The following is a 124949-nucleotide window of genomic DNA, read 5'->3' as shown; positions in this document are numbered from 1 at the left end:
AATCCAATATGTAGCACTATGTGAGCCACTCTGAAAAAAAAAATTAACTGTCCCATCCAAAACCGGTATAAACAGTGCCTACAGTATTAGGAAGAGAATTCCTCATGTCGTGGCTAACTGAGACACGTCAGCTGCATTTGCAAACTGAGTAAAATCTACCCAGAAAAATTTGCATTATGCTTTTGGGGCAATTTGGAAGGCAATGATGGGATCCCTCACTTGACGATCATTCAGTGGAAGAAATCTTGTTTTCTGTTGATGCATAATATGGTCAGGACCTGTTCTTTCACGTGAAGAAGAGCAGGACCAGTAGAAGAACATGGAGGGAAAAAGGCAAGCTGAACTGACAAAGGAAAAGTTGAGTTGTGCATTAGTGAAATCTACGTGTGGATGTAGAGCATATGTTCCCAATTATGTGCTGTATTTGGAAGACTCCAGAGACTCATGGGAATTACCACTAATGACAGTTGACTTGTCATATCTATGTCATTAGAAGGATAAATTGGGAGTTTTCAGAGCAAGAGAGAGCAAGTGGATACAGCCTACTGACTTCCTGTGAGAACCCTTAGCCTCAGGGTCTTTGTCCCTTTGATAATAAGTCAGTGTGTTTTTGTGTTCCTAGATGTGTTTTACTCATTCAGCTCTGGTCTCAGCTAACATGCTGTTTACATCCACCATCTGAATTTTGCTAAAATTGCATGTTGTACAGTTCAGTTTCTGCCATACGGCTAAAAACGTTTTCACCCAATTCTCAAATGCAATTCTCAAAGTTGCAGAGACAAGAGCCCGTCATTATCCTCAGTGGCTTGCTGACTCCTTTCAAATCATGCAGCCAGACTTCTGCTGAAGTCTTGTCTCGCTTTTCACAACATTCCCTCACGATTCCCCGCTTTTTTTCAGCATTACCTTTGGGGGATTTATCTTACTCCTCTGTACCTCTGTGTCTACCCTTCACCCTTGCCTTCCTTCATCTAAAGCACAAGTTACCATTTTTATTGAAGTCACTCCCCAGTCTTTTGCTTCTTCATGTGTGTTGTTTCTTTCTAAGGAAGAAAACAAAGGATCAAATTGAGGTCTCAGCCTGTCTTTGACATCTCCCTGTTAATGTCTGGATTTCAGCCCAGGTGCAACATCATTAAAGAGAGTTAGTTTTTCCACCCTCTTTATACTCTTATTTTTTCTCAATCACCAGGGGCCACAGTTTCCTGCCTGTCAGTTAGTTCCTAACAAATAGGCTATATGTTTGTCTCAAGACTCTCTCTCAAAGCTTTTACATCAATCTGTGTTGTAGGATGTGTTATGCAGAAATTAACATTTTACCTAAGATAGAGCCTTGTTATTGTACACTACGATACTTACTGTTTAAATTCTTGTTTCTTACGTGTCAGTAGTGGTACAAAATCTTTATTGCCATGACAAATGCAATTTAATTTCCATGTGTAGTCATGTAAAAAGTCTTCAGAAAGGTATTTCTTTTAGAATTTCAACATCAGTAATGTCACCTATCTTTTCAGATATATCCACAGCTTACTCATCTGTATATTAGCGAATGAGACTTGGGTGTTGTGATTGTCACTTCTGATGTTTGACAATCACATTAATTATCTTTTATTTAATACTGAGAAGGTTGATTTCTTTTTCTGAAAGGGTAGGAACTTAATTTCTGGACAGGACTTTCCTGTAATACCTGTATAGCTCATGAGAAATACAGCCTAGATCTTAACAACTGGCATTGGGTGCTGGAAGTTGCACAGCTGGGTTATTGCGTCTGTACATCTGGATGAATGTGTTGTGCTTCCTAGCAGGGTACAAATATGTTCCCTCTTACATACTGGAAAACTTTGCTGCCAAAAACAGCAAAACTACTTTGCTGTTCTCCTTTAAGCTGTTATTTGCTATTGATGTCACCAGAAAAAAAAAAAAAAAAAAACAACAAAAAACCTGAACAACAGCAACAATAATCCTTACAACTGCTGAGCTAGTAATACTAAGACAATCTTCTAAGCTGTTTAACACTTGTCTTACAGCTCGCCTGTATATGTCCTGGTCTATCTCAGATGGAGTTTGTTTGCTTTAAAAATAAAATGAAAACTCCAGAACATTCTGGAATGAAAGAGATGGACAAGAAACTTCTCATGTGATAGTTACCATCTGTTCAAGACTCGACAGAAAAGATAATATCATTGTGTAAAAATGCATTTTAAAATCTAATTTTGAATTATTAGTACAGCACTTCAAAAAGAATCTGCAAGAATCTGAGTTTGTCACAAAGCGCACGTATTTCTAGAAAAGCATATTTCTGAATCTTTAGAATTATTATTACCCAAGAAATTTTCTTTCCTCTATTATATTTGCTAATGTTGATTTCTGAGTGAATCATTGCGTCTTGTAGTGTTAAGAATTATATTGTTTAATTGCGCAAGGTAACACATATGACAGCTATGTTAGTGGAAGCCCAGGATGAAAAGATATATGAAATACATATAGAATATAATACATATATCAGAAGGTATTATGTAGATAATATCTTTTTTATTTTCTTTGAGTTTGCTTTTTTTTGAAAGCAACAATTTTATATTCTTTTTCTGATTTCTACCATTAAAAAAAAAAAAAAAGAAAAAAAGAAAATGTGTCTATTCCCTGAACTGCGAGTACACTGGAATACTTAATCAGTTCTTTGAAGATCAAAGGGGTGAACGCTGACAGTGATTCTGCTGGGCACAGATATTTTTCTGTGATTCTCTTCTTGCTGGAAAAGAGTAGTTAAATACCCCTGCTCCTTGCTGAAGTGTTCCTCTGAGGCGACCAGCACAGCGAGCAGACGTGGAAGCTTTTGGAATAGCCAAAAATACTGTTCCCCTTACATTCAGAAAGGAAAAAAAAAAAAAAAAGTAAACACTGTTGCTGCTGTGTTCCTGCTTTCAGCCATATACTGTATGTATCCATATCCAGCAACAAATAAATGTTTAGCACAAATGCATTTAACTCAGCTTATTATAGTTTCTTGTCTTCTTGTCTGGATATAAATCAGAAGACAAAATGACAGAATACATTGTTAGGAAAATGTATTTTTCCTTATCAAAAGCTGTATTATGCTAGCTTTTACATTACACTGCATTTACACTGTTACCAAGTTTTCATGGCAACTGATGGTTCATGGTGTACTTTCTCAGGGAAGAGGAATTTTTGTCAGAATAAGGACTTGATGAACAGGTCCTGTACATTATGAACTGGCACACAGAAGGTCAGTGGGAACTGGCTGAACACTGAGCACTGAGGCTGACAATTTATCCTTCTCTCTCTGTATATCCTGCCAGATCCTCCTCTTTTTTTCTCAGATATCTGAAAATTATATTTTTAACACTGCCGAACTGTATGAAATTCCAGGTTTCTTACCTCTCTGCACTGCTAATATTAAAATTTTGTAAAGCAGATCACAACCTGTGTTCATTAACACTGGTTTAAAAAAATCTCACCATAAAAATTTAAATACTTACATAAAATAGTTGGATAAACTACGAGTGGAAGGATAGGCACAGTAAAATTAAAAGTCATTTGTATCCTTACTCATTTTCTACAAGTTCAGAATAACTAAGTCTGGGGCAATCTTAAGTTTGTATTTTTGTCCTTTAGTAGTCTTTTTTGCTTAGTTATGATTGGAATTTGTGGTGGCAGGAGAGATATTGCCCACGGATAATGTTTCACAGGTTTTGCTGCTTCTCTAGCACAAAAAGAGTCACAGAGTTTAGAGTTTAATCAGTGCCAAGACGTTGAATTCATTGGATATTTCACTCCTGATGTCGGTAGGGCCTGGATACTTGCCCTTGCCCTGTGGCTGCACAAGATGAAATTCTATCTGTTTGGCAATACAAGACAAACTTTCTAGTATCTTCAAGCCAGGACGGAATTTCACACTTCAGGGGTATCCCAGAATTGCTTGCCTTTTGGTGGCAGACCCAGTTTAAAGCTGATCTCCTACCTCCTTTCCACACTGCAGCTGTGCACGTTTGTCCCTGAACCACTGAAGAGATGAGTAGGAAAACATTGGAATAATTTAGATTAACAATACCTTAAAGGATTTGATCTTTTTTTAATTTTATTTTTTTCAGTTCTGGTAATTTCAGCAAGCCACCTGGCACCAGGTTCTGCAGCCACCTCTGTTGACACAGCTGATGTGGATGCAAAACACGGGGTGGAGCTGATCAGATCAGGAGCAGGCATGTTGGATGGAGCAGATAAATTACCTTGATTGGAGCTGTCTTTACTGCCCAAAGGCAATAGTATGTGGATCCACAGCTTTCATGTGTAATGTTGCTTGCATACAATGGGAAAAAATGCTGTATTCTTTTCATGGTATATTGAGAAGAAAGAGAGGTGGTCATTTTGGATAAGGAGATGGTGCTTGTTAGCTTTTTGCTTATTACACTCCTTGTCTGTTCCGGGCAACACCAGAGAACTGTGGATGTTTTGAGGTCAAAAGTGCTGAGAATATAAGATATAAAAAAAAAACACTCATTGGAAGGGGTTTGTTTGCCCAGTTTCCTTAGGCTTCTGTCACTGAACTGCCAGCCATCGCCCTTTAGCTTTTGAAGTCAGTGACAAATTTCAGCCATATGTGCAAGAGGATAGTGATCTTAAAGACAATTAACGTCTTACAAGCTTTGCAAAACAACAACAACAACAACAAAACAAAAACCAGTCGGCTAGAGGAGAAAGGGGAACGATTCTCCAGCAAGGGGGAAGGTGGGCAAATCAGCTGCCTGCCTTCCCCAGTCAGCCACAGCCTGTGCCCCCCTCCCAGAGGCACCCGAGATCACTGCCGCAGGGAAGCAGCTTTAGGGAACAAAAGACGCAGGTCTTTGCTGGACCAGAATCTATTGCTTGTGCTGCTCAGCAGTGTTTGTTGTTTTCCTGTTAGCAGCTACTGAGCTTTTCTGACATACAGCTGAGAGCTCGCTAGCTCAGAATTTTCTGGCAATGCCACGAATCTATTTGGTTTTCATTATGAGGTCAAAATAAAGCAATTGAGAAAGAAATTGAGAAATAATTTCCTAAATAGCTTGAAGGAAACAGGAGAAAAGAACTCTCCGTTTTCTGCTTCCCTCTTCAGCGGATATCAGGCTCCCAGTACCCTGGAGCACAACACCTATGAATGGATGGAACATGATAGCCTATTTTTAATTACCTCCTTTATTTGCAGTTCTGCAAAACAAAGGAATTTGAAAGCCTAAAGCCAAGCTTGCAAAAGGAAAACCTAGGTGTTCTCACAGCTGAATTCTCCACTCTTCATCCTCTCTCTGCGCTGGTTCCCTTTTTCATTCTGACTTTTGAATCTGCCCTGATGCCCTCATCTGACACAGCAACTACATCAGGGAGAGAGAAAACAGGATAGGCTTTCACTTTTGTCTGGCAGCACAAGCTTGCATTCTGTGCTTCGGAGGTTTTCAGAGGCTCTTTATTCCATGTAATGCTCCTGGAGTGGAGAAGCGTATCTTTTGTTCTTCCTTATAAAGGGATATTTTTATACACAAAGATATACAGTACACTGAATTACAAGAGTTTTTTATGTTCTGAATTGTGAGGCTTTAACGTAGAAATTTGTTGCCATTCTATAATGTAGCTTTATCCAAAGCGTTTAACTTCAAAACCTTTAAAGCACAGATGAATCAAAGCCTCAAAATCCATCCAACACATCAAGTAATTGTAGTGGCATCGAAAACATGGTGAGACTCTTAATTTAAACAGATTTCACTCCCAGCATGTCAAACATGCTGCCTGCGTCTATATGCTAAGCTGTATTATCTTGGCTTGTGTATGTATGGCTGTATATACTTGGAAGTTATGAAGCTGAAGGAGAGCAGTTGTGTAGTTTCCCTGCAAATAGGAATAAATATTTTATGTTTCAGAGTATCTCGTGTTTTAAATGCCTTTTTGCTCTGAAGCACTTTATGCCCAAAGTGTTGAAGCATCTGTAAGTCTTCTGATTCCTTTAATATCGTTTCCACGTTAGATAGCCAGATGGCGGACAGCGATAATACGCTGTACTAATCACTTAGGAAGTCTACAGATTGGTGCTTTGAGATTTAGACCCACAGCTACTGCCATCTCTCTTTTGATGGGAAGCGGCAGATACTATTCCAACCAATTGAGTGTTTTAAAACATATAAACACTGAACAAATGATCTAAACAGGAAAAGGGCTGATAAATACCATTCAGTGCTAATGAACAGAAGGTTTTGTCCAGAGGAAATAATTCCTTTTACAATTATCGGAGATCAACATAAGCTTATGCAGTAGTGTATATAGAAACCTAAATACAGATTCTTGCTTCTCTATAACTGTCACTGAAAAGAGGGAAATGAGAACAACTGAGTTACTCTACAAAGAAAAAAGGAGTCTGAGAAGTAGACTAATTATCTCAATGAGTTGCTTAGTGTTTGATTTTTAATTCCATACCAATCTTCTGCCAAATTTAAGATTTTCTCAATCCAACGGATGAATCAGCAGAAACTTATTTCCTATATCAAATCCATATACTGGCATATTTTGGGGAATGTTTTTATACCTTGAAAACACTTGTTTTCCTCTCTGAACAGTGCACTGTTAAACTATGGGATGCATTTCATAAAAACAAGATGTCAGATGTGCCCATTCCTAACATCATGGATTTTCATGAGCTTTTTTCAAAAGCTTTATTCTTATAATTTCTACATTAAAAGTAGTAGAAAAAAAGAACATTTCTCTGTGGTTTTTACTTTTATCAGGCTATTATGAGAAGCCACAGTGTGCTCCAGGCTGTCAATTGAGACTCTGGAAAAAGAGACTGAGGCAGCACTCAAATACGATAAGCAAGCAGACAAATCATGTAAACAAGTGCTATGGGGAGTGCTTTGTTTTGATAGCACTGATTGTCATTTCAGTAGAGGAACAAACAATCCACTTCAGCTTTTCTGGCTTATTAATTGTAGAACACTTCAAATAGTAAAGACAAAACACACAATCATGTGAAGCAGGAAGGTTCGTAATCCCCTTCTTAGAACTGGAGTGTTCTACCATCAATTTTCAAACAGCAGCAATGTTTTATTTGAACCTTAGGGAAAAGTGAGCATCTTCATTGTCCCAGTACTTGCACAGCATTGTACTAATACGGCAAAGATGGTAGCCTTCACAGATCTTACCGATTCAGGATCATTTTTTCAGTATTACTGAACCAATTTTTGGGAATCAGACTGTCTAACATTTGAGAATAGAAGACTGCAGATATAGTCATTATTTTAAAAATAACAATGTGTCTTTTTAATTCAATATATATTCTTCCTCCTAGTATGCTCAGTGATAACAAGATAATCTTTTGGATGCTACTGTTAAATTGATAACTTGAGTAAAATTTTTCTCCTATCCTAAATCACTTGTGCTGCATCATAGGAGGAGCTATGAGATATGGTTTAGTGGCTTGTGGTAGCAATGGTAATGGAAGGACAGTTGGACTAGATGATCTTGTAGGTCCTTTCCAACCCTGTGATTCTATGATTCTATGATTCTATATCATTGTAGATTCATTAGTTACATTACCATGCAACGCGGTATTTCATGCTGCTGCCCAGTCAGCTGCAGCCAGAAGGCTTGATTTTAACCTTGGATGACTTCACAGAGTTATTCCTAATATACACCAGGATATTGAAAAACAAACATTAGGTCATCAATTGTAAAATAACAGCATTCAGCACGTACTGCTGTTGCAGCATGCATTTGTGAGTTATGCATTAGGAATATAAAAACCGTTTTTTCTTAAGAATGACAATGGCACATGCACATGAGAAAGAGGGACATGTAAACAAGCTGTGGAAAAGAACAGATGTGTGCTGTTTGGACACACAGGCAACTTGCCTGAGGGAAGTTTGGGTTATTGAGCTAACATGTCAAAGATCCATAGTCTGTTCACATCATAATTCTCTGTGTGCTGTGTGAAGAGTTCCTGCTATGCCTCTGAAGTAGTCTATGATTTCTTAGAGCTTGCCATAGTCATACACACAGCTGATTTACAGTTCCATTTGTGTGGGTATTTACTCAGAAACACCAATACAAAATTTAACAGGCTGCTTATTTAGAGTTGCAAGTCACAGAAGCCTCTCTGAGATTACTTCAAGTCAGTAGCAAAAATGCTTCAACAAGTACAAAGATTTCAAAAGTCAAAAGCTTCAGATGCGGTAGGTGACTCTGAGCGAGTTGTAAAGGGAACAGTGTTTCACAGGGGTGGGTGCCCTGGTTGGGCCCCAGAAGAGCAGATGGATGTGTTCTCCCCCAACAGCACCCACTGTAATATTTTCTCCTCTTAAGGGAGATTTGTGATACAAGTGTTCATGACACACACAGAAAAATTTGCGTGCGTCTCTACATGTTGTTACCAGTTTAGTTACCCTTATTCCATGGCATAGGTGCTCTCCCATCCCATGGGATCCTGTCATCCAGTCAGGATTATTCAGGGCCACCTGTTAACAGCCACACTTGACACAAGACAATTTGTAGACCTTATAAAACCAAGGTGACTGAAGCTTGAGGAGAGGAGGCAAAAACTGCCAAGTCTCCTGTGGAACAGAGACTTGCTGGTCTTGTTCAAAAAGACAGAATGACTCACCTTGCTCAGCTGGTGCCAAGAAACTGGAAAAGGGTAAAGGGGACACCAGGCAAGTCCCTGAGCACCTCCCATTCAATTTGTGAGAGGTTGCCAGCATGCAAAGCTACAAATGAAAATGCCGTGAGACACTGGGTCTTCCTTTTGTAAGCTTATGAAAAATTTTGGCAAAAAGGTATGCATGCAGTATGCTGTGTAAAACTCTGCTGTAAAGCAGTAGACACCTATTTTCACACCTGTATTTTTTATACCTGTACTAAAGAAAGGTGATAGCACATGAGGTTGTGGTCTGTAATGCTTAATGTAATGCTATGGATTGTATTCCATAGGCTCTGCAAACAATGCACAGATGCTATATGATACAGCAGAACTTCACTAATCCACAATAATGCAGGGTGGCTCCAGTGCAGATTAGTTGATTTTGTGGATTAGGGACCAGGAGGGCATCCAAGGAGAATCCCTTGCTCTAGGGCTGTACCTCACTGTGGGCTCATCTGCTCCCTTCTCAGCAGGGAGAGTCCCTGCCAGGAGCATCTGAAGCTGCATACATGTTGACCACGTCTCCCACTAATGATCACACTAGGCACATCAGTTTTTAGAATCATAGCATCATAAAATTGTTTCAGTTGGAAGGGACCCTTAAAGGCCACCCAGTCCAATCCCCCTGCAATGAACAAGTACACCTACAGCTCAATCAGGTTGCTCAGAGCCCCATCCATCCTGACCTTGAATGTCTCCAGGGATGGGGAATCCACCATATCTTTGGGCAACCTTTTCCAGTGCCTCATCATCCTTACTGTAAAAAACTTCTTCCTTATATCTAGTCTAAATCTCCTGTCCTTTAGTTTGAAACCATTTCCCATTGTCCTGTCACCACAGATCCTGCTAAACAGTCTGTATCCTTCTTTCTTATAGCCCCCCTTCAGATACTGAAAGACTGCTCTCAGGTCTCCCCAGAGCATTTTTTTTTTTTCTCCAGACTGAAAAGCCCCAGCTCTCTCTGCCTGTCCATAGGAGAGGTGCTCCATCCCTTGGAGCATTTTTGTGGCCCTCCTTTGGATGCTCTCCAATAGGTCTGTGTCTCTCTTCTACTGTGTACTCCACATTTGGTTGCAGTACTCCAGGTGAGGCCTTTTCAGTGTAAAGCAGAGGGGCAGGATCACCTCCTTCACCATGCTGGCCACACTTGTTTTGGTGCAGCCCAGGATGTGGTTGGCTTTCTGGGCTGGGAGGCCACAGTGCTGGCTCATGTCCAGCTGCCATCCACCAGTACCCCAAGTTCTTTTCAGCAGAGCTGTACTCTCTCTATTCTTATATCACTCAGCTTGTACTAATAGGGTGCACTCAATCCCACATCAACAATGTAGGGTGCTTTTACTTGTATGAAACTTAAGTAGTGCTAAATGTAACATAGATAACAATCAAAATTAGTGTCATGACAAAATATTACTGTAGTAACTATTCTAATTAAATAGTATAAAAGTGCAATATTAAAGAATTTGAATCTGAATAACCGGTCCCAGTATTGATATTAGGTGACATTTTTTTCTTTTGAGAAACAAAACAAATAAATCATATTGGAAAATAAAAGAGTATGAGACTTTGGACTTTATATCAAGCAGGTTTTAAATTCACTGAAAATCAAAGTGTTCATTATTTTTGATGCAAGATATAACAGACATCTCAGCAAGGTCATGACTACACATGGTAGGATTATTTTATGCCAAAAAATGGCCTGAGGCAAACACTTGAGATAGATGATTTTAAAGAGGTTAGCTCTCTCTGATGCATATGTTCCCCTCAGAACTCTGTAGGTTCAAACAATGAGTCTGTGCATTTTGAGTATATTGACCTTTGTGAATCTGATAACAGATTTCTTTGAAAATCAATGTCAATTGCAACGCTCTTTGTTTCCATTTTTTTCCTTGATTAAAAAAGAATCATGTAAAATTGTAAAATAAAAATGTCTAAGAATGGAATTAGGAATTAGGAATGCCCATTCTTCATGGGCAGAGCAAAATGTGAAAGAGCTGGATGATATAACTGGATCTCTCTCAGACATACATGCTAATATTACTCAGCGCAGATCAGTATAAAACTTATAATCAAACCTGCTCTTTCTGTGAGAAAAGATTGTATGAAAGATTCATGATACAAATAAACACCTACATACTACTAAGAAATATGTAGCAATATCTTGTTCAACTTCTTTTGATCTGAGTTCTCACCAATAAGAGTTCATTCATCCCCCTGGGCCATATTTTGATTTTAAAACAGACAAGACAAAGTTCAGGTCCCGTGGCTGAGAATACAGGTTATTTTTCAGTGATGTGGCAGAGATTTGACCTTTGTTTCTCTTACAACCACTAGGGTCTTACGTGGAATAGCAAGAATTAGACACACTGATGTAAGTAACAATTTTTCTTTTAAACATGCTTTTTTTTCTGACAACTTTGCTGACAACAGCATGCATGGGCTTTTCTTAAGGACTTTCCTATAGTGGAAACTATAGTAACTGCTGAATCTCTTGTGGGCAAACCTAGTTTCTAGCTCTGCAAAGCTACAAAACGTGAACAATGTACCTAAAAGGTATACATACATAGGCAGGACTGTGAGGTCTCTGCAGCCCCATCAGTACAAATCTGAAAACACAGTTATAGGATAACTTGTCAACAACCAGGTTCCCCGGATCAGATGTGGTTGTAATGTAGATGGGATCGTACAAGATACTCAAAGAAAACATTGCAAAACCTGCTTGCCATTTCATGATTACATTAGAACCATTGTTTACTACCTAATCGATGCTGTGATTGACAGCTTTGCAAATCAGATTAGCTTTTAGCCTGTGTGTAAGAGTAGCATAGATGGCTAGGAATGGAAAATTTTGTGGGTCCCAGTTAATGGCAGATGAACAAGAGTTGGAGATATAAAACAGAAAGTCACCGATGTTGCAAACAAGTTGTACCAACTAAAAGCTATAATATATTCAAACTGTCCCTGAGATTTATTCACATCTAACATTGCATCCCTCCCATGCTGCTTGCGTACAGTGAGGGGAAGTTCCCACCCAATGACATCATGGTCTGTCTTCGGCTACAGCCAGCTGCATATTTTTAAAGGAGTCCTGTTTGTTTCATAATTGAACTCTTCACCTTTTGATTGTATGTTTTGCTGGGGGGTTAAAGGGAAAAAGCCTGCTAGTAAAATTACTTAACTTGGCACTCACAGGCTGACTTGGGTGGGCTGCATTCCCTCTTCTGGTCACACCCTACCTGAACCCATGTGTGTGTTAAACCGCTTGACCAGTTCAGCCTTAACACTGGGTCATATCCTGGTAAGCAAGTTCAGAGATACTGGAAGTATGTGCTTACGAAAACACACATAATTGTACAAAAATATGTGGATAAACTATGGGAGGAACATCAGGACTTCACTGAGAAAAAGGCAGTAACTTGGAAGAAAAAAAATACGTATCTTGATTGTGATGAAATGCCTCAAAATGCATATAACATGCTGTGCTTTGAGTCACTTATTTTTAAGAAAATAAAAACAATAAAACCTTGCTAATCAGGAAAGTTGAAATTATTTTTATGTGCTAACACCAATCTGAATACTAGTTTCTTCTTCATCTGCTACAAATGCATTCCCTGCTGATTAGATTTTCTTGGCCCGGTGAAAGGCTTACACAAATGTGGGAACACTGTCACATCATGAGGGCTACAGTGCAAGGAACTGTGCTTCCACACCAGTAGTGATGTGAGAAAAAGATATTCCTGGAAGTATCTGGGTCTTCGTAGCAGTGGAGCTTGAAGTATTGGAGAAGCATTATTTCATGGTCAAGCGAAGTGGACTTGCAGGAACCCAACTTCACTGTGTTTCCCAACATAGCAGTCTCCGAGATGGAATGTGCAGACGATTTTCTGACCTGCAGTAGATAATTGACAGGATGCATAAGGCTGTCTTCTTGATTCCTGATATTTTGAGGAGAAGCCAGGAAAAGTCAGGGATATTGTTCAAGTGCTTGGAATGGGACAGAAATAAGTATCTTAGCTGCCTCTTGTATGCACTTTTCTCTCACATCAAGTAAAGGCCAGAACCACAGCTGGAGCAGTTAGAAATGACTCAGTATTTTCTTAAAGTTACTTTTCCATTGGAGCAGTTATGTGGTTGTTCCACAAATGAAATGGAAGATGACCCACACCAAAAAACTATGTGGCCCTCACTATGGCTTGGGAAAACTTACTGTATAAGACTCACAGCATACCTCCTGAAGAAAGAAGTGTAGTAGCTGCATATGTTTTTTGATGTAAATTTTTGAAAAGCTTTAGCTTTCAGGATACAGGTAAGTGCTTGGATATGGTATCAAATCTGTCTTTCTTTCTTTAAATGCATGAGGAGAAGAAATGGACGAGTACTTTTGCTTTTTTTTTTCATGATTTTTGTTTTATTTTCCTTTTTTTAAGGAGAGTGCATTTGATTTTGATTTTGCCTGTGCCTGTGTTGTGAATTCCTGTTTTTAACTTTTTGCCTATGGAAAGTTTCAAAAATTTCACAGAAAAATAAAGTCAGTAAGTTGTAAAAAACAGTTTGGAAAGCAGTAGAAAATGTAAATAAATATTCTATTCAAAGTTCTTTCAGGAATTTGACTTTATTCATGTACAAATACTGTGGTACATATTCTAATTTGTCTTGTTGTTGAGGCCAATAATGAGGCCAAAACTCCTATGAGGAGTTGCAGGGTAAACATTTAACTCATAGAATCATAGAATCACCAAGGTTGGAAAAGACCTAAAAGATCATCCGGTCCAACCGTTCACCTATTCCCAATAGCTCCCACTAAACCATGTCCCTCAACACAACATCCAGCCTTTCCTTGAACACCCCCAGGCTCGGTGACTCCACCACCTCCCTGGGCAGTCCATTCCAGTGCCTGACCACCCTTTCTGAAAAGTAATACTTCCTCATGTCCAGCCTGAATCTCACCTGGCGTAGCTTGAAACCACTCCCCCTGGTCCTATCACTAATGACACGAGAGAAGAGGCCGACCCCCAGCTCACTACAACCTCCCTTCAGGAAGTTATAGAGAGCAATGAGGTCTCCCCTGAGCCTCCTCTTCTCCAGGCTGAACATTCCCAGCTCCTTCAGCCTCTCCTCATATGGCCTGTGTTCCAGACCCCTCACCAGCTTCGTTGCCCTCCTTTGAACACGTTCCAGGGCCTCAATATCTTTCTTGCAGTGAGGGGCCCAAAACTGGACACAGTACTTGAGGTGCGGCCTGACGAGTGCTGAATATAGGGGAACAATCACCTCTCTGCTCCTGCTTGCAACACTGTTTCTGATGCAAGCCAGGATGCCATTGGCCTTCTTGGCCACCTGGGCACACTGTTGGCTCATGTTCAGCCGAGCATCAATCAATACCCCCAGGTCCATTTCCTCTACGCAGTCCTCCAGCCACACCGCCCCAAGCCTGTAGCGTCGCCTGGGGTTGTTGAAGCCGAAGTGCTTAATCATATGATTAAGCAATGCACCCTTCCCTCATGCTGTGATGTACCCTGCAATACCAAATGCATTCATAGTGGTTTGCCTTTCTACCATAAGAAACTGTGCTCAAGATCGTCTTTAAAGACTCTTAGGGAAACTGTTCCTGTGAAGTGTTTGATGATTTGTATGAAATATAGCCACACTCTGTTTCTTCAAACTTAGTTGAGAGTTAAGATTGGTTGCTTCTTGGTTTAGCTGGGTGATTCTAGAAATAGGTATGAGAGATACTAAGCCGGTGAGATAAATATCCTTTTTACCATTGGAGTGGGACCTGAGCTAATTGGCATAGCTCTCATGGGGCTCCAATATAAGTAAAAAAACATCCCTTCCAAAGTACAATTTTTCCAAGATTCTATTTATCAGCTGCATGAAATTTTCTTACAGTAGTGAAAATTATCCATAGCTTTGTCAGCCAAGTGGAAGATCTCTCACACAATCCCATCTGCTCACTCTGAAATTGCAAGGTAGAAGTCAAAACAAGAAAATCTTTACCGTCAGGAGGAGCAGATATTAGTGCAGTCTGCTGGCTTTTTTTAGTAACTACTCTTAAAGCAGGAGTGGAGATCAGAGTCCAAACAGGCACATAGAGATCTCCTGATGAGACAATAGCAACTATGCAGATCTCTACACAAAAAACATGGAGACTAATTCCTTCTATTATCTTAATGAGATAGCTGGAGGATGTGCCTCTGCAAGTTGTTATTATTGATGAATGTGCATCCATTTCATCTAATCTGACGTGGATATCGCAAGCAGATAGCATTTTCTTCCAGTACTCTCTTTTTTCCAGTCCAGGATTGAGCCAGCTCTTCTGCCCTCTTTTTAAGGTGGCCTTTCTCTCATGCCAAATGACTTTCACCTTATGGCTTCATGCCTAAAAGTTGCAGCTAGTGTGTATGTGCCAAACATATCTATCTATCACAGTTTTTGATGTGCTGAGGACAAGCTCTGTCTAACCAGAGTCCAGAAGTTTCTGTAAGTAAATACTTAATAAAATTAGGTACAATCAGAAAAAGAACAGAGAGATGTTAACAGATTGTATTTAAATTCAGAATTATCAGCTTTGTCATAGAAACACCAGATATGCAACAATGATGCTGTTACTGAGTTAGAACAGACACATCCCTTGCTTTGTCAATTTTTTTTCTTTTGCTTTTTCTTTTTTTGCTTTGTGTATTTATTTTCTGGAGTCTCCAGTGAATGTTCAGCTATGAAATAAGTAAATTATTTTCTTTATTAACGGCTTCCATCCTGTCCCTCATTACCACACAACAGTGTTCCAACTACATTTCATTTTTCATAATTGGCTTTGAGGCCTGGTTGGTCTGCTAGGCTGGGTCTTTCTGTGTGTTGTGGATGTTTGCTCTACAAACAAAATGTAGGTCTTCAGCAACACTTGCCACTTACCCATGCCAATATGTGTTATCCGCTTCACTACCCTGTCTGTAGCAACGCCAAGCAGCAACATCGAGAGAACACAGGCTTTTCACATCAGCAGTCACTTTGTACTGCTTGCTTTTTGTGATCAGTGGAATTCATGTAGCGGGGCAGATTTTGACCATTAACAACAGCTGAGTAAAGGGATTAAACAAATTATGTTTACCCTATAATGCATAATGCTCATCTTCTGAGTTTTCTGTTATTTTGGTGGTGTTTTTTTTTTCCCCCTCACATGTAATACACACAGCTCTACAACTTCCATTGCTGTGAAAGATGCAGAAGCCATTAAGGTGTGCCTTTTTGTCCAGAGATAAAAGCAAGCTTCTTTTCTTTAACAATTTGATCTGCCAGTCAACATCTCCTTTGACAGAAGTGACTTGTACTAACTTGAGGTCCATCCTCAAGGGAGGGTAGCAGTAACCCAAAAGAATCTTAGCAATTCAAAAGGTGCGCTCACAGCGAAGAGGGCAGCAGTAGTGACTGCAGTATTGGAATCTTAATAATTTAACAACCCCACAATTAAGTTTATCAGCTTATAATCATCATGTAAAAACTGTCAGAGTGGGATTGTTGCATTTGTCCTTCCTGTCAGCACCACAGCTGGGCAATAAGAAAAGTCACGCCTTCAAACCACAGCAATGTAATCTGTCTCTTGTTTGGGGCATTATCTGATGCGTCAAAATGCAAGGCGGGAAGGAATCTGGCACTATTCTACTGCCACAAAGGCAAAGCAGAATCACACATTTGGAAATGACATTCCTTGATCAGCAATCAATAGCAACACCTTTTCCTGTGATGCTTGGGTACCTTTCCCATCCCATACTTTGTGTATGTGTGTAGATTGTGTAACCCTGAGACACCGAATGCAAGTTGTGCTGTTGCACATACGAAGACTCATGCCAATAGACAGAAAAGACTGTTACAGAATCACAGAATCACTGAATCAGACAGGGTTGGAAAACACCTCTGGAGATCATTTAATAAAACCCCATGCAGAGGATTGGTAACACAGGTTTATCACAGAAAAGTTTCAAGTACAATGAACCTCTTTTCTTAGTGTGCATTTTCTATGCTGCAGCATATACTCCAATAATTGTGAAAGATATTCTCATTGACTTTTCCTTGGAGCCTTGCTGAACACCAGCAGACATGAAAGCAGATTTGTCAGCAGACTCTGGCACGTCTATGAACAAAAAAGAAGAGATACACTTCCCTACCAGAGAGCAAAAGCTTATTCCCTCCTAAGGTCCCCATCTATAAGAATACTTTGTGGAAGAAGAGAGAGATACTCTTTCAGAACCAGCTTTAAACCACTCAGGATTTTACTCAATAAAATCCACAATGGTGGTGCTTAGTAATTAAGTTTAAAATAACTAAAAATTAACAGTATTTACAATATTAAACCAGGAATAATTTATGTGGTTTTATTACTATTGTGTTTACTTACTTCAGCCATTACTTGGAATTTTTTAAAATTTGTTTCTTCTTCAAAACCTTCAAGATGGAGAAATACTTCCATGCAACAAAGGTAATGTGTGTATTTATCCTTACGCCTTTCTTTCTTTTAACATCGAATAATTTATGGTTTGAAATTAATGTTATTTTCTCATTTATTTTATTTTATTGCTAATGACTATGTTGCCAGACTAATACGGAGTCTTTGCAGGACAAATATTATAAAGGGAAAGTTAAATTAATATTGTCTTGATAAAGCTAAGAAGCCAATTCTCAGGACTTGAACAAGCAGCCTTTCTGAGTTCTCATCTGTACAAACAGCTCCAGTATGATGTTCAAAATTTGCTGTTTACATTCAGCTATATTGCTGCAATCTTTATTTCTGTTAAACAGTGTTTTGGTTGCATCAGCGCCTTCAAGAAATTTGGCAAATTGAATGCAACAACAGAGTGCTCTTATCAATTCAGTCTCTAGACAAAATATAACTACAAACTTGGAAGAGTGAAAAGAAGCTAGAAGAGAATATTTGAAACTGTATTAATGATATTACTCTGGTGCAAGTGCAGTAGAATACATCCAAAAATGAGCAGCCCAAGGAAAATGGCCACCTGTCATGCTGTAGATGGAATGGCATTTGGCAATCTGGATGCTTCATTACTGTCACTATGAAATTATCTGCACCCTTCTACTCCTTAGGCCATGTAAACCACGTAAAAAAAAGAGCGTACACCAAAAATGATATTAAATTTTATTTTCTATCTGTTTTAAAGAAAAGGAACATCACATTTTAAGCCAATGCCACTCTTAGGCTATTTACTTTCCTAAAATTATGTGCCAGAGAAGAAGGGAAATTTGTTATATGGCCGCAGATTTTTCCAGAAACAAATGGCCTAAAACCAGCATGAGAAGAAACATCGGAGTGAACAAACCTCTCTGGGGGGAACACTACTAACTGGGCTTCTCAAGAGTTATGTCTGAGGCTGTCTGAGGAAAGATGCAGAAGGGTGAAAGTCAGTTGCTGTCTCTGTTACAATTTTTCTGACTTTTCTAATCTATGTAAACTTCACTACAGGCATTTCCATTGATTTTAGCAACACTGGGAACCTTACTGAAAATAAGACTGTTAGAGGCACAGCTGTTTTTTTTTTGTGTTGTGCCAATTAAACTTGCTCAGGCCAATGGCATTAAATACTGGCAGCCAGATTGTTGCTAGCAGTAATAAACAGCAAATGGGAGAGCAGAAATTCAGGTAGCGTTAAAAGCTGCACAGACCAAGTGTCTCCCATTGTGTCTGTAAATTAAGCCCTTAGGGATAGTTGCTCCTAGCTTTTTTTGTTTTGTTTTGTTCTGTTTGTTTGTTTGTTTTTGAAAGCATCAGAAGCTGCTGTATTATTTTCTCATGGAACTGAAGAATGTTTGGCTGTCTTTCCCTCATGTTAAAGCCCCTGAAGAATAAGGCAGAGAAGATGATAAATACAGCTTTGGAGATTGTTGTGCATATAAAAACTGTCCAGAAGTACAGTCCTAAACCAGGTTGTGCTGTGATAACTGTAACATCTGCTATATCAAAGAAAGAACCACACTGATGGATTCTCTTGAAAAAGAAAAGTGGTACTCCGTCCCCTCTTTAAAAGTGTCAAAGGCTTTTTAAAAAAAAAAAAATCTGTTTTTGAATATGGATGGAGTCATACTGAAAAATCTTTAGTTAGATTTATTGAAATTATTTGCTATAATGAAACATGAAGATTACAACATCAAGTAATATTCCTAGTAAATACCAGAATTAATACTGCTTGTGCACATGCATTATAACTCACTCTTTAATTATTGGTCTTCTTGACTGTGTGTGGAATGAACAATGCTGAATTAAGCATAGATATCAAATTCTACTTACACTCTGGTCATTGCTGGTGGCCTGTTGCTCTTGGGTGCTCACATTAATTTCCTTTAATAGCACTCCCATTTCTGAAGCATCAAACAGGACTTGATTCCTCCACTTTAAATATTATGAAATACTTACAGTATGAATATGGAAGTATTTATGGCATATTGCCTGTTGACTTCATTTCCAGTAGTAAGCTGTTATAATTGAGAACCTGGCGTGCTAAAACTGTCTCTGTGAAGGCATATCCCTCCACTTTCTCAAAAAACGTGGCTCAAGTGATGCATGTCGCATAGCACTGCGCAGAAACTTTTGACAAAGAATGTTTAGAGATCTAAGGATTTTTTTTCCTAGAATTCCCTAAAGAACACTCAGAGCCTTAGTCATAATACTTCTCTTTCTCTTCTTTTTATCTTTTTATTCCAGTTTTCTCTATCATGACACAGAGGTTACCTAGAAAATTGCTTACTTTACTGCACAGCTTGCTGCAAACCAGAAAATCTACTCTGTGTTCTTACGGAAGTGAGGTGAGAAGCTTTTGGTTAACTTCAGGTCATAATAGGATGAATGGGAATGGCCTTAGGTTGCATCAGGGGAAGTTCAGGTTGGGAATTAGGAAAAAAATTCATCTCTGAAGTAGAAGCATGGCACTGGAAGTAGCTGCTCAGGGAGGTGATGGAATCCCTGGAGGAATTCAGGATAGGTGTGGATGTGGCTTTTGAGTTACTGGGCATGGTGGCGATGGGCAGATGGTTGGACTAGGCGATCTTAGAGGTGTTTTCCAACTGTAATGATTCTGTGATTTTGTGACAACGCATAAAAATGATGAAGTTGTACAGGCAGCAGACACTGCGTTCTGGGCTTTGTAAATTCAGTGTGACTGTGTGGTGCAAATAATTTTCTTAACGAGCAAAACAAAAAAGACCAAAGTTAGGAGAGGCCTTGTCTACTTCACAGATTTTATACACCTGTTACTGCTATGTTTCTTTCAGCCTTGTCTTTCTTGTACACACATGCACCAAGCGCAGGCCTGACCATTACCTCTCTGCCCAAAGCTTAACTCGCCTTTCCTATGCTGGGAGAAAGCTGGAACGGAAAGATTAACACAGGCAATCAAACAACCACCGACCGGACAAGGCCGGGCAGCGAACACCGAACCCCCCCAGCCCAGACGTGCAGCAGCCGTTGGCGGCAGCGCAGGAGGGGCCGTAGCAGAGCACCCGTCCTGAGGATCGACGGGCGCTTCAGCCAATGGCAGCGGGGTGAGGGGCGCGGGGCGGGGCCCGACTCGGGGGCGGAGCCGAGGGGTTGGAAGGAGGCGGGGCGCGGGGACGGGCGGGGCGCGGATTGGCCGGGGGGCGGGGCCGGCGGGGGTTTCTCCCGGGCTGGGCTGACGGCTGCGGTTGGGAACTTGGATTTCGTACGTGAGCGGCGGGCGCGCGGCGGCCGTTTGGCCGACAGGTACCGGTGGGGAGCCGCTGTGGGTCGACGCCTTCAGCTGGCGGTGGGGAGCGGAGCCGGGGGGGGGGGATGGAGCCGGGGGGAACGCGGAGCGGTCGCGGCGCCGTGTGTGGGCTGTGGACGCGGCCGGGGGCCGCCGAGCCCCGGACCCGCCGGCGCTCTCTCCCCGCTCCTCCCGCCGCGGGACGCGGAGGCCGCGGGCGGGGCCGGGCCGGCTGCTCGCCTCGGGGGCAGCGCTGCCTGTTTCCTCTCTCCTCGCTTCGCTCTCGGCCCCGGGCGTCGGCTGGGAGGCGGGAGGTCGGGGGCTGTCAGAGCGGGGCCCGGCAGGGGTGGAGCGGGGACGGCAGGGGGCGGCAGCGGCTCCGAGGAAGCGTGTCCGGCGCGGTGGCTGCGGCCCGGGGCTCGCCGAGCCCCCCGGCCCCTGTGGCGGCCGCTCGGAGGCCGTTAACGCTCTTTCGGAGATTGGTTTCGAATCTCCCTCGCGGCGCCGCCGCTGCCTCCGGCCTCCCTGCCGGGTCCTGGGAGCCCGTCCCACCGCCAGCGGCCGGCTGGGGCTGGCCGTGCTGCCCTCCCGGCCCAGGCTGCGAGGCGGGGAAGGGGATCGGGTGTCGTCCCCAGATGTGTCCTCATCTCCTTTAGTTGAGCTTCCACCCAGCGAGGGCTGCACGTAATGCGGGCACCTGGTGTGGAAATGAGAGGGTAGGTGTGTGTGACTAGAACGGGCTGAGGAGCCGGTGTTCTGTATGTGACCGCTGAGACGTAAAGGAGGTCTGTAAAAGGAGATGGTTTGAGATTTTGGTCATCTTAATGATTATGATTTCCTGAAAGAGCTTCTGAAATAAAACCGTTGGTTGGGAATAAGCGACAGCTAGCCAGTGAATAAACTGGTGTTGAGGTGCTTTGATAATAGGAATGGCTAGTAAACAGGGCGCTTAAGATGGCTTTGCTTCTTGTAAAGCTGCCCAAGACCCGTTCTTAATTAAAAACGTATCACTTATAGCTCTTTCATAGACATGTAGTGCTTTACTTAGCTTTACTGCCTCATTTTCTTGTCTGCTAGCATGTGCGCTACCAGAGCATTAGTAATGCTATACGCCCATAGCTCTACAGAACAGCCTTCAGGAAATTCTCACAGGCTTGTATATTTCTAGACCTGGAGAGTTTGAAATGATGTATTTCTGTAATAGGAAATGCTCAAAAAGCACAGCTGCATCCTTTGGCGCGAAGTTTTAAAGTTTTGAGTAGGAAATGAACTCTGTCCTTAAACTCCAGAGCCAACCTGTTGCTGGGCAGACCCTCCTTTGTGCCATCCCATGTTACATGAAAGGGTATTCCGCTGAAGTGTTCTGCTTCAGCTGCTGCTCTCCTTCTTCCAACATTTCCATTTCTGCTTACTGTGCTGTTTTCTCTATGGTGAGAAGTTGAGCTGCTCTCTTGCATGAATTACAGCTTTCTGCTGAGTTGAGTTCCCTTTGAGCTTAGAATAGGCCTTTCCTTCCTGGTTTTCAGAGGCTGTGGATCTCAGAACTTGTATTGACAGCTTGTACCCGTGGCAGAGGATTTTGCACTGTAATAATGCATCTTATAATGATCTAGACAGGACTTGCAGAAGTTCATATCCCATGTGTACATTTTGAAGTCAGAAAAGAGGGAGAGTTTAGACTCAACAGCTAGGGCTGCACAGCGTAGACTTACAAGTCTCATTTCTTCAGAAATATACTTTTTGTTCCACCTCTGATTTGGTAAGTCCTCAGCAATTGCAATTAATCCATAAGAAGTATAATTCTTATTACCACTTCTTGTTACGGCTTTAATGGTAGGAGCAAATAATGGTTTTTCTCTGAAACCAGTCTGACCTGTTGGTGTCTTACTGGGATCTCAGTGGCAATACTGTAGGCTTAAATCACTCTCATTTGGGGATGCAACCTGAAGAATAACTTCATTTATTAATATATAACTTCATAGTATGAATTACTACATTCAGTATGATTTGACTCATTTAATGAGTATGGATATAGGTAAAAATGTACTTTTTTTTTAAAATGTGGCCTCTTCCTGAGTCGTGTGTTTAAGAATGAGGAGCATGGATCATAGGAAAGTGTTCTGGGCACGTTTTAAGACATTTAAAGGAGGTATTGCTGTAAGTTCTTATTCAAATAATTTCAAACTAGTTTTATAAGCAGCATATGAAATGTGCCAAGATCATATCATTCTATTCTGAATTTGGTCCTTACAGGATTCCATTATATATATATTTTTCTTTGAATTCTGCTTTTACTTTTGGCAATGAGATATTACTCTTAGAATATCATTTTTGTATATAATTGGGAATACTTTAAAGAATTGCAAGAACTAGGAAATGTGTCAATCTGTTCAACTATGAAAAGGGGAGGAAGTAGAGTAAAGAGTGATAGGTCATAGAAACACAGACTATCCTGATTTGGAAGAGACTCACAGGGATCAACAAGTCCAATTCTGAGCTCCACCCAACAATCAAATAGTGTTTCTAAGAGCTGTGTCCAAATGCTCCATCGACTCTGACACCTGGGGCAGTGTCCAGTGCCCTGGGCAGCCTGTTCCATGCCTGCTGCCCTCTGCTGAAGAACCCCCCAACCCAACACAATGTCACAGCTTTCCTTTGGGCCCTGTCACTGTCAGCAGAGATAGATGATGTACCTGTAACATTGGCAAGCTTGGGTAATGTGGCTATGAAATGGTTCACTGACTAGAAAACAAATCTAAACAGTTTGTGCTGCTTAGCTGTAGTACACAATACCACCCTCATAATTGAAAGAATGTGAGATTATCACTCAGTTTAGTGTATCTTAGTTTATCACTTGTAGATTTCAGTAGGGTAAAAATGTTATCAAAGATTGTATTGTATAGTGTATATGCTGTTTTTAGATATTTTTAAAGTAAAATCAAGTGCTTTCTAGAAAAAGATGCACTAATTCAAATGGTAGTTTTGTTCTGGAGCTGATTATATGCTTTTGGGGGAGATGAAGAGGGAGAGGTGAGTTTTCTTCCCTATAGAAGGCAGAATGAACCCAAGAAAAGCAAAGCTGAAAAGTTGCTCATTGTATGCTAGACATAAGGAAAGACGTGGAAGTAGGAAAGGAGCCTGTGGGAGTGTGTGACTGTGTTATGGCCTGCATTGTACACGTAATCAAACTGCATTTCGATTATTTGAAATTGTGAGGGGTTATTTCTTTCTCTGTAGAAAAAGTCTCTTTTTGACTGAAGGAGTTAAACTGCCATGCAGTTTTTGAAGAGACTTTAAAAATGAAACTGCAAGTTAAATTTGTGGTTGTCACCTCCTTAGTATTTGCAGGGTGTTGAAGTGCTTAAATGAAAAATCTTTTTTTTTTTTTTTTTTTTTTAAGCAAGTTAACTCTTACGTTTTTCCAAATCAGTTGGTTGGTGGGAAGACGATTACTCTGACTAGAAATTTAAGTCTGTATTCTGTTTTAGATCAAGAAGACATCAGGCTGTTATCCAGTTGTCATAGTTGGATCGCATTCTACAAGTCTTCAAGACTTCCAGTGGTGTTAAAGGTAACTTGTGACTTTTGTTGTCTTTATTTTTAATACCAGAAAATTATCCGAGTAAAAACATTCTGAATAACAGCAGTTCTGTGGGCTGTTTAAACTTCTTATGAACTTGTTTGCTTTTAATGTGTAAAACTTAAACTGTTGAATGTGGCAGTTCTGTAATATTTCACAGAAAGCAACATATTAACAATACAGTGAGTATTTTTTCTTCTAGCAAATATTGATTTCTGAATTATAGTGTTTGTGTTATGAACTACTGTGTGAAAGTAACTCTGCTAGCAGCTGATTTCCATGTTAATGCTCACTATGTGTTTGAGTATGTTGTAAAGATTTACAGGATGTGTGAAAGTCATATCAACAGAACATAGATTACTAACTACAGAGTAGTCAAAAAATAGCCGTTCTGTTCTGTGCTTTGTGTTTGTTTTGTTTTTTTTGTCCCCTAGTTTTTGGAGCAGTGCTGGGTCTGGATCTTATCAGAGCACATCACTTGATTGTAGGGAGCCTTTGAGGTTGTCTGAGAAGTTCAGGTGCCTACCCTCTGCTCTGCACATCACAGTTTTCTTTGGGGGTTGATAACAGATGATACCTGGACTCAATTATATGAGATGCTATGAAGGCCTGACTTACTAAGTTGACCTCTTGAGTAAATACTGATTGACTGTCTCTGAATATTCTCAGAAGCAGGTAGATGTTTGTTTTTTTAATTTTGGTTTCTTAGTTCTCTTTTTAATAGAGGTAAGATACTGCTGTTCATTAGCAGTAGCCTGGCTCTTCAGAGATCTTGTAAAGGAGCATTGCAGGAGTATTTTAGTAAAACTAGAGACTGTCAGCATCTGTGGGGTTGTGTATTTTACTTGATATAATAGCTACAGTGGTGCTCATTCTTCTGTGTTTTTGTTTCTTCCCAGAATTTTTTTTCTTTCTGAAGAATGGTGTGATATAACTTGACTTTAAATTACCTGATTGCGATGAAGTGACGTAGCCTGTGTGCTCTGTAAGGTCACTGTTAGACTTTGGTGTTGAGTAGTAAAGTAGGGTTAGCTAAGGACAGTTTAAAAGCAACTATGAATTGCCTTACTGCTCTAGATTTGAATCTTCCATTTTGCTTCTGACATTGTCTCTGTGGTTTTCTGTTTGCAAAGCACTATTTCTGGAGAAACGTTCTATAGGAAAAGACTTTCAGTTACCAGAAAATAAAAATAGTCTCTAAAAGAGGAGTTTGGATTCTCTGAGTGATCAATTTCAGCTAAATTACTTGCACTGATGACAAAGCAGAGTGTAACCAAATATTTATTGTTGAAATTACCCTGTGATTAGTAGTGTTATACAGCTAAATGTAACGCCAAATTTTACTGGAAATCATGGCTATGCCATTACTGTGGCCTGAGAAATACAGAGTATAAATGTGGTATTCTTTTTAGTGGGCTGGATAAGAATTTGACTACAACATTTTAAAAACATAGTTTTTGTATTCTTAATAACATTCTTTAGTGCATATTTAAAATCTATGATGTGATCTCTTACCACAATGGAAAACTACAACAGCTTTTTCCAATTTGAAATGCTCTGTTATCCTGTCTATGGGATTTAAAATAGATATTCTTGCAAGCTTCTGAATTGGATAATTGGGGGACCTTTACTCTGACTCTTGACTCAGTACGTGTCCTACTTCTGAAAACGAAAACAACTAAGATCTGAGGGTAAAAATAAGCACTTGTTTCACATTTGTTCAAAAGCTTATTACTTTCAGTTACTCACAAGAGCAAGCATTCGCTAACAGAATATTTTAGAATATATGAAGTTTTTCTCGCAAATACGAAAAACACAGCAAACTCATTTCAGAATGAAAATTTCAGTTTTAAGATCTGAAATGTCATGTTCAATTTTCAAATAGTGTTTTCTACTTTTTAAACGCTGCTTGGAAATTAGCTATTTGCTTCCTTTGAGAAATGACTTTTCTGCCCTTTTATCCTCTGCTTAACTTCCTTTTGAAGCTTTACTTAATACTGTAATTGCTGCTATTCTGTTGTCTTTCAGTTAAAAATGGCAAAATATTAAGCCTGAGTATCATTTGTCTTCTCTTAGAGGTCTGGATACATTTTTGTATGATGTTTTGGGTCCTTTTCCTGGTAGTGTGTTGCATTATTAGGCCATGAATCTGAAGCAAATCCCACTTCAGAAGAGGGAGCAAGGCTGAAACCACAAGGAATGTCTGCACAAGCTTTATGGTCAAGTTATGATTTGGTCTTAAGGCTGCTTTGTCCTCTTTATAGTCAATGCTGCTGTATTGCAGCGGTCTTTGACAAGAGGTTAGCTACATAATGGTCCAAGGCAGCTGCTTGGGTCAAGCTTGAGGTTCCTACAAATCAATACTACTATTTCATCCACTTCTTTCCAAACAAAAAAAAAAGCCAGAAACAAATCAGAAAGGCAAGTTGCAAGTGATTTTAGTATTAAACCTTTTGTGGACCTCTAATATCTCATGCTGATTAACTTAAGATGTTGGAAGTTTAGACTTGCTTTCAGAGAATACTTTCTTCTTTGTGTTGGGGAGGATGTGTTTTATAGAATGCAGTTATCATTTGTGGAGGTGGTTAAGAGCTGTGCACTGACAGATCTTTCTTTTTCTCCTATCCTCTTCCCACAACCTCCCCTCTGCACCCAAGTATGCTGTTTGTGCAGTACATGACAAGATTGTAACTCTTTCCAAATGTTGCCAAGCATTGACATATTTTCAATTTGAAAGGGGAAAACACACATCAATCTTTATTTCATGATTCCATACTGTAGAAAAGATAAAACATCTACCCATGCTAAAAGATTATTTTTTCGGTCATGGTTGAATTTAGTTGTCGTTCCAGAAAGAAAGAAGTTATTTAAGTTTCTTGGAATAACTGCAGAATAATGACCTGCAACATTACAGGGTGGCTAGAGTTGGAAGGGACCTCAAGGATGATGAATCTCCAACCCCCCTGCCACATGCAGGGCCACCAACCTCCCCATTTAATACTACACCAGGCTGCCCAGGGCCCCATCCAACCTGGCCTTGAACACCTCTAGGGACGGGGCATCCACAACCTCACTGGGCAACCTCACCACTCTCCAGCACCTCACCACTCTCTCTGTAAAGAACTTCCCCCGACATCCAACCTAAATCTTCCCTCCCTCAACTTTAAACCATTTCCCCTTGTCCTGACCTGACATAGACTGAATGCTCCAGGGAAAACGTGGAGGTTACAAAAGCTTACATTAACAGCATTTTGTTCTTGTACTGTAGTAGAAATGACACTACAGAAGTGAATTTGGAAGTACTTCAATGTTGTGTTAAAAATGAGAAAGCACTTGTGGGGAAAAAAAGGTGCATTCTCTATTATTAAAAAAAAAAAAAAAAAGAGCTCTGAAGAAGGGCTTATATAGTACCAGAAGGGGTTTATTCTTGAAAATGTAATACAAATAGAAAATGAAATCTAACTATGAAACAGTGTAGTAGACCACAATGTTTTGACTTGGAGAGAGCTTGTGATGTATCAAGTTTTAAGAATTGATGTGTAACAGGTAACTTGATACTGCATCTTCTTGAATGGTAAGACCTGATTGGGCTAAGGCCAGAACTTATTTAGCACTGCACATGCATACTTGTTTTAGCAAGTTAACTAAGAGATGTGTAACTGTGCATCCTACTTTCATCCTTTGACCACTGTAAGCTCAGTAATTCTGACAGAAATGTTCAGTCTCAGCTAGAGGCTGGGTATTAAACATCAGACAAGTCTTTCTGAGGAAAAAGCTTATATACAAAGGATGATGCCAGAGGCTGCTTTAGTTCTGGTCTCCATATGTATTGTGACTTTCCACTGCTTGTATTTTAGAATGCCTAACGAAGCTCTTGTGGAAAATAAACTTATATTAGCTGAAGTATATCTTGTGGTGCTGACTTGTGGAAATCTTAAGTGATTTGATTACTGAGACATTGTGAGACTTTGAGTATTGTGCTGAGAATGAAAAGTGTTTTCACTTATTGCCAGTGAATGTGTTTTTGTTTTTGAAAGGCTATGTGAAAAACAAAACGTGCCTGATGTGTTGGCAGCAGAGCCACTTTTTGTCAGCTTCTTTGCATCCTTCAGACCTCTTGTTCAGTTTTCTCTAGTTTTCAGGGTTTCTTTCTATTATCGAGCAATCCCTGCTATGAAGATAGCTGGTATGCTGTAGAATTCACCATCTGTTGGTGCTGTTTACAGCATGATTTAGATAATAGGCAGGATGTAACTTATGCAGCATCAAAAATTAGGAATGGGACCAGGTGGAAGTAGATGTTTGCTGAACTACTTAGTCTCTGAGCCCTAATTATCTCACTTGAAACACCAATGTCTATATAAACTGTTGAGTGAGTGAGAAGATTAATTTCCCTAGCAAAAGTTTACTTTAAAATTAAGACTAATATGTTGTCCTTTAAGATATTAAGTTATTGAAATTGAAATCAATCTGCTTTCTTTTACTTCTGAAGCATCTTTGCTTGCCGAGGAAAATGCATGAATCCTTTCTGTTGAAAAGTTCACAAGGATGTTCTTGTTTGACTGCTTTTAAAAAGGAGTCAGGTTTTTGAGTTTGAGTTTCTTGTTAAGTATTTGATGACTCCATTTATGTAGTTATCTTAAAGATACTTTTCTGTAAGTGTTAGTTTTCAAATTCTAAATGGGTTTTTATTTGTACAGCTCCCAAGGTTAACAGCAGCAGAGGATGCTGGCCAAAAGGATCAGTATGTAAGCTGATTTTTTTCTGTGCAGGACACTTAAAAAAAGGTGTATTCTGACCTTTGGTTATGTCAAGAAGGTAAAAGCATGGGCACTTCTGAAAGAATGCTCCTTTCCTCTGGTGATTTTCACTTTTTTTCTTGACTGAAGCTTTGTTTCAGGTAACTCTGTCAATGTGACTGTAGATGTCTTTGTAAAAAAAAAAAAAAAAAAAAAAAACTCTGTCACTCTGATTGCAATTCAAATTTAAGAAACTTAACATTTACATTCTCTGAAATCCCATTCAATACAACTTTTTTCTTTGTTTGAATCCAAACAAACAAAAACCACTTAGCTTCATTTAGAGCTACAGTGAAGTGAGAACAAGCTGTTCCTGCCTACTGGTTTTCTAGCAGGCAGTATTCTTGAGATTGACTTTTTGAAACTTTGTGAGAGATCTCCGGGCTCAGGGTTTCAAGAAGTTTGTGTTTTGGGAACATCTGTAGTGGAAAACAAATGTCATCAAGATGTAGTGTGGACAAACTACCTGGAGTTCAGAGTGAATAGGAACTTAAGTAAAATTGTCTGATTGACGTACTGTAAATTCTTTGTTTGCTTATTTCATGGGTCACCACTGGAAGAGATGGCTAATATGTATATTTAAGAATTGTTTAATGTGAAGCTGGTTTTGATTTAAAAACTTGTTATAGAAGACATAGGAAGCTGTATGCATATTCATATTGGAGGTCAGTTCCCCATTCTGACCGTGTTCTTTATATCGAACTGTGCTTTTGAGCTGGCACTTCAGGGTTGAAGGAACAATATTTTGATAGATGATAAAAAATTAGAGCTGGACTGAAGTTGCTTGAGTGTTAGGATTTGTATGATTCCAACTTTTATTATGGGAAATACTTTGTTTTAATTATCAGAAACTAGTGCTAGAGAGTGGGACAGCACTGTTTGGGGAGTGCATTAGCCTGCTGTCAGATGGCACTTCAATTCTTGAAAGTAACTCATCCTGCTTTGAGGAGGAGGGCTTCTATATATTTAGGCATTTATGCAAGGGTGTTTCATGATATTACTCTTCAAGTTGTCAGATTTTGTTACACAGATACAGGAATTTCTGATTTCATGCATTTGATTTTTTTTTTTTTTGTGAGTTTTTTTCCTAGATGTGTTCAGTTAAAAGTTGTTCTCTGATAGTCAAAGAAAGTAACCGGTACTTGAATAATTGTGTGGAAATTCTTTTCTTTAGGTTTCCTGGTGTTCTGGTGTTTTGAAGTTTGCCACACAAACAGAACAGTGTTTACTTGATTTTCTTCTGCAAACTGGAAGCTGCTTTTGCAGCATGTGTTTTGCTGGGCTTTTTTTGTAAAACGTAGGAGAAACAACCATTAAATAACTTTGCCTGTCAAAACAAAGCTTCATAAGTACTTAATACTCTTATTAGAACAGCAAGATGCTGCTGTAATGGAAATTCTGCATGTATCGTTTTTCTAGTTGTTTGTTTGCTGTTGCTTGAGTAGCGAGTCTTCTATTTTGTGTAAGAACAACTATATTTTGCCATGTTTTTTTTTTTTTTTTAAGGCATGAAGTTGTAATTATTTCTACTTCTCAGTAGAATAAAATCAAATTGCAGCCTTTTTTGTTTAAGCGTATTTTTGCTGTGTGCTATCAGTCTGAAATGATGGATGAATTGTGTTGGCACAGAGGAAGTAGCCTTCTGTGGAAATGAGTTGGACCTGGAGTTGCTTGAGATGCTCCTGACTAGAATTCATTGCTCCTTATGTAATGTGTAGAGTTGTCTCTTCTGTAGTTTTAATCACTGTTTGTCTTGCATATGAAAACATTGAAACAGCAAATTTGCCTGCTAACTGAATTGTAATTTTTTATCAGTACTGATTTTTAGCTTCAAGTAGTGATACTAGCCATCCATGGATGGTTCAAGTTCTGTGGTCTTGCTATCGGGTGACCTTGAAAATAAGAATAAAGCCTTAAAAATAGAAGGCTGAATATCTGTAGTGTATATGGAGGTTATGCAGGAGGTCTTTAAGTAACTGGCCTTTCATTTGCAGTAATTAGGTGTGTTGTTTCGAATTGAATTTCTTTTCCTGCCCTTTTACTTCAGCTTAACCTGCAAAGGAGTGGTTATCTGTTTTTTCTCTTCCCTTCATCCTTTCAGCTCCTGGCCTTTCATAACCCTCTTCTCCCCACTTCATTTTCCTTTGTTCTCTAGTGTTAGTTTTTTTTTTTTTTTTGTCATCCCTAGTGTTAACTCTGAAGTAAACATTACTATTGTTTGCGAAGTCCAAAGCAGCTGAAGAACTCAAGACAACTTTTTCTCTTCTAGTTGTAGCTAAAGTAACACTTGTAATGAATTGAGTGGTCTGATGGTTATACACTGCAAAGGTTTGTGTAACTTTGTCTCTGCTGTGAGCAGTAGTAGTTACCCGATCCACAGTTGCGATTTTCAAATGCTACACCACTTATGAATGAAAAACTGCTTGTTGCTTTACCTGAAGGTGATAACTTTCAGGTCTGAAAGTGTAGCAGCCAGCTCTGAATTCTTTTGTTTTGAAATAGGCAACGTAATATTGCTGCAAATGAGGTGAGATAATCTGAAGTAGGCCTTTCATCAACAAGATGACAATTAAGATTCTTCTTTTGCAACACCAAGTGAAGATGAATGTGCTCTGGTCCAATACTTCTAATGTTTTGAAAACAGTTGTTCCCTTTACCTTACAAGAAGAAAGGAAGGCGCCTTGTATGAGGTATGTTCTTGCAGTTTACTGACCTGTCTCCTTGCTTGGAAAGCACTGCCATAGGCTATGCGTACTTCTCAAGAGTAAGCAGTTGTTCACATGACAAAACTGTTTGCCATGCCAATACCCTGAAGGGCTGGCAATTCTGCAAAGGGCTATAATATTCTGAAAGAGGTTTCTCAGCAGCTCAGTGCTTTTCAACCAAGAGAGCATATGTTCTATATTTAGTTCACTAGTTTAATCTACTGATTGTGTTGTAATTACTTGTTTGAATCAGTTGTATGCTCTGTTGATTTGATATGATTTTTCTAAATGCACTTGCAAGCTTTTGTGTGCAAGTCTGATCCTCAAAACTTGTCTACGTAATGTGCTGCTGCAGAGGGATCAGTGATAGCATAGACTTCCACTAGCTTTCTATTTCTGACTGCCCTCTACTCTCCAGTCACATTTCCTGAGTAGATGCTGCTAGATCAGTTAGGAAACATCCTTGCTCGCTGTTGCTATTGATTTAGAGAATGCACAAGAGCTGCTTCAAAAGGCGACTGTTGGTGGTATGGCAGTGGATATTGAACCTTCCCACCACTACTCCATTAAATGTTGTTGCTGTGTGACAGATAGCAGCGGAGGGGCAGATGTGGAAGTGCGTGTGAAACAAAGGTGTGTCATTGAGTCTCTCCATGTGGAAAAAACAGTAGCAGTTGACATTCACTGATGCTTGCTGAACGCTGATGGAAACTAAAGAGTGCATGTGAGCACGGTGTGGTGGCGGGTGGTGCATTTCAACACCATTGGGTCACCTCTGCTGGTACAGATTTTTACAAGCATAGCATGCAGGCTCTTTTTCATTGCTGGTAAAAGTGCATAACTGATGGTGACTATGGTGAAAACTAATGTTTTATAGCTGAGAACTTGTTTATCAAATAATGTTACTGTGCTCTTTATCTCTTGTAGTTTGCATAGAAATAAATAAGAGGCATAATATTTGGAGCAACCTACGTATAAGAAAAAAAGATTACTAACAAGCAGAACTAATCTTTCTTATTGTACCCTTATACTGTTTGACTTCTCAATTTAAGGAAGCTGTCTCATCATAATGGTTTAGTGACTTGATAGAATCTTCTCAGCAGTTCACGTGTGAGAATGTTTGAAATACAGCAGTTGACAGGCAGGTAGAAGGTAGTATTCTGGGGAGGAATTTCTTGCTGTGAAAACTGATATATTTTTTTTCCCCACGTAAATGCAGAGACTGATGCATTAAAAGATTTTTTGGTGCTTTTCTCTGGTGTTATGACTATTTTATCTTTTTTTTCCATAGCTTATGTAAGCATTAGAGTAGTGTGTCATTAAATATGAGGCATCTCCTGACCTTTCAGAAAAGGTTGAGATGCCATTATGAGTGTCCTAAATCAGATCTGCTGAGTTCTTGTAATAGGATGCCAAAGACTTCTTACTTTTTCTCTCTTCCTTGTAGAAAGTCAGGAGAATTTTGTTTGAAGCTCTTTTGTTTTCTTCTAAGGCAAGGAACTGAATTAAGCAACTAAAGACCTAGACAGGCTTCAAATGGACTTTTCTGAAGTGCTTTATAGTAGAAATCTCTAACACAGCCTACTGAACTTTATATGTTCAAGATAAAAATATTTAGAAGTTGGTATAGTCAGTCCCCTGGGCAGGGCTGAAGTGTTCACACTGTCTGCATGTGAACATGCACCTATGCCTAAACTATTGTTGCAGATTTTTAAACGGCCTGTTTGTGCTCAGATTAGAAGTTGATGGGCTGCCCAGCTGTGGGTAAAGGTCACCCTTTGATTCAGAATGACACTTTATTGTTTCCATACACAGTGGTTATGATCTCTACTTCTGATCTCTGTGACACCATGCCCAATAAAGTGAACTGCAACAAATTCTCTTGCCCTTGTGTTGGGTAGGATAGAAATTATGCCATGGGTTATTTGTAGTCTGAGGAATTGCTGCCAAAATACCAGTGTGACCATCTGAAGTCGTCTCAGCTGCAGCAGCCAAGGTACACAGATAATCAGTATGAATTGATTCAGTCCATATATTTGCAAAAACATCACCAATGTCTACCTAAATTATCCAGCTAGCATCTCAAGAGTGTATTTTTTTATATATCTTTTTGTGTTATCAGTTCAACACCTGCAGCAATCAGGACTTCACAGCCTTCCATTCTTGGTCCTATATTCCCTTGTCTGCATACTTGAATTAGAAAGATTCTTGAGTTAAATGCACAGAACGGCATTTGTGCACAAATCACTTTGTATTTTGAGTGTAACAGTGGTGGGATGAGGAGGAGAGCCAGAAGGCAAAACTCATGATGAGTCATTCAAGCTGAATAACTGGATTTAGAGGTCCTGTCTCTCTAATATCAGCTGAAATTGACTTATGTAGTTAGGTTTGTTTCTGCAAACTTCAACAGTTTTCAAATAAACTTCATAATGTGATAAAAGCAGAATCTGATGGTTGGGGTATCATGGTCTCAGTTTGCTTTGGTTATTAGCTGTTTTGAGGTATAGATTCTGATTTTATTTTTGTGGTAGATTTGGCATTTGTCCTAGGAGAACATAAAAGCATTCATTATTAACTTTACGTATTCTTTTCTTGCTTTCCTTAGAGAACCAGATTAGTCATTTTCATTTGTGCCAGGAATTATAGAATCATTGGAGTTGGAAGAGACCTCTGGAGATTTTTCAGCCCAACGTTTCTTCCTATTCCTGTGATCCCTAAAGTGGGGTCACAGACACTTGTCCTCTCAGATTTGAACACTTCTGAGGAAAAAGGCTGCACAACTTTTCTTGGCATCCTGTTCTCAGTCTGTGATGACTGTCAAATTTTAGGGGGGAAATGCCCATTGTTTCATTTTTTTTCCCCCACTAGGTATCACTGAGCAGATCCTGGCTCTGTTTTCTCTACTAACCATGTCAAATAGTAATGCATTCTAATAACATTCTCTGCTCTGAGCCTTCTCATTCCCAGGCTAAACAATTCCAGCTTTTTCAGCCTTTCTTGATGTCAGGTGCTTTAGGTGCAACTATCTTTGCTGGGCTTGCTCCAGTAGCTCTACATCTCTTCTGTACGAAGAGCAATAAAGCTGAATGGACCTGCAAGTTATGTGCTCATAGACATGAGCCAGAACATAATGGCACAGAGTAATAATGGTAAAGAGACTCCAGAGGTGTCTGTTAAGAATAGGAGAGGATCCTACAATTTGGTTTAATGCTCTGCCATGTATGGTCTGTGTACATTTTGCCAATGATTACCTTGGCACTCCTTATAAGAACATAAGAATTTATATTTGGTTCTAAAGTCCAGCTTGCAGGTTTTGTATAAGATTTTGCAGATGTTAGTAATAGGGTAGGGAAAGATTAGTCAGAAGAGAACCAGTGCAGAAAATGGGGTTTGCTTTTGTGTGTATGTGTGTACAAAGTTTACCTAGCTCATAACTTGCAAATCAATGGTTAAAAGAACTTACACAACTTAGCTGTTAAAGCAAAGGCAGTATTTCTTCTATTTTGTTTTACTTTGATTGTTATTGGTACAGATCTGTCTTGAGCAGATGTCAGGTGGAGTTTAAACTCTGTGTGTGAGGCGCTGTAGTTAAACTTGTGGCAGTTATAGACTGGGAGATGTTAATTTTTCCAGTTTCAGCTGAGGTTTCTGAATTACTTTACCACTTTTCCCCTTCAGTGAAATGGTTTATCCATTTGTCTGCTTTATCTTCCTCGAAGAATGGTTATGCTTTTATTAAAGCTGAGTATTGTAGACCTCATTTTGCTATCAGGCAAATATTGTTGCAATATGAACTTTGTGCATTGTTGACTTCTGTAAGCTTCTAAGTTTACTCAACAGAATATATCTTGTTTAGCAACTGAAATCTGTGACAGCTTGTCATGACTAAGAAGTCTTATTTCCTCCTTTTTCTCCCTAATAGGAGAAGGTGTTAGCACTAAAAGGATGTTGCAAGATAGGGAAAATGCAGTCATGATTATTGCCTTAGTAACACTTAAGCTGTGCATGTTTCAGTATGTGGACAAGTCTTCTGTCAGACCTAGATATCAATTGTTTTTCTTTTGTAGACGCCAGTTAATTATTTTGAGAGAATTTTCAAGTCTAAGTTTTGACATAGCTATTGATATTCCTTTCATAGTTGTTCTTCAATAAGATTTCTGAATTTATCATTACTTACCTTTGGGATTTCCTCAGATGTAGTTTATTTAGAATGTGAATGTTGCTCATAAGCCATTAGATATTTTTCTAGAACACTGCCATGGTATAGTAATGAAGCAAAGTAAGTGCCTCAGGGCTATCCTATAATGCTGCATGCTGTTTGGTTCCTAGAGCCACATGTTCTGCTTAGTATCTGTGTTATCTTTTCAAGCATTAGAAGAAATTCACTATCCTGCATGTATCCAGTTTTTTAGTTAAACTTTCTCTTAACAGAGATTTTATAGTAAACCAAGTGCATGCTGTGACTCAAGTACAAAACTCAGTCCTTCACAGGTATTTCTTTTCTCTTCTAGATGAAGAGAGGGCCTACTAATAGATCACAAAGCAGAGTGAACCAGGCGACAGCTGAGGCTGTATTCACCAAATAAACTTAGCTGTCAAATGTTTTTGGGAATGTTTCATGAACAGTGGGAGACAGAGGCTCTTTAGGAACCAAGGCCTGGTGGTGGTCATCTGAATTGGTAAGAAAATATGGAATATGATCGATCAAATGAAACTGAGTGTTCCATGCAGAGAACTGACTGAGCTTCTTTTAAGTGTGGAAGTGGTGCTATTTCTTCTTCTCTGCTTGTGTGTGGGAAAGAAGACTGTTTCTAAGCAAAGGGAAGAGGAAACTGTCCCATACTTATTAAGCTGGTTTCCTATCAGGAAGTATGCATTGAGATTATATGTTTGGCAAGCAGGAGTACATATTTTGGCACATACTTCTCACTTTGTAACTTTAACAGCTTGCCAACATTGCAGGCAACATTAGCAGCAGTCTGTGTCCCAGACAGTTTGGATTATAAATCCCAGTGTCTGCCTGCAGTCAGGGAGAAGGTTCTGTGGGGTTGGATAATACTTGGCGTCCTTGGTTCTTTTTCTGTTTCTAGTGCACAGGAGAGAGGGTGAGGAACAGTTGGAGGAGTGAAGGAAATGGTTACAGTGATAATAAACCTCTCTGTATCCTAGTTGAATATCCTATGAACATTTACCTAAATTTGAGCATGTTCCAAGCCAGTTGCAATGGAACCAGTCATCTGCAATCAAATTGTATCTGAAAGATACTCTTTAAACCATTGTTTGAGTGCGCCAGCCTCCAGAAGTACAAATGACATTGCCCACACAAGCATTCCAGAAATTTTGTATGCAGTCTTTTCTTGCTTATCAAATGCAAAATTTATCCCTATTCTTTCCACAAAAATACTAATCATATGCCTAAAACTTCTATAGAGCCAAACATCATGCCATGAACTTCAGATTTCAATTTTAAGATGCATATTTATAACTCATTTGACGAGAACAGGGGTGAAAATGCAGTTAAGCGTAGAAATGTTTTTTGTTTTGACTTTGTGTGATAGTGATGAATGTGCTATTAAAGTAGGTGAGATATTTTAAAGAAAATAAAACTTCTGAAGTTTAAAGAAAAGAATCATAGAATTATTGAATGTCTTGGGTTGGGAGAAACTTTAAAGCTTACCCAGTTCCAACACCCTGCTGCGGGCAGGGTTGTCACCTACCGGATCAGGCTGCCCAACCCTTATCCAGCCTGGCCTTGAACACCTCCAAGGATGAGGGAGGTAACCACAGCTTCTCTGGGCAACCTGTGCAAGCAGGTGAAAAGAACTGATAGAACTGCATGGAAGAGATTCAGAGGGAAGGACTGGATTCCAGTATCCTTTTGGTTTTTAGGAGAGTTTTCAGGAGAACTTAGTACCTCTTCAGCAGTTTCTGAAAACTCTAAATTGTGGATTTATGTTGAAAGCTTTAGGAGTTGGGATAATTGCTACAGAGACAGGTTATTTTATGTAAACTGATGTACTCAGGTTTCTGAAGTTGCATAAAATATTCAAACTGCATTAAAGTCATCTTGTTCACTTCCTAAATTAGTTGAATACAGTTCTGAGGTTTTTCAAGAACATTCAATTTACAGAACTGTTCTTTCTGTAAATAGAATGTTTTAAAAACTCAGATGCGTTTTATTATCCTTCAGTGGAATGAAGAGTACCAGATCATGGAATTGCACGCATCTTTCCAACTTCTATTTTTAAGCACTACTTTTTTTTATACTCTTTATAAAATTTCTGATTGTTCCTTTTAATGTGAAGGATACATACTGTCTTTCAAGTTAATTCTTTAGGAATACTGGAGACAAATGTGTAAGGAATGCTTATTTGGCTGTAGCAGTTAAATGGACTTTCTCTTTTTTTATTAAAATGTGGTGTTTGTGTTTAAGGCAGAAATTTTTTTAAAAGCCAGGAAGATTCATCAAATACTAGGAATATGTTTAGGGCAGATTTGTGTCTTGAAATGAAAAGGAAACTTGTCTACTGATATTCTTTTTATATTCTTTTTATAATACATGGCTAATATGAAATTGTATTTTTTGACATGTAAATTCCCCTGTTTTATATACAGTTGTGTGAAGTGTCTGACAATAACAAATTATCGGTGCTCTTAGCTCAATTAGCTCAATCATGTCTGTTAGTCTGCAATTTGTTGTAAGATGTAGCTTTTTAAGTTTGCAATGAAGAAAGCTACAGCTGCAAAGAGGAAAAACTGATGACTGTGCATATAGGAGCTACTTGCTATCCTTCAAAGGAACTGGATTAATAGAATAATGTGTTTGTTTTTCTTCAGAGAGAGCACTGAAGTGCTGCCAGCAGGACTGCTGAAATAACTGCATAGTATTCTGTAGATTTGATTATTTCTATCATATGTAAAGTGTTTCATATCCTATAAGAGTCAGGGTTTTGAATACTGCTTAGTCATTAAAGATAAAGAGGTGTTTCTTTTCATCTAGCATGAAGTCTGAAAACTAACTTAACATCTCTGCTGTGTCTGTGCTGCTTCCTGAACACATTCATAAGTCCAGACTTCCTCCACGCAGGGAGTCAAAAAGCTTATGAAGCTTGATGCTGATACCTGTAGCTGTCTCTTGAATTAAGGAATCTGAATCTTATTCCTGAGGACTCAGTAAGGAACAGTGTGCTGAAGCCATAGTTGAAGACAAAAAGTATATCACTGTGATACAGCTTCAAGTAGTAATAGTCATTCTTTTAAATTGATGTTAATTAGCAGGAAATGACATTATTTTCATGCTATAAAGGCAATACAGACTTAATCTGCAAAAACACGAACAGAAAGGCTATCAAAATGATAAGTGTGGAGCTCTTAGCTGAGAGCGCTCGTTCTTGTTACGCTCCTTGAAGTAATGACAAAATGTTATGATGTTCTATTTTAATTGCAGATCTGTATTTCTTTGTTTTGATTTGTACGATGGTCTTGCTGGCTGCAAAAAGCCACTTTCCGAAATGACAACTCAAACCAAGAACAGCAATATTACATATCAGCCTCTGGGAATTGTGGTGGGATTGCTGACTGTAGCTGTAAACAGGGTATTCGCATTTTTTCCTCTGAAGGAAAGAAGCTTTAGCTCAACATATTTAGTTCACCTGTTATTTACTTGAAGAAACACAGCTGGCAATCTAAAGAAACTGTTAGTTTTGTTAGGAGCAAATCTGTTGCACACTTGAAAGCTTTTCTTTTATTTCTTAATAGTCAGGAGTTCATGAGAGTACAGAGGGTAGAACTTCTACAACAGGCTTCTGTTAAGACAGTTCCTATAAATCTTTTGTTGAATCTTTGTCTGGGAGAAACTAGTACTTGTAAATACAGTGAATGTTAATGGGGAGAGTTTATTTTTTCTGTCTTCCTTATGATCATGTGCAAGTTAGTTGCTTTAAACACTGTTTGGATGAAGTTGAGTTTTTGTGTAAATTGTGAAGCTAGTAATGACTGTCAGATTGTAGAGAATAGTTCTTAGACACTTAAGAATGAGCCTCTGGCTGAAAACTGCTGGCAACTTGCAGGTATTGCAGATACCAAGTGTGCTACTGAAGATGTCATACATGCAGATTTCATAAAATAACTTAAATATATTTATTTATAGCCTAAGTGTCTGTAGAATGCAAGTAGCTGATGGCAGCTGTTCAGTCAAATGAAGTGTAACTGTAAACAGACAGCTGTAAAGGGATGAAGAATTTAAAGTGTAGGCTTGTATAGTAATTCCAAGCCAAACAGGAATGCTTCCTGAGGCACTTCTCTGAATTATCTTACTGGAGCCTCCTGAATTGAGCTGTAACTGGAAACAAACTTGTTTTATTTCAGAAGTAGTATTATGCTGATTTTTTTTTTTTTTTTTTTTTTTTTTTTTTTTCTTCTCTACTTCCCGTGGGGAAAAACAAAGTTCTACTTAAATGCTTAATGTAAATCCCCTAGTGAAAGCTGATAGAAATGATTATACAAAAGTTTGCCAGACAGCTGCTTTTTTTTAAATGTCTTACGTTAATACTGCAGACAAAGTCATGTCTTTGTTTATTTGAACGGAGAAGGTATAGACCAAGATTGCCTTTGTTGTATGCTTTTCTTGAGTGTCTTTTGTCCAGGAATTGATTTATAGATTGGAGGGCTGGTAAGGTCAGTTAAGCTGCAGCCTGGAATGGAAGGAAGTTTATTGGGGTAGAGATTCTGTGCCTTGCCAGCTTTAATGGCTCAAAGTGCTGAGACTGATATTTGTAGCTTATTCTGCCTACCTATCTTGCCCCATCTTATGCTTGCATTTATGATGGTAGCAGAGAGTAAGCTAGTAGCATGTCTTTGCAATAGATCTGTATTGCGAGGTGGAGGCAAGCTAGAAAAGCTTGGTTCCTGTAGTGTCATCACCTGCTTATTATTCTTCTGGCTGAAAATGGGTGGACTTCTGTGGTAGGTTGGAAATTGGAGCAGAGAGGAACCAGGAGCATGGTCTGAAGGCAGAAGGACAAGGGTCACTGTGCAATGAAGCTAGGAAAGTCACCGGGACTCCTCAACTGTGGGATGAAGGATGGAAGTGAGAATGTGTGCTGTTGCTGTGGTGAAAAGAAATTGGACTAGAAAAAGTTGCACCTTATCAGTCCTGCTGAGTCCCTAAATTGTTCTGGTCTCCCTCTTGTCCCTTTGTGGGCTGCTCTGTCCCAATGAATGGTTAATAGTCGTACTCATGTGACTGGTCTTAACAGAATAGACAAATCTTAAAAATCTATGTATCAGCTATATTTAAATCTTTGTGAATTGCTTCTAGAAAATGTATGCATAGTAAGTAATATCATGCACCTCTTCTGATAGGTCTGTTTTTCTTTATATGCCAAGAATTAATAGGAAACAAAGATGCTAGAAATGGGAGGAAAGGTAGAAAGAATATTGAAAAGGCTTGAAGCTTCAATAATGTGTACAAAACTTAAAGCTAAGGTAATTTGAGAAATGTGGTGTTTGACCTATGAAAGTGTTCTAGCTTGCTGTTGAAATCAGATGAACTAGCCAAACCAGTAAATCAAGTGTGCAGAAAATGCACTATTTTGAAAAGTCCCCATTCAATACATACTTCATAAATCAAATAAATATGTTAACTGGCACAAACTCTAATTTTTAAAAAAGTAAAAGCAGAATTTGTTTAATACTGGAATGATGGGAGAGTCTTGACAGCAGAAAACTTATCTGCTATTAAAAATTCTACTTGTTAAACTTGTCTTTCCCAGTATTTTTGGAGAGCCTGAATGATTATCTTTTAAAAGTTTGAAGCTTTGTACTCATTCTGTAGTATAACAATTGAGATTTTTTTTAATGTTTGTGATGTTGCAAGTATGAAAGTTTTAAGGCTGTCCTGATAATGAATTCTGAAAAGTAACTGTAACTTCTAGTGTGTGCAGTGCCATAAAAAGATACTTCTCAGTTTTAACAACACCACATACCTGAAACTTTAGTTATATTTACTTCCGTATGTTTCAAAGGCAACCTCAGGTTAGACATATTCTCAGTGAAGTAAGGTGCTGTGTGATCCAAGATAGCAGAGCACTCAAGAAAATTGCAGTCTACTATGAAATGTTTTCACTGCCTTGCATAGTCCAATACAAAGGAGGTGTATTTGCTGTAGTTGCCTGTGACCATGTTGCACTGCTCAAATAGTGCAGTGGAGTTGGGCTTTTAGAAGTCTTATAAAAACTGTAGATTTTGACTCAAGTTTGACAGAGGCATTTCTGAAAAATCACTACAAATTGATGATTTAATTCTGAGACTTAAGACTGCTACAGAAGTAAAAACTAGGAGTTTATAGTTGATATATGAAATAGGAGGTATATAGTGAGGTACAGAGTCTGGCTGCTAGTGTTCCTTTCTAACGCAAAATGACCTTCTGGATCAGAGAAGTAGCAGTAATGCAAAATCAAGGTTTTCATTTTTATTTTTATCTATTTTTTTAGAAACACTGTTTTAGAAGAGAAACTTGAGAGCTTGATTTTGTGGATATTTGCTGCTTGCTTTTGTTTGACTTTTTTCTCTCATTCTTCCATTTTCTTCAGAATTCAAATCTATTAGTCCAGAAAGTGGCAGAATTGCACTTTCAATGCATTAGTCCCAAATGTGTGCTGAATTAGAGATTCTAACCATGACAGTCTTAGTGTGTTTGCTAGTGTTTGCTTTTTGAGGCGCTAGCGTGGCTGACCTAATTGGATAGTAAGCTCCTGCTTTTGTTTGCAGTCTTTCGAGTTCTCATCAGACTTTAAAATTGAATGCTGATTGAGAAATTACTTCTCATTGACTTATTTAAAAAAATAAATAAATAAATAAAAAAATTAACAACAGTAACCCTTGGAGCCTGAAAAATTTCCCTGTAAAAAGCATTGGCTTGAATTAAAACAACTTCAGATAGTTGTTACTGCTTTGAAACCTGAAGATTGAATAGTATTTGTAGCTGTATTTATTGTCTTTTTGTCTTAGTCTTTTTTACTTACAGAGAAATAACTTCTTTCAATTAACTGAAATTAATATACTTCAAGTTATTTCATGATATCAAACACTTCTAAAGGGTAAACCAAAATATCTTTAAATGCAGGAATAAATGTGATGCTACAGTTATCTGCATATGCGATTTGTTAGGCATCTTCTGGAAGTCCTTTAATTACTTTCACAAAAGTTTATAAGTTAAAAGCAGTATAGTTTTTTTTCCTCGTAGTCACAAATATACTTCAAGAATAAAATTAGCTAAATAGCTACCTACTATGTTGGATCTATTTTTAACTGTATTGTTTTAAGTGATTATCCCTCCATGTTAATTGTACTCTAACTCACATTCATACCTTATTGCTCTAAACAAGGAACTTCTGTAGTATTTCTATAAGGTATTTCTACAATCCCTGTGTGTTGTGAGAACTGCATTGCTGTTTTCATCTGATAAATTGTAGAGAAAAATCTCCTTTTAAAAATGGACAGTGGAACTGTAAGGAGTGGGATACTGCATGGGTGTTATGCATATGGCACTATAAGAGGCAGGTGGACGTGACTTACTGCATAAGAAATGTTTCTCTTCAGTAATTGACTTTCAACAACTATTGGATAAAAATTACTACAAACATAGGATTTTTATTATGATCAGAATGATTTCTTCTTTAATATTTGCTATAGTAGACAAAAATTTGTGTGAAATCTTATGTAGGAGGCTATTTCCCGTGAAGCCATTGGGTGGATGAGAGATAATGCAGCAGTATGCATATGTGCAAGTCCTCTTGCTTATTTTAATTTAAAAGATGTGTGTGGATGTTGTTTTCACGTATACAGAGGATATGGAAATCTTCAATCTTTTGGTCACTGCTCATACGTGAAGTTTTCTTGATTAGCCAAGTCTCGGTCTTTTTGTGCTATCTATCTCACAGCTACTACTAACTTGATTCTGTAGGTAGGGTTTGTGAAATGCATGCAGTTGTATTGATTTGGCTTGCTATTTTGCAGCTTCTGACAGTTGTATAGCCTTGTAACTTCCAGGCCTTATTGTAGCTTCTGTATCTCCCAGCAACTCCTACACTTCCAATGACTTCTGGTCTTCTAGTGTGGGCAGCTGTGCTGCTTCTATTAGTTGTCCTGCATACTGTGAGCTATTGTGATGATATCAAGATGTCCTTTTCTTCCATGACCACCTGACTTGAAGGACACTGTTACTGTTATTGTAATTCAAGTTTTAACATTAAATTATGAGTTAACTTACTGGCTAATATATATAAAGGCTTAAAGGCTTCCCTTCGTTTCTCCTTTGAGAATAGCATGAAGGATTGAGACTTGTAGACTCAGTCTATGGATAACTGGGGAAAAAAGCAACTTGGTTGTGAGACAAACTTTCCAACAGCTCTGTAATGGATCTCTCATGGCTGATGCATGTGACTGTGTTGCTCATAAATTGACCATGCCTGAGTGCACTGATGATAAAATAAATGAGTGGATTATTTTTTACACAATAGGCTATTATGACAGACAGTGATTAAATTATGAGAGATTGCAGAACACATTCTTTGAATGGCTACAGAGTTGTCTGTTCAAAGCTGCAGAGAGAGTACATTAAGTTTTTGTGCTCCTATTCTAAAAGAGTCAAAGGAGATGTTGAGTAATAGTGACAGCAATGCAGGCTGACAGAGTGCTACTTTCAGTTTTGGTGGGAGTTATGATGTCTGAATTGTTAGCTGCTAAGATTGAAATAAATTCCTGGGTCATCAAGTATTTAAACACATTGGTTTCAAGGCCTTTGCAAGAGCCACTGTAAGTTGGGTTTAGTTTTCCATCTTAGTACTCATCTTGGAAAGTGGCTTCAAAATCTCATTTGTTATATGGGAAAACATTCTATTTCTGGTTTGACTGTATTAAATACGAGTTCATACCCATTCATCCATGCATCAGAATTTCTCACTTAAGCCTTTTACAACATCTTTCCACTGTTAGTGTTCTACTATGTTACTGTATATTTTCAGAGGGCATGTGGGAGAGAAGGCTTATCCAATGGTATGAGAATCTGAGCCATTTCTAGTTCTAAAGTTTTCTTTGTAGAAATAATGTTTGTATTTCAGTTAAAATAAAAATTGAAAAAGCTGGTATTACTTTTGTGACAGCTAGTGAAAAAGAAACTAACTTACAGGTTTCTAGAGGCCTTTTTTGTATTTTAATTTACAGGATATGGCAGACATTTATTTAATGCCCAAGATTTCTATGTAACTTATGCTATTCTTTAACAACGAATGTTTTATCAATAGATTGTGATTGACTTGATCTTGCTATTAAAATTTTTCATGATGAAATTAAACACCAAAGGAGTGGAGCCTACCAGTCTTGCTACGTAAAACCAGGCATTCTGCAAAATGTTTATATCGCTACATGGCCTCATCCTCTGAATGCATATAGCCAAAGATTAGCCTGGACTACATAACAAACATCTTTGAATATTGTTAACATTCACTATTGCAATATGTAGCAGTCTTAGTTTTGCTTCAACAGAAGCATGATAGATACCATTAATTCTTTTCTTTTTAGGTTTTTGTTCTTTTTGCCATCGACTTATGATTACATGGCAAATGGAATTCTGTGCAAAGTTTAAAAAAAAAAAATTTTCTTAGTACTGAGTATGGGAGTGAGGGTGTAGTCATATCAGTTGTCTAATACTTAGAGCAATGTTATCAGCACAGGTGTGACTTAGATGTTTTTCTCAATAGGCGTTTATAAATTCCTATCTTTTTTATCTGTTCTCCTATTGGTCTTCTTTTTTAACTTAAGAAAATGGAGAGAGGGAAAAATGAAACAATGTCTGAATGAATGCACTTCTGTCCAAAAGTGATGCAGATATTGAAAGGACACTTTCCTTAGTTAATCTCTTTTCCATTGTATTTTCTGTCAGGGTGAATCTTTGTTACATGCTGCTCACTTTTTCGCAGGCCTATAGCTGCCATCCTTGTAGATCCTACTTACGTGTCAGGTTTAATGTGTTTACTAAACTTTGTGTGTTATTATTTTCACATACTCTATCTTATGCAGACTGACCTGAGATCTCCCTCCTAAAATGTTTACATTTTATGGCTATGTATTAAATTCAGACAAAGGCAAATAATGTGGCTCATGGAAGTATGCAATACAAAACAATATTGCTGGTTGCTGCTTGAGGTCAGCCTATTTGGTCTGGCACAGTACCCCATGCACTAGCTTGTCTGCATGCCAGCCTCCGTTCCCTTGGGCCACTTGGCCTTTCACTTCCTGCAGTAAAAATGAAGCACTGAAGAAGAGAACTTTGGTCTGCCAGTCTTGTGAATTGTTTTATTTGAGTCAGTATGTCAAGATACTGAGGGAAGTAACATAAGCGGAGGAAAGATATAGTAAAGAGAAAAGTTGCACCTTGTCTCATACATCTTTGTTTAATGTCATTGTTCTGGTGGTCTTGAGGTATACTTTGATACGGCAGATGAGAGGTATTTATGTTTTGCACACTGCTAGTAAACAAGGAATGATGTGTAGTAATCTGTGCTATGCAGGGTACTGGAATGGCTAGGTTGGCTCTTCTAGCTGTTATCTGTTTCATAGGGGAAAAATAAATCTTCATGGGTGATACAATGTTGAGAAAACACTGACTCATAGTAAGGAGTTGTTTGGTCTTCTTTCAAGTTTGTCCAATATAATGGGGTGTCACCTGGTTGTGAAGTCTATTGTTAGGATGGAAGTATCACATGCATTTTGAAATGCTCGTGGATGAAATTGTTCCTGTCTTACTCGTATGCTATTCAACTGCAGGCTTTGTATGAAAAGCTTCTTTGGAGGACTCAATATCCTGAAATGAGATTTGCAAGAAGGATGCAGACTAGGGAATAAGAGTAAAAAACTTCATTGAAACTCTAGCCTACTAATTTTCAGAATTGAAAACCTAAATTCACAAGACCAATAGCTTAGAGTTATGTTAGTGCATCTGTAAATTTATTCTGTGTCAAACTTCTAGCAATCCTGGTAGAATCTGTAACACTACATCTTCTTAACCTTCATAATGGGGTGACCTTCTGATAGAGTAGCGTCAAAGCAGGAGGGAATCAATGGAGTTGTCTAATGGACATGCAAGAGACTAGGGAGTAGAAGGGAAAAGAATTTGCAGCTTTGTTTACTGAAAATGGCTGTCTATTAAAATACCATCAGCATTTTCAGTGTTGATATTGTAAAAGTATGCTGAGAAGTGCAGGGAAGACGATTAATTTTAAAGCTGTTTCATAACGGTTTAAGGCTTCTGATCTGTGACTTTTCTCAAAAACTCGTTAATTGATTAATTAATTAAATCTTGACTTAATCTCTTGTTGGTTAATATGCAAGCATGTTAACTGATCGTGTGGACCCATGTGTTGCCAATTCATGAGAAGGAATGCTGTCCTCATCCTGGCAAACAGCTGGGCCTCTTAAATTAAAAAGTTTTGTACCTAGGTCTGTTACTTTCAAAATCAGGTTTGAGGATAGTAATCCACTTTCTATGCACTTTCTAAACAAACCATGTCTTCCCAAAACTGCTACCTCAGTGGTGTAGTTCTCATGTTCTATGTTGTACTTTGAAAACAAATTTCAACTTCAGTCTTAATAGTAGGAGACAATCCCAAATGAAAGATTATCATCATTGAACATCAAGTGAAATGAATCCAAAATTAATGTATAGAATAACTTGAATATATGTGAATAATTGATAATCACAAAAGGAATACCAAAAGTAATACTGATGTTGTGTTCTGCTGAAATCTGCTGATGTCATTGAGAAGGAATAAAATCTTACGACACTTATGCAGGCGTTTGTACACGTTTGATTGGAGCATTACTGCCAACCCATTGAAATCAAGGGACAGGCTTTTTTTTTTTTTTTTTTTTTTTTTGGCCTTACAAGCTGCAGCAATTTAAAAGGTGTGTTTAGCCAGTCCTGAGGAATAATGCTCTTTCACAGAATATACTCGCTTTCAATGATGGATGTAGTCAATGAATGCTGGCTATGGGGCTATTAGTTGAAAAATAAAGTTGAAAAATAAAGTTGAAAAACTAACATATTGTAATACCTGTCTTTAAGAAATACAACAATAAATTGTTTCAGCTGATAAAAGTAGTCCTACTTCTATTTAAAAAATAAAGTTGGTATCTAACCTTGAAGTTTTGTTGCTTTGCCATGTATTGAACTTCATGGGTTTTGGTTATCCTTTATGGGATGGGATCAAAAACCAACAAACCTTTAGTCTTGAAAGATTAGACTGCAATACTTTGGAAAGGCTTTCTAGATACGTTACATGACAACTCTACACTTCTCCTTTGGAAAGTGGCTTTACAGAAGTTTTTGGTCACTTCATTAATAAATTTGGAGATAACTTAAAGTCAGCTGTCAGATCTCTTGAGGTTGCCGCAAGAGCAGCCTAAAAATTAAGTGATAAGCAGTTTTGTGAAGAAATAACACTGTTTTCTTTATAAACAGCTTAGGAACTTATAAATAGTAGCTATTTTCCCATCTACTTAATTTTTAAACATTAAGAGTTTTTCTTGGATTGCTGTCTACAGAGTGCTCGAAACTAGAGGAAGAAAAACTTGCTCCAGCACAGCTTCTTAAAATTTGTTTGCATTCCTCTTCTTCTTGCTGAGTTTCCTGGAGGGATTAAATGCTAAGATGTAGAAATATTGCAGCTTCCAAGTGACTTCAGTATTCTTTCTTTTTTCACAGTCTTGTAATACTAGGAATCAGTGAAAAGACAAATGGCATCTCTTCTGTTAGTGCTTTTTTTTTAAAAAATTGATTTTCATTCCTGCTGGGTTTATTTTCTTTTACTAAAGGATATGCTAAAGATTAGTCAGAGCCAATTCTTAAGATAGACTCATAGTCAAAACGGAGAGAGAAAGAATGTGATATTTCTAGTATCTCTGCATGAGGTCTGCAAACAAAGCCAGCACTGTGTTGAATAACACAATGTATATTTTCCCTGAAACTTCTGGATTTGTTCTTTGAACTGGAAGTGTTCCTCCTTAAAGGTAGTCCTTGATTTTCATGAAGCTCAGGACTATTCTTTGTTGACAGGCAGGAGCAGATACAGCTCTGTGTGTTTTGGTTAAGAGACAGATTAATGTAGCCTGTGCAGCACAGCGTGCTGCTTAAAACCTGGCTCAGATTGAGCAGTCAAAATGGATTGGTGACTTTTGCTATTCATCCCATCCGAGACAGTTTAAAGGAGGTCACTGACAGTGCTGACAGAGCGTAGAATTCTTTTTCTTCTAGATACGCCTTGCCTTGGATTTTTTTTGTCAGGCAGGTTCTTTCAGAGGTAATTAGGCCTTCCATTTTCATCTCTATTCATCAGGGGATGATGCTGGAGGAGATTACCTAAAAAAAAGGAATCCAACATTGGATTTTCATGCAGTTTCTTCAGTCATGGAACTCAGAGGGCTTCTCAAATATTAATCAAGAACATAATCTATCCACGTTTTTCAGAGCGAGAGACTTGGGAGTGTAGAGCAGAGAAATTTGGCAACTTATACCATCCTCATATTTGATTATCTGTTTTAAGTGGATTTATGTTATTTTCTTCTAACTATTGAATGCATTGAGAACATCAATAGGGATGTATGTCAAGATGCACAGAAAAAGAACAAAATTCACTTTGCTTCAGCCTCACTGAAAATATAGTAAATTAGTTATGTTGATTTCCAGTTGATTTGGGCGGGAACAAGATCCCTATACAGGACTGTAGTGTAATTCTCTTTGGAAAAATTAGCTCTGGAAATGCATTCTGTATTTCTGAAACTCTGATTGATATTGAATACTTAGCTATGACATAACTTACGATTACTTGGATAGTTTTTCAAGTACTGTGTGTGGATTTACTTATTTTAATCCCTGTGACTTAGCAAATAAAGATATTCATATAATTTCATAAATAGCTTTGCTTGCTCTCTTGTGAATGTATTTCAAATAAAATCTACTTTGCAAATTGAATCACTTATTTTCTTACTGTTCAAGTGAGATTCTAAACTATCTGGGTGCAACCCAGTCTTGATACAGTTAGGCACCCTGACTTTCTAGTAATGTTTATGGAATTAAGAGGTGAAAGCATGGTGCTTAATTGATAATTGGGAAGATATTAAAAAAAAAATAAGATTAAGTTGAGAAGAGGATGGAAGGTGTGTGTGTGTAAAACTGAAGTGAGAAGAGTGTTGCAAATGGTGAAGATTAGATATCACAGCTTAAAACATCACTGTTGCTTTGCCTTGAAAATTTTAAGGAATCCATTTCCCATGGCAGCATTGTGGAACTTTGTACTAAAAAATAATTATGGTTTCTCATTTCCATCTGAATGTTTTTATGATATCTTCTATGTAGACTTAAGAGGCTTACCTATGCATCTTAGCATAGGGTAATACAAGATGGTAATACTTATTTTGCTTCTTCACAATCTTTTCCCAGGTGTTACAGTGTATTTTCTAGATGCATGCAGTATAAAATCCTTTCTTCTCTTTTAACTGGCATAAGAAATGCAGTGTTTTGATTTGCAGAAAAACTACATTCATTTTGCTTCAAGCATTGAGTAGTATGTAAATGTAGTGATTTGTGAGACTGCAGGAAAATGCTTAATGATGGTAGTACCCCATCAACAGAATCTGCCAACACAATTTTTTTCACCTGATGTTGCTGGGAACTTTGGTTCACTCTGTCCCAGCTGCAGCAGCTGATGTTTCCCTTTGAATATCATTTCATGTTTCAAACCATTCATGTTTGCTCAGTGCTCCAATCTATCCAGATCTCTACAAGGCCTGTTTCTCCCTCCAGAATGAATAGTGTCTCCCAGTGTAAGTAAACAAAAAAAAACTAATGAAAAATTCTGTCATTTCAAGAGACGTCAAGGCATAACTCTTTTTTTCACCTAATCTGTGTGTCCAATCTTTTGGCTTGCCTAGGTCATGTGGAGTGCAAAGGAATTGTCTTGAGCCACATTATAACACAGTTAACGTATATGGGTAACAAAGCTTCCTTTGTTTTATTAGAAGTATTTAAAAAAGGATTATGAAAAACAAAAGCACAAAAAAATCTAGTGGTATTTGACTTTGTTTCTGTGAAGCTAATGTGTCAGTCTGATGCAGTGTAAGTGGCTGCAATTCTTTGCAATTCTTAGTGTGTTCTCATGGTGTTAATCGGATACTTTTTTGATGAAATTTTACTTATCCTGTTCTTCATTCTTAAAAATAGTTGTTCACAAGTATACATACTGCCAAAAAACAATGACACAAATAAGGTGTGACTAAAGTGAGGGACGGCTCTTTGGTAATGCTATAATATGATGGAAAATATAGCAATAATGGCAGAGTGGCAAAGTCTTTAGTTGCACCAAATGAGAACAAGCCCAAATGCAGCAGCTGTGGATGCAGGAATGAAGGAAGAAAATTTCTTTACCTTTAGAAGGCCTCCGTTAGGCAGGGATCTCCAGCAAGATACCCTTTCCTCCACTGCCCACCTTTAACTGAGGTCTGGGAAGGTGTGGATGTTGGCTCTTCCCTTTCCAGTCACTCAGGTGCATTGCATGCAGATGAGTAACCCTGGGTTGGCCCTGCCTTCTTACCAGGTGCTCAATCACTGCTTCAGGTTGTGACTATTTCTGCTACACCAAGGTATCAAAATGCATATAATTATTTGCCATAACTTGAGCTTTCCATAATTTAATTTTCACTTTGAATACTGTTATTATTTGAAGCATAGCACAGGTAACTTGTGAAGACATGTGTTTACCTCATTCAAAAGAGCAGTCAAATCTAACAGAACTGCTAAATTTTTGACTCATTTTTAATCTTCATATTCTAGCACAAATGTTCATTTTGATTCTGTGAGCAACTTGATTTCATCTTGCAAGTTATAATATCTTTTTTGCATTTTTAACCTGACTTATCCATCTTCCTCCAGAAAAGTAGATGACAACCACATAATCAGCATACATACTTTTAAAGAACTCTTGGAATTGGGGGTGATTCACTCCCTTGGACTTCATGAAGTTCACAGCTTTGACGATTTCAATAATCGTCAGTTCTAAATCTTGATGTGCAATGCAGATTTTTTATCAAATGTGAATTGCTGGCAACAATTGCATTTTCTATTAATTTTATACTTACCTCTTTTTTGCCAACCATCTCTGGGGCTCCATCAGTAGCTATAGCATGTATGTTGACAAAGGCTGAACAAAATCGCTTTAATGTAATTTTTATGACTTCGATAGAAATTTAATTTTACTTATCTTTTAACGATACCAAAGAAGCCATTTCTTCAATGACATCACATTCATTTTCAATATAGCTAATAAAAATGGTAAGGTGAATCATATGTGTAGCATCAGTACTTTCACCTATTGTCAACGTCTAATATCTGAAATTAGCAGCCTTACTCTCCAAATATCACTTGATATTTTTTTCAATTGTTTCTTCAATTTGCTGGGTCATAGGCTGCTGAGACTGATTTTAGTTGTTTGTTTTTTTTGTTTTTTTTTGTTTTTTTTTAGAACAATCTGTTATTTTATCAGGACAAATTTTATCTGCCATACTTTCCATATGTTGCTTAATATGCTTACCATAAGTAAATGGTTTTAATTTTTTTGCAGTCAGATTTGCTACCACATTACTAGCTTTTTATAATAAAACATTTGAGCTATAACTTTAAAAAATAAATAAATAAATAAAGTGATGACAAACTTTCAGTTCTGCTATTTTGTCTTTAGAAAACATTTCCTTGATGTACATCAAATTTGGCAGCATGCTTTTACAATTTGAGAAGACATTTCTAGGTTCGGTTTTCTTTTGATACTACATTAAGTAGGTTGAAATATTACTGGTAACCAGCAATGTTTTACTCACCAAGTGGCGCAAGTGCACGTAACATGTAAACGTGCAGGTTTAGACTGAGTGTATATGGCAGACATAAGAGGTGGAGTTAGCACTTGTGCTGGTTTCGACAGAGACAGTAAAAGCCAGTGAAAAGCATGCATTCCCTATTTGTAAACAAATGATATTAAGAGTGTGAGGGAAGAATCAGTCTATTTACATTTTATGCTACTGGAACAAGTCATGAAATAAGATGAAAAAAATAATAATGGAGGGGGCAGTATTCATGTACTGGCTTTTTAAGAGGCATTTGATTGTACGCTATTTCAGGCACGCAACAAAATTGTTCTGTGCGAGCTGTATCATGAGGGCGCAGAATCTTAAATCTTTGCTTTTCCAAGTCCTTCATACATTTGCCCTTTCTTACACGAACTTCATGTTAAAACTTTACCTGGGCAATGTCTGTGCAAGGATGAAGTTGCAGTTGCTGTATCCACTGTGAGCATTCTCTCTAGAAGTTGCAGGACCTGCATTTGGAGATGTTGCGTTCTATCCGCACGCTGACCATACGCTGTAACCTCACCCATATCAGGATTTGTGTCTTTCCCACCCTGCCCCCCTTTCTGGCCTCACTGTAGTTTTTTGGCTATTGCACAAATATGACCTTTTTTCCTGTTTTGTCTTCAGCGGCTGTTTCCTGTTTTCTTTCCCTCTCCCACCCCATTTTTTGCTCCTGACTTTCTCTTGTCTTTACTTTTTTTTTCAACATTTACTTTTTTTTTTTCCAATTATTTCTTCTTTGTAATAAAAACAGAGAATAGCAGCATTCCTCTACTGTGTTTCTGTATCCAGTCTTCTTGCTGAATTTGTGTTCAGTGTCAATGACGTATCATTCATTCTGCATCCCAAAAGTCAAATCTGTTGCATGCGTTTCCTATCCTAAGAGATACGGATGTACATGCTTGAAGTGCTAAAAGCTTAGATTTGTTGATGGTATGCTTTCGTAGCCTTTTTGAGGCTAGTTTGTGCCAGGTTCATCTGGATCTGAACTTCAGTTCTTAATCTTGCTCATGTTGTTTCAGGATCTGCTGTTCAAGTGAACTGATCTGTATTGCAGTCACTATTGTTTGTTTTATTTGTTGTTTTGTACTTAAGTTTTATGGAAGTTAAGGATTGGTTAAAAAGGATGGAACACCCAACCGAGAAAGGATATGGAATTGTTGAAGAAGGTTCAGAGGAGGGCCACGAAGATGATCAGAGGGCTGGAGCACCTCCTCTATGAGGACAGTCTGGGAGAGCTGGGTTCTTCAGCCTGGAGAAGAGAAGGCTCTGAGGAGGCCTTATAGTGGCCTTCCAGTACCTGAAGGGGGCCTGCAGGAAAGCTGGGGAGGTACTTCTTTTTCTTTATAGGGGCAGATAGCGACAGGAGAAGGGGAAATAGTTTTAAACTGGATGAAGGTAGGTTTTTAGACTAGATATTAGGAAGAAATTCTTTACTGTGAAACTGGTGAGACACTGAAACAGGTTGCCTAATGAGGTCGTCAATGTCCCCTCCCTAGCAGCATTCAAGACCAGGCTGGATGGGGCTTTGAACAACTTGGTCTAAATGGAGGTGTCCCTGCCTATAGTAGATGGGTTGGAACTAGACAATCTTAAAGCTCTCTTCCAACCCATACTGCTATATGATTCTATAATGGGAGAGATCTGCAACTGTGAGCTTAAATATGGACTTAGATCCGGGTTTAAATTCAAAATGAGCTGCATACTGGAAGCTGAAAAACAAACAAACAAAACTTTTGAAACATGCATTCTGTCAGCATCTACACTGTTGAGCCTCAAAGGAGAAAGAGAAACCCTCCAGATCTGTAGAGACTGGGACTTCCATTCAACTAAATCTGTCTTCTGGTGTGTACTTCAGAATGTTTTGCTATGTGCTTTTGTAATGAAACTATTAGTTAAGTTGCTGTCAGCTTGGGTTTGTGTGTGCTTACAATTGTTCCCAAACTTTCAAAGTTATCTTGCTGTATAAGATCACTGTTCACAACACACCGTCTGCATTTGTATATGTTCATTAAAAAGCTTTCTGCAGTGCCTGCTCTAGTAAACTGTACTTTGTGATACATATTTATATGTAAATGTCATTGCAAGTCACTAGCTTTTTTTTCCTTGTCTGCAGGACAGTCATGAATATTTCTCTCTATTCATTTCTTGATGTGTAGGGATTATTTTTTATCTTCTGCTAATTCTCCAAAAAACCCCCTTTGTTTAAATAGTTGCTCCCTTGGGGATTTCCTGCACATCCTGTTATCTGTTTTATATTACAGTCTTTCAAGCTGGGAATGTCCTTCAAGAAAGCACAAAATGACTAAAGTACTTAGATGACTAATAAATGCAGTAAGTGCTGAAGTATGGGCTCAAACACAGCACTATTTGGGTTAAATTCTTTTTTGCATTTTTTTTGTTAGTGTCGTTAGCTTTATTTTGACCTCTAGGGAATCATTTCAGTTTATCTAGCTGAGATGTTGTAGTGGTCGAAGTACTGTTAGTGGGGAAGCCATTGCCACGAGAAGTGGAAGCCTTTTAGAAAACTGCTGATATTTTTGCTCTGCTAATCAAATACCAGCGTTCAGAAGAGCCTATGGGACTGAAGTTTTGGCTGCTGGTATCGTTTGCTCAGCTAAGAGGCATCTTTCTCTCTTTTACTGTTTTTTTTGTTGCTTTGGAGTTGGAAGTGTTATGCTCCCAAAGGAGCAGTAGATGCATGCTTTCTTAAAAAGCGATACTATCGGCTAGTTGTTATTTACTGCAGTAAATGTAAGTATGTAAGAGAAAGTTTGCTATATCCTGCTTTATGGATATCACTTTATGTGCATTGTAAGTATTCAGCGGGAAAGAACGTAGTGCAGAGTAGTTCTGATCTTCCGAGAGAGTACTTGTGTTCTGGCAGCACATGAAAGATGCGTTGGGTTTGTTCTGGCTGCAAAATAAAAATGCCATTGCAGGACATCTCAGGTGGCTTGCTTGTGAAACTTGAGGAATATAGGATAGCTGGGAGAGGTTTGGAATAGCATTTTACTCATTGCAGCAGCAATGGTTTTAACTATTGTTTATATCTGTAGTCAGTTCTGATTTGTTGTATCTTTAGTATGTGTCAAGATCTCTGAAGGTTCTTCAGCAGTTAATTCACATAATAGCAGCGGCATACCAGCTGCAATATACCTACAGAAATCTATAATTACTTCACTGTGAAGCTCAGATAAAGATTACTGGAGGTTAATTATCAGAGATGCTGAGTATTAACCAAGTATTTGAAACTGTCTTCACTATTGGTAGGAAGTGGTGCTAGTATCAGTTCTGTATTTCAATTTGCATCCTGATTCAGGAAAAAAAAATGCTGAAAAAATAGCAGGGGAATCTTACATCTGTCATCTATATAAAGTCATTTATAATTTAAACGTCACTTTCTGTTTTTATTTCCTTCGCTAACATCAGTATGGACATCCATGAGTGTTATTGAACCAGCTTGCTAAAGAGCTGTATAATGTATATATTGACAGTGGCAAAAATCTTGAAGTGTACATTCTATCTGAAATACAGAACTGCTGCCATAGAAAAAGCACTTCTGTGGTGTTTATGACCCGAAGTTTTGTGAACGATGGATGTTGTATTTCATTCTCACACATGGCAGAGCAGACCATGCTAATACATTCTCAGAAGGTTCCTACTGCTGCTTCTAGATTACCTGAAATAAGAAGCTAACAGGCCGTATTAGTGTGATCTCAGAGGTGTCTGTATCTGTGATACTCAGTCTTTGTGTAGTGATGAAATAAAGTTAATGGCTGCATCTGCTCATGAAAGTTACTTGCAAATCTGTTCTGCTTGTGAGATCTGTCACTAGCACTATACCAAAAGCACCAATTAGTCACTTGTCATTTCTTTTTCCTGAGTTTGAGTACTGGTATTGTGGTTATTTCCCTTTTTTTTCATGGTCTTGTACATTTCCTAAACATTTGAAATGGTAATAATTCACTCTGTGGTTTCCAGTTAGGAGGAAATAGGTAATTGTCAAAATAATCATATGTTTGGAATTCAAGCACCTAGGGGTGTTACTGCACTAAGGCTTCTCAATGTGCTTGAGGGGGAAAAAAAAAAAGTTCTCAGGTATGAGTAAACCAATTAATAATTTTTTGAATCGGGCAGTGCTTTGATTAATGAAGGTACTCTAAGTGTCCTGAAAGCATACTCACAACAAGAGTAAAATTAATGTTGCAAGTGTAAAAAATAAACTGTTTTTAATCTTGCTAATGCATTAGAAACTGACTTGTGTTGTAGTGAATGTGTGCCACTCACAGAAATCAATTGGTGGTGTGGAATGAGGCTGAAGGAAGGGAATGGAGATTGGAGAGAAAGCATTCCTCAGAGTGAACAGCGTTAATTTCAAAGATAGGGAGAGATTTCTCTTAAACTGTTGTTCTTAGTTTGTTGGACACATAACTGGAAAACAGAGCTGTCTCTTGACCCGTGAGCGTTTTCTGGCTGCTGGAATGAAAAGACTTGGAACTAAGTCCTGGTTTTTCCACTGAGCGTGCCCTTCTCTAGCAGTGTCAGGGCTTGGGTGGGGTCACTCTTATTCAATAACTCTTTTCAAACAGACTACTGGATTCTCCTCAGCTTGCAACATGTTTTTTAGTGCTAGGGAAAAGCACAATGCTAGCTTGATAAGCAGATTCTGTATGCGCATATGTATTCTGGCAAAGAAATGTCCTGATTCACATTCAGGACCTCTTCTTGAAACTTGTAGCCTTGATATATTGCACTATTTGTAGATAGTAAATACAGGCGTGAGAGACTCGCGTTGCCTCTGGGTATGGTATGGATAGCATTGGGATGAATGAAAGATGTTCATTTGCTTAAGTTTAATTCCAAAAGCATTTCAGTGTTGGCTTCACAACTTGCCTTTTTATAGCACTTCAGAGATGTTTAAATTCTTGTTTGTTGAAAGCTTTTGTATAGTTTGTGATGCAAATGATGCAGTCTTCAGTGCTTTTCATTTAATTTAGGAAACCGTGTTTCTAAATAGTTTCTATTATATGCTTTTAAGACTGTTATCTGGTGTCAGTAGACCAAGTTTAGCAAAACAGCTTGCATTATAGTAATCTTTGCTTTCTGAGGAGTTGCATCTCAATACTATTGGCTTTAAAGGGTAATTCAGTTTGAGTTGTACATGGATTGCAACAGTAAGTTACTCACTAGAAAAATGTGAGCTGATGGCCTGCAACAGGTGCGTTTTGAAAAGATGGGACACCAAAGTGATTGGGAATAAACTTGGTCTCTCGGAGTGAGAGAAAAGACACTGAGAAATAGTGTGATAGCTGAATCTATTTTGACTTTACAAACAGGAATTGAAGTAACTTTTTTTTGAGTTGCTTTGGGTCAGAAACTTGTCAGCATGAGTTTTATTGTGAAAGTATTCTATCTAGACAGTAGGTACACATTGTGCAATTTTTGCCAGAAATAGCTTTCTCTCTCATTTCATTTACTGTCTACATCCTTGATGGTTCTGTGCCAATGGTTTACAGGCTGGTTCAGCCCGGTTCTGTGACCAGCGGGGCGGAGGGATCCATGCCTCCAAGAAAGGGTAATAGGAGACCTCAAAATAATTGAAAACAGCAGCAACGATCTGAGGTGGAGCAAACTAATTTACTAAATATACTGTCAGCAACATATAATGGGACGGAGAGTGTGTCTGAAAGGTGGATAGGCCTCGCCGCAACGCTGAGGTGAGAAGTGCAGTCCAGTTGAGCAGGCGGAGAAGAGCAGGTGAAGAAGAGAGCATCAGGTGACCTTGCCGGGAGTTATATCTCCTTGCTGACTGCAAAGCCCCCTGGGGAAATGTTGTTGTTCTTCTCCTTCGGACAGGCACTCGGAACTTGAGCATCAGCAGTCAAAGCCCCAGTGCATTACATGATGTTATGGTGTGGAATACTGATAACCAAAATCATAAAACCATGACGTTCTGTCTTCAGTGGTTTTCAGAACTACTATAGCACTTGTGTAAATAATAGATTCAGAAGTGTCTTTTAAGCTCACAGCATCTTCTGTAAGGACTTCTCAGTTTTTCTGATGAGTTCTGAGTATTCTATGAATAGGTTTGCAGTATTTTTCTTATACTCCACTTGGTTCTGCAGACTTAAACATTTTTATCCCAACATAAATATTTCCTGGCAATTCAGGTGTTTGCTATATTTGAAAGGAGAGCATTGTATGCATGCAGGTAGATGTATGATGAAATGGATTTTAACATAAAGAGTAACAGGGCACCTGTTATTTTGAATAGTGACTTCAGCAAGAAATCTTGCAGTATTATTCCTGTTAACTTTAGGACTGATAGCCACTATGCATGTGTCTGGAGTTCTTTGGAAACTGGCTTTCGTAGAAGACCTAATATCCTTTGGGGAGATGCTCTTCTGTGCTTTTTCTGATCTTGGAGATGCGTATGCACATAGCTTCCACACGTGTATACTTAAACATCCACCTGCTCATGTGCACAGGTAAATAATTCTTAGCATCACCAAGTGTAACGCACTGTGTGCATCTCTGAAGTGCTGGGTATTAAAAACAGTTCATGTTAAGACTTATATGAAAACATACAATTTCTTGCCACAACTCATGAACCATGCTTGAAACTGGAATATTGTTGCTGTTTTCAGTTGGACCTGTGAATTGTTCTACTGATTTTTAGAACTATTATGGCACCATCTGCTGACCAATATAAAGACTGGCAATGAGGGTTTTCCACACCTGGCTACTGCACTGAAAATGAGCTGACAGTATTGAATTAAGAGGCAGTTTGGGTGGAATTGTAAGGATAAAGGCTGATTTATTTTTTTTCTAGTTGGCTCATGTTTCTAAGAAGTATTTTCAGCAGGAGATATCATTACAGAGGCTAAATCATAACATAGTTTTAATTGTCTAATCACCAGGGCTACTACAGAAAGTTTTTCTGTAAACTGTTAAGCTTTCAAATTATTTCTTTTTTTTTTCCTCTGTAAGATAGAGGGTTGTTCTTATTATTCTGCCCATCAGTACTTTATCTTCTAGGCTTACAAAGGAAAGAGTTAACAGCTTAAGATCAGTTTAGCCCCAGTACTCTAGTGGTCTTGTTGTGGCATAGGAAATGTTTGACTCAAAGAACTCAGAGTTCTATGTCACGGGACTGTTGCTGAGACAAAAAAGTAGAATCTGCAGCAGTCTGTCCCTTTAGTCTGTACAGTTAACCTCTTGCCACCTGCAGTATGTAAAGGCTGAGGTTTTGGCCCAATTGCTAAAAATAATCTAAATTGTTTGAAAATAAGTAGTTGGATTTCATACATGTGGGCATTTTCATGTGGCTTATTTGTTCAGAACTTTAAAAAAAATTGTTCAGTAGTTCTCCATGTTCTCCATCTTTAATTTCCAATATCACCAATTTCTGCTATTTTTGCTTTCCTAAGGATCGTAGAATTAAACAATGAAATGGCATTCTCTGGTTCCTGATTTCTTTGAGTTCAAAGAATTCTTTTGGTTTTTACAATTATTGTTAAACTATGCTAACAGTGACTGAGAGTGTATCATCTCCTGAGATTCTCTTGTTCTTCAGACCTCAGTAATCTTTCCACTTGAGTGGCTGCCTAAGATTCTACTTTCCCTTCTTGCTGCAAGACTCTTAAGCTCGTTCATATTGGTTATTTCAAAATAAAGTATATATTTAACGCTACCTTGTGGTACGAAGGTGGTACGTTAGGGAGAAATCTGCATCTTGTGGCTTTATGATTAAAGAGGGGAAAGTACTTAGTACAGTTGTGTTATTTAGTAAGAGCAAATGCAAGTTCACAATGCCTCTTTGGGAGCAGGAGGGAAGAAAAGATGCAGTTGATGTTCAGACAGGTGAATTTTGAGCATAAATGGGTTCATTTTTTTCAGATCGTACTTCTGAGAGAAATGCTGTCTGACTCTTATCTCTGTTTTCTCCAGATACATTGTTAGCCATTAAGAAACAGGGTAGATGTGATCTTGCAAGTTCTTCCCTCTCAGAACAGGGAGGGTATGAAGAATAAGCAGTTACTAAATAGTGGTTGCTTGCACTGTTTGATTGTAGCAAAGGTAACATCAGAGGTTTCACAACCTGCAGCACTAGACTTCAGTTGCAGATCTTCAGAATTCTTGGAAAAACATTTTAGCTATTTTCTTAAAAGAAATTTCACCATTCTTAATCGGAAATGCACAGAGAAGAAAAATAATAATCACCACGTCTACTAACAATGAAACCTCTGATTTGACTTCTGTAAGCACAGTGGTTTATTCTATGACTTTTTTTCTTTCAGGAAAGTTGCTTTGTTTTATATTTGGAAAATAATAAATTTGGAAAACTAATTATGTACAAGCTTATTATATGATCAAGATTGATACCTGTCAGTTTTCTATAAGATCTGAAGGTATAAGCAAAATGTAATTTGGCTAGTACCGACTTTGGATCTAGCATACCAATATGTAGTTTTAAATAGCAAGTCCTTTGATCTCTATGGCTACTCAAATGGAAATTTACCTTTTAGAGACCTGTTACCGCTGAGAAATAATAGGGTGCGTAAATATTAGAACTTTAATGCTATTTATAAGCTCTGTTACAATAAAAGATGAAGTGTTTCATAATAAGTAAAGGAAACAGCTGTGTAACTGATACTAACACTTGAATTATATTCAGAAGTCTCTAACATAGCAGTAGAGATACTAAATCTTCTTTTGATTTTCCTAATGGTGATTATTTTTGTTTTAGATATTGAAGCTGATTAAAGTAATGAATAAGAAAATACTTTTTCCATATAGTTAAACTTCTGGTCTTGAGATGCTTGCTTTGTATGGTTTGCTTCCTTTGACTAAATGTTGCCCATCTCGTCTGCCAAAAGGGCTTCTCTTAGGTATGTTCAGGCATCTATTAACTTCTGTATCTTTCATTAAGGGTGGTCTGAATTAGACTTCATTTTTGACTACTTATGAATGTCTGAATGTTCTTTAGGAGTCTGGAGGTACTGTGTCTGCTTTCTTGTGACCTTACTGGTTTCTAATTGGCTTCCATTGCAATTTGTAGTTGTCTCCTCACTAGTAGCCAGTATTTATGGAAGTTGATTTTAATGCAGAGCATTCAAGTTATAAATATGATTGTAACTAATTTGCTAACTCTCAGACAAATGAACAGAACATTAATTTTGAAAGAATAGTTTGAAGAAGGTTGTGAATCACTCAGTGATTTCTAATAGGATCTAGTTATTTTGATCTGATCTTGTTAGGTCCTTTGGGGCTTATTTTTGTTGGTTTACTTCAAAAAATTAGAGGGAAAAAATGATCATGTTACACTTTCAGAGTAGCAAAGCAGCAAAATCTAGTACTACACACCAAGGGACAAGAGTGTTGATTTTAGCTGATTTTTGGAGAAATAACAAATGTTAATAATAAAGATTATTTTCATGTTCTATTACAGTATTGTTTGTTTTCAATTTCATCTGTTGGCAGACTATTGCTACAAATTACTGTAAGTCAGTAAAAGTAGTGATGCTACATAGTGCTGTTTTTATTGTTGCACTTTTATTTGTTTTTTAGTGTAAGCTGTGACAATGACAACTGAAGTTGGCTCAGAGACTGAAGTAAAGAAAGATTCTGAGCAGGTGGGACCAGACAAAGCCAAAGGCAAGCCTGAAGAAGCCTCAGAGACTCCAGGAAATGATAAGTCCAGGAAAGCATCCTCCGAAGAAACTCAAGATTCACCAGTCCCAGCACCAACTAGCCCTACTAGCCCAAGGAGCCAGAAAAAGGAAAAAGATTCATCTGAAAGCAAGGGTATTTCTCGCTTCCTTCCTCCCTGGCTTAAGAAACAAAAATCCTATACATTGGCAGAGCCCAAAGATGAGGCCAAGAAAAGAGTAACAGGGGAAGAACAAGTAGCTGAAGAAAGCGAAAGCCATCCATCCGAGGGGATGGCTCAACCAAAAAGGAGCTTAGAAATAGTGGCTGAAAATAATGCTAAAGGAGATGACAAAGATGAAAAACACTCTGTTAGTAGTGCAGAAACACAGGTAAGTGTGTATGAATGTTTTGGAGCAATTCTGAGGGGGTGGGGAGCTACTTCATGATGTATATAAGCCGTGTAAGACTTTGTTGGTATCACATAAGGAAAAAATGGCAGTTACAGTCACTTTGTGAAATTGGGTTGATATGAGTAAGCTCTTCAGCACAATAGTTACTTATTTGTCTCAAGCTGCTTTAGCTGTAACTTTAGCGTAACATCATCCTTTGGCATAGTCCAAAGGGATATGAACTGACTGTTACAGTAGCAATGAGAAGGGATAAGAGGAGAAGCTTCTTAACCAGATTTGCCTCTGAAGCCTTTGTATTGCACAAATAGCTCCTTAGTGAATTAACTCCATTTGTTATCTGTTGTAGTTATCAAAGAGTCCTTAGATGTCAATCTTTTGTTATACTTAACCTTAAACCATGCTTGTAGCTATTGCTCTTATTGATTGGCTCTAGGAATCTGGTACTGAGTTTGAAAGCAAGCACCGTACTCTGCAGTGTTTCTGAGTCCTGATGTGCACAGGTTGTGTTTCAGTTCTTAAACCTCAAACCTCACATTCTCTAGGGCCACAGTGGTGATTAAGGACATAAAGAATCTTTCATAGGAGGAGATGCTGAGAGAGCTGGAATGCTTCAGCATGCAAAGGAGAAGAGTAGGGGAAATCAATGTATCTGAAGGGAGGAAACGAAGGGGCAAGACTCTTCTCTGTGGTATGCAGAGAAATGACTACAGGCAATGGGTGCAAATTAGCTGTAGTGGTGGTCTGTCAGTGAAAATACTGAAAACCTACCTGGAAACAGTCCTGGGCAAACTGCTGTAGCTCACTTTGCTTGAGCAGGAAGATTGGACTAGATCACAAGTTACTTTCTAACCTGGAGTTTAAAAAGAAACTTTTTTAGTTTAAAAGAAACAAAAAACTCTAGTGTATTAAAAAAGGAAAAAAGGCACATTCTGTGATTTCAGAACAAGAGCAGAAAACCTTTTTTCAGTATCTGGCCCCCAAATAGACCTCAATGCTTACTCAGGTTGTGGTTCTTCCAATATATGCATAAATTTTATTAAAGCTTAATTTCCAAATTAGTGGCTTCTAAAGAAATGAACAGGATAAAAAAAGGTCCTCTTTCATGAGCTTGAATTATCACAGAATTGTTTAACTGTATTTTATATAGCCTGCCAAAGAAGATGGTAAAGAAGTTGAAGTAGAAAAGGTTGCAGAAGAAAAAGAAGAGAAGGAAAAAAGGGAGACAAAAGAAGTGCAGACAGCTGAAAGTATTCCCCAGAAGCCTCCTAAGAAAATTAAAACCGTGCAGTGTAAAGTGGTGCTCCTGGATGGCACAGAATACAGCTGTGATCTAGAGGTGAGGTATTAAGTCTTTTATATAGAGCTCTCTTTCTTCATAGAGAAAAAGAAAATGCTTTCATTTCATTCTGAGTTTAGCAAGTATATTTTTGTGTGTCTAATTAGCACATTACAAGGTTGCATTCCTGTTGCTGTCACTAAGGCTCAGTTACCTGTTCCTTTTTGAACTTAATTTCTATTTTGTCATTAAAAAATGTACAATGTGTTATGCTAGCAAAGATAAAGTGCAATTAATAAAACAATTTGAGCTGCCCAGAGATCACCTCTGAGCAGTTGTGTTTTCTGTTGTATTTGTGTTTTGCAAAGGTTGAAGGTTTTCCACAATGTGATGCCACATGTATTAGTAAAGTTGCCTTGAGTTCATTAGTTTCAATTAAAATAATAATCTCAGCTGGATATATATATATTAAAAAAAATTTGCTTCAAAAGAGAATTCTGTTATAAGTTTAAAATACATGCTTTTTTATTTAAAATTTTTCTAGTACCAAATCTTCACAGCTGCATGGACTACTTACAAATATAAATTGCTGGATTAGATGTTGTGTACATTCATCTGTTAAATCTGACTGAAGATCACTGACAGAAAGAGTGAGCTTACTGGAAAACAGCTTCTTGCTTTTTATAGCTTTGACATCCTCTCAATATTCTTTCAGTCTGATCATAGTGTGTGAACTTTTAAGTCCAACAGAAGTTGTTTAATATTTTAGATCGAAGTTTAATTGCGAAACATAAAATTATATGAAAGGAAGAACAAAGTTACATTCCAAATTTTGTCAGTGAGATAATTTGAAGTGTATACTTTCAAATTTAACAGACCTTAGAATTTTAGAGATAAAAATGGCTATCTATGACTGGGTTCAGAGGATGTGAATTCAGAAAATAATTTTTTCCCCTCAGTGCATGACTAAGATTGCAGATGCTTGATCTGTTTATTTCCTCTTTGCTCTGTGTATTTAGTTTTACTGTTCTTCATTCTACACTATGATTATTTAGAATGCCTCAAATCAGTCGCTTTTTCCCTTTTGTTTCTTTCCACTCAGTACTCATTTTGGTCTGCAATGCCAGAGTCCAGTCAAATTTTCTTCATTTTATCACTGTTTTATTGCTGCCTTACCATAACTAGCTGTTAGTCTTACTCTTTAAAAAATAGCTTTCACGTGTGCTTTGGTGATTGATAACATGACAGTGCTGTTCTGTTTACCTTTCTTTACTTTAAGTGATAAAGGAAAGGATGCCATTTATACTCATGTTGATAATTATCATATGCTCATACTTGATTCTTTTGAATATGCCAGTTTTCTCTTTAATGCCTTGAACTTGTTTTAGTGTTGAGCAGATGTTATTAGTTTCTCATAGTTGTTGAAATATCAGCAGTGACTGTTTGAATCTCCAGATCTATAAGCAACAGTACATGCATTCAAGAATTAACAGGGCAAAAAGCTCCTATGTATATGAAAAACAGAACTTGCAAAGGCAGAGGGAATGACAAAGATTTCAAGAGCAAATCTTCTCTGGAGCAAGTTGTTGTGTTCACCTCCCACTTTCTTCTTCATGGTGACTTAAGCACAACGGATAGAATGATCAACAGGATAGTAGATGCACTCCTAATATTTCTAAGGGGGAATTCCTCCGTGGAATTTATAGTAACTTGTGCCTCCTATACTAGTTAGAATAGTTCCTCTCAGTTATGTTCTTTTAGAGTTTCCTTAGGTTATAGCTTAAAGAATGTGTTTGCTTTAAAAACACTGTGGCTTTAAGAACTGTTAAACTTTCAGTACCGGGTATGTGTGTTTATTGTTTTCTGCCTGAAGGGATGGAAATTCATGCTTAAATTTCTGTATGGAAATAGCTACTTTTGAAGCAGGCAACAACTATTACGAACATGTTCCCAGAGCAGACAATATTTTTATTCAGAAAAATTCATCAATAAGTCTGTAGTTCATATTTGGTGCAGCAATGCTCATGGCTAAGTCTAGTAGAAGGTTTTCCAACTTTTCCAGCTTGTTCCTTAACTTCTTCACTTTATTAGTGGGCAAATTATGGATGCTATTGATGGTTTGATTTAAGGGGCAGATTCAAACTAAAATGCTTGTTTTTACACTAACATAGATGCTGTAAAATGCATTTGTATGAGACTGAAAGATTCCATGACTTCAAAAAGTGGTTATATATATATTAAGAGGAAATATCTGTACAGGGATGTTAATCAGAAATACATCTTGGGCTCAGAAGCCTAGAGCTGAGGATTCTAGAGATTTAGAGACTATGTAACTATTTCTACATGTGATACCTATTATCCTATATTAGCTGTGGGGTACTGGTCTAGACAGACCTTTTAAGTTTGAGATTCTTTTATTTTAGTAAGTTCTGCTTGAGTAAGGTAGCAAGTAGGTCTGATCAGTGGATTCCTTCAGGCTAATGCTGTCTCCCTGAAGATAGCAGTTGCTTTAGTGCAAAGGCTTGGAAGGCTGTTTTCTGTTATGACAAACAGGACTCTAGCTATTTTCTGCAGTTTCTGTATGCAAAGCTGCTTGAAATCTGTGGAAGAGAACTAATCCTCCATCTTTGATTAGTTTTGGTAAGACTCAGGGTTCTTGGGAAATCAAGCAGGCTTTTTTGGTAAAATCAAACCAACCTCCAAATGCATGAAAGATGGGCATCTCTCCTCTCTGGTAGGACCGACTGCAGGTAATGTGTGAACTGCATGGCCCATGCCATGCAGCTGGAACTGTAGATACAGTATTCATCTCTTAAATAGATGCAAATTAACCAGTACTCTTCTTCACAAATATAATGGAGTTGTTTCCATATAAAACAATGTCTGCAATTCACTGGGATGTTAGTTTGAAGCAGGAGTGACTATATTGAAGATCTTAACTACTCACAGTTTGTGTATAGGTTGAGCATGCTAGAGCCATGCTCACAGAGTGGCTTTTGTATAATCTGCAGCTAGAGGAGTTAGTAAGATCATCAGTCACTGCCAGTTAAGTTGGAAGATGCATGCATCCTTAACCTGAAATTAACTGGTGGCAGGTTGGTACAATACCCCAGGAGGTCAATCCTAAGAATAGGTCTGGGAACACTTCTCTTGTTGTCTTTGCAGGTGTACAGTTTGTCCCCTGCGCTGTATAAATAGTTCACAGGCTTATCCCTGGCCTAATCAATTAAAATTAATGTAATAAAAGCATGAAGAAATTAAATGATTTTAATGTACTTGACCGTTGTTTTGAGTTTGAGCAAATCTGTGTTATAGTAGGGCAAGTATTGGGCAAGATGATGCTGGGTTAATTTTCTTCACAGGAGGTTCCAAACTTGATTTGGCTTACTGTGGTGTCTTGTTCCAGAATGTCCACCTGTCTATTTTCAATTCCTCTACCTTTTTGTTCTGGATCTGTGTTTGCAGGGTTGATCTCCCTTAGTTTAGCCTACATCTGCTAGCCTTTTGCTTTCTTTTCTGCTGCATCACATTCCAAAGTCTTCAGTCAGCTTCTATATGATGGTTTTGTGGGTCTCTGAACTGTGCAGTCAAAAGCTACATCCTTTTCCCCTGTATCCTCCCTTTTCATTAGGTTTCTTAGTAGTTTAATTACATACTGTGTAGGGCTTTATAATTTTATAATATACTGCTGTTATATTTTCTAACAAAATACTGCATGGATGCTATTCAGCTGTCTCTTTGGATCTTTTGAAACTAAGAGGAAACTGGAGAAACATCTGTTTTTAAGACTTTTTCATCATGGCTTAGTTTTATTTTATTTCTTAGTATGTTTTTCTTCAAACCTGTTCTCCAATAAAATTTACATACCAGCTCAAATGCATATTCATTGTCTGACAGTATGAAATGCTCTCTGGACTGTTTGTCTGTAGTTTGTAGATACTTTGGTTTTAGTTAGTGATAGTGCAAGCTTGCTTCAGTAATATTTATCAGGTAAGACCTATTCTTCCTACTCCTGATGCTAAAATCAAACAATTTCAGTCTATTTCTGAAGTAAAATTTTTCAGCTGTCAGTGGATCTCTCCCTAATAGTGTAATATGTACACTACTTCAACATAAGCCAAGTTCAACTGTGGAAAAGCTGTACTAAGGCCATCACTGATGTTAGTTATCAACCTGATTTTTATGCTTTGTCAGCAGAAGAAAGTTTTATTGCAATAGAGCATGAATATGAAAAATACTTTACAAAATAATAGCTCTCTAGGAAAAAATTGTGTAGGGCTATGCATACTTATATTCTGAAATAGCAGGAATTTTGTCCCTAAGAGCTCCTAAATTTTTAATGCATGTATTTGTACTTAGGTACATACAATATCTGTATTTATTGCTTATATACTTTCCATAAATATTTAAGAATATGGATGGTGTAATAAACTCTGCAGTTGTTTTCACATAAGCCAAGATGTTTGAATCTGAATTGTATCTCTGTATTAATTGAGGATTATGAATATGAACTTCCTGGGCCTTTTCTCTATCCAATAAGGAGATGTCAAAAAACAGAGGGTTTGTTACCATACATTTAAGACATTTTACATTCACAGCTCAAAGATAACTATCTGCAGTCTTTTCCAACCTTGATGATTCTTTGATCCTAAGTCCATTGTGAATCATTTAAATTGGTAAACAAGATTCAGAATATTGTTTTCTAATTACTTGTAGTAAATGGTCTCTATTTCTTGCTTCTACAGAAGCAAAAAAGTAAGGAGGGGAGCAAAGTGAAAACAGAAACAAACTGTTTTGATTTTTTGGATCATACTGAGGGAATGTGAGGACTGCTGACTGCAGTTTTACAAATTAGTTTTGTTGTTGTTTTTTTAATACACGAAGAGCTTTTTTAATATCTTGGTACAGTGGGACAATTACAATTATCAGCTGCTTCAGCTGATAACTGAAACTTAAGCTTCCTCTGCAGTAGATCTTAGATGAGTTTCCGGTACCAGTCCTTTCTTTTCTCTTCCTTTTAATTTTTAGTGTTTTTGTAAATGTTGATTTATTTCTGCTTTAGAAAGTAATAGTATGAAATCATGGAAGATTTTAAAAGCCAGTAAACAACCCCTGCACTCTAAACAACTACAGAGTTTGTTGGTTTCCCATGGTAGATTCTTCATTTAATCCAATTTTTGATTGGAGTGATTTTCTTTGTTCAGGACTTTCCTGCTGCCTCCTCACAGAATCATAGAATGGCCTGGGTTGCAAAGGACCACAATGATCATCAAGTTTCAAACCCCCTGCTGTGTGCACGGTTGCCAACCAGTAGATCAGACCGCCCAGAGCCACATCCACAGTGCTTGAGACTGATGTATCTAATTCTATTTCTTCAAATACTTCATAAATTATTTTATGCATGGAAAAATTAATTGTAAGCAGCATGAACTTTATTTACATATAGTTGTAGCTGCTTGCATATGATATCATAGGTAAATGTTCCCGGGAAGCTGGTGGTTCTTAACTGAAGAAAAAACTGGCTGCTATTCTATCCAGAATAATGTTTTTAATTTTAATTTTGTTTTTAAATTGTTTAATTTCACTGCTTTTCAGTAGGAGTTCTACACTTCATTATTAAAAGTAAAAAACATCTTTTAATGCACAGTACTATTAAACATAGCAAGAAAGTACTGTTTTATTTGTAAAGGATTTTTGAAATCTCTTTTACCAAGCACCTGTCACCCACCCAGCACAATTTGGGTGAATTTCAATGGTTAAAATAAGAGATGTGTCATTTGCTGAGGCAAAAATCCGATGTGTCTATGACAATAACTAGTAGACAACAGCAGTATCTAGCTTGTGGTGTCTTGCCAGCTCTTCCGTTCGTTGGTTTTGCAGCTGAGCAGCAATTTGTGAAAGTTTGGGGGATTTGGTTTTATTATGGAGTTTCGTATCAGGCATACATTATGACTGATGTTGAAACTTATTTCTATTTACAGAGTCACAATAGGGCTGTTCTTTAAGTCCTTATCAAATAACCAAATGTTCATGCTTATCAGCGTTAATGTGGAAATGTTAACGCTACATTACGTTCAAGTGACAGGCAGTCATAGAAGTAGATTTTGCACAATGGAGTCATGTAGCACGTCACTCAAAATTTTTGTAGAATCTTCACAAATGAGTTGAATGTTGGGAGCAAATATTTGTAAGGAAATCTATGAAATCTACGTACCATTGGAATTAAAAAATTGATGGTATAAATTACAATGCAGTTATTCACTTAGTTAAATCAGTAAAGAAAAAAATGGTTTTACATTTTGTTCTGTTTTCTTTGAATGTATTAGGTAATATGCAAACTTAGCCTTTATGGAGCGAATAGAATTGTGATTTATTACATTATAAAATCTTGTTAAAATTAAGTTGGTGTAACTTCTGCATAAGATGCTTTTCTCTTGAAATCTGTAATTGAACCAAAGGATTATTTATGTGACGTGTGGAATGCATTGAGAGAAACCTTTAAGTAAAGAGAATCCTAATTATTTCTTGTTCTGTGATAAAGTGCTTCTGAAAGCTAATTTCTCTGTGTCATCTCTAACACATTGTCATCTGCTGGTGAGAGCCACAAAATAGAAATTGACTGGAGGTGTTGAGCTAGAAAAAGTAGAAAAACTTTTAACATATTGAGAAACCAAGCTTATATTAGAAATTGCTTATGGAAAGAAAAAAGTTCACTTTCAGCAAATCAGCATATTTTTACTTTTTTCGGAAGCTGCGTAGTGTTTTGACTATGAAATTATTTCTTCTGGCTTTTTTGGCTTGTTTTTACATGTCTTTCCTGTTGCCCAGGGCATGCCTGTCGTGAAAGTTGTTTGGTTTCTAGCATTAAGTACTCAGATATTTCTTTTTTGATGGTTGCTTTTTAAATTAATTTATCGCCTTTTTTCTTTTGCCTTTAGAGCTTATTTTGTCTTACAAGACCTTCTGACTGGTATCAGCTTGCCAATATGACCTTAGCTGAATCTGCAATTCTTTTTATCAATAAGTTCTTAAAAAGATATTTCAGCTTCTTTGGTGATGCTTTCCTTCATTATTTTTTCTAATCTATCTTTATACTTTATTACTTTGCTTTCATAGATGCAAATTGGAAGGACTTGGTTCATAGCTGGTTTCTTTAGCGTAGCTCCTAGAATTAACTTGTCTGAACACTGATGTAGATACACTGCTTACAGTACGCCACTGTCCTCCAGGAATGTAATGAAGATAAGCCTTGTACCAAATGAAATTGATTCTTCCATTCATTTTAGTTTGGTACTCTTGCTGTGGTGTTTTGTGGTCTTTGGTTTTGCAAAAATTAAACTGTTCTCAATTCCAGCATCAGCATCTCTGCTGTCTGATCTGAGATTTAAAGACTTTAAGCAGCGTTAGTGCTCTAGTGTTAAAAGCTTTGATACCAGGCACTCTCCAAACCTGTTTTCATTTTTTTGAATGTGGAACTAGAAAAGTTGCATAAGGAAAAACATTAACCTCCATTGAAAGGGTATTAAAAAATCCTTTAACTTTTAGTCTAATGAATGAAATTGGTTAAGCCTACAAACTCCATAATAACACAATAGGTCAGTTTTGTATACTGTTACTTAAAAATAAAAATATCCAAAGCTACTTATCTCTAGGAAACTTAGGAAGTATATGAAGGTATCAAGTTCTGGACTGCGTTAAAATAAGGGGTGGCCAGCAGAGAGAGGGGAGGTGATTGTCCCCCTCTTCTCAGCTCTCGTGAGGCCCCATCTAGAGTACTGCATCCAGACCTGGGGCCTGTTGTTCAGGAAGGATGTGGAGCTCTTGGAGCGTGTCCAGAAGAGGGTCACTAAGATGATCAGAGGGCTGGAGCACCTCTCCAGTGAGGAAAGGTTGATGGAACTGGGCTTGTTTAGCTTGGAGAAGAGACGGCCCCAGGGAGATCTCATTGTGGCCTTCCAGTACTTGAAGGGAATGTATAAACAGGAGGGAGAAGGGGGGTGGAGGGAGAAGGGGGGTGGATAGTGATAGGACAAGGGGGAATGGTTTCAAACTGAGAAAGGGGAGGTTTAGGTTGGATATTAGGAGGAAGTTTTTCACACGGAGGGTGGTGACGCACTGGAACAGGTTGCCCAAGGAGGTTGTGGATGCCCCATCCCTGGAGGCATTCAAGGCCAGGCTGGATGTGGCCCTGGGCAGCCTGGTCTGGTGGTTGGTGGCCCTGCACGTAGCAGGGGGGTTGAAACTAGATGGTCATTGTAGTCCTTTTCAACCCAGGCCATTCTATGATCATATTGTGAGGAAATACTACACTAAAGGAAATGAGTTATGGGTACATAGTATATACATATATGGAGAATGTGAGCAAATTATTACGTTATTTTAACCTTAGGAATATCACAGCTCTTAAGGATAACATCCACGTATCCTTAGAGTCTTAATAGATAACTGTGAATGACTGCAGAGGAGGAAAGAGGAAGAAGCTATTGTTTGACTAGTTTGGGAGGAGCATGACTTAAAAGAACTTTCATAGGTTCTGAACTGTTAGTAACGTTCAGCTACCTTTTATTATTTCCATCATTGTGAGTTAAGTTCACTCATAGGAATAGCAGCTTGGGACAGAGGTTTGTGAAAACATGAGGATGAAAGATGTCTAGCAGAGTTTGTCAAAAGTCACTGAATTGTTGTACTTCCTTGATATGGGAAACATGCGTGTCCATAGCATCATAAATTCATGTTTAATAGTGTAATATTTGTGAGATGTAATGGTAGTTTAATTTTAACTTGAGTGAGCAGACTGCTGTAATGCTTGAGATTAGGAAACTACATGATCTAGGGAACATTTTTTTTATTTTTTAGTGTAATACAAATTATCTCATTTTGACCAACTCCTTTCCTGATAATTGACATCTTTGAGTGCAGGTGCAAGTTCTCAGACTTTTAGGGTGACGTACATGTTCCTCTTGCTTAGATGAAGTGAAAATAAGCTTTTTCTTTCTTCTATATTACCTTAGGTAGTTGCAAGGAAACTTCTTCAATAGATTTTGGATCTGTGATAGTTTTATTCAGATTTTCTTCTGTAAATGTAATGTGGGTTTTAGTACAGGAGTAGCAGTTAAAATAAAAAGAAATGCTAACTGAACAATGGCTGCTAGTTAGAAGGAAATGAAGATCATTCTGTGTTTGTTTACTGCATTCAGCCAGCAGTCTAATTAAATATTTACAACAAAAAGCATTTAAAGGATGCCAGCACTGACCGCATTTTATGCACGTATGAACAACTGAAATGTATTGGAGTTGACATACGGGTTCTATGGTTACTTAGTTTGCTTATATAAAATAAATCTGTGTTGCCTTAGCGTACAGTTAAGGCAATGTTTTCACCCTGAGTAAAGAAAGGTATGATTGAATTTGATATGGAATAGATGTCTAATTGTTGTTGGGTTTTATTTGCAAATCTTTATTTTTTGACTGCTGTGATGCATAGCCTAGCATTTGAATAAACCTAAGTGGTCTGCCTAAAGTAAGAACATCTTTTATTTAGGAAAAGAAAAATAAGAATGAAATAATTTTGCGTGTTTTGCAAACTTTGCTCCAGATTCGATGTAATGTTTTCACGTGAGCTATCTCTAAGCCAGAAATGTACCTTGTGAGATCAGTCACCAGCACAGACTTTCAGGTCTGGTTTCCTTGACCATCTTCCATCTTGCTGAGAAGGGGGAGTGTGACAGCAGCTGGGAGCACCAGGCACCTGGCAGCTGGCTGGGGTCAGCCCACCACTCTTGATTGTTACTAAGCTGAAGGGCCGGCTGTAGAGAAAAGTGGCTACTTCAAACTTCTGGGGAAATAGTTACCTGTATTTCTGAAGGGTAAAATCTGTGAAAGTACCAACCGGCCTTGAGGTTCTCAGCTCCCATTTTTCGAAAGTGACTTGGACTTGTATAATCCCCTGATGCTTTGTAACACTTCAGCTACAAATTGTGCTTGTTTCATAATTGTATCTTTTGAAAAATTTCTGATCTTCAAGACTGCAAGGTCTGCTGAACAGTGCAGTCTGTAATTAAGTAGGGGTTTAGATTCTTGGGGAATAAAACAACGCCTTCACTATCTGCTCTGCGCATACCGTTTTCTCTGCCCTCCCAGCCTTAACATTTAGCACAGCGCCATGGAGCTGCAGTGAGAGGCACACTTGAGGAGCACTGTGAGCGCTCTGTCACTGTCTGCAGCATACAATCACTTCAGTGTCACCAGGGCCTACACAGAGGCAGTTGATGGCGTTTCTTTGGAATTGTAGTAGTGTATGGCATCTACTGAAATCTGTAGGATAAGCAAATGCAGAAATTCCTTTCAGCTGCCAGGCCTCTGAAAATGCCATGTTGTGGCCTCGCTGGTAAATGCCACAAATAGCTGAACAGTCATGTAGGTTCAAAAGGCAAAGCTGCATGCCGTTCATGTTCAAATGTTCCACCAACAGGCTGTATTTTAACCGCGGAAAGAAATTCTGATCTTCCCTACCCTTGATTGTTTATTGTAAGCCAAGTGATCTAAAATGTTTTGCTTCTCGTAGGCTGCTATCTCCAGTACAATTCTTTTCCCCTAAAACCTGGTGCACAGAAACAGGATGTGGGCCAGTCACTGCTAGCAATAGGAAGACACGGGGTGACCCTGTTTACATTTCCATTTTCTAGTATGAAAATAACAAATAAAACTTCAGGACTAACTGCAATTTACTTAAGCTGTAATTCTTCAGAGCTGTAAAAAGCAGATGTTTTATAAGTAAACTTAAATTATATCTTTCATTACCATTATAAAATATCAGGCTGCAATATTGAAATTAACATAAAATGAAAATGATTTTCTTTTTCTTTTTTTATTTTCAATTCCAGAGATTTGTTTGTTCTTGAGAATAAACTTCTCTAAGACCTTGTTTTTGAGTATTTAATGGATTTTTTTTTGGGTAAGGAGAGTTAGATAAAAGGCAGCCCTCTTCATTTATTTTCTTCTCAAAATCTCTATACCGTTGTTAGTTATGCTCTGCTTGTTCTTGTATTTTGTTTCTACTAGTTTGATCACCTACTTTTATTGGACTACTCCGTTTTTTTGTTTCTTGAAGACAATGAAGGATTTTGGTTTTCATAAAACCATAGAATGGCTTGGTTTGGAAGGGACCTTAAAAACCATTCAGTTCCAATCCCCCCCACCATTCCCATCCAGCCTGTCTTTGAACACCTTCAGGGATGGGATCCACAACTTCTCTGGGTGACATATTCCAGTGGCTCGACACCTTCGTATTACAGAACTTCTTCATGATATTTGATTTTTCCCTTTTCAATTTAAAAGTGTTATATGTTTTCTTGGAGTTTATATATGATTCAGAAAAGTCATTGAGATATAATACAAAAATGCTAGAAATGCACAAATTAACTAAAATTAACACATTGGAAAGCTTCTTGATATTTAGAAGGTATTAACGTAGAAAAAGTTGTCTCACATGAAGTCTTTGCTTATTTAAAAAAATGAAGATCAAGAAAAACTATCTTAAGAACTATTTAGCAACAACTAAATGTGATAAATAATTAAAATAAGAAACAGTACTTAATTTTCCTTGTACTTGCAAGTCAACTTTGACAGTGAGTTGGAAAAGAATGGAAATTTTTACAGTGATATTTATAGTTTTGAAAATATTATAAAGTTTTTATCTTAAGAAAGCTTACAGCTTTCTAACCTATCTTACAGGTATTTTAAGTTGTCCTGACTAATTGTATCTCTTTATTCAGTCTGTTTTATCGATGTTCATAAAATCAAGCATTTACTAATAGTACTTTTTATTTTATTTTATTTTTCCAGAAAAGAGCAAAAGGACAAATTCTATTTGACAAAGTGTGTGAACATCTCAATTTACTGGAAAAGGACTATTTTGGGCTGTTGTTTTATGAGAATTCAGATCAGAAGGTAAGGCTGTATTAGAGTTTTGTTTTTCCTCGACGTTGCTACTGACTGCAGTAGCTCAGTAAGGGATACAATATTAAATATATACCTTTACAAACTTTTGAGCAAACCATTTTTAAACTGTCAATTTTAGTCCACTGTAAATTTGTGTCAAGTACAAGATAGTTTGTGTATGTTAACGAAGTTTCTATTTTTTACTTTGAAGTGGTAAATAAATTAAACAATTCCTGGGCTTTATTTTGTTATAATAAAATATTTTACCATCCGTGCCAGAAAAGATAGGAAAATGCTTTTCATTAACAGCCTGACAAACCTGGCAGAGTTTTGAAGACTTTCATTTGTTAGCCTTTTTAAAAAACAGATACACATGATGATAAAATAATTAAAAATAAAAAAAAAAACAACCTGATCTTCTGCTTGCCTTTCCAAGAATTTCACTGCTGCTTCTCATGTATACTTAATAATGCTCTGACAAATAATATAAAGGATATCTTGGCCCAGGGTTCAAAATGCTAGGCCTTTTAGTTACTTTTCATAGAATGAGAGAGTGAGTTGAGTTGGAAGAGACCTTAAATATCGTCTAGTTCCAACCCTTCTGCTGTGGGTAGTATTGCCAACCACTGGACCAGGCTGCCCAAGGCCCAATCCAACCTGGCCTTTGAATGCCTCCAAGGATGGAGCATCCACAGCTTCTCTGGGTGAACTGATACTATGAGTAAAAATTTCTCATAGTATCTTATCTATATCTCCCCTCTATCAGTTTAAAACCATTCTCCCTTGTCCTGTCACTATCTGCCCAAGTAAAAAGTCAGTCTCTCTCCTGTTTATAAAGTCCTTTTAAATACTGGAAGGCCCTGATGATGTCTCTCTGGAGCCTTCTCTCCAGGCTGAACAAGCCTAGCTCTCTCAGTCTTTCTTCATTGGAGAGATGCTCCAACCCTCTTAGCATCTCTGTGGCCAACCTCTGGACCCACTCCAACAGTTCCACATCTTTCTTGTGGAGGCCTCAGGCCTGGATGCAGATACTCCAGATAGGACCTCAGGAGGGCCAGTCAAAACATCAAAAAAATTTTCACTTGAAAAGATGAGACTGGAGCTAGTCTGTCTCCAATACTGTGTGCTAGTTTCAGTAATGAAGAGGTGTTTTGACATCAATATGTTCAAATAGGTTATCTTAAGTTCCTTTTGGTAACATGTTTTCTTTCATCTTTTTATGCTTGTTTTTGGTGAGCGCATTTAGATTGATGAGTTGAGGAACATCTTAGATCAGCTGTTGGCATTCATTCCACTAATTACTAAGAGCTAATTTAGCTTTTCCCTGCATCTGAATATTTGTGGTTAGTAATGCACCAGCTGTTACTCTGTCCACAAACTAAAATATACCTGCAGTCATCTTTTCCGTCATAAAGAACAGACTAATAATTGGAAATTGAAATGGGAAAAATGTAATTCTTTTAATCTTAATCTCTGTTTTCATGGCAGGAAGTATCATTACATGAGTATTAATTAGTTCAAGTGAAGCTGTTGTTTGCTTTTTTATTTTTATTACTTTTCATTAATTCGCATTTAATTTTTGTGTTTGAAATGAAATCTAATTTAGTGATCTGAGTAAATCTGAGAACTTCAAAAACATAGTTGTTTTCTGGACATGCTTGCTTTGGAGGTTTTCTGTAAAGCACTGAACAAAACACTCAGGTCTTTTCTGTGTATAAACTATTTTTACTTGGATATTGTATTTTTTGTTACTGATTTTTAAGCCCTTTATAGAAATATGAGTTTTGTCAGTGTAACAATAAATAGTACCTCACTCGATCCTCTGAGCAATACCATAGCATCATTTATTTTTTGTTGTAATCACTTACAGTCCCTTTGTGTTACTCAGTATTCTTGGAAATATATGAATATATGAAATGTATTTCAAAAAAAGAATTTTAACCCCTACCTTCAGTATGAATTGGCACTTACTTAAGTGCTTACAGTCTCTTGTAGGTTGCACAGTCTGTACTGCATCATGTGCCTCAGTCGTATAGGTTTTTTATTTTCACTGCTATTGTCACTCAAGTTACCAAACTTAAAGCTGTCACATTTGTACAACACAAATTATTGCATGTTCTAGTCCTACTTATGGTATAAATACATCCTGACAATATGAAATGCAGTTACTGCAGTGTCTTAAGTCAGAATTCCTAGTTGTGTGCTGAGAGATTTGTCATTCTCCCCCCCACTCCCAAACCAATTGATGTTTCTTTCATGTCTGTAGATCTGAAATAGTACAGCCTTACAGAATGGAATCAGTAAGATAGGTGCACTTTTGTTTTTAAAGGATCTTAAGATTTTCACACATCTCATCATCCTTTCATTCTTCCCCCCCAAAAAAAATACTAGCATGTATATTTATTTAATAGGAGGGGGTGGTGATGCTGATGAGTTCTGTTCACCAATATCTGCCACGGAAAGCTTGGAGACTTGGAATTTTCACTGGTTTTAGCCTTCTCTTTTTCACCTCTCTGTATTAAAATCAAGTTTGAAGTCTTTTTTTCATTTCAATACTCGATCTTTCTGATACATTTTCCTGTTATGAATATTTCCTCTTGAGATTAAAATGCCACAGATCTCCATCCCTGTCAGTACTAAATACTGAATGATGTGTTTTATTTCTCATTCTTGTGTAGTCATCACAGCCACCCATTTAGGAGCCAGCTGTTGAACTAGACAGCAGCTGTGGGGTGTGGAAACTCAATGCCAGACACTCTTTTGAATTAGAGCTGCTCCCTAATGCAACATCAGGGTACCATTGGAGGAGGAGTTCCATTAACTTTCCTCTATGGGTGTTCTGTGCAGCTGGCAGAGATGTTATGTTTTCAAATCATACTGATTTTGTTAGCCTTAATAGACATGTTAAAGCTATTTAGATAAAGTTACTCATTAACAATTTTTTTTCATGACTTTATAAACATTAAATTTATTGGTCTAATGTGTATTTCATTGCGTTACGCCCCCCAAAATTTCATGAATGCTCCATTCACACTGTAAGCAGGCTGCAGAAGCGTTAGAAAGCTTGCGCTCTTATGTTGTGGGCACCAGCTGGAAATGCTGCTTTTCTGAATTTGGACAAAATACTTTTGTACTGTTAGAGAATGTTTTGTTGTTCTTTGACAATTCATTATTTTGTCTTATCTGTAACCTTACCATTCACAAACAAATAGTTTTTTGCCTACTGGAGCAATGTAGTATACATACGCTTTGTCTTTTGTGTTGAAAGACAGACCTGCCTATTCTGTGTTAAGGGGTGTATTTCAGGGGAGATTTTTTCCATGGTGTTTGTTTTATCCGTAACAAAAGGCACAGATGCAAACCAAAAACAAACAAAAACAAAATCCCTGTAATTATGCTTGTAAATGGAAAACAAACATTGATTTTATCTGATGGAACAAAGGAAAGTTGACAAAGTTTGCTTCCAATAAACCTGAGACTTCAAAAATCAGAAAATGAACTAAATTTATTTAAAGAAATTATTATTCTTCTGATTTTTCAGCACATTCTGTTTTGTGTTTTTTTTCTTCCTCTCAGCCATAATGAAAGGTGAAATGTTGACACAGACATATATGCATATATCCTAGTTTTCTGCTGTAATTATGCCACACTATATAATTTATATTTATATTGCTTAATTTATAGTATACTTTGTGTTAAGAGTTCATGGTACTTTTTAATTTTATTTATAATTTGATGAAAAATTGGGAATGGAATTAACAGCAAAATTGAAAATTTAGCATGATTTAGCATGATAATTGTAGCTGAAATTAATTTCAGCTAAAATTATTCTAAGACTTCTAATGTATTTCAAGGCTTTTCTTTGTCAAGATTCTTCCAACAGGTAGTATTTTTTTGTGATTTAAGCAGAATAAGTGTTATGCAGATTTTTTTTTTTTTAGGAGCGTTTTATATGCTTGTCTTCACAACAGTGTTGTGGACTGTGCATCTCTGAAAGAATTGTAATTGTTACAAAATGCAGATGTTGTGCATTTCCTAAAACTGAATGAATATGGAATTATCTTTGTATTTTAATTGCAGCTTAAGAATTGATTAAAAAGGTTTTTCTTGCATTTATTTGTAAATAGTATTTGTCTGATGTAGATGCTCAGCATCAATGACAGAACTAGCTTGGATCAAGGTCATTTGCAACAAGATTATTAGTATTTTGGGTTGTATACACAGAAGGCCACATCCTGTAGCAGCAAACATCTACAATAAGGATTTGCAGTAGAGTAAAAGTATAGTGTAGTTTACATTCTTCATAGAGAACCATAAAAGGATGATATAGCATGCTTTGTTTGCTTGAAATAGACTTATTTTTTTAGTGGTAAAGTCTGTTTAAAAGGACCCTACGGTACTATAAAACAGTTGTTGGGGTCTACAGTGTGGCATCAAAGACTGAAAGTTGACTCATATTGTACCCAAGACTCGGTACTTAGGTAGGTTAGGCAAGCAGTGTTGATAGAGCTGCATCTTTAGAAATGTTAGTGCTGGTGCTTAGGTCCCATCTGATCTTGAGGCTGCTACTGTCTGTAGTGGGCTACTGAAGTGTAAATGCTCTCCAGAGAAGCATGCTCCATAATGTCTCTAGGCAGCTTGTTGTTGATATGAACAACTGACTTGATGTGCATTGTAAATAGAGCCAGGCATCTAGTTTTGAACGTTGCCACTGTGTCAGTGTTAAAATCATGCATGTTCATAGAGAACTTTGCTTTGGGGAAACTCAGAAACTTGAGTCATTTTTCAAAGCACCTTTGAATATTATCAGAGCTAGAATGTATGCTCTTTAAGAAAAATGATGGGAATAATAAATCTTCAGATATCAAGAGAAAAATCTTGTCTTAAATAGCTCTATACAGGTGTGTAGGGACAGGCATGTAGGGATTACATAACTTTTCCTGAGAAGTCTACTTATATCAATAAAATGAGAGAAAACGGCATTTGTCAAATGTAATTTGCTAGACAACCTCTACCTTAAGAATATCCACTTAGCATAAACAGTCTAAAGCAATTAGACAACCATGAAGGGAATGGCATTACACAGTTTCATTTATGTACAAGGGTGGGGAGGCTTGCTACCAAATTACAACTTCAGTTTTAGGATTGTCTGGGAAATTTTAAAGAGAACAGATGTTGGAACAATACAAAACTTAATTGCATTGTATGAAATTGTTTGGAATTACTACTTCCTCTTGTTGATAGATGATTTTAAATGCTGTTTATTATGTTATTATTTTTTCAGAACTGGCTAGATTCTTCAAAGGAAATTAAGAGACAAATTCGAAGTAAGTACTTCTGTATTTGGATGTTATGCTCCCATTTTTTTGCTCACAGAAACACTTTCTGAACTCAGTAGTATGGATGTTGCTTAGAGTGCTGTAAGAATTTGTCTGATAATGATGGATTCAGCCTTAGAACGGAAACCAAGGCTTCTGCGTCTGTCTGCTATCCAAGGAGTGAAACAGACTTGTGCTGTAGAAGTTAATCATTATACTGGCTGCTGACCCAAACTCTTCTGTTTTATATTTGACTAATCAGTTGATATTTTTGCATCTCAAAACAGTGAACGTTATTCAAAGGTTGCTGCTATTTGAGCTATGAGGTGGAGAATGTTATCTTCCAAAATAGTCATATTTGTTGCCGTAGGGCTCTTTAACTTCAAAGACCCAACAGAAGAATATGAAACTACAAGAAAATATATTTTACAGAAAGCATGTATTTGTTTTCAAACCTGGCCAGTCCAACGTTGGCGCTTTTTTTGTTGACAATTGTGGAACTTCTGAGTACTCTTTACAACGTGTTTCAGATTGAATGCCTGTGAGAAGTCTATTTCCCATACTCAAGATAGAATCAGAGAATCATAGAATGTCTTAGGTTGAAAGGGACCTTAACAATCATCTAGTTCTAACCCCTATACAATGGCTGATGTATTTTCCTCTGTTCCCATAAAGTTCAGTCAAGTATTTCAATAGCCCTGTAACTTTTACAGTAGACAGTAAATTCAGGAAATACTCTTCCTGACTTTAAATGTCTCAAAATAACTACTAAAAAGGGTTAGAACAGCTCTTAATGAATTTCTTCTTGTTGCATTACATATTTATGACCAACATGATTTCCTTTTATTTTTTATTATTATTCAGTGGAAACGTTCTTTTGTTAGAGGCTGAAGGTGGGGAGATAATGCTAATTTTATGAGGAAGTAATGATAATAAAATGTGCCTACTCTTCCAACTCAACAAGAATATAAGTTACTTAAGAAACTGACTTTGATCTATTTTGAGGTGTTTGACCCAGTTGGAACACTTATTATTAAGAAAAGCAGTATGTTAATTAAACCTTTTGATAATCATTACAAATGGATGAAATCCCTTATGTTAAGGAAGGCATGTGTTTTTATTTTCAGTGAAGAAATGAAAGTTGCAGAAGTTTCAGTGGAGAACTATTTTAATTTAATATTCTGTTTAAATTTACTAATATGGTTATATATGTAGAAGCCATCTACAATTATTCTTTACAGGAAAAAAAAGTTTATAGTAACTTCTTATTCTGAAGAAATGTCAGGTCTTCAGTAAAAACCTATTATTTGTGTGCTGAAGAATGTTTTGTTAGATTTTAATATTTCAAAAAAGAATGAAGACATTGAGGCTTTGTGTTCTTGTCTTCAGTAGTGATCTGCTTTCTATAGATCCTGCTAATGTCTCAATTCAGAAATGTAAGAAATGGCCTGCAATTGTTTTGGATGCACTACATAACATGTTTTAATACTATCTAATATGTACTCCAAAACTACTTTAAGGGAATACGATTTTTCATACAGCATGAAGAGATATGCTCTTATGTAGGAGATCAAGTCCAGTCTCAAATTAGGCATCTCAATTGGACTTTTTTCTTCTAGTCTGTAGTACTTCAGAGTTGAGAGGCATGGTGTATAAGGTAAACAACCGAAGTTGCTTATTCTGATTTGCAAGTAATTAACATACTGGTTTATTCTTTATAATCAAGGTATTAAAATTTCCAGATATCTGAATGTCCTGCAAAAGCAATTTTTTCTTCCCAGCTAGGTGGGTATAAAGAAAGGAAGGCTTTTTGTGGTTTTTTTTTCTTCTCAGTTTTAGTTATAATTAGGAATAGGTATCTTACATATTAAAAATATTCAATTATAATATATTTAAAATACACAAATTGCTACCTGTCTTCTTACAGTTGTGAAGGTGACAGAAAAACTTGTCTGGCTTCAATCAACCTGAGCTCTTCAGGAATTTTTTAAAAACTCCTATAATTGTGAAAAAACTCTAATTCAGTTAGTTCAGGTGGGATAATTACATTTCTGTCACTGTTTTGGAAAGTGGTACATCCAAAGTGGATTCAGGCTTTTGCAAAATTCAGACTTCGGCTCTTGGATATAGTAAAAGGACAAACAGTAGCTGCTTTTGGAAAAAATAAATCCTAAATTTTACAGAGGGTATGATGTTTACAGTTACATAAAATTTAATGTGAGAATTTCTGCGCAAGACATTGTACGTGCAGTATGTAAATAACATTACATTCAGTTTTGAGTTTTTCTTGACTCAGTCTCACAATTGAATGAGTAAGCTACATTAAACTGTTTTCATCATGGTGTTGTGACTGAAGATCAGTTGTTTGTCAGCAGTAGAGTTTAGATGTGAATGTATAAATTGTATGTTCTAGGAAACTTATTTGCTCATTTGTGTAGTTGAAGTATGTGAAAGTGAGTTATAGACCCGCTTATCTCTCCCTCCATACAAATTTTGAAAATGTCACTGGTGTGTGTCCTGCTTTTGCTGCGGCTATAATTTTTGAAATTTTTCATTTTTGAAATGAAAGTTAAAATTGTTAGGTAGTGTTGAATAGTTGTTTAAGTCCAAGGCAGTGTTATATCAATTAATTCTTTTAAACTTGCTGCGCTATTAGTATTTTTTACTGTGAAAATTTTAAGTTCTACTATGAAATATAAAAAAAATCATATTGCATATCATGTGTTGTATATCTGATAAGGCATAGAGAGCATTTGGAAATGCTGAGGGCTGAGGAGACTGGCGTGGGTTTTTTGTGCAATCTCACCTTGTATACCATATGTTTTAACTATTGAAATTAAGCATTACTATTTTTGTCATGAGGATACTTTTTTAACAGTAAAGATTCTAGAAACTCATGGCAGTACCCGTAGTGTAATTAATCTGTTCTAATTTTGCTTAAACGTGTCCACCTAAGTTAACAGCAATTGTTTTCTGAAGAAGTGGATACTTCTTCAGAAGGAGGTGAGCAATTGCATTCTAAAATAGGTACCTGAGAGGTAAACCTCTTGGCTATAAAGGGAGACAGTAGTGTCTTACATAGATGATTAAATTTCAAGATTGAATGGAATCGTGTCCACTAACATCAAAAGAGATAACAGTTACTGTGACAGAAAAGATGCTTCCTTTTCCTAAAAAGGAATGATTGGCTGATGGAGGGAGGCAGTAGACTTAATTTACTTGTTCAGTGTTTCAATTTAATTAGTGAGGGGAGTGAGGAAAACTAATTCTCTGGAAGTGGATTAGAGCAAATACAGTAATATACCTGTTAAGGCAGCTGGTGGCAAATCATGGGCTATACATTTAAATCTTTCTTTTTATTCATGCTAAAGTCTATTTACAGCATCTTTATCGTTAATGGGCATCCACTCATTCAGACTGGGGAACTTAAAAATGGCCAGACATAATACTGACCTTGAGACATGTATAACTAGTAATTAAGGTATACCATGGAGTAGTGGACTTTGGGCATTCTTGGTTCTATGGTATATTCTGCAGATAAGACTAAACATCTCAACTTCTCAGGATCAAAGGTAAGAAGGAATAATGATATGATTAAATATGTGTACTTTCAAATTGCACAGTAGACCAAATAGTGATAAATTAATAAATAGAATTCTGACAGAATTGTGTAGTGCAAATTTAGAATTTTGCAATACTGTATTACAGTATTTAAGGATTTTTCAATTTGTACATTAAGTGCTACAGGAAATTATAATTTATTAAGGAAAAGGCTAGGATTTTAATATACAGCTCTAGCTGTTGGATTTTATTGCTAGCAAAATATATAGCAAGCTCAGGTAAAATATATATGCCTAAAATGACTCTGTATATGTATGTGTGTGTATATATATATATATATAAATAAACATGGTCAGTTGTATGTGTAAGGTCACTTTATTTTATATCCAACTCTTTTATGTAAATAAGTATATACATGTGAAATTCATAGTTAATACAGATCTACCAGAATTTAGCACTGAAGAGAAAGAAACATTTCTGCTAAAGGAAGAGCTGTCCTGTGGAAGTGTTCCTTTACTCCTCTTAGTTATAAAAATGATTTTGCAGTTTACAGTTGAGTTTGTGAGCTGGATCTTGGTCCAGAAAGGACTGGCTGCACTCTATTTTTGATTATGCAGCTTTGAAAATGTGGGCTGGTTAAAGATCTTCCCTATTGCTTTTCTTAACTTCATGGAGCATTTTTTATCTCTCTGTGAACAATGCACCAGTCCTAATTGCACAGTATACTAAAAATTGTTATCTGAGGCGCAGAGAGGAGTGGGCAGGCTCTTCAGAGGCTTCTGGACAGACTGGATCACTGGGCTGAGGACAGTGGGATGAAGTTCAAGATAACCGATCTGTCCTGCACTTTGGCTACAACTCCAAGCACCGCTGCAGTCCTGGGGCAGAGTTAGCTGGAAGACTGCATGGAAGAAATGGATCTGGGGGGTGTTCGTTGGTGCTCGACTGAACATGAGCCAGCAGTGTGACCAGGTGGCCAAGAAGGCCAGTGGCATCCTGGCTTGTATCAGAAATAGTGTTGCCAGTAGGAGCAGGGAGGGTTCCCCTGTACTCTCAGCTCTGGTGAGGCTGTGTCTTGAGTGCTGTGTTCAGTTTTGGACTCCTCACAACAGAAAAGACATTGAGACCCTGGAGCATATCCAGGGAGGGTTAACAAAGCTGGTGAGGGGTCTGAAGCAGATGTCATATGGGGAGATGCTTGAGGGAACTGGGATTGTTTAGTCTGGAGAGGAGTGTCAGGGGAGACCTTATTGCTCTCTACAATGACCTGAAAGGAGACTGTGGCATGGTGGGTGTCAGCCTCTTCTCCCACAATAGGACCAGCAACAGGACCAGCTGTGCCAGGGGTTGTTCGGGATAAATGTTAGGAAAAACTTATCAGAAATGCTGGTAAGTGTTGGAACAGACTCTGCCATGGGAGGTGGTGGAGCCACGATCCCTGGAGGTGTTCAAGAGCCATGTACATGTGGTACTGAGGGACATGGGTTAGTGGACATGGTGATGAGTTGGTGGTTGGACTAGATGATCTTAGAGATCTTTTCTGACCTTTATGGTTCTATGAGTAAATGCTATAAAATGTGTTTTACTGGAATAAAAACTCACTGATTTAGAAGTTTGAATGAGATGAATCATGTTAATTGTATGTTGCTAGCTGCTTAGTTATATTGCACTCTTTTTCTCTAAGAATGTGCCTAAAGTTTCCACAGAAGCATTTTTGAGGTATCAAGCTGTCTAGAAATTTTTTTGACATTTCTATAGTTTATATTATTAAGACAGAGTTTTGTCGGAGACAAATTGCTTAATATCATTTTAAATACCCTTTATTTTTATATTGGCTATCAATTCACAGTGTTAGTAATAGCATGCATTGTTGTGTGAAGACAGTTATGTGTGTGTGCCTCTGTGGTGTGATGATCTGATTATAAACAGTATGCTGTATTGAGAACTAGAATATAGGTTGTGTGTGTTGTAGTATACTTGCTGGTCTATATTTTGAGGATAAGTGTGTTTTCAGTATTCAGACAAAGTATAAGGTTATCAACTGTCCAGAAATTTTTTCGTAGAAAGTTAACATTTTTTTCCTATGAACTAGTTATGGGAATTAGCATGAGCAGACGTGGAATTTTTCACGTAGTCTGTAGATTGAGAGGATTTGTGCTCTGTTTAGCTTTTAGAAGCATTTTTTCCCCGTTTCTCCTCCCCTCCCCATCAGCAATGTCTGGGTTCCTAGTTAAAGAGCTTTCTGAAAGATAAAGGTAAACGTACTGACAACAAAGAGGTAGAAGTTAAGCGGGAATTAACCTGTGACTGGTTTGACTGTAATCTTAGACCAAGATATTTCTTCATGCCAAGAAACGTTGCTTCATTCCAGGAAAGCATTGTCTGGTTAGCACCTGTGTGGAAGTGCAACTTTTTCCCCATAGCCTCCATTATCATTCCAATTTCTAACTACTGTTAGGAAGGTTAGCATAGGTATTTTTGGCCCAACTGTTTCGTATTATCAATTGGATTTACTTAATATTAGCATTAAATGATGTCTAAATTCCTGAGAGATTAGTCTATTATTAGTCTATTTCCATTTCCATTTATTTCAGGTTTCGTTCTATTTGTTCATCTTACAAGTTGTTGTTAGAAAATTTCTTACAGTATTTTTGTCTCAATTCTGTCTTGTGCTAGATTTCAGTAATTGATGCATTGATGAGGGATATTTTACCCAATTCAGTATTATGTGTCCATCACACAAATTAGGCTTTCTTATTTAAGGAGATGTCCCTCAGTTTGTAAGCAAAGCTATCGCTATCCTAACAAATGATTACATTAAGATGCATTTCATTGCTAACCTCTCTAAAGGAAATAGTGAGTTAGCAGCCAGCTGAAATTCAAAGTTCTATCTAAAGAGAATTATGCAGAAATTAAAGCGCTCTGGTGAGTTCTCATGTCAGAAAATCTGAAGTAGTTTTTGAAATGCTGGAATTTTGACACAAATACCTTTTCACCTTAATAGCTTTGAAATTTTAAAGCAGTGGGTTTTTGATATCTAGGAAGACAACCTTAAAAAATGCCAGCATTCATAGTATTATGTTGGAAATGGCATTTTGGTAATTTCTTTTGCCATAATAGACATCTTTTAATGTGATTTATGTTTATATTGCAGCTTTTAAAAAATTTTACTGGAGGTTTAAAATTCATGGTTGACCAGCTTTATAAAATCCTTGCATTTTTGCTTTTAAAGTTATTTTTATATCTTTCACCAAAAATATTTTTTTGATTAGGAGAAAAGGAACGAGAGGCAAATACTCTAGTTAATTTTATTTATATTATTCTTATTTTTATCTTTCATCATTGTTTTTGGCAAATTACACTGTAGTTTTACTCTATGTCTGGCAAGATATGATAAAGCTAAGCTGCTTTGAAACAGCATGCAGAAACAAGCTATTAAATTCTTTTTCTGGCATTTTATTTTAGTACTTTCTTTTATATATACATGACTGCTGTGCCAATAAAATTTGTTTGAATTTGTAAAGTTCTATATTTTATCAAGTCATTAGTATATTTCAATGAGCATGTTCTTCTTGAACATGGGTTTACTAAAGTGTGACATTCTGATAATGGATTTTCATTATTTGAGTGCCTCACACTTTTAAGGTTTGAAAGCTGTTTTGAAACTAGAATTATGATTAAGGGTAGCATTTTGTGCTTTGTCAGAATATTAGCCTAGTTTTAAGAGTGCTTTGGCATGTAAGGTGAACATGGTGTTAACAGTTTGACACATGTTAATTAAAAATTTAAGCACAATTGTTATAGTTACTAAAGGTATTGTTGTTTGAGAAAACTTTAATGATGTTAAAATGGCTAATGTTTTGTCTTCCATGCATTCAATAACAGTTTAGTTTTCTTTCTGTTGTATGCAACACAGACCTTATTTTGACATCTCATATTCATAACAGTTGTATAGTCCATCAAAGTACAATCAATTTAAACAGGGAGATTGTTAGCCCTGGAAGTGTTGGTAATAAATGCAGACTTAATGCAAACAGTTGTATGTATTTGAACAGAATACCTCAAAAGTGGTAAGATGGTATGGTTGTTTTGAAATGAAACATTTGTGCTGTTTACGTAACTTGTTGTAAAACATTATAAATAAGTTTCAACATATTAATATTTCACTGTATGAGTTAACTGATAATGAAAATAATCTGTGGTTCTTCATAATATAAAAAAGGGAGAAAGTACCTTCAAGTATTTTCTTCAAGCTTTCATTAATCTAAGACTTACATGACTGCCTAAAATTTTTTTCAGGAAGGCAGCTTCTTTGCTTGCCTCATCTGTATTTGAGCTTAACAGCTGTTTCCTGTGTCTAGGTTTACCTTGGCTGTTTACTTTTAATGTGAAATTTTATCCTCCTGACCCTTCTCAATTGACTGAAGACATCACTAGGTATGCATAGTTCATAATTTTAAATTAAAAAAAATAATGTTATATAATCAAATTAGACTTCTTTGGTTTCTGGATGCCATAGCAGGTTTGACTTTTACTATACAATGCTAAAGTTGTTCTTATGTCAACTACTCTTAGGAATGTTGATATAAAAGAGTTCTTTGGCATGGGAGAATTGTGAGATAACATAAATTTCTAAAGAGGTATTTTTTAATAAGAATGAGAGGCCAGTGTTTATTCAGGAAAAAAAGAATATAATGATAAGCAGGAATATGATCTGGGAGGAAAACAGGAGGGGGAGGTAAATGAAAATGATCATGTCTGAAAGAAATCTGTGGCTTATTTTTGGTCTACTGCTTTATTATAGAATAAGTGAGAGTGTGGTTGTATTGTACCTTGCACTTTCAAGAATATAGCCTTAAGACATGGAAATAATTATCTTAGATCTTACGTCATATCCACTGCCTTCTCAGTGCTTTCTAGGCACCTAAATTTTACAGAATTTTAAGACAAACAACCAGTGGATAGTTTTGTTCTATTTACTCATTTTTTTCAGTAGTTAGGGAAAACATAAGCACTTGCTTTTAGTTTGGAATTAGTTAATTCTGATGAGGTATGTTATTACATATCATCTTGCACCTGATCCGTCTTCTGCACAAAATAAGATAGCCTTACAAATCTGTAGTTGATACATTACTATAAATAACTTAAGACCTTCAGTAAGCAGTATATCTTAACTGTCTTGTGTTTACTTTGAAACTTTTCAGTAAGTCAGTTGGCCTTTGAATTGCATAGTCAACTGAGAAAAGAATTTTAATGATAGCTTAAAGCTAAATTCCTTAAAATTTGGGATTCACTTGTAAATTTTTTTTTAATTAAATATCTGTGCTAGGGCGCAATGTCTGCTGATTGTTAAGTTGCTATATCTAGTAAAAGATCGTCTGCAGTCCTTGAAGTTAAATTCTAGTCTGTATGTGGTTTAAGGGAGACAGTTATGAGTTCAGTATTAAAACAGATTTGTACTGTATATTATATGGTTCAATTAGCTAGTGTGAACTATGGGTATATAAAAGTTGCAATTTTTAAGCCAAAGGGAAATTCAGTAGGAAATGAACAGGAAATCCATATTTGTAAACCGTAGACAGTTGTAAGTCAAGAATGTGAAATGAAGTCATTCCTAAGTCTACTTTTGTTACTAGAGATATTTTTTTCATTCATTTACACATTGGAAATCAGAATTTTTCCTGCTTTTCAGATTATTTATGTAAGTGATACTGACTCTTGAAAATTGAAGACATTACCTCATAGTAAACTGACTCTCAAATAAAACAAGGTGTAAGAAATTACTAATGTACTCACTTGCTTTAAAGTGCTTCTGTGATGACATGTATCTGGAGAAATTCTGCAATATGAACTTGAGTTGGTAAATCGGTAACTTTGTTTGTTTGTTTGTTTGTTTTTCTTTCTCCTTTCCTTTGTCTTGCAGATATTTCTTGTGCCTACAGCTTCGCCAAGATATTGCCTCTGGTCGACTGCCATGTTCTTTTGTGACTCATGCCCTCCTGGGTTCATATACCCTGCAGGCTGAAATGGGTGATCATGACCCAGAGGAGCATCGTAGTGACTACATCAGCGAATTTCAATTTGCACCCAATCAAACTCAAGAAATGGAGGAGAAAGTAGCTGAGTTACACAAAACACACAGGTCTATCAGATATAGTGGGACAAATGCTTTGTTGTGCTTGTGTCATTTCTTTTAAGAGTTTATGTAAAACAATAAACTGAAGTTTGTTGTTGCTCTAGAAGTCTTTTGCAATGTAACTGGAGTCTCTTAATTCCAAGCATTTGAAAATCTTAACTTCACTAAGATATCAGAAAAGAATAGTTTGGAAAAACACTTTTGTCAAAGCCTATTAATTAGTTTGTTAGGAAATGTTGACCTAAAAATGTTGAAACAGTGAAATAAAAAAAGTATTAGAAGAATATCATATACTCTGAAAGAACAGTTTCTCATTAGGGCAGATGTGCTATTGATACCTTTATATAGAACTCATGTTTTTCTATTCCAGTTAGTTTTGATTGTCAGTACTTTTGTCTGTGAACTCAAGGTTTGTTCAATGGTTTTAGGGGCCTGACTCCAGCACAGGCGGATTCTCAGTTCCTAGAAAATGCGAAGAGGCTCTCAATGTATGGAGTGGATTTGCATCATGCCAAGGTATTGGGGTTTGGTTTGGTTTGAGGACAGTGCTTGATTGTGTCATCAATCACAGTGCAGTGATTGATAAAGGGTGTAGCATATACAGATTACTTCATTTAAAATTTCTCAGAACTTCAGTAATTACATATATGCCTTTTGTAGTAGTTCATTTGTGCTTGTGAGGATGTGAGATTCTGCTATGTTAGTATGCAATAGTATGGCTTATCCAAGTCTTATCAGTAAGTGCTTGGTTCTGTAGCCTCCTAAACAGACATCAAATGCCTGTAAATGGCACAGAATGCTAAGATATGTTGCCTGACAGTACTTTGATTGAAATTATTATGTTGATGTTTTCATTTACTTATCCGCTACTTCCTGTATATTGACTGGAGCAGAAGGTGAATATAAGTTATCACCATCATCATCAGCTTGTTCTTAATTTCATTCACAAATTGGAAAGGTCTGTTCTTAATTTCTTTTCTTTGTATATTAAAAATTATTGAATGTACTCCTACCACATTTCTCCTAGTTGCATGTTGTTGACTCAGTTCTTATCTTCAGAATATATGAGTTTCCCAGAACTGTGGCATATGCAGATAAAGTAAAGTCATTACTGAAGTTCAAAATGTTTCCTCTAAAATTGTTTTACTTAGCTGTTTCTTCCTTAAGTATCTCATTATCACTGTCTTTCAGGTTTGGATATGAAACAAAATTCTTCCTTCAAGGTTATATCAGGGATAATTATTCTTTTTGGAATACTATTAACCTGATTTTTATGAAACTGTCTCATATATGTTAGGATTCTGAAGGCGTGGATATCATGCTGGGTGTATGTGCTAATGGACTGCTCATTTACAAAGACAGACTGCGAATCAACCGCTTTGCTTGGCCAAAAATTCTAAAGATTTCCTATAAGAGAAGTAATTTCTACATCAAAGTCAGGCCAGCGGAAGTAAGTAATCGCTTTCTACCTTGCTTTTTTTTTTTTCTTTTTTTTTTTTGTCCAATCATTTCTATCTAGCAACAAAATAACATCATTTTACCAGGCACTCTAGCAGGTTTATGCTGGAATTGAAATTAGTTGGATTTTTCTCTTCAAATTCTATGGCTTATATTAAACACTTTTTTGGTTAATGAATGTTATCCAAGCAGAAAATCTTTTTTCTTACTAGATGCAATAGTTTTACAAATAAATCTAGTACTCGGCCCTTGTTTTCCTGTTCATAGAAACTTGCAGCCTTAAGGAAGAAGCCAGACTCGCTTCCTCTTTGGGTATAATTGTTCATTAAATGTCAGTGCTTCTAGTTTTGTGAGTGTAGCCAAAGGCCTGAATTGTCCTGTAGGATGCTCATTTTGCTAGCAGTCATGGAAATAGTGAATTCAATTTTCTTTTTCAGTTACCATTGTAAGTTAATGAAAGTTGATAAAGGAAGAAGGCTTGCATTTTGAACGCATTTTAACAGGAAATTCTTGGTAGAATCATGTTGAACTTTATGAATTTTACTCTGAAATGTTTACGGTATCTCTTATTGTGTGAATAAATAAGACAAAAGATGTTAGTGAAATTGCAGAGCTAAATAGAAAAAAGGTTTAAATTTATTCCTGAATTATTCTAGGCAAGATATGTACAAATATAAATTTGTAAAAAAATTTTCAGTGGCGTGCCAACTATTTTTCCACAGTCTCATGTAAAAGCAATATTGCTACTGTCTGCTGATGTGAAATCGATTGTGCTTATAAACAGTGAGACAGGTTTTAAATATATATTTTTCAAGATGTCTTGTTTAAATTTCCATAAATTATTAGCACATGCAGTTTTATAAAGCAACTCATCATTTCCCAGAACAGTTGTTTCCTCACCTAAACTTCAGAGTAATTTCCAGACCCTGTTCTGTTGACGTATTGAAGTGCAGAACAGTATCAGTTTGAAGTCACTAAAGTATTTTAGTGTAAATAGACTTTAAATGAAATGATGGAGCTATAGCAATACTGATGGTTCTTGCATTTCACAAGATGAAATAATTTACTTTGAAGTCTAAATGCCAGCAATCCAATACAAACATTGTAGTTTTGTAAGTTCTGGAATACAGATGTATAAACATAGATATAATATTTTTTCTATTATTGATATATAATGAAACAGATCAGTCAGAATGACACTACAGTATGGATTTCAGATTGGTATTAAATCCAATGAAAGCATACATCACAACCTGCAGTACAATTACTTCCTGTAGTTTAAAAGTACATTGGGCAGATTGTCAGAAAACTAGCAAGAAAAACTGAAGTATTATTAGATTTCTCAAGAGGCATTAGTACAAATAGGAAGTGATAAAGTGATCATCACCTATCGTGACTAACCCACCCAGTATAATTATATTAAAAGATTAGAAACTCTGGAGTTTTGTGTTCTTTTCTTTTGAAGTCTTATGACAGGAGAATTATTGCTTGTTACAGTAATGGAACTATGTGAATGGCCTTCTAATTAATAAACAGCTTAAGGAAATTGATTAATTTACTTGTGAATTTTTTCCAGCTGGAACAGTTTGAGAGCACTATTGGATTCAAACTGCCAAACCATCGGGCCGCTAAGAGGTTATGGAAGGTTTGTGTGGAGCACCATACTTTCTTCAGGTAATTAATAATTCTCTGTTTCCTCCAGTTTGCCAGCCAAACTCATATATGTCTTTGAAAGAATATGAGAAAAATAGAGAAGATTTCTCCCCTCTTTTACCTTATTTTCTCCATCAATTGGCACTCTTTAGACAGAAGACATCCTACTGGTCATTGACCACAAATTACCAAAGATTATCAAAGATTATCAAAGATTTCAGGTACAATTGACTGTCATTTAAACTTGCAGCATGCTAACAGTATGGATCTAAACTAGTAATCTTACATTGTGCTAGCTGAAAGATTGACATTTCAAAATGAGAGTCTAGAAAGCTGATACATGTCTTCAAAAGAAGCTCTGAGTGTTTGACAGTAAACTTCTGAATCTGGATTCTTGCTTGTTTATAAAATAGGCTGAGTTCACAGTCATTCTTTAAAGTAAGAGTAAGAGAACAAAAAGAGTGCTATTTGTTTACATAATAAACTTCTGTTTTTTTTTTTTTCAGTAACTAGTGAATATAAAATTCTGAATTGATCATTGAAACTTTAGACTATTTGTAAATGACCACTTTAACAATAGAGTTGTTTCTCTTTCTGTTTTCACCATTGAAAAATAATTTGATTTTTTTTAATAGCACAACCTCCATGAGGGAGTGCAGCTACTCTTCTAACCCAGGAGTCATAGAATCATGGAATTGTAGAATGATAGAATGACTTGGGTTGAAGGGACCTCAAGGATATGAAGTTCCAACCCCCCTACCACAGGCAGGGCTGCTGACCTCCCCATTTAATAGTAGACCAGGCTGCCCAGAGCCCTGTCCAACCTGGCCTTGAACACCTCCAGGGATGGGGCATCCATAACTTCTCTGGGCAGCCTGTTCCAGCACCTCACCAGTCTCTTGGTAAAGAACTTCCCCAATATACAACCCAAATCTTCCCTCCCTTCCCTTAAAACTATTTCCCCTTGTCCTGCCATTATCTTTCCTTCTAAAGAGTGGGCTCCCCTCCTGTTTGTAGTCTCCCTTTAGCTACTTGGAATGCTGCAATTAGGTCACCGTGCAGCCTTCTTTTCTCCAGGCTGAACAAGCCCATCTCCCTCAGCCTGTCTTAATAGGAGAGGTACTCCAGCCCTCTGAACATTTAGTGGTCCTCCTCTGCACCTTCTCTAATAGTTCCCTGTCTTTCTTGTATTGGGGGCCCCAGACCTGGACACAGTACTCCAGATGGGGCCTCACGAGGGCAGAGTAGAGAGGGACAATCACCTTCCTGTCCCTGCTGGCCACCCCTCTTCTGATGCAGCCCAGGATACCATTTGCTTTCCAAGCTGCAAGAGCACACTGCTGGCTCATGTTCAGTTTTTCATCCACCAGGATTCTCAGGTCCTTCTCTGCAGGGTTACTCTCAAGGATTGCTCTTCTCAGTCTATATATAGGATTAGGTTGAACCTCTTATGCATTAAATAGGCATTGTACCTTGAATCATAGCTTCTCGCGGTACCATGGGTAAGCTTTTTCTTTCAATAGCCTGTTTCTTTCTTTAAAAAAAAAATATATATATATATATTTTAATATGCTTTCAATCCTGTCACTGCATGCTTGGTATTAACTAAACACACACTAAACAGAGGACATGAGGAACATGACACCTAAGCAATTCATTAGTAGAACTGTCTCACTGGGCAGTTTTCAGTATTCAGATTTTCACTGAATCCAAAATGTACTTGAATTGAATTGAATGTATGTGTGACATTTATGTATATATTGAGAATGACAATTGAAGTGCTTACTTTAGAAACAATAATTTCAAAACACTTGTTTTTTTCATGCTTGATAGAATTCATTAGGTAAGTTTATTAAGATTAATAGCCCACTATTGTTTACTTCAAAAATTTGAAGTCTCCTTTGGTTTGGTTTGTCTGTTACTCCTAGTGGTATGCAGATCTTTTCTGGAATAGCAAGAACAAAAGTTCTCTTCAGATAATTCATGTAGTGTTTTGCTTTGGCAAGAAAACTGCATTTCCTAATTTTAAAGTAATAAAACAGATGTAAATGGAGAAGAAAAAAATCTTATGGAAGTAAAAGTCCTGAACTGAGAACTGCCATTTGCAAATAGAAAAATTATCAGAAGCATTAATATGTATTAGATAATCTCACTACAGAAATTCTGACATAATAAAATCAATTGGATTTCATTCCAATCAGAAATGAATTTTTCTAATCAGGAATGACATGATGACAAGAATTATGTAACAAATACTTTAACCATTCTGTAAAATCCATATTCTCCACTGATGTCATCAGACTCAAAATCCTCAGAGCCTCTCATCCTAATTTAAAAGCAGTAAAATAAATCCAGCTCTGTTTGTCTCTGAAGATAAACAACAGAAGCAATCCCTGCAGTGCAAGACACTATAGCTTTTTCATAGCATGTATATTGCTTGTGTATACCTCAGTAAATTGCATTAAATCTAGATGTACATTTTTAGCTTTCAGATCTCTCAGCATGCCCTATGTGACATTGAAAATTCCTTACAGTACTTGACTTCATGATGTTTCAGTTTTTCTCAAATAGTAATTACATTAAAATCTATTTTCTTATAAAATATTAGAAATTAATTTAGCATATGAATTTGTTTATATACATTTATCATGAACTGTGTTGAAAATTACAAATAAAAGCCACTGGATTTACTTGTGTCAACTTGGCCTTATAGGATTTCAGTAACATTTTCACAGGTCAAGAGCCTGCTTTAAGAAAAATAGCTAGACTGTATAGCAACATTAATCTTCTGAAGTAAGCTTGGTCTGCAGCTCTGGATCCTAACTAAAATGAGCTTATAGTTCTGCTTTATGGAGTTTTATTTGAAGTTTTGAAGATTGTTTTAGTGTTTTCCCAGTGTGTCTTAAAACGGTGCAAACATAGTGTTCAGTTATCTTATGTAATTAAACTTGTAATACAAAAAATACATTTAAATGTCATTAAATGGGAAGTAATTCGTTCTCTTGTTTTTTCCATGTTAAAAGATTAAAAGTTTATCTCAGCAGGGTGGAACATAACAAATGGCAGTTAATGCTGTATGCTTGCCAAGACTAGGAAATCCAGAACAGAAAGGAACTTGGGAAAACACTCTAGCCTGCTTCCTCTTAATGCATAACGTACTCTTGAAAATGATGTGGAGAAATAAATCTGTCACAAATATTGCTTCAGGATGTTTTTATAGAAGCAATGAAAGTAAAGTTCCAGATACATGGCCTTAGTGCAGAAGAGTGGATTGTTATGAGAATTGCTTTCTTTAAAAATATATTGTGATGCATTAGGATTCAGGTGCATGTTATGCATATTAGGCATGCAGGATTGGATCTTTATGGCTAGCATTCTGATGAAGCCCTAAACTTCTCTTAGAGAAAATGTTAGCATTTTTCCTCTCTCACCATTGGTTTTGCAAAGTATCTGAAAACTACTCAGTGTTGAAATATCTTCAGAATAATTTTAAATTTTCAGAACCCAATATTGGAAACTGTCTTAAATATACTGGATCTGATTCTACTTACATAGATATTCCCTGTGCAAGTGCTTCAAAAATGTAGAACAAAACCAGCATCCATTGTCTTACTTGTCCGTTTGTGCCATTGTAAGTGCAATAGATATAGTAGTTGTTGGTTCTTGAAAAAAGATGATGTTCAGAGGGAGAATAGGGCATGGAAACTCCCATGCAGAGTGTGTGTATTTGCAGTACCACGTTGTTTCAGAAGGCAACATCAAAAACTTTTCTAGAGAAGCAGAAACTAGGAAGAATTCTTACAGTGATGACTATTGATCCTATCACTAAGGATGTTACTGTAAGAAATAGTACCCTCTGTGCTGAAGCTGATGACTCAGATTATGAAAACAGAAAGTTTAAGCAGTGAGAAGATACAAGTAGGAAAGGGGAAACAACCCCCATTTTCAAGAAGGGAGAAAAAAGAAGATCCAGGGAATTACAGGCCAGACAGTCTCACCTCTGTGCCTGGCAAGATCATGGAGCAGATCATCCTGAGGACCTTACCAAGACATATGGAAAATAAAAATGATGTGATTGATGGCTAACCAACATGGCTTCACCAAGGGCAAATTGTGCCTGACAAACTTGGTGGCTTTATATCATAGAGTTACAGCATCAGTGAATAAAAGAAGAGCAGCTGACGTCATCTACCTGGACTTGTGCAAACTGTTTGATGTTGTCCTGCACTACATCTTGGTTGCCAAAGTGGAAAAGCATGGATTTGATGGATAGACCACTTGCTGGTTAAGGAATTGACTGGTTGGTTGCTTGCAGTCAGGGAGTTGTAGTCAACAGCTCGATGTCCAAGAGGAGACCAATGACAAGAGGCATTCCTTGGGGATCAGTGCCGGGACTGGTGCTGTTTAACTGTGCTGTCTTTGTAGGTGACATGGACAGTGGGATTGAGTGCAACCTCAGCAAGTTTGCAGATGACACCAAGCTGAGCGGTGCAGTTGACACACTACAGGGAAGGGGTGCTATCTAGAGGGATCTGGACAGGCTTGAAAGGTGGGATCATGCCAACCTCATGAAGTTAAACAAGGCCAAGTGCAAGGTCCTGCATCTGGGTCAGGGCAATCCCAAGTGCAAATACAGGCTGGGTGGAGAATAGCTTGAGAACAGCCCTGAAAAGAAGAATTTGAGAGTGTCAGTTGATGAAAGACTCAACATGAACCAGTAGTATGCGCTTGCAGCTCGGAAGTCCAACTGTACCCTGGGTTGCATCAAGAGAACTGTGACCAGCAGGTTGAATGATTCTGCCCCTCTGCTCTGCTTACGTGAGACCCTGTGTAGAGTACTGCATTCAGTTCTGGGGCACCCAACTCAGGAAGGACATCATGCTGTTAGTGTGGGTCCAGAGGGAGGGCCATGAAGATGATCAGAGGGCTGGAACTCCTCCACTACAGGAACAGGCTAAGAGAGTTGGGGCTGTTCAGCCTGGAGAAGACTAGGCTGCAAGGTGGATCTTATAGTGGCTTTCCAGTACCCAAATGGGGCCTACAGGAAAGCTAGGGAGGGACTTTGCATTTGGGCCGGAAGAACCCCAGGCACCTGTACAGGCTGGGAGGAGCGGTCCTTGAGAGCAGCTCGGCAGAGAAGGACCTGGGGGTCCTGATGGACGAGAGACTGAACATGAGCCAGCAGTGCGCTCTGGCAGCTCGAAAGGCAAATGGGATCCTGGGCTCCATCAGGAGAGGGGTGGCCAGCAGGGACAGGGAGGTGATTGTCCCTCTCTACTCGGCTCTTGTGAGGCCCCATCTGGAGTACTGTGTCCAGGTGTGGAGCCCTCAGTACAAGAAAGACATTGAGATTTTGGAAAGGGTCCAGAGGAGGGCAGCTAAGATGATCAGGGGGCTGGAGCACCTCCCCTATGAGGACAGGCTGAGGGAGTTGGGCTTGTTCAACAAGAGAAGAGAAGGCTGCGGGGTGACCTCATTGCAGCCTATCAATACCTGAAGGGAACCTACACCCAGGAGGGGAGTAAACTCTTCAAAAGGGCTGACAACAGCAGGACTAGGGGAAATGGTTTTAAGTTGAAGGAGGGAAGATTTAGGTTGGATGTTAGGGGGAAGTTCTTTACTAGGAGAGTGGTTAGGCCCTGGAACGGGCTGCCCAGGGAGGTTGTGGATGCCCCGTCCTTGGACGTGTTTAAGGCCAGGTTGGACGGGGTCCTCGGCAACCTGATCTGAATGTGTATGTTTGGTGGCCCTGCTAGGCAGGGGGGTTGGAACTACATGATCCTTGGGGTCCCTTCCAACCCGGGTGATTCTGTGATTCTGCGATTCTGTGACTTTTTATAAGAGCATGTAGCAATAGGATGAGGGCAAATTGCTTTAAACTGGATGAAGGTATGTTTAGATTAGATATTAGGAAGAAATTCTTTACTGTGGGGATGGTGAGACAGTGGAGCATGTTGCCCAGAGAGATTGTGAATGCTTCCTCCCTGGAAGCATTCAAGGGCAGGCTGGATGGGGCTTTGAGCAACCTGGTCTAGTGGGGGGGCTGTCCCTGCCTGTAGTAAGGGGATTGGAACTAGATTATCTTAAAGCTCCCTTCCAACCCATACTGTTATAGGTATGATAGGTTGAATAAGAGCTTGAAGTTTTCATAAGGAAATTAGAGAACTTGACATTTATCAAATACCTTGCAGCAAGGTCTGCCAAAATGTTAGCTAGGACTTTCTCTAACACTGACTGAACTCTTCAGTGCGAACATGCATATCCAGCACAGAACCCAGCATTGGTACTACTCATAACTCAATCTTTTTTACCCTTTTCACTGTAAGCCTTTTTTCCCCATTCTTCTTGTATCCAGCATCAACTATATCTATAAGCCACATTGTAACTAAAATAGCATCTGAATCTAGCTAGTTAAACTTTTTAAAGATGAATGACAATTCTACAGTCATCTTGATTTTATTTTTTTTTTCCACTTGCTACAGCCTTCTACACAGCTTTAAAATACCATTCCCTAAATTTAAGGAACAGCAGCTGCCTTATGGGTACCTCAGAATATAAGAAAGACAGTGAAAGTGGGTTATATAGTTTCCCCTATAAGTAATATTCAAACGAGCAAGATTAGAGAGGTCTTCTATATGGATGTACAATGGCCTCAACTATCCAGAAATAATAACATTTAATAAAGATAGCACCAAAAGGTAAGGACCCCAGATGCTTATTTGTACTGTGGAAAATGTGTTAATTAACAGCATCACTTCAGTTCCAAATGCAAATAATAAATAGTATGTATTGTATTAGTTCATCTCAGATCTTATGGTAGAATCCTTTCTTGGACTGCACAAATCATGCGTGGTGAACTAAAGTTGCAATATAATAAGTAGCATTAGAAGTACCTGATTAAATACATAAAGTGTTTTTAAGTGTCTTTCTTTTTAATTTTTAGACTTTTATCACCAGAACAGCCTCCAAAATCAAAGTTTCTAACCTTGGGTTCCAAGTTCCGCTACAGTGGGCGTACGCAAGCACAGACACGACAGGCTAGCAACCTCATAGACAGACCGGCTCCTTACTTTGAGCGCTCTTCAAGCAAACGTGTTTCCAGAAGCCTTGATGGTGGTACGAAATTGATGTATTTATTCAGTACAATGATTGTATTACGTATGGTCACCCTGATATGAGTTCATATTGAGAGACCTTGGAGATACTCAGAATTCAACTGGACAAGTCCCTGAGCAACCTGGACTCACTCTGAACAGGTGGTCCAACTAACTAATCTCAAGATATTCCTTCCTAAATTATTTTGTGATATGTCAGAAATTACGACAAGAGTGTTTTGCTGTTCACATCAGTGCAATAAGAATCATAGACTTCGTACACAGCAAAAAGCTGAAAAATAATGTCACTCAGTAACAGGCCTGTAATCCTCTTTGTTGATATTACTATAAAATCATTTTATGAAGTCTTAAAAATAAAATGTTCTACTTACTCCAATTAACCAAAATTATTTTGTTCTTTAACAGCTCCCGTGAGTATCTCAGACCAAAGTCTAAGAGACTTCCATACTACGAGAGGGCAGCCTGGAGGAGACAAAATCATTGACCTTGAAGCTGCTGGACAAGCCAAGTTGAAAGAAGGTGGCAGAGAAGATGATGGAAGCCCACTCAAAACTCCACAATTAGAGTTGATTCAGGATGGAAAGGTATGGATGTCTTTCACACCAAAATTATTTGTTCATATAGTGCATGTTTGCTTATTTAAAGCCCACCACCTCTGAGCATCATACGGAACACCATATTAAATATTTAAAGAAAATTGTCAAGTATTTTCTGTAGTTTATCTGACTGTAAGCGTATGCAAAGAAAAGTGAAGGTAAACTTGTGTTTAACATCAATTTTCCCAGGGTTTCTTTTATTTCTATAAAGTTAATTTGGATTTTCAGTGAACTTGAGTGAATTTTGGAAAAGTATTTAAAAGGGTAAATAGTATTTTAATTTCTTAGTTTACGTAGACTTATTTGTTCTATTGTAGTATATGTTATTACAAAGCCAGATGTATTATGACTGCATTCAAATATTTATAGGTAAAAATAGTATTGTTTTAGTAGTAATTTAGCAGAATTATTTATTCATTTAAAAACTTCTGTGTTGAACTGAGATACAGATTTCTGTGGAAATTTTTGTTGACTTCTGTTTCTTTCTCTGGAGAACAACCACTTGTTTGTTTGTTGAAGTTATTGGTGAAATAGGTAAAAAAAAATTCAGAGTTTGCAGGATTTTGTATAAAAATTTCCTTCCACAGTTTTGACTAAAACTTTGGAGTTGTGTGATTATTATCTCTCTCTGGGATGTTACTTATTTTTCTATCAGTTCTTCAGAACTTACTTTTGTTTCAAAAAGTTTTTTGCCAGTTAGCTACCCATTTGAATCTTAGTGGTTTGGACTGCAGAGATTGTCTGTGCAGCTGACATGTTCCCACTGCACTGAAGTATAGGAAGGGAACAAATACCAATGTTTTTTGTTGCTCTTCTCTAACTACTTGAAAGCATTTTTAAATTAGCCTAGGAAAAGGCACACGTGAACTTCATTGGTGGGAGAAAAATAGTTAAATTACTATGTTTTGACTTTGGGCTTGATAAAATGATGATTCTGCCTTGTTTCTGAAGTGGTAGTATCTTTCAGTCTTTTAATCAAGAGAAGAAAAAAAGCAGCATTTTGGGAAGTTTTTCCATGAAGCTGATTAGTAAGGTTTTGTTGCACATACCAACTCTGTGAACAGCTCTTTTTTCCCCCCTAAAGCACTCTTTAAATCTTGGAGGAAACGGTTATAAACCCAAGAATCAAAGTGCTAGCTTGTCTTTCGTGTACTGCACTGTCCCCTGACCTTTCTGCCAAAGCTTTGAATGTCTGTCTGCTTCCATCTGATGCAAGTAACTACTGCAGTTCAAAAGTGCACAATTCTTAGCAGCTGGAGAACAGAACATTCGTAATGGTTTTGATTTCATAATCCACAGAAGTAAACAAGCTGGCTGCTTGTAAAACACAAGGGATTTCTATTTTTATTTGGCGTTTCTATTGCGTTAATAGAGCTATCCCTAAATAAAAAATTTCACTAACAAATAATTTCTTTCTTTCTCCCTCTTTTTGTACCTACAAACTTGCATTTTGTTGTGCTTTCATTTTCCACTGTGCATAGAATTTATTTCTTCAGCTCACTCACATACACCCGCCATCACTACCCATCCATTCTGCATCATCATATCTCACAAATTTGTCACCTATCCCTGAGATGGACATGCTTTCAGATATTTCAGAGGAAGATCCTCTCTGTGAGCCTGTCCTTGCCATTCCAGATGTCTTGGAATTTAATTCTATGAGAGAAATTCCAGATCATAAAGAAAATAAAATAGCTCCACCGAACAGTAACTTTGAATCTATGAGAGCCCTAGCTAGTCAAGGCCCTCCTGCCACAGAGGGAAAAATCTGTAGAAATGAATACAAAAATACTGAATTGTGTGTCTCATTCAGCTTTGTCAGATGCTTTTCTTTTTGTTTCCAATCGCTGCTTGATGAAGATGGTTATATTAGTTTTCCTAGCCTTCCTGATGTTTGCATCTCTTTCCTCCCACCTGGTCTTCAGCACTATGTTCCTATCACCTCTCCTTCCTTCATCCCCTCTTTTCTCCTTATCTTTGTGCTGCTTCTCTCAGCTTTCCAGTCTATTCCTCTTTCACTCACATTTTCCCTTCCTCTCGCTCTGTCCCTCTGCTACCTGGAGCCTAAAGCGACTTCATTTAGTGCCTCTTATGACAATGACCTGAATGACAAAGCAGAGGAAGAGGAGGTGTGTAATTCTGTTGCTTAAATGTTGACTCAATGTATAGCCATTATGCCAGTTCTCCCAGAGGCTTCCTTTTTGCACACTGGCAGGGATATGTGTATGTATCTTTCTAACTTTTTCTGTTTTTGAAAAACTGCCATTTGGGAATCTTTAGTCAATAGGTGGGGTTTTTTTGCTTTTGTTTTTTTGGGGGGAGGTTGGTTGATTTTTGCCTGAATTCATGCAGCATGCATAATTTTATGATCTTCCACTCTACTAAGGTAGAGTTGCTTTGTAGTTCAAAATCTTTAGAAACAAAAAAAAAACTGAAAACTGTTGTGAAATAACATACCTAATATTATTATTTCCTGATAATAATTGCAATTTGTATTACTTGCACTGTCAGTTTGTGTGTTAAAATGCATAGCTCAGTGCATTCACTTTGCAGTGCACATCTCAGAAGTGCTGTGAAGATCTGAAAAGTGGAATTCCTAAATGCTGAATTCAAAAACGATTGTGATTTCTTTAAAAGTAGCTTTTGCTATTATAGATTTTCAGATCTTCTACAAAGATATGTTCAAAATTGAGTCTGAAATATTTTTTTTTTCTGAAGTGCTTTCATTAATTGTTAGCAGTAGTTAAGGCGAAGACTGATTTGATTCCTTAGCTGAGATTTCAGGTTTTGTCAGACTTTACTCACTGAACTCTGAACTCTTTGAAATACATTATTATAATTGCTATACAGAAGTCTCTTTCACATCAATATGTTGCTCTGATCATCTGGAGTGGCTGACAGAATGCCTCCTTTACTGTGCATGTTAGAGCAACAACACCATGCACTAGAAAAAGGTGGTTTATTTTGATCCTCAAAGTAAATATAAAGCAATATAATGGAATCAAAAGTGGGGAAGAGGGTCTGTTCAATGTTACATTTAATAAACTTGCTTATACCAATTCAATCAATAGATACAGTATATATTAAAAACGTGCTAAATAGGACACACAACTCTAGTTTAATAAAGAAAAAAATCACTTTAAAGATTTTCTTATTTTTTTCGGTGGCCTAAAGCAACCCATGATAAAATAAAGTTTCAGACAGAATCATAGATAAGTGAGAAATGAACAATAATGTGATATGTACCACATCATATGTGCGTTCACACAATCTAAAATGCAACAGTACATGCAGTAAGTAAACCACTCTTCAAATGTGCATGTTTGCACACACTGACTTCTCAAGATGGTTGGTGTTTGTACCTGTGGCAAGGCTGAGATGAGAGGTGTGGTTTGCTTTTTAAAAGATGCCTTTCCTTAGACCATTCAGAATATTTGTGAGTAAGATGTGAAAATCACTTCCAGCAGAGTGCATTGCAGTTTGAGGAAGAATATATTCATCTACAAAGGAAGTTGAAACTCTCAAAACATCAAAACGTCAAACATCTCAAAACAACAAAACTCCTAGAATAATTAAGACAAATTCTAAGTATGTTATTTAGGTGTTTAACTTGAGTTCTAGACTGTTTTACCAAAAATAAGTCATGCGTTATATTCCATTTTCCCATCAAGTCACTGCAGGGCTTAAGGTTTTTATCATAGAAATTATACATACCATCTTTTTCTGTCATTCATTTTTTAATATCCATCTGAGATAACACTGAGAAGCAAGTGGGACATAGTGTGAAATTTTCATTTTTTTCATGCCACATACCAAGTATTACTTCAGCCATTCTACAGCAATGTAGGTGAAGGAAGACCAAAGTCGCTAATAATTTCAACAACATCTGGGGCCGAAACAGTAAAGGTCTGTAAATAACAGCACGCTTTGCAGCATTTACAAAGAGATGATGCCTCTGTTATTCTGTAAGCGTGTGTTAATGGTTCCTTTTCTTGATAATTCACAATGTGCTTACGTAGATGGAATCTGAAGAGGAGGAAACGCAAAAGAAGGTGCATAGGTTTTGTTTGGTTTTTATTTTTACTGTTAAATCTGGCTGCAGTTGCCTGATTTTTTTTTTTTATTTTTTTTTTGTTAGGACCTTTAAGTTTCTCTGTGTTTTTGTCTGAATAGTGCCTTTTCAACATATCATTTTATTTCCTGTATTTGACTGTCTTTTACCAAAGAGTGTTTTTTTGTTTTGTTTTGTTTGTTTTTTTTTATAAAACAGAAAAACTTGCTGGTACATGTTATGTTAATTTTGATTTTTTTTTTGTGTGTATGTGTGACTTAATTTCACAGAGCAATTCGTTGAGAGTAGACGGGGAAAATATTTATGTCAGACATAGCAATTTAATGTTGGAGGTTTGTATATAATACAAATGAGAAATGCTTTCTTTTCTCATGGGCTGCCAAGCTGCATGGGATGGGAGGTCACCTGCAGGCTGTTATGTACACAGTGCATGAAGTGCATGGGGAAAAACAGCTTGGAAATGTTGCATGTTATACTTCCAGTTTCTGAGTTTTTAGAAGTTTTAGAAAAGAAAAGAAAACCCTCAGCTTTAATGTTTAATGTGTATTTTTGCTGGATGTTTTCAAGGTGGCAAGTGGGAATAATAGCCCTATTTAGATATATGCAACACATTAGGCTGATTCATCAACATAAATAGGATTTTTTTTATATGTTACTACCTAAAGCATGGATTTGCTTTGTTGAGTAGTTTCCAATTTTCACCAGTTAGATCAACTTTTTTCAAAGCTGAATTAATGGAGCTAGTAAGGCACAAGTAGTGGTGTAGGGTATAGGAAAACTAATTCTGGCTTTGACAGGTATTTTTGGAGCTTTGAGAAATGTAGGTAAGTATCAGATTTTTAAAGTGAGTGCTTACAAATGCTTATGAAATTTTTGTTTTACCTTTTCATTTTTCAAATGGAAGCAATCTTGCTCCCTGAACGTTGACTCTCATTGATAATGAGCAACAACAAAGAGCTTTGAACAGCATTTTACTGTGTAGTGCTATTATTAGACACTGAAAAGGAGATTTTTATTTTATTGTAAGGGTTTCCATGTAGTCTGTAGATGTGTATTGATCTGTAGTTAAAATCAGCATCATTTAACACTGTCATTAATAACATAAGCTAGTAACTGAAGAAAATCCAGAAAATCCTACTGTTGTCTTTAACTTATTCATCCAAATGGGGCTATAATTAATTCCTTTTGTCACAAAAACTGTCTTTTTAAAAATAATTGGTTTTGTTAGTTAATAAGGTGGTATGTGGATCACAGTAACATAACTAATACTTTTTTTGGCTTTTCGCAGCTTTTGGTCACTATTTAAACTTTGCTTTTGTAACTTACTAAAGCACTGAAAGCATACACTGCGTAACTTTGCTGTGATCAAGTCTAGGAAACATGCCTTGTGTCAAGCAAAGACAGTTTTTAAAATCATGACATGAGTATTGTCACTAACTTCATTTGTGTAGTGGAATGCCCTTGGTATAATGTTTCAGTGTTTCAGTCTCTCTGAAAATAAACACGTAAGGAGAACATATTTAATACCCCCTGGTTATTTGTCCTAGATGAAAAGTGAGGCATTGGTCCTGTAAAAATATTAACCTACTGCATTACCAAAAAAGGGAAAGGTTCTTAGTGTTCAAAGTGTCTATCTGAAGAATTGGAGAATAAAGAAATAGATTTGCAGCACCGTTGATGCTGAACATACAAGTGAAAAGACATCAGAAATGTAAGAGTTTGTATTGGGTTTTGTATTTTATATTACTTGACAAGTTTTTTGATACAAATTGCTGTATCTGAGACTCAGTGATTCATAATAAAATGTAATTTGATATTGACACTGGTGCCCCCTTTGATGCTTGCCTGTGAAGATCCAGTTTAGACAAGAAGCTCTCATAGGTTTTGTGCTTATCAATATATGTACTTGGCAGTTGTATCCACAGTCAGGTTGTTAAATGTGGAGAATACTGATAATAGTCTTTAAGTCCTTACATCTGATTCTTCCAGTACATTTAAGCCTACACAATAGGCACAATGAGTAGTCCTTCTAAAGTGAATGATGCAGGTGCTAGTTGCTTGCATACTTGGCCCTGTGTTATCATGTTCACAGAAATATGTGTCTTGCATGAAGCTGGCAATCCCCAAATTTTTCCTTCTCTGCTTAGAAATTTCAGATGAGAGTAAGTAATCACTAGCAATTGTTGTTTCAAAGGGCGAGTAGTTTCTTAATATGGATGAAAATGGCTCTGTTATATAGCTGTGCACAGCATTATCTTTTCATTGCATTAAAATGTGGTAGCATTGTAGTATATTAGTCACCAAAAAATTAACTTTGTTCCATTATGGCCTTGAATTTTTAAGGCATTCCAAAGAGCAGCTCTTCAGACACAAGGCACTTTCCTTGGTTTGATTCTTTTTTATTTTTTTTTGTAACTGTTAAGTTTGCTTTTGTTGTCGTGTTTTGTCCTACTTTGTTTCACGTTGCGGGTTGCTAGGACCTGGATAAGACTCAGGACGACTTACTGAAACACCAGGCTAGCATTAGTGAGCTCAAGCGCAATTTCATGGAATCCACACCTGAACCACGCCCCAATGAGTGGGAAAAGCGGCGTATCACACCTCTGTCCCTACAGACACAAGGGGTACGTCTTGTAGACACTTGTCCGCATGCATTTCCATACAACCCCGTAGACAATGTAGTAAATGCCCTTTGTGCTTTACACTAATTTGTCTGGCTAATGTAATATTTGTTTATACTATGTACACATTAACTTTTTACTGCTTATCATTGGACGTGGCTTTAAATAATGTGTGGAATTTTGTTCCACAACAACTGGACTTAAGTCAGTAGACAAAGCTGGAAGCAATGGCAGTATTTTGTTTGTGTTAACGGCAGCTTAAACTCCACTCTGAGAGATATAAAGAGTTAATTTTTCAGTGACAGAAGTTTTTACTCCGTGTGCCTTTTGACTCTTCCTAGGCAGCCTTTGCAGAAACAGCTCTGACCTGTGTTGTTTGCAAAGAACCTTATGTGATTGGTTAATTTATGTTGTTGGCTTTTTTGATGCATATTTACTGTGGTCGTTAAAATTTATTCACCTTAGGCTCCACATGTATATAAAAATTAACTTACCTGCTTTTTCACTAAACATTCTTTCTGACTAAACATCAAATAAGCAGTTTGGAAAGTGATTTTCCAAAAATAATATCCTAATTATTTGTGGCAGAGAACCTGCCTAGTCAAATTTCTGTCTGCTCTTGAACCTCTAAATTTGAGGAGTTAATTGCTGCTGCTTTTATGGAGTAGAACAGCCAATCAGTCCTCAGAAACAATCAGTATATTCTTTGTCTTTCCCTATTATTTCTACCACTCCCCAGTGCAGGGAAATTACTCCTCTAATTTCTGAGTACTGTGCTAGAATCTCTGCATAGTGATATATGCACAGGTACAAATTTACAAAAGTCTGACACATTGAAGCTATAAATATCTGTTTGGTTAAAATAGGCATTTATGTAAAAGTATAACTTAATTTTTATGTGCTTGTGTGCATTTTTTATGTTGACTTCTTCATGTTGAAGCTAAGGCCCTTCCAAGTATTGTTCGTTTCTCTTTTGTTGTTGTTGTTGTTGTTGTTCATTTAGTATGTTCTGTTATTTTCAGATGGTTTGGTTATATGTTTATGAATAGTATGTATCTGTCTCATTGCTTGTTGATTTACACTGGTTTTACAAAATGAAAACTAAATAGAAAAAAGGAGACCACATTTTCCAAGTGAAAACGCTGCCTGGAAAGGAGAAGCAATGGACTGCAATGCCATCAATTTCTGGAACAAAACCAGAGGAAACTGATAAGGTGGCTGCCCTGAAATCTACTGCCTTTTTGCTGTATCTGCTGTGGGCTGGCTTGGGCACTTCCTTCTTTTTCTTTCCCCTCCCTCTCCCCTGCTACCACTGCTGCAAAGAGAAGTTTGAGTTTCAAACCAAGATCTGTATATATGAATGCCAGCAACATTCTGCTTAAGCACTAAGCTGAATATGAAATTGAGCGGTTCCACTGGAAAATTACTGTATTTTATGTGATTTGGATGACAGCAAAACATGTATTTCCATTCTAGGTGGAAATAATTGCTTGCTGCTTGCAGTTATTGTGTAAAGTGTTACATATCTTTTATTTTGTGTATTTACTATGTAATCATTTCTCAAATCAGTAATGCTAGAAATGCAGTCACGTTCTGAGTATCTCCATGCTTCAGTACTTTTTGTTAATCCAGGAAAAGGGAGAATTTTTTCTTTCTCCTAAGCTGATTAACATCTATGCAGTGAAAAGCGCTATATAATAAGTGGGACTGCTAGCAGTATGATAGTGATGATGGAGGTGGCAATTGAGATGTTGGCTTCTTTACGTTACTTTTGGACTGTTTTCCACCACCTAGGAAATGAGATGAAAACAGATTGTAAAGCTGTCAGTCCTATTTAAGTAACACATATAAATACCAGGATTGGGATAAAGCATATTTTCATCCCAAATTATTTGTTGATGTTAGTAGTTAGAATTCAAGCTCTTTGTTACCTCTAAATTTAAACTTCCTATGGTTAGTACACATTGCTCAGTCTTATTCCTGAAAGATACGTTTTCCTGCCTATCTTTTAGGATAGTTGGATAATAGTTCAGAATAAAACAAGGATATCACTGCTAATATTCTTCCTTTTCTTCCTTCTTTTGCAAAATAATTGCGTATAAGAAATGTTGCATTGGATATATCTCATTTGTATCCCTGTACTCACACAAATGCACAGCATCTGTGACTTAATTATAATAGAAATTGTGGTGCAGTTATATGTGTCATACACACACACACACACACACAAAAAAAAAAAAAGTATTATCATGTTATGGTTATCCAGAATCATTACTCTGGTTGTTTGTTTGGTTTTTTTTTTTAAACTTCTTTTACTTCCAAACAGCATCAGTGTATGTGTCTGTGTGCTAGAAGATTGTTTGCCAGGAAATTAGGCATCTTCAGAGACTGATGCATTGTTGTAAATACAGTAGTTGGTTCAAGAGTGCCAGTTCTATCCATACATCTGGTTACTTGTACCAAAGGCCTCCTCAGGGAGCAAGGGTTACATTGTGAAGCAAATTGTGCTAATGGAGTTTTCTTTTTAAAATATTAGAAGGCCAAAAATCGTTAACATTGTTTGCCCTTTTATCCAAGCCACTAATAAATTAACATTCATTGGATACAGTGAATAAGAGAAAGAAAGTGATGGTGAGGAATACATTGCCCTGATGAATATCAAACATTATACGAAGGTAGATGTAATCAACTTGCATTTTCTTAAAATTTTCTTGGACACCTTTGGGATATAATTCAAATCTTAGTGTAGGGAAAAAAAAAAACAGTTCTTTTTCCTTTTCTGTTCTTCTGCATGCCAAACGTACAGCACTATATGCATGGTAGCATGGTGTAACATAAGTGTTCAGATTCTGTGTTGCCAGTTCACAGTAAGCCCACTGAAACAGCAGTTATCTGCATGGCGTTTTGACTTTCCTCTGGCATGTGCTTCTGCCCTATTACCTGGCAAAGCGTGTTATGTCCACGTTAGGTATCTGGTACGCTACTGCCTTTTTATTTTTAACTGTTCATACTTGTAATGTAATATAAGAGCTTATGAAAGTAAAGCTGAACTTTGCTTTTTCAGAAGCTTGTACCCACAAGAATTTTAAAAGCTTGTTTTACCATATGGCTTTGTAGTAGTACCAAAAACAGATCAGGCTATAAGCAACTTAGGCTTTAAACCTTGTAAGCTTCTATGTACGTTTGAATAAAACAGATTTTACAGATACAGTGGGAAAGTTTTTGAAAACAGATTCTTTAGTAAATGCAAATTTACTCATTTTAAGTAATTTAAAAACAACCTTTATGAGTAAATTCTTTTTAGCTTTGTGGGAATGTATTGTTTGAAGCAAATGTATGTGGCTGCCTGAAGCTATGAAACATAGAAATTACACAGTACTCAGAATAGACTTTTAAGAGAGAAAAATCCCGATAGTAATAGTAGTACTTCAGTTAAAAACTATTTTGTTAGGAAATCCATGGAAATATTTAATGCTTTTAATTTTTACAGTGTGAAGTAAAGAGCCGAAGTATATGCTTGATGGGCACAGAGCATTAGATCGCTGCTGAGCACTGATTACGGCAACGTTCTGTCGCATTCCTCTTTCTCGCCTTCCCTGACGCACACGAGGTGTCCCCAGAGCTCGTACAGAACGCTCCGGATCAAACGCTTGTCTTGTCCTGTTTTCTCTCTTGCCGACCCTTTCCTTTGTAGGCTGCTGCCGCTTTGTCCGTCGCCGTCTAATTCTTTCCTTTCCCTTCTCTAACTCATCTAGAGCCTAGAAGAAGAGATAGCGTCCATTTTATTTAGCCAAGAGCGCTTTGGCGCCGGCCCGGACCGGCCCTTCGCTGCCGCCCGCGCGGGGCCAGCAGAGGGCGCTGCGGGGGAGCCGACCGCCGCCGCGGCCCCGCCGCCCCAGGTGCTTCCCCGCCCCGCCCTGCCCGCGGCCGCTTGCCCTGCGCCCAGACGGCCGAGAGGGGGCTGCGGCTGTGACGTGCTGCTAGAGCCGGCTGGCTGCTTTGGGTGGTGGGAGGGAATCGGTCAAAGAGCTTAGTTACATACTTGCTAGGCAACGGGAGTAATAACTGGCTGCTGTTGCAGCATCGCCAGGCGTGCTGGCCTGCACTCTGTTAAGTGCTTTTCTTGGTTAGCAGCCATAAATGTTAGGATTAAGTCACAGATGATGTGTTGGTTTTGTATTGTTGCTGCTTGAATTCGAACAGGTTTTCCAGAAATAATTAGATAAAAAGTATGTAGTACATAGTGTTTAGTGGGCTATCGGGCATATCTATCACAATTCATTTTGTTGCAAAACAAATACTAACATAGTTGCCTTAATCTCATCATTTGGGACTCAAACTAAATCCTAATGGGATCATCTTGGCAGTCACATGTTGCTATTTTGACAAGATACAAGCATGAGCAGCCTCCCTCCCAAACGTGAACAACTAATAAGATCTTACAGTAGTTTTTGTTTCTGTTCTTTTTATTATTATCTTGTATGATGATAAGCCAATACCAGAATGCATTTTTCATATATTTTCCCATGGTATTTTTTATTCCTAATTCCTGATTCAATCGAGATAAATAATTGCCTCAGTAGCATCACTGACCTGTAAATTCAAACTTTTATTTTCAGTCTTTCTTAATTAAATTGCTTTATTCTGCTTAATAATGTCCATAATACTTACCTGATTTGGAATGAAATATTGGAGTGAAGTAGAAGGAAAGGAGCATAGTTCTAAGTGAATCTCACAGTGAATACACAGTGCCTGTTCTGTATCATGCATATGTATTATTAAAGCTAGCTTGAGGAATGTTATGCTGTTTAAAAGGGTTATGCATTGATTTTTGTTCTCTGATTGCTTTTCGTTTCACAGAAACATGCTTCCAGAGCAGAAGGACCTTGCACTGAAGTCAGCAATGCTGATAAGGTTCTACTGATTTTTCCATAGTTAAACTTGACTCTAACTCTTCCAGTCCATCTTCATTCTTTCTTTTCAGTTAACCATCACAACCATCTTTTGTCTTCTACATGACATGAACCAACCATCAACTAATTTTGTTTCCATCATTTTAATTTATTCATATAATCTACTTTTGTTTTTCCTCATCCATGTTTTTGTGCAGAGTTCACATGAGACTCTGGACATAGTGGAGGAGAAGAAGCAGGCAGAGGTTGGGATAGAAGAAACACTAGTCATAGACGAAACCAACAAAGGGAAAATACAAGTTGCCACTGATGCTGGGGAAACATGTAAGGTGGAGCACTTGACAAAAAAGGACTCTTCTTCTTTGCCATCAGATAGTAGTAGCAGCAGCAGTAGTAGTGAGAGTGAGGATGAAGAGGTGGGAGAATACCAGCCACATCACAGGGCTGTTGAGGAAGTCATCAGAGAAGAACAGGAAGAAGAGGAAGATGTGAAAAGGAAAGAACATGAAGAAAAAACACAGCACATGGAAGCCACACCAGAAGTCAGTCAGCTAACTGTACCAGCTGAGCACACACAAGAAGTTGCAGCTGAAGATCTGGTTCAGGAAAATGCAACTACAATATCTGCAGAGGAGAAGAATTTGTCAGAGGAAATTAAGCAAGACCTAGGTGAAGAAAAGGAGGAGGAACAGCTCAAACTCAATGGAGATGTGTCTCATGTTGACATTGATGTTTCATCACAAATAATTTGTTGTTCTGAGGTAAATGGTAGAACAGTTTGACAACTAGATTAAGCAGAGAGGTTTCTTTGGGTGAAAATGTACCTGCCTTTCTTCTTCTCCTATTCTTCCAGCTGTTACGGCATCCAACAAGATTTAGATCATTTGGAAGGGGAAACCACTGATGAGCAGTGAATTTCTGTCTCTTTCAGTTATGGTTTCTGGCTGTTTGCTGCAACTGGTTGAGAATCACCAGTAAAGCAAGCCTTCCGAAGACTGCCATCTCCTTTTTATACCCCCTTATTTTATATATGTATACATAATGTTATTTATTATTTGTGTCTCTTATGTTTTAAGTCTTGTCTTGTCTATTTGTCAATTGTTTTTGACACGTCCATGACACACAGTTGTAATTGGAAAATTATTGGTAATTGGAATTAGAAAACATCCATCCCAAATTTTAGTTTCTTCTTTTCCCTCATTATTCACTGCTTTTCTTACTTTTTATTCTTTTTAAAGATGTGTTATGAAATTACAGACTTGAGTTAGTATTTCTTTCAGTGTGTATATATGTTTGCTATTACACTATTTAGGGAAGCATAGGTCAGTTCCAGTCAGAGTCACTCGATTTTAGCCAAACAAGGTTGGAAGGGTACTTTATTGGGTCATCTTTGGGGGGGGGAAAAAAAAAAAAAAAAAAGGAAAAAACAAGTGGAAAAAACACAAGTGTGGCTATGCACGTCTTTATAACGTGAGCACGATCTTTTACTGAGGTTTTCAAAAATTGGGAGTTATTTTTTTCTTGCTTGTGTTACATCAGTGGCTCCTTCTCCCCACGCACACTTAAACGACTTTTTATGTTCTTGTCTTGTAAATACGTAGTCTCAGGTGTTCTGACTAATGACCTGAAAAAAATAGTTTATAATCCCTTAAAATCCAAGAGTCCAAGTTGTTTTTCTGTTCCAGTAGTGCATATTCAGAAACTAAACTTTTACATTATTACTGGAATTTCTTGTCCTCATTTGCAATTGGGCTAAGTGAAGATATATTTTTCCAGTATTAATTTTGAAGTGAAGCATATCCACCTGAGGTAGCTATCAGTTTCTTATTTGATGGAACCTTTACAAAAACAGATTTTTTTTTCCTACTGATGCTTCTTTACACATTTTAAATACCTTTCAGCTGCGTTTTATCAATTACCTTCTGTGATATTTACCATTGGCTGAAACATGGAATATTGGCAAAGCTTATTAGGAGATAGGTATTTCCTGTCATGTATGTGCATTTATTATATCATTTCACTTTGATTATTGCATGCTTTACAAATGAGAAGAGAGACAAATACTTATCTTAATCTTAAGCTTCTTATGTATTTTTTATTTTACTTTCTTGCACTGTTTTACAAACTTACTTCTTATGTCTTTTGAGTTGATTGCTTATTTCTTGCACCATAGCCTCCAGTAGTGAAAACAGAGATGGTAACCATTTCAGATGCCACACAGAGAACTGAAATCTCCACAAAAGAAGTTCCAATTGTTCAAACAGAAACTAAAACCATCACATACGAATCCCCACAGGTACAATGGCAGGGTGATTTGTTACACTGTTTGAAAGCTAAGTTTTGTTCCAGTAATTTGTAGCTCAAAATAAATCATATCAAAGATATGTGCTTTTCAAAAAAACTGTACTTTCTCTTGCAACTAAGATTATAGTTTGGCTATGAGAACTTAAGTGAAATGTGTGTAAATAAAACAATATTTCTACTAAAGTTCTGGAAGTATTTTTTGTTGATAGAAGAATTTCATTGTCTGCAAAGGTATAACTCATTTAGTTTTGAAAACTTGGTTAAAATAGTAACATTGCTTCTGAAAAAAGCACTTAACTTTGCTCATAAAGTTTACACTATAATAAAACTTAACAGTCTGCACAGACTGTAAACTTGGTGGCTTTGGTTTAAAGTTTGGTGTTAAATTTTCAAATTGAACTAAAGAATAAATGTATGTTTAGTAATTAAAAAAAAATCTCTGAAAACAAAGCTTTTAAATGTTAAAAATGTCATTTCTCTCTTTACAGTTTGATAGCAGTGCTGGTGGCAGTGCTGGTGTGCTGCTGAGTGCACAGACAATTACATCAGAGTCAATTTCTACTACCACAACTACACACATCACAAAGGTAAAACAGATGATCTCTCTTAACTTAAACAAAAATCTAAGTCTTAAATGAAGTCTCTTTTAGCTTAATATATGCTAAACTATCAAAGAAAACTGACTTGTGATAGATTAGATTCATTCCAGGCACATGTGGGAGTTGTTTTTTTTCTATACTCTGATTTTGAACAGAAGAGCCTTAATAAATAAACAGGAATATCTGGGAACGGGATGGAGAAAATTAGAAAATGTGGTATTTAATTATTTAATTATTTTTAGCATTTCATGTTGATCTTATTTCTGCATTTGGTCAGGAAAACACCAGTAAGTTCATCTCTTCTGTCACATGGTGCTGTCTTATAGAATCTTTGTTAACATCATCTATTTGTCTCAGGTCTGCAGAAACCTTGCTCGTGGTATGTCTTGTAACAGTGTGCTGAAACAATGTTTCCTTAGCCTCTGTGTTCACTCTCCTTTGTGTACTGCTAGGTTTAGAGCATACCACTACTATACCACACCACTACTCTTCTTTGCAGGCAGATTTTGGTGTTGAATTATGTGTTCTGAATTCCATGCTTGGAAAGGAAAACTAAATGTTAACAGGACGTGACATCTATTTTGGTCTCCTATACTGTTTCGTGTAAGGCAGAACTACGGAAGTGTCATTTTTATTCATCATTTATGTAAATACCTAATTTTGGGTGTTCCCTCAGCAATGTGAAATAACATTGAAAACTTGTTGTCAGAATAGTGCAGAAACTACATATCGTGTTTGAATTTAATGTGGGATTATTTAGAGAATGAGAAGCTCATTGCTGGATAGATTGAAATCAAAGGAAAGACTCCTGGAATTCTTCTTATTGCCAGATTTGTATAATGGAAAAGCCCAGAATTCTTATTTGTCTGCATATTGAGATCTATTCAGACCTGGACTCCAATAACAAAAGGAATTCTCCATTCCTTGTTTTTTAATCAAGCTTTTTTTTTTTTTTTTTTTTTTAGCAGTGGCTAGCATGTAACGAACTGCATAACTGAAAAAGGAAAGGATGACTTAGTACCACAAATACTTACAGTTAACTGCAGCCTAGTGACACAAAAATGTACAATAAAGTAATGCTTGTGGCTGTAAGAACTAATTACACTAAGGTGCTTTCTTGTTTTTTGTGCCATCTGTAGATGGTTAAAGGTGGTGTATCGGAAACGAGAATTGAGAAACGAATTGTCATTACTGGAGATGCAGATATTGACCATGATGAGGTGAGTCTCTAAACTATTAATGCTTAGTGTGTTACTAGTATTTCGGTGAGATCTAGGAAGTGTTTCAAAAAAACAAAATGGGAGAATGGTAGAGAAGCTGAATATGAAGATGTAAAAAGATCCCAAGATTGTTGATTGCAGCAAACTTGTTAGGCTCTGGTGTTAACTGAATAGAGTATGACTGAGAGATATAATGCAAAGTCACAAATGCTTTTAGGTTATGTGAGTAGATTTCATACTATTTTTAAAGGGATTGTTTATTTTAGAAAAGACTCAATTTGTTTAGTGCTGCTTTTGCCATTTGGGAGGAAACGCATGACTAAAATCTATTTTGATACATTAATCTAGATAGATAGGAGTCTCTGCTGCTTTATGTCAGCAACATCTGAATGTGGAATTAATCTCAACTAAAAGCTTTGAAATATATTAAAGCATAAAATCTTGAATGTGTAAAATAGTTTTTTGCTTCTATTTATAGAATTCTGTACAACAAAAAATACTGTTGATTTGCGGAAGTCTTATGTAGGTGCTTTTGATCTCTATTAGCACCAAAGACAAATGTTTTTACCATTGTAAAACATTTGTTTTACAATGTCTTGGAAATAAAGGTTAAAATTACTTCTATCTGCCCAATTGAGAAGATTGACTTTAAGAAGTACACCAAAATATTTGAGAAAGAACTGTGATTATCTATTCTTTGTAGAGACAATTGCACTTTTTTATCTAAGAAACTGCAATGAAAAAGTCAATCAACAGTCACTGCATAATACAAATGAAAAAACTTACCTTATACATAAAGTTGCAGTGAATCCAATTCTAACTTTATGAAAGCTGCACAGTTCAACAGAATTTAATTTAACTTCTTAGTATAATATAGTGAGAGCTTTCAGGGAATTTAATTTCCGATTTTGATCTGCTGCTAGAAAGTGGCTCTTGACAAGTTCAAGCTCTTCTTGAAATTTGTAATTAAATTATAGGGTTGTTCAGCATTAGGCGTTGCTCTTGTCTGCCTTGCACAGTGCTCTTGGGACATCTCAAAAGGTCACACAATACCTTTAGTATAGTAGGCAGTGCTTTTAGTAAAACCATTCTCCAAGCCGTCCTTTGTTTTGAGATAAGTAGGTAATGGAGCAAAATAAATGAAACTATTGTTTATATATATTTAATCACTGGAATGTAAAGCAATGAGCAGCTCTGAACAAATTTAAGAAACCTCTATTGCAATTTCCTCAGTAGATACAGAGCTCTTGAATCACAAAGTGTTTTGTCTTCTTGCCCCCAACATTACTAAAACAGAACTCAGCAGTCCCTTCCTTTTAAATCATTGTTTGTAGTGCAGAGGTTACATTTGGTATGTTGTAAAATACAAACCAGTTACAAATCTATAAGATTATCGCATGAGCAAACATTGGCAATCATACGCACTGCATGCACTGTTCCTTTATTAGAACCAACCTCATTTTGTCTTTATTTGCCCAATGTGTTGCAAAAGTTCTAAAACTTCTTATATAAAGTGCTCTGTCTTCTGGATTAAGATGGAAACATGACAGCGAGAACCTTATGGTTATGTGCTACTTGCTGTAAATTTCGAAGCCTTACATTAGTGTATTTTGTAGTTGTTGTTTTCTGTTTCTTTTGGTTTTTGTTTTTGTTTTCCCCCGAGCCCTCTCATGTTTAGGAATTTTAGATTTCTGAATAATTATTCCTGAAATTGCTGATGCTGCACTCCTAGTCTCAGGTCCCTTGAGAGCTGCGTTCTGTTCTCTGGTCCCTGAAGGCCTTCTTTAATGCTTCTTCCTGCTGTTAAGTTATGTATTTTGAATGTGTTGGCAGGCTCTGGCACAGGCAATCAAAGAAGCCAAAGAACAGCACCCTGACATGTCTGTCACAAGAGTAGTGGTGCACAAAGAAACTGAACTTGCTGAGGAAGATGAAGACTAAAATGTAAAATGCCCTCAGGCAAATATTTCAGGTAAACTTATAATAAACTCATGCTGCAATTTCTATCTGTATTTTCTATTACATTGTCTAATAAGTTGGCTTGAAAAATGATACAGTATTTGCTATATATTATGAAATGCTGAATTTAAATGGCGTTAGTAGAAGACAGTTAATGTAAGTTTTATTTTAAAGTCTAATCTGACATTAAATTCACGTCTCCCTGAAAGTGTCTCCCTGGTTTCTCATAATGCTCTTGTAGTATTTCCTATGATGTTTGCTCAAGATGTGGTTTTCACATTAAGGGGAGTTTGGTCTACGTCTGCAAAGCACAAAGATGAAGTGATGACTTCCTGTTTATGCTACAGTGGAAACGTACAATTGCAGTCCTTGCTTTACCTTTTGCTTAGTTAGTAGGAAGACTGCAGTTATCAGTAGAGAGAGGGCCTGCTCTGGCACTTCAGTCAGTTTATTCTCCATCTTAACCACACTGAAATATTTGCCTTCTGTTATTTTCTCAGATGAGAAGGTAGGTGCTTTGATAGTTGAAGTTTTTAAGCCCTTTTGTCAGTTGAAAGAGAAATTTGAAGAGGTGCCGATTCGGTAGGCTCTCATTTCAGCTGGAAAACTATTGTACATTCTTTAGTTTTAGAACTGTTTAATTTGGGTTTGGACTTTTTTTTTCTGTTGGAAAAGGTCAAAACATATCCCATTCTTACTGAAATTCAAATATCTATTATATTTGTAGTCATTCACTGATTTAAAACTAAAAGCTAAGTTTAAACAAGAAAACTGATTTTTTTTTTTTTTTGTTATAGATGACCTACTTACCACCAATTTCCTAGTGTAAGCTTTTCATGTAAGGATAGTCTAACGTATCTTCAGATGAATTAAAACATCTTAGTTAAGACTGCTGGTTTTCACTGTATCTAAGTATGAATGAAAATAAATAGAAGGTAGTTTTTCTTTACTGATGAATGTGATGCTCGTCATATACCAATAACTGTGCTTTCGTTGGATGTTCTATAAATTTTATTATACTGAAATATTTATTTTAGAAAAATAAATGCAATATGAGGTGCTATCTTAATTTTTTTCCACTTGAGCAATGTTATCGAGATCTGGATAGACCAGTCACCCTGAGCTATTTCCAAAAATCTATGACAGTCAAATAAACCATAATGGCCAGGGTTAAAACTGTAGTAGTTTTCCTTACAGAAAATTTGCTTTGGTAATCAGCAGAATTCACAGTGCAAATTTCATAGATGCAAAAAGAATCAATATTTTGGTCACTAATAATAAAGTGGTAGAAATAAAATAAAAAAAATGCTGCACTTGAAGTATTTAATAGAAAGATCACAATAAGCAACTGAATAAAATCTGCTGTTTATCTGGTAAAAAACAAACGCTGTGCAGCTCAGTATCAGCTTTGCATTATAAAGCTTCAAGTTTCTTCAGCTTTGTCACACTGATGGATATCATGAGAACTGAAGCTTCAGTGTTTTTGAACTTGATAGGTTGCGTTTGCTGTAGAGTCAACTTCAAAGAGAAGATACTGTTTGGAAGGAGTAAATCACAATGAGAGAGATTTAAAAATAAGCAAATATTAAACAGCACTATCTTAATCCTTTATTTTGTGGGAGAACTCTGAATTTTTACTGATTAATCTCCATGTTTAGCTAGCAGAGCAGAAGGGTTGCTGGCTGTTCTCAGGTGGGGAAACTCTGTTAATGTAGAGAGAGAGAGACGGTAGAAGAAATTTGTCTTGTATTTTTCCAGTAGTTAAAGTTGTTTTTGATTCTTATTACCTTGGTAATTTATACAGTGGTTGTGTCCTCCAGAAGAGAGCTTCAGGTTTTGCACATGCATGCAGACCCTTAGTATTGAATGAGAGAGTTCCAGTTGCCTTTTCTGGCCTCCTACAGATTGTACTCAAATGTTGTGGGTTTTTTTTGTGATGAGAGTTCATAAATTCCTTTTGACTGATTCTTCTTTAAGCTCTCTGAGAATCTGGAGGCTTTATGTCAGAGTGGAGCAAGTTTGAGCTGCTCTCTTTAAAATATCTTCAGTATTGGTTAGGTTAATGTGTATTTGAAAAAGGAGTGAATAATTTTTGCTTGTAACTTATGCAAACCAAAACCAGTATAGGTCAGATTTGGAAGTGCTAGGTGAATGTTCTGTCACTCAACGTTATTGTTAAAAGCTGGAAATAACAAAACATTGTCTTTTGGTGGATATAGAAGAGTTCTGACCTTTCTTGGAATATCTTCAGAAGTTGCAGTGCTCTCAGACAATTCCAGCTGTCAGTAATTTAAAACACACACTGCTGTTCCTCCAAACATTTGTCTTCTTTTGCTATGTATAATAAAGATGATTCAGGCCAGAAAGGAATGGACTTGAACGGCCACAAATCTAGTGCATGTGTGGTGGGATTTGGGGTTTCTGGGGAATAGTGGAGAGGAGTATGTTGTTTTGTTGAGATATTTTGTATGCTTGGGAACAAATGACAAAATGAGGAACTGTACAGGAAAGTTAGTTTCACTAACTTTTCTTGGTGTTCCACCTTGTAGCTTTATTGCTTAGTGACACTGGAAACAACGAGCATGTATGCTCCAGCTTTCTTTTGAAAACACAAGAGACATGGAGCTGCACTAACTGTGAGATAGTAATATTATAGAAGTGTTACACGTGACCCAGAAAGGCTTGGAAAAATCCACACTGTTTTTGAGAGCTGTTAGTTTGCAGTAAGGAAAATGTCTGTGTTCTAGGTAACTTCTCTACCCCCTTGGTACAGGGCGGCGCTGAACCCACACACTAAAACCATCCTTCTCCTATTTTCAGTATTTGCATAGAAGGATCTAAGAAAAATGCACTGAGAGCAGAACAAATCATTTTGATTTGTAAGAGTTTGTTATTACAGTACGTACTGTAATCACAATACTTCTATTCAGCATGAATTTAAGGATCTTGGGAGTGGGGAATGCTGCTTTTGCTATGTCTATGCAGAATGTGCCAAATTTTTCACACTATCTCAATCCACAAAATTGCCTTCCAGATCAGTGTTCAACATAATCTGTCCCATGTAAGTAATCGTAGCATCTCTTTTGAAGGGACTATATCATGGAAGGAAGAAATAGTCTTCACAGATTTGCACTATATTTCTGCATTAGTGACCAACTGCAAACTTGGCTGTGTTCTTTAATCAAATATTCTACTACTTGGTAAAAGTTTTATTGATGACAAAAACTCAAAGAATTGTTTATATGTCCGGAGGGTGTGCTTTACTTCTTTGAGAAATATATACCTTGTACAAGGGTGTTTGAAATATTATCAGAGTGTCAGGTGTTTTTCTCCAAGTTTACCAATTGCTTTACAGTTTTTGGATCTGGGAGTAAAAAAGGACTAGTCTGAAGACATTTCAGCACATTTCTCTTGTATTTCAGACATTGTGATTGATTGATGCCTTTCAGTTAAACGTTCAGGAAAACTTCAGTTGCCCAGACACAAGCACATGAAATGCTGTAAATGTGTCTGCAGCACAGACTGGCAGAAGACTTATGCCTTTCTTCACCAAGTGAAGGCCAGATGTGAAAATACATTTAGACAGCTGTATTTAGGCAATTGAATCACACCATGAATCCACATTATTTTTTTTAGTTTTGCCCTGACTACAACTATTGAAGTGTTTGGTTTTTTTTATGTAGGCTTGTTTTCTCTAATGAAAGTGAAACATTGTACTCTTAAGGATTATTAATTGAGCAAATATCTTCATTTCTCTTTATATTAGATTTTGGATTAAAATTTTAAATAGGTACAATAGGTAACTGTTGAAACACCATGAAAATTCTGAGGAGGAAGAAATATATTAATGCAAAAAAACATTGACAGAAACTGAATTGCTGCCCACCTTAGGGCCAAAGGAGACTTCAGTTCATGTAGCACTCTTTTTTTGTGAAATAACCCTCCCCCAAAATAACTTTTACGTGAAAAATGACTTATTGAATCTGATGCTGTGTAAGTGTCCCATCGTCTGCTATGCGTGCTTATGTAATCTTCCCCCTCCTTTTTCTTCCAGAAACAAAAATTATGCTGGCCATGATCATAACTTTGAAGAACTGTGATCATCACTGCTCAACTGAATACACCAAGCCTACCAACGATGACCAGAATTTTAAGAATGAGTTGCCAATACCAAACTCAATTTTAACATCTTTGGCCTATAATCCCTTACAAGCTTTCTTGTTTATTTTTTTATAACCACTTCTTAACAAGCTTAGTTTTTTTAATGACACTGTAGAGGGTATTTCACAAATATTTGCATTTCTGAAGCTGATTCTTGAATATGAAAGTGAACAAAAAAAGAGTCTGGAAAGTACTGTTCACTGGAGCAGATGGTAACTGTGCAGAAAAGGGGTTCTTAACTAATTTAGATGTAGGTTTTTCCCAAATATTTCAATGAAATCTCTTTCTGAAGTAATTTACAGATTTTTTTTATTTTTTTTTTTTCCAGATTATTCAGGTAAATATATGGTCTCACATAACAAAGCTTTTTTAATAAAAATACAACCTTTACTAAAATTTGAAAATATATATTTCTTTGGATAAATTTTGTACTGGCATCTCCTGTAACTCCTTCTGTTCCAAGATTCTCCTCTCTGTGGGGCAGAGATGGTGTGGCAGTCTGTAGAGGAGAAAGAGTTACAAAGAAATTTCTTTTGACTCAGCACTGTGTTCTCTTTGCACTTTGGTGCCAATGCTCAACTTCTTGTAGACGTTTTGCTGTCTGCAACATTCCAGATAGGGAGAGAAAGAATATCAAAATATCTTCTTCCAACAAGAGATCTAGGCAGCTTAAAACCTTAGTGCTTTTTTTTTCTTACTGTGTCCAAACTTCAACACTTCCATTATTTGAATACATGTGTAGAATGCTTGCTTTCTATTAAATCTCACTGCCTACATGTTAGAACTGACATTTGTTATTGAGAAGGTATATGTTTCAGATACTTTGTCTAATGGTTAACACAGGTTTTTAAGGACACTGAGTAAAAGTATGAGGTGGATTCCATTCATAAAGTAGTAAGACAGAACCATCATTTGAGACTGCCATTGAAAAAACCTGTTAATTATTTTGGATTTCATTTTTATTTAGTTCTTGGGGAGGGGGGGGAGGAGGTTGTTTGTTTTTTGGAGTTGTTTATGTTTTGTCTTTGTTTTGCTGTTTGACTCTGTGTATAGTTAAAATGCCAAATTAGATTTATAGCAGCTTGAAGTTGTATTAAGTGATATTTTTGCTTTCTGTAATTCTGTTATAAAATAAAGTTGTTTATTCTCTGTATGACTACTGGCACTCCAGCATACATTTGGTAAATATTTAACATGAACACATCAATTTTGAAATAACATTCTAGAAGCCAAAGAACCTTAAGTATTAGGGGCTAGTACAGATAGTTTCCAGGCTTAATTGAAGGTTAGCACATTTATTGTCTTCTATTAATCTATCAGTGTGTTTCTTTAAGTGTTTTCCAATTAGCATCTCAGTCTGTAATTTGTAGCAGTCTTAAAAACTCCAGAAAAATAAGAGATTTGGACAGCACTACTCAAGAGGAAATGCCCCAGTTTATGAGCTGTTCTACTGAGTTAACTGAGTAAGGATGTACTGTGATTTTAAAATAACAAAACAAATCATAAAAACTCTCAGTAATATTTTTTTCTCACTTTCTGAGTGATGTATT

The 124949-nt window shown here is 37.2% G+C and overlaps 1 protein-coding gene across 14 annotated transcripts; it reads left to right on the top strand.

Moving 5' to 3' along the window:
- The first annotated feature begins 20302 nt into the window (after positions 1-20302).
- Positions 20303-124555, top strand: EPB41L2 (erythrocyte membrane protein band 4.1 like 2). 14 transcript variants are annotated; one of them, XM_048936598.1, is made up of 25 exons: positions 20303-20411; positions 23883-23965; positions 35990-36157; positions 62004-62476; positions 63645-63833; positions 75618-75722; positions 80998-81040; positions 88954-89029; positions 90516-90734; positions 91157-91244; positions 92026-92178; positions 93763-93860; positions 100783-100955; positions 101360-101538; positions 105892-105954; positions 108100-108246; positions 109353-109457; positions 111999-112142; positions 113104-113157; positions 113354-113917; positions 115330-115452; positions 115949-116047; positions 117199-117279; positions 119113-119251; positions 123293-124555. In XM_048936598.1, the coding sequence occupies exons 4-24, from the start codon at positions 62018-62020 to the stop codon at positions 119218-119220; spliced, it is 3270 nt and encodes a 1089-aa protein (XP_048792555.1). In that variant the 5' UTR covers positions 20303-20411; positions 23883-23965; positions 35990-36157; positions 62004-62017; the 3' UTR covers positions 119221-119251; positions 123293-124555. The 14 variants fall into 14 exon arrangements, with proteins under 14 accessions (XP_048792555.1, XP_048792554.1, XP_048792558.1 ...); XM_048936597.1 differs by lacking the exon at positions 35990-36157; XM_048936601.1 differs by lacking the exons at positions 35990-36157; positions 105892-105954.
- Positions 124556-124949: the final 394 nt, after the last annotated feature.

Source organism: Lagopus muta, chromosome 2, assembly GCF_023343835.1.
Source record: "Lagopus muta isolate bLagMut1 chromosome 2, bLagMut1 primary, whole genome shotgun sequence".
Taxonomy (NCBI): domain Eukaryota; kingdom Metazoa; phylum Chordata; class Aves; order Galliformes; family Phasianidae; genus Lagopus; species Lagopus muta.
Note: the sequence above shows the minus strand (reverse complement) of the source record. Positions and strands in the feature narration are given on the sequence as shown.

What these genes read in the sequence shown, in the direction of transcription:
- EPB41L2 (XM_048936597.1), top strand. Translation starts at nt 62,018, where the DNA reads ATGACAACTGAAGTTGGCTCAGAGACTGAAGTAAAGAAAGATTCTGAG. An exon ending in AATTAAGAGACAAATTCGAA is followed by an intron (nt 81,041 to 88,953) that starts GTAAGTACTTCT and finishes TCCTGTGTCTAG; the next exon opens with GTTTACCTTGGCTGTTTACT. An exon ending in ATAGCAATTTAATGTTGGAG is followed by an intron (nt 105,955 to 108,099) that starts GTTTGTATATAA and finishes GCGGGTTGCTAG; the next exon opens with GACCTGGATAAGACTCAGGA.